The 126,338-nt window shown below is 39.9% G+C and overlaps 2 protein-coding genes and 1 non-coding gene across 3 annotated transcripts; 2 read left to right on the top strand and 1 right to left on the bottom strand.

The window, feature by feature from the left end:
• Positions 1-21,147: 21,147 nt before the first annotated feature.
• LOC127661181 (U6atac minor spliceosomal RNA) lies at positions 21,148-21,249 on the bottom strand. Its single transcript, XR_007972744.1, has one exon. It is a non-coding gene; the product is annotated as a U6atac minor spliceosomal RNA (small nuclear RNA).
• Positions 21,250-47,358: 26,109 nt separating this feature from the next.
• On the top strand, positions 47,359-94,210 carry LOC127660486 (serine palmitoyltransferase 3-like). Its single transcript, XM_052150754.1, has 12 exons — positions 47,359-47,733; positions 48,438-48,638; positions 56,671-56,825; positions 57,355-57,503; positions 69,216-69,340; positions 70,623-70,716; positions 77,054-77,159; positions 78,211-78,430; positions 84,028-84,154; positions 89,092-89,227; positions 91,649-91,778; positions 93,427-94,210. Exons 1-12 carry the CDS (start codon positions 47,617-47,619, stop codon positions 93,538-93,540), a joined length of 1,674 nt encoding a protein of 557 aa, XP_052006714.1. The 5' UTR covers positions 47,359-47,616; the 3' UTR covers positions 93,541-94,210.
• Positions 94,211-100,417: 6,207 nt separating this feature from the next.
• On the top strand, positions 100,418-121,657 carry LOC127660487 (isthmin-1-like). Its single transcript, XM_052150755.1, has 6 exons — positions 100,418-101,638; positions 111,986-112,201; positions 114,815-115,094; positions 119,152-119,295; positions 119,923-120,012; positions 120,692-121,657. The coding sequence occupies exons 1-6, from the start codon at positions 101,501-101,503 to the stop codon at positions 121,207-121,209; spliced, it is 1,386 nt and encodes a 461-aa protein (XP_052006715.1). The 5' UTR covers positions 100,418-101,500; the 3' UTR covers positions 121,210-121,657.
• The last annotated feature ends 4,681 nt before the right edge of the window (positions 121,658-126,338 follow it).

A 126,338-nucleotide genomic window follows, 5' to 3' on the forward strand; every position in this document is an offset into this window, starting at 1 on the left:
AGTATGTCCGAAATCAATTCATACTACTACACATACATACCAAAAGAACATACTGTGTTCTTGGCCGAGAAGTGCGTCACAGTACGCAGGGTCAGGTTGTTTCATGGGGACTGTCCCTTGTGGTGAGTCAGCCAAATGCAAACCTGTGGCCCCTCTACAACCAGCTCCACTCTGGAATAGATAAAAGTGGAGAGCGCTGACTGGGCACACCTGTCTTCAGTCTTCACACAAGCTGCACATACTGTATGTATTTTCTCAGGAACTTTTTGAGTCTAAATAGAAGCACAACTTACAGTACATCATTTCAGAAGAACACCCAAATGATGATAGCCAAATCATACTATTCATGTGTTTCACTTGCTATAGTTTACTTCCACGTTGCTTCATTAACAAATAGCAACATCAAATGCAAATCAAGTATATATATATATACACACACAGGAATAGCAGCACCACATTGCAACCAGGACATAGAATGTCTGTAAAAGAAATGTAAATTGTTTTGAAATATAAAAAGTCATTGTTTTGTCCAACAATTTTAATGCACTTATGTTCTCAACAATAAAGTAAGTAGGTCATTACTGTAATACAGATCTATAAACAGAAAGTCTACTGAATGTTTTTTGAAACACTGTTGACTAGCAAGTCAGTTGATGTGCTCTTATTTTGCTGTTATACATGCTATTGAAAGCTTACTGAAAATTTGTTTACCAGCTATAGCAAGTCTGTTGATAAGTCACTTATAGGCATTTACATTTACATTTATGCATTTTGGCAGACGCTTTTATCCTTTTATCCATCCAAAAATAAATTTTTCAAAGTGGCAGGTTTAAATAGGGGTGCCAAAAACATATTTTATCCTTTTCATTAAATTGACCAATTCATTTCACCTTTGAGAATGATTTGCCTTTGAAGATGAGATGATATAATTGCCACAGTAACATTTTCTCACTAAAAAAGGCTTCTATTATTTGTGAAAAGAATAGAGTTCAAATTGACTATGGAACATAGAGAACGCTTGGTTACGTATGTAACCTCCGTTCCCCGAGGGAGGGAACGACACGTTGTGTCGGAGAAGCGACACTAGGGGTCTCTCTTGAGTGCCGATATTCACCTCTGACCTATTGAAAAGGGCCAATGAGAGTTAGCAGTCAGTATTTGCATACCCCGCCCCCGCATATGGGTATTTAAGCAGGGCAAATACGGAAGTTTAGTCAGGATTTTTCTGAGGAGCCGGAAATGGTCCGGCCACAACAGTGGCTCGGTTCAGCGACATGGCGGAAGAAAGACACAACGTGTCGTTCCCTCCCTCGGGGAACGGAGGTTACATACGTAACCAAACGTTCCCCTTCTGTCGCTCTCTCCACGTTGTGTCGGAGAAGCGACACTAGGGGACCCATTCCAATCTTGCCATGTGCTGAACCGTGTACGTGAACTGCCGATACAGAGGCAGGCAGGGATTCATCCAGTGCCACGCATCGTCTGTACCTGGCTGCACGTACCCTTCCCCAATGCCCCATACGAACATTGGGATCCTTCTAGTTACCTTGGGAGGGGAACAAGGCGATGTTTGCCAACATGGAAACGGGCCAGCCTGGCTGGGCCTCTTTTCTCTCTATGTTTCTCGCATAGAGCAATCACGGCCAGGGCCCTTACATGCATATAGGGAAGGGGGTCTTAACCAGACCCTGTGGAGACCACACCTGCCCTTTGTCTTGGGGAGGAAAAGTGGTAGAAACGTCACACGGCCATCTTAGGGCTCGTGTAGAAAGTATGGTGCGGTGGTAGATCCAGCCTCGCAAGGGGGGAGTTGCTACAGCACGGCAACCGGGGCAGCTGTAACTGCCTAAGGGAGACACAGGGGTCCGCTCGTAAGGGGACAGAACCGTGGAATTACACACAGGGGGAGTCCGAGCAGGAGGCCTTACCTGTGGAGCACCTATACCAGTACAGGGTAGCCATCAGGGTACCCGCAGTGGCTTGGGTCGGCGAGTTCCTCTGCTGGAGGAATCGACCAGGGTCCCGACTCGGAGTGGGACGCCCTGGGAAAAAAGGCGCACTACTTAACCTTGACGTCAGGAAAAGGGCGCTGGGCGCAAGTGATCCACCCGGCCGGTCAGTCTACGTGTTACCGAGTTCTACGGCTCGGACCTGACAAAACATCTCGGGTTACATGTGTAACCCTTGTTCCCTGAAAAAAGTGTAACGAGATGTTGCGCTGCTAAGCGCTACGGGGAACAGCTTTTGCTGTGAGCCGAGCTGAATAATGTGTGGAACACGTCAATGAACATTGACCGGAATTTATAGCCTCGGCTGATGTAATCATTAGATGCACCTGAGGCCAGGCTATAAATGGATACGTCACCAGGTGTCGTCAGATACTTCTTTTTGAAGAGCAGTCCTGGGACGTCCCGGTGCGGCAAAGCAGCGCAACATCTTGTTACGCTTTTTTCAGGGAACAAGGGTTACACATGTAACCTGAGACGTTCCCTTTACAAAAAGCTTCACTACGATGTTGCACTGCTAAGCGCTACGGGGAACGCAATACCCACGCCGCCGCACTTGGGGCTGTCCGGACCCCTACGGTTGTGCAGTGTACTCACAAAAACGCGAGAGGTCTCAGACATGAGCTTCAGATGTCGACTCAAGGGCATAAGAGCCCGGAGTAGCAAAGCATCTAACCCATAAAGTTCGATGAATGTGTGCGAAGAGAACCCTATCGCAACACAAACTTGTCATAAAAACTGATGAATGTGAGCGGAGAGGACCAGCCTGCCGCATCACAAACTTGTTCAGGCATGAGCTGAGATGCCGACTCAAGGGCATAAGAGCCCAGAGTAGCAAAGCATCTAACCCATAAAGCAAAGGCTTTAGAGGAGGAGAGCCCTCTGGTAGAGTGCGCCCTAAAACCTACTGGCGAAGCTTGATCGCGCGCCTCGTAGGCCCGGGCAGTAATGTCCCTCACCCAAAGTGACATAGTCTGTCAGGACGTGACCGCCACCCAGTCACGGCTTCCAAATGAAGAATTGCTGCCCTGATTTTACGCCACTAGCAAATGCGGTGGACATAAGTCTGACTGGTACAGACTGGACAAAGTCTGAGAAGTCTTAGCTGCTCCAGCGTTACAAATGGCAGGGAGCAGAAGGCTTAGAGAATAACCAGCCAAGGGTCGCGAAAGGCACCTTGGGCAGGTAGTCAGGGTGAGGGTGCAAAGAATGCTTTTGGTCCTACCTGGGGCAACTCAAAACAGGCCGGCAAGAGAGACAGAGCCTGTAGGTACCCAAGTCTCCTCAGAGATGTAATTGCCATAAGAAAAACCATCTTGAGAGTCAGAAGTCTACCAAACGCTGACTCTAGAGGTTTTAAAAAGGGGGGTCTTACCCTATGAAGAGGTCCTAGCAAGGATGCCTCTTAGAGGAGTGGCAAAACGAAGTGGAAGCCACATAGAACCTGGCAGTGGCGAGGCAAGTGCCCGCTGACAGTTCTTTCCACCGAAAATCCAGAACTGAATCAAACTGGCAGTTAGCTGGTTCTGTAATTGAACTTATTAGAAGGAAACGCATGCAGGCGCATTATGCCATGTATGCGCCACCACGATCAGCACCCCCGAGGGGGGGGACTGGGTGACTCGGGGAGAAGTAGAGGAGACATTGCGCTATCAACAGAGGCGAAGAGGTCCTCTTCTGCCCTGTAAAATCTACCCACATCAGTTCCAAGGGAGGGAGCCCTAGCACTTGCAATGGTCTCGATAACTTCAGGAGAAAGCCCTGTGAACCTCAGTTGGTACCCCACAGGGGCCAAGCATGAAAGGTTTCACAATTCGGGCTGGGGATGAATATGTCCCCCGAGCCTGAGAAAGAAGGTCCTACCTGTTCGGAATCGCCCAAGGCGAGCCGTCGAGGAGAGATATTAACTCCGAGAACCATATCCTGTTCAGCCAGCGCAGCGCCATTAATAGGAGGCAAGACCCTTGCTGGTGAACATTGCCAAGACTCCGGGAGCAGAGAAACCGGGAAAGAAAGCGATACAGACGCATTCTGGGTCATGTATGTGTCTTAACGTCCAGACCCAAGGGGCTGGGTGATTTCAGGGAGAAGTAGAGGAGACATTGCGCTATTCATAGAGGCGAAGAGGTCCTCTTCTGCCCTAAGATCTCACCCAAACTTGTTCCAAGTGGAAAAAGCCTGGCATTTAAAAAGGTCTCGATAACCTCAGGAGAGAGCCCTGTGTTCCTCAGTTGGTACCCTTAGGGGCCAAACATGAAAGATTCCACAAATTGGGGCAGGGATGAAATATTGCCCTGTGCCTGAGACAGAAGATCCTTCCTGTTCGGCATCGCCAAAGGCGAGCCGTCGAGGGAAGAGGTTAGCTCCGAGAACCAAGCCCTGTTCAGCCAGCGCGGTGCTATCAGTAAAAGGCAAAAATCCTTGCTGGCGAACTCTGGGCAACTAATACCTTAGGGTGGAGTTCTTAACTCCCCCGTTGGTATTTTCTGTCTGGACCGTAAATCTGCTCCCATATACGGGCATCCAGGGATATAACTGACCTGAGTGACAGGAGCTTGCCCTGGGCCCTAAGGAGAACCCAACGTGTCAGAAATACAGCTGACAAGAACGTGGGTCTCCTTGATGATTTATGTAAGAGGCTATCGCTGCATTGTCCACCCGCACCAAGACATGGCAGCCTCAGGAGGAGGTATTTCAGGGCCAGAAATACAGCCATCAACCCGAGACAGTGACTGTGACAACCGAGCTGACGACCCTCCTATCCCCTTAAGCTGGACGACCACTTAAGGCCGCTACCCCGCCCATCAGGGAGGCGTCTGTCGTTAGCAGCCTGCGACAACAAGACGCACCTAGAGTGGGACCCAAGGCAGAAAACCAGGGTCTGAACCACATAGAAAGGGAACGAAGCCTGAGGCGCGCAACCCTATTTAGCCTAGGGGTTTTGGCCCTTGGAAGAATCCCCTGGCTTTTGGCCACAACAAAAACGGTCTCATGAGCAGAAGGTCCAGAGGGATCACTGTGGACGCATTCGCCCTGAGACCTGGAAATCATTGATACTGATAACAGTGCATTCTTGACCTAGTCTGACTTTGCTCAGGGTGATCTAAATGGACTCAATCCTAGCGTGAGACAGTTGTGCCCACATTGAGATTGAACTCCATACGATGCCCCGATAGACAGCGTTCTGAGTGGGAGAGAGGACGCTTTTCTTGGCGTTGAGCCTCAACCCCAGAGAAACAGATGAGCTAAGACGATGTCCCTGTGCTGAACTGCCAGTTCCTGGAACTGCGCTAGGATCAGCCAGTCGTCTACATAATTCAGAATGCAGATGCCCCGGAGTTGCAAGGAGCCAGCGCTACATCATGCATTGTTAATGTGCGGGTAAAAAGGGCTAGGCTGAGTGAAAGAACCTGACCCTGGAAGACTTCGCCCCTGGAAGTGAACCTCAGGAACTTTCCATGTTGTGGCAGAACTTCTAAATGAAGTATAGAAGTGCGTCATAAGATCGATGGTGACCAGCCAAACGAGTTGTAGGGCTTGAGACACGACCGTCTTGACAGGCATCATCTTGGACTTGAACACCCACGGGTAGTTCAAGCTTTAAGATCTAAGCCAGACGCCACCCCTCACCCTCTCTCTCTGGAAGGGGAACACATACCATGGCCCCTTTAACCAGGAGAATGAGTTTTTGTTTTTACAAAAAAAGAAATCCGGTTTACGGTAGTGAAAACACGCCGTTGAAACACGGAAAAGCAGCGAGTGAATTAAATCCTGACACCCTTATAAGACCCACAGAAAAGAATATATCCGGCAGGAGTTTCCACGCTGCCAGGATCTCTGAGATGGGTATTATATTTTAACACTTCCTGTTGAGGGGTGTTATGAATAAGATGCAGGAACAGCGAAAACACCCAATTTTGATGGAAGCCTCTGCAACCCGAAACACCAAGAGGTGGCGGGAATGGGGGGCTTCGAGGGGGTACCGGGAGGGGTGAAGTGAAACACGCTTTGATTTTGAGCCTCCCTTCAGTCAGGACCGAGGCGGGTCTGCGGCTTGCTCGTCAAGCGCAGAACCCACACTCAGGTCGTCCAGGGGGTCAGCCTGGTACGCCTATAAAACAGCATAGTGTGCAGAGCAGCACCAGCCTGACCTGCTGCTTGATAAGCCCTTCCCACTAAAGTGGAGGTTGTCCTACAAGGCTTTGAGGGGAGAGAGGGCTTTAAGTGACGATGCCGAGCCCGGCAGAGATAGCCCACAAGAGTCTCTTCGACCGGTGGCATCACTGAATACCGCCGTGCCTCAGCACCCACGATAGTCGAATATAATGACGTCGAGGGTATGCTGAACATGGGAAGGAAATATATATATATATATATATATATATATATATATATATATATTTTTTTTTGGGGGGTTCTCCATGAGCAAAAAAGCTCTTCATGGAGGTTATCAAAGAAGGGAAGGGACCCATGAGGCGTTCCCTTTCTTAGACTGGAAGATAAAATATATCCCCTAGTTTGGAGCGTTTGGAGGTCTCTTTTTCGCGTGGCCAGTCCAATCTGGCAACCGCACGAGTAACAACATCGAGCAATTTCCTCCGTAGATTTTTTTATCGTGGACAGAAAGCTCGGAGGCGGGAAGAGAATCGCGATCCACCTCATGACCTGAAGAAGCGTCGAGATCATTTGTCCAGCTGGGTTTGGGGAGAGAGTGAGAGAAAGGGATCAACCCGTCTCTTGCTCCTCAGCCACATCCATGCAAGAGCCCCACGAACGATTTTTTTATTTTTTTTTTCGTGAGTGCTGACTCCCGGAAGCAAGCGAGGCGAGCACGACGCACTCTGCCTGTTAAAGCAAATCGCAGTGCTCGCACCCGCCCTGCTGCAACGCGAGAGCAGCGTGCTCTTACCCCCAAACAAACAGAGCAAAAACTGATGTGTGTCGTCTTCAGCTATAGAGCGGAAGAGGGGAACACGCATAGTTTGCGGATTTCAGTCATTCTCTCTTTTTCTAAATAGAAGAGAACAACGTTCACTGCACACTGCCTAACTGATTCTAACTTCTAACAGAGGAAAGAAAGTTTTGACAGGGTTTGTGAAACACACAGAAACAGAAGTTTCTGACGACACCTGGTGACGTATCCATTTATAGCCTGCATCTAATGATTACATAAGCCGAGGCTATAAATTCCGGTCAATGTTCATTGACGTGTTCCACACATTATTCAGCTCGGCTCACAGCAAAAGCTGTTCCCCGTAGCGCTTAGCAGCGCAACATCGTAGTGAAGCTTTTTGTAAAGGGAACACGAGACGCAACCGACTCAACGCGGAGGTTGTAAAACCTCGCGAAGGTGTTGGGTGTTGCCCAACCCGCGGCTCTACAGATGTCTGCTAGGGAGGTGCCCTTGGCCAGTGCCCACGAGGACGCAACACCCCTTGTTGAGTGAGCTCGGACCCGCAAGGGTAGGGGCACGGCCTGGGTGTGATAAGCCAGTGTGATGGCGTCAACAACCCAGTGGGCGAGCCTCTGTTTGGAGACGGCATTCCCTTTCTGCCGTCCCCCAAAGCAGACAAAGAGCTGCTCAGAGCGTCTGGTGCTCTGTGTGCGGTCCAGGTAAATGCGCAGGGCGCGCACTGGACATAGCAACGAAAGGGCTGGGTCTGCCTCCTCCCGGAGCAGCGCATGCAGGTTCACTACCTGATCTCGGAATGGTGTGGTAGGAACCTTGGGCACATAGCCCGGTCGCGGCCCCTTTCCAATGGCCCGCTGCACACGGCACCCGGACCTTACCCGATGCGTGCCATGGTGCCATGCTTGTCTCGGGACTCGAGTCTGGAGCCAGTGCTGGAGTGGTCTCATATGCATCAACCCCAGCGGCGCGACCGCCGTACAGGACGCCATATGCCCCAGGAGCCTCTGGAAAAGTTTTAGAGGGACCACTGTGCCTGGCTTGAAGGAAGCGAGGCAATCCAGCACCGACTGAGCACGCTCGCTCGTGAGACGTGCTGTCATTGAGACTGAGTCTAACTCCAACCCGAGAAAAGAGATGCTCTGAACCGGAGTGAGCTTGCTCTTTTCCCAGTTGACCTGAAACCCCAAGCGGCTGAGGTGCCGGAGCACCTGGTCTCTGTGTGTGCATAGTAACTCTTGAGAGTGTGCTAAGATAAGCCAGTCGTCGAGGTAGTTGAGACTGCGGATGCCGGCTACTCGTAGCGGGGCAAGAGCCGCCTCTGCGACCTTCGTGGAGATGCGAGGGGACAGAGACAGGCCGAAGGGGAGGACTTTGTACTGAAACGCCTGGCCGTCGAACACGAACCGTAAGAAGGGTCGGTGTCGTGGCAGAATTGAGACGTGGAAGTATGCGTCCTTCAGGTCTACCGCTGCGAACCAATCTAGATGCTGAATGCCAGCGAGAATATTTCTCTGCGTGAGCATTTTGAACTGGAGTTTTAACAAGGCCCGATTGAAAACTCGCAGGTCCAGGATTGGTCGTAAGCCGCCGCCTTTCTTGGGTACAATGAAGTAAGGGCTGTAGAAACCCTTCCTCATTTCGGTTGGAGGGACAGGCTCTACCGCGCCCTTGGCTAAGAGGGTCGCGATTTCCGTGCGCAGGGAACTTGCATGCTCGCCGTGTACTGCGGAAAAGCGGACGCCCCTGAAGGGGGGCGGGAGCCGGGCAAACTGAATTGCGTAACCGAGTCGAATGGTCCGGTGCAGCCAGCGTGATGCATTGGGAAGCGAAAACCATGCTTCCCAGCTCTGCGCTAGGGGCACCAAAGGGACGAGTATTTTGGACGTACCCGGCGGGGCCTCGCAGCGGAGCGGAACAGGTAATGCAGTGTCGGGCGGCTTCGTTGCGGCCTGAGGCTGGGGTGCTGAGAATAGACTCAAAGCACTTACCTTGCTCCGCGCACCCGGCAGGGGGCGGGTTCGTGACTGAGGAGGAGGTCTGCTGGCGTCCTCTGGACTCGTCTGAACCGGCCGGCCGGGGGGCAGTCGTAGGCAGGCGGAAGGCGGGATCGTCGCGTCCGGTGTACCGGGACTGTCGTAATCTGAAAGCAGATTGCCGTGAGAACGGCATTTGCGGGCCAGGTGACCCAGAGGCAAAGGAAATAGCTCTTTTATTGAGAATGTGGGTACCTCAGCCCCCATCAGGGGGTGTGGCAAATGAAAAAACAAAGGATTCTCCTCCCGGCCCTCCACCGGGGGACGGAGCGGTCTTACCACCTCCGGAGCTAACGTCTTGGGCTCTGGGTCGGCTGTCTCAGGAACGCTTGGGAGCCTTCCAGGTCCTAGAGGGGGTTCGTGAGACAGGGGGCGTGCGCCGCCTGCGGGGTGCTCGACGCTGGGGCTGAGAGCTGGGCCCGGGTTGAGGTGGAGCAGGAGTTGGTTTCTTCGCAGGGGGACGCCCTCGGAGGGCAGACGGGGAAGGGCCCGTAGCGGCAGGTCTGCGGCGGGGCATGATATGGGAGATGGCCTCCGTCTGCTTCTTCACCGCGGAGAACTGTTGTGCGAAGTCCTCGACGGTGTCGCCAAAAAGGCCAATCTGGGAGACAGGTGCATCCAGGAAGCGGTTCTTGTCGGCCTCACGCATCTCGACCAGATTGAGCCAAAGATGGCGTTCCTGGACCACTAGGGTGGCCATCGTCTGTCCGAGTGCCTGCGCTGTGGCCTTCGTCTCTCTCAGGGCGAGGTCGGTCGCTGAGCGCAGTTCCTGCAGCACATCAGGATCAGGTCCACCCCCGTGCATGCTTCTGAGAGCTTTGGCCTGGTGGACTTGCAGGAGGGCCATCGCATGCAGGGCGGAGGCAGCGCGTCCAGCCGCACTGTAGGCTCTCGCGTTGAGCGAGGATGTTGTCCTACAGGGCTTGGATGGGAGTACGGGGCGACCACGCCAGGATGTAGGGCTACCGGGGCATAGATGGTGCGCAACTGCCCTATCGACCTGGGGAATCGCCTCGTATCCGTGGCGCTCTACGCTGTCGAGGGTGGAGAGAGTGGAGCGGGTGGCACCTAGACGAGCGGAGAGCGGGGCTCTCCACGTAGACGTCAGCTCATCATGCACCTCCGGGAAAAACGGGACCGGGGTGATGCGAGGCCGCGAACGGTGCACTGCCCCCAGGAACCAATCATCCAACAGTGAAGGCTGTGGGGAGGACGGAGGGTTCCAATCCAACCCCACGCTCACGGCGGCCCGGGAAAGCATGTCGGACATCTGAGCGTCGGCCTCAGCCTGGGCCTGCTGGCCCGAAGGCGGCAGTCCAGGGGAGTCCTCGGCATCAGACACCGCACTCTCCGATGCAGCGGCGAGCTCATCTGCTTCGGGCTTGGGAGGATAGACAGCCAGGCCGTGAGGCAAGCCGCTATCGCCGCGAGCGTGGACGGGGACCAGCGAGCGTGTCGGGGAACGGGAGGTTCGCGGGGGGCTACCCCGCGAAACTGCACCCGCTGCCGCCCCCAAATCACCCCCAGCGCCAACCGCATCGTCCTCAATCCCGTGGGAAGAAGGAGCAATGCGGGGTGCGGCTGGGGTGGCTTGCTTTCTGTTGAAAGCAAGCTGCGACCGCAACGTGGTCATGGTCATGTTCTCGCAGTGAGGACATGAACCATCCACAAACGCCGCCTCGGTGTGATCGCGGCCCAAACACACGAGACAGCGCCTGTGGCCGTCTGAAGCAGAGAGGCTTCTACCGCATCCAGGAACGACACGGGCGGAAGGGCATCTTGAAAAAGACGCGTCCTCAAAAGGACGTTCAACGCCGCTGTGTTTGCTCTTTTAGAGAAATTACTCTTTTAGGGAAAATACTCTTTTAGTACACAGTGCGTGTGTGTGTGTCTGCGCTGTCGAAGCGCTCAGGGGCAACAATGCACGCTGTGCAATGAGAAGAGAAAGCCGCTGTTGTGCGCCGTCAAGATCCAACAGCATGCAGATCGTCAGAGGTAACAGGAACGTTTTAATGGCGTGTAACTTGCAGCAAACTGCAGACAGACCATCGGCTCCGAAGAAATTTTCTGACTAAACTTCCGTATTTGCCCCGCTTAAATACCCGTATGCGGGGGCAGGTTATGCAAATACTGACTGCCAACTCTCAGTGGCCCTTTTCAATAGGTCAGAGGTGAATATCGGCGTTCAAGAGAGACCCCTAGTGTCGCTTCTCCGACACAACGTGGAGAGAGCAACAGAAGGGGAACTTCAGAGAGATGCAAACCAAATACACTCAGAAAAAAACAGCTTTCAATCTTATTTGTTTTTATGTAAATGATTAAGCATTATGTGAACACAGTCACGCCCCATAAAATATTTCTATCTCCATATGGATGGATGGATGGATGGATGGATGGATAGATAGATAGATAGATAGATAGATAGATAGATAGATAGATAGATAGATAGATAGATAGATAGATAGATAGATAGATAGATAGATAGATAGATAGATAGATAGATAGATAGATAGATAGATAGATAGATAGATGCAAAATAGAAGCATTTTCACTAGTGGTCTCAGAATTTTGGATTACAATGTGTGAGAATACTTTGCATGAGCTTTAATAATTTTTTTAAATGTCTTGTTTTATGCAAATTACCTGTCAACCTTGGGACAGTTTGGAGACAAGGTCACTTCATTGGGTTGAACCCTGTCTTGCAGAGCATTGAGCAGCTTCATAATAAGGTGTCCAGGTATTGCATTTTAGGCACCCCCATTACTTGTAATATTTCCTCTGCAAAAGTCTCCTCTGCTCTACTTCTTTCTTTCTTTCTTTCTTTCTTTCTTTCTTTCTTTCTTTCTTTCTTTCTTTCTTTCTTTCTTTCTTTTCTTTCTCTCTCTCTCTCTCTCTCTTTCTCTCTGTCTCTCACACACACACACACACACACACACACACATGCACACATGTTGACATTTCTATCATTGGGGGGGACTTTCCATTTACTTTTTGCATTTTTATATTTTCATTTAGAGTTTCAAGATATTGTTTAGTTTGTTTATAAGACCATTTTCCTGGTAGTGACAGCTGACTGGACACCACAATACAGGGAATTTCAGGTTATTTTCTGTGATCCTTACAATGTAGACACAACTTGAAACACACACAAATAAAGACATTAGCTGGTTGTTTCCAAAACTGGGTCATTTAAAAACGTTTATTTATTTTTTTAATCTTCAAAAATGTACAGCTGACATTTGGAGCAGGAAGAAAAGACTGAAGAAACAACAAGAAAAATGAGAGAGACTGTTCCAGAGAGAGAAATGCTACTGTCATGTTTCAAGTGAATTTGTTTTATTTATTTATTTATTTTTATTGGACTTTCAGATTTCAGCATTTTTGCTGAAGTAATTTAGACCAAGAATAGGCCTTGATCGTAGACAAAAATTACAATGTATTTTGTTGCCTATAATAACCATTATAACCAAAGTAAATGTCTCAGCATGCCTGACTTGTTTTACTAAATATAAGCCCTTTTGGAACATAATTTGTCCAATCACATTAGAGGACTGGTATTATTGTATAATATGCACTGGTCAGCCACAACATTAAACCACCTGCCTAATATTGTGTAGGTCCCCCATCATACCACCAAAACAGCGCCAAAGAGTAGCATTCTGAGATTATGTTGTTCTCACCACAATTGTACAGAGTGATTATCTGAGTTACCATAGACTTTGTCAGTTCGAACCAGTTAGGCCATTTTCTGTTGACCTCTCTCATCAACAAGGTGTTTCCATTTGCAGAACTGCCACTCACTGAATGTTTTTTGTTTTTGGCAGGCAATGGGCCTGATATTGATTTTAGTGTTTGAGAAAAGTCCATGCCTCCCAGATCTGCAAAACAAAGTCAATCTTTTGAGGGAAGCAACATTAGGCAGAGCCAGAGTCTCAGAGCTTACACTGAGTTGCTAAACTATTTTCATTGATGCCCTTGCTGAATCTGAATGACGCCTTTCATTTCCCCCAGTGTTTGGAGGCAGAGCTGCGACTGAGTTGTTCACCTCCTCTCTAGTGACTTCTACCTTGTAAAATGTAGAGATCTTTACTACCAGAGAAAATTTGCACATCAACCACGCCATAGTTAACACTCGAGGGAGGACATCAAATCCTCTGTTGCTCGTTCTCGTGTTTGTTTGCGAGTTGATAGTCAAGCTGTTTTAGTCTGATGCTAAAAGTGAATGCATTATTAGATGCATTACTAATATGCTGTGGATATTTTCAGTTGCTGTTGAGATTTGGCAAGTTGTTTCTGGGTTGATTTCAAAAGGACTCATTCAAGGCTGCAATAAAGCATCTGTAAAATGTTTAAAGTTTCATCCAAAATACACTCCTTACAGATGGTTACCATGAAAAAAGTTCCTTAATTAAAAATGTTTCTGTCAAAAACCTTAAGGCATATTTAATGTAAAGGAATGTTCCAGGTTCAATACAACTTAAACTCAATCAACTGCATTTGTGGCCTAATGTTGATTACCACAAAAAATACTTTATTCTCAAAAGTCGCAGTTGCAGTAAGGCACTTACAATGGAAGTGAACAGGGCCAGTCCATAAATGTTCAAATAAAAACAATTTCAATAATATAGTCACAAGATGTAAACATTATAGCCTACGCGTTAACGTGAAAAAAAATAGGGAATTCAACAGCGTTTCAGCATTTTACCAGATCATAGGATTTACCAGGGTTACGTTGCCATGGCAATATTGGATATAACTATACATACAAATTTATTTGAATGTTATTATGTATAATGCTTGCATCTTGTAACTATGCTTTTGAAACAGTGTGTATATTATTGTTAATGGACTGTTAATTCACTTCCATTGTAAGTGCCTTACTAGAACCATGATTTTTGTGGTTACGCAACTTTTATTTTAAATAAACAAAGGATGAGTCAAAATATTTTTGTGGTAATCAATATTATGCCACACTTCTCGAATCTCGAACATTCCAGTTAATTCCTTGAAGTAGGTCTTTGACCAAAATGTTACTGCGTGCAGTGTAAAGGATTTTTCTCTGTTTTTTCCATTGTATTGACTGTGTCCTACGCACCTGCCCATAATCACCTAGGTGTCCAAGGGTTGTTTATTTACAGTATTACTGATGCTGACCAAAAATGTGTTAAATTAAAAAAAAAAAATTGCTTAGACAGTGCATATGCAAATTAAATGTTTGCATTTAATGTTTTCTGAACGATTTCACATATATCATCATCAACCTTTATTTACAGACTCTTAGTCCATTCAGAAGGCACAGACATAACATGCAATAATGCATAAATCAAAACATATATATAAAAAAGATAAGAAGATACAAAGATAAAAGAGAACAAAATAATAAAAAAAAAAGCTAAAATACGGCATTTCTATAAAGACACTTATACCAGCCTTTCCATAGTGATGATTGGTATCGTATGGCACTAAACCTAGCATTTACTAGCAACATCACAATGCTGTTCTGGGAGTCATTCAGGCGACAAATGAATTTGTAGGTAAGTCTCCTCAGTAATGCCTGAAAAGTGCAGACCCCTGCATTACAGAACAGGTCACTTGCACTAGAGCACCTGGGTTTGTTGAGCAGTGTCCTCATACAGTCATTATAAGCAACCTTAAGCTTCTGCATACTAGCCTTTTTAAACTTAGACCACAAAGGAGCAGTATACAAAGGAGTGCAATATAGTCTCTAATGTTGCCTTTTTAGTGGACTCTAAGAACAACTTTCAAGACTGATCCATTATGTCCTTCATAATACACCAACAACACAAGCTCATCATGTGTGACAAGGCTGTTGCTCCCAAAACCCAACACTGCTTCCCTTCATAAATAATTAAAGATCTAATGTGTGATATTTTTAAAGGTCAGCAGCACAACAAAGAGACAAAAAAATGCCAGTTCCCCATTTTTTTTCCCTGGCAACATTTTTACTTTGGCTAATCACGCTAGCTTGTTTTTTGAACCTCTTGAGTTGGACGGACTCCAGCAACTATGAGGTGTCAAGAATGACCTACAGTTTATTTCTTGAAGCTTTGTAGATAACGGTGGAAAGCTCTCGTGCAAATTTCTGGTGTACTCTGTCAGCACACCCCAAACCCTCAGTTTTCTAAATGCTAAGGAGCAAAGGTCAATGAAGCCTTCATGCCAACTGGATTACCTTCATTGGTCTCCTTGATGCATTATCTAAGGGTCCACAAATCTCCAGACACAGAAAAATCACCATTTAAAAACTCACTTTTGAAGGGGTAGTTTACCCAAAAAGAAAATGTTGTCATTATTTGCTCACCCGCATATTATTCCAAACCTGTGTTACATTCTTTCTTCTTTGGAACAGAAGGAGATAATTCTCAAGAATGACAGCCTTATTTTACTTTCTTTTTGCTTTCATGAACAACATGAGGGTAAATGATGACAGAAATTAAATTCTTGGGTGAGCTATCCCTTTTGAAATGAAAGATGCCAGGAAAGACATTTCTAATCCTTGAGGTATTAACTACAGAAGTATTATTCAAATCATGTATGCACTGACACGAAACATTCTGAGTTATTAAAAGTTAATCCTTGTGTATCATTTTAACACATGTGGTATTTTACTTGTGACAATCTGTGCTGTAATTAGACCAGTTATCATATCTGAGTATCCGCAGGCCGAGTTATGTAAATTAAGCTTACTGAATAAAATGTTTAGTGTGCTAGAGATTTATTCATATGTATAAAGCTGACAGTGAGCTTAATTATTACAGCTAAATGTGAATATTTCTGTAAAAAATGGTTTTATCTCATTTCACCTTCTCGCCAGAAATGTCATAGTAAATACACTGAAGGGATTTCTTCAGCCTCAAAACACATCATTCTCCATTTCCTTTGTTCCTTGTATCACATCGGAGTAGAATAAAGGAAAACTGGTTAACCAAAATAGTGTTACATCCTTGCATGTTTATTTGTTGGGGAGACAACCAGTTTCAAAGAGTTCATTTTCTCTGACATTTCCTCTCTCGTGTCTTTTGGAATTTAAGTCCAATTTATTTAGAAAAAAAAATTAGGAATTGCACATCTTAGATTTTACTTTAATTTAACTTTACCCAACGGCATAGATTTGAAGCTCCAAACAGTACATAAAGGCAGCATAACAGTAATCCATAGGACTCCAGTGTTTTAATCCATGTCTTCTGAAGTGATCCAAGCAGGTGAGAGCAGACCAAAATGTTACTCCTTTTTCCTTAAAATCTTCAAGCTAGATTAGACTTCCTAGTGCCCTGTGCATGTGTCAAGCACTAGGAAGTGTATTCAAGCTTGAAATCATGATTGTACCTAGAGACTGTAATGGCAAGATGTAGAGTGAAAAGTTACATTTTGGGGTCTGTTTCTCACCCAAAATCGATTAGATAATTTAAGAAGACATGGATTAAACCACTGGAGTTGTATGGATTTATTTTATGCTGCCTTTATGTGTTTTTTGGAGCTTCAAAGTTTTGGTCACCATTCACTTGAATTGCATGCACCTACAGAGCTGAGATATTCTTCTAAAAGTATCTGTTTGTGTTCTACAGAAGATAGAAAGTCACACATCTGGGAGGACATGAGGGTGTGTAAAATGAGAACATTTTCATTTTTGCTATCCCTTTAAGATCTTTGTTTCTCTCTGCAATGATGATGACAATTTGTCTACACAGTGGCTAAAATTAGCAACAGAGTGGTTCAACTTTGAGATTTGGTTCATGGCTTTAAGGTTCAAAACCTGGAGAGGAAAAGAGATTCAGCTTGAATATTAAAAAAAAAAAAATCTCTGCCTTATCTCTGGCTACAGCAAAGCGATGCATGAGTAGGTAAACATTATGTTTTTTTACATGTCTGTGAGTGTGTGAATATGCAAAAGCTCATCAATGTGTGCCACTAGCACCTCTTCTCATGTGTGACATCCTTTCTCTGCCCTCTCCTTGTGTTCTGCTGGCAGGGTTGATTATCCCGCTTGTCCTTTTAACCCTGCAATTTTTAGCTAATGTCATCTCCTATTAGTCTCTTTTTCTCATTAAACATTCATGATCTGTGTTTCCATGCTAACAATGCACTAAGGTCACTGAAGAATGATAACTATGAATGGTTATGATTTTTTCTGCATAAATAAACTCTATGCTAGCATTCTTTATTTTTTAAATACAATCTCTGCTTCCCACAAGCTGGGGCTGGCTCGGCATGCTTTCTTGTCACACTGTGATCATAAAAGTAGGAAAAACCATTGGGGTACCACTTTGTTACTGAGCTAGGACTGTCATAGCTTAACAAAAAGCAATTTCTGTTGGTAAAATAAAAATTTGATAGTTTCCATCTCCCATATGTGTTGGGATCCAATTTTAATATGTTTTTTGTCCTCTAGAAAGATTGTTGCTTCCTGCTACCTGATGCATGGGAACATAAAGAAACTACAATAATTAGTTACTCATAAACGGTAATGTCTTCAATATCTTTATTTCTCCGCATGTTGTTTATTAATTCTGTTACATTCACCTGAGACAATCCAATGCTACATGGATGGTACAAGAAGGTCTGAAATACCAGGTGAGAGCTATCTGATAGCATTCTTATTATTCTAAATGGCAGTTGTTCAGCTGGTGCATGTATTTCATATCTGTTTTACCAACCGATGGAAGAGGGAAGTGTTCTTGAAACAGATTCTTTGTAACTGTTTGGCAATGCTAGTGGCACAGAAATTGACAATTATTATAGGTTGTGAGGCATTTTCAACTTAATTTATCAGGGTTACTCTAATTATTTAATGTACATAAATATTTTTAATTTTAATTAATTTTTTTTTTTATAAAACTTACCTTCAATTTGATGGGTCAAAACACTTACAGAAATGTTTTCATGGTGGAAGGAGGTGGTGGATCAACATACCTGTTAAGTGCCTTTTTTTCTCATCATTGGACATGAAAGATCGGAGCTGGTTTTTGGCCAGTTGCTGAAATACTGAGCCCACCGTTGTCTTGCTTGTCTAGTCATCGAGACTCCTAAGGGCTAAAGAACCAATTAGCCTGAGCAGCACTGCAGGCACGGTTTCCACCAACAATCCAGATAGCATTCAGCCAATTACACACCTGCTGGACAAGATATGTAGCCATGCTGAAGTGGCTACTACATTGTTTTACTTCTTTAAGAAATGGAAATGAGTATCTTTCAAAAACACTTACCTGAGGCCACTGGACTCAACACTGAGAGTTTCAAAGGCATCGAAGTCACCCAGAGTCATTCATTGTGTACTTTGAATAATCCTTTCCCTTGAGTGCTGAATTTAGCCATTATTAAGCTATTAAAATGATAAAGAAATGATTAGCGACACACACTTTCAAATGCTTAGGTTGGGTATTCCTATTGAGAAAGAAAAAACTGCATAACTGGTCCACAACATGAGATATTGATGTGCTGGTGTTCCAAAAAAGATACAAATGATACAACAAAGGAAATGTCTGTTATTATTTACTCACACTCATGTTGTTACAAATCCATATGACTTAAATATGCAGAATGAAATGAAATCAAATCACTGAGTGCGTTCACATGCACAATGTTACATAATAATGATTAATAAGTGACAACGGGCAAGATAATGTAAACGGTTTAAACAGCTTTCCTTTATCAGGGTAAAGTCATAAACAGTTTAAGCAAAACCTAAAAAGCAGATGTAGATTTTTGTTCATTTCACACATGTATATTTTTCATTGCTTGAAAACACCTTTACCAGCATTGTCACTGGCTTTTCCAATCTGAGCAAATGTTAAGTGTGTGAGCATGTCTGTTTATGTTTTGACGTCAAAAACAGAATACTCAGACTGAGGATTTCAAACTCTTGTAAAAATGATTTTCTTGCGTTGTCAGATTTTTTAAATGAGCTGATTTTTGGTAGTTATCAGCATATTGCTGTGCATGTAAACAGCCACAGTGTAAGCTCATGTAAACAGTATATGGCAGCACATCAATAACATTAAACCAATGGGGTTTGATGTTCCTGATGTGTCACAATATTGGATGTGTGTGCAGTTTTACATTGATTTTACATTGATTTGATTTGATTGTTAATAGTGACTTAATTTGTGGTCAGTTTAAAGCTTAGATGAGTCACATGGACTACCCTTATGACACCTTTGGTTGCTATTTTAAGCATTAAAATAAGTCACTGTATGGAATGGAAATGTATGAAAATCATCTATTTCGCATTCTGTAAAATATCCCCTTTTGTGTTCTGCAGTAGAAAGAAAGTCATTTGGATTTAGAACAACATGAGGGTGAGTAAATTAGAACAGAATTTTCATTTTTGGGTGAACAATTTTTTTTACCAGCATTACCAGAAATATCATTCTGGTCGACTAGCTTCACCAGTTACACCAGCACTTAACCAGTAAACCAGCCTTGTGCATGGGTTTGCATGGTGGTTAAGCTGGACTTTTCAGCAGGGATGTGTGAAGGTTATGAAGCAAAAACAGTGGAGACAGTTTTCACTTTGCTGATACATTCATCATGGACCAATGACCTTAAAATGAGGGATGTTATTTGCTGCATCAAGTACTTTCGGTGTAGACACAAGTGCTGATATTCACTGCAGCGCTGAAGAGCTGTTAAGGCTAATGAACATATACTGCAGCACTAAAAAAGCTTTTAAACCATATTCATTTGTCCTGCCTTTGTCTGTTATGCAACCTCTGGCAAAATGGATGTCAGAGGCAGTGAGCTGTTTTTTTTTTTTTTTCTTTTTGAAATCATATAGTGTATTCAACACAAGACTTGACAGTGTTAATTTTCACTTGGTTATTTCGCACAGGATGCCACCAAGGGGTTTCAGGGTAATGCAGAACACAAACAGAGTGATAGTGTCAGAATAGATTACATATAGTAACTGTAGCAAACACTCATGTGGGAGGACTTGTCAAGCCTCATGTTATCAGTGCTCTTAGAAGTCCATGGGCTGATTGCTTTCAATTTATAATAAAAACTATTAAAAGACATGTTTAACAATGGCTACGTTTGAAGTGACTTTCGTGTAAAAATCCACACCCTATATTCTGGAAGGCCAATTACATCACTATTTATTCTAGCAATGATTTGTGTGCACTTAATCAATATTATTAACAATACTTACATTATCTACAATTTAAAAGAATGTAAATCCAAATTCTGACGAGAACCATATTTTCTATGCGTATAAAAGGAGCGTGTCACAAGAGATATGCCTGACATTTAACAAGGAGGTTAATGCACAAAAGAACGCAAGTCCACATTTGTATTCTTCTAATTCATTGCATACAGTCCATTAACTCTTCCAAATTGTTATGAATGTGTTGCTGTGTCTCGTTTGGAAGGCTACATGCTAGGTAGGATGTCCTTTCAAGGCTGCATTATACTGAGCATCCTCCTAAATCTCGTTTAAACGACAAACGGAAATGGAACGTAACATGGTTGCTATGACAGCACGCCACTCTTTAACAAGTGTGAGTGCTTTGAGTGAGAAGTGAACAAAGTCCCTCTGGAAGGGAATGTATGAGGTACATTTTAGGAGTGTTGTAATGATGGAGAGAGACAAGAAAATAGATTTTACAGGTGTTCTTTTAGTCTAATAATTTATTTTAATTATATATTAATATACATATTATATAGCCTACTCTGCACCCATCTGCTGAGGTACTTCAACTTGGGAATGAACATTCCTTGCGTAATCATATTTACGGGAAATCATTATTTTAGACATTTCCGTTGAAACAAAGAATTGTGGGTTGGGAGTGCCCACGAAGTATACACCTCGTGCATTCTCCGAATGTCCGAATTCCCATGGAAGAAGGTCGCATTTGAAGGCTCCATTCGAAGTGTCCAGTCGCTTTTATGAAACGAGACAGCCTCAATGACGTATGCGGCCGACAAAAGTGTCCTCCGGAGGACGCAGCCTTCCGAATGAGACACAGCCTTAATATACATCTCTGGTCATTTACAGTGAATGGACAATACGGTATAATAAAGGAGAATTAAATTGCACTTGACCCTGCGCATTAGCACTTTGTGCACACGATTTCACCAATCCTATTTGAGTCTGGAATTTTGCTTGCACGAAAATATCAAAACTTCATGGCCATGCCCACTGACATTGTGATTATGGTTTATGGCTTATGTCATTCTTAAAATAGGATCCATTGTGTGTGTTGGTGTGTGCTACAGGTCAGCAGGTCCGCTTCTCTCCTTGTCAAGGGGAGTGCTAACCTACTTTCCTTTCATGGTGTTGATGGAGCATCTGATTCAAAATGAAAATGACGCTCGTCTATACAGTATCTCCTCATCTCAGGCCAGAGTTCGTTATGCACCCTGCAGTGTTTGGGGAGGAGACACAATCCTGTCGCTCAATCCAGTAACCCCAGGCTTTGAGACTGTCACCTGTCTCCCCGCACATCTCACCTCGGATGATCTGTCCAAACTGATTCCAGTTCAGTCCCGTGTGTGGTATCTGTCACAAGTGGCCTTTCCAACAATGAGCTCATGTAATGTGCAAAACAAACAGGCTTTTGCACTTGGGCTTTTAGCACTGTCTCTGCTGTATAGCCAATAAGTTGACCTTGCTTGTTTGAACTTTGTGGGGAAGTTCATACATTAAACTATAAATGTTTTGTTTAAAGGAATAGTTCACCCAAAAATGAAAATATTGTCATTATTTACTCACCCTTATGTTGTACTTGTCAGAAGGCAATTTGTTGTACTTTTGTTATTTTCTGCTGTCTTAAACTAAAAGTAACCCAAAAAGGAAATCAGCATTTAATCACCTTCATGTTGTTCCAACCCCGAATGTCTTTCTTACTTTTGGGGAAAAACAATTGTATTTTTGAAGAATATCCTGGCCACTATTTTCCATAAAATAAAAGTGAATTACAGCTTGGGCTGCCAAGCTCTAAAATGTATATAACAATAAATAAATGAATAAATACATATTTAAAGGGATCATGAAAGTGGTCCATATGACTCATGCGCTAAAGTCTAAGTCTTCAGAAGTAAATCAAATTATGTTTTTCATAAATTCAGTTTCATGAAAGAAAGAAATGTCATACCAGTTTGGAACAATTTGAAGTGGGTAAATAATGATAGATTCGTATTGTGATTGTGAATTGTCCTGATGTGTAAGTTTTGATTTAATGTGTAGTGATTAATAATGAAAGATTATATTCTGAAGAAAAGAAAAAGAAACAAAACAGAAAAGAAACCTCCACAAAACTCAACACATCAGTGTTTAAACACTTAAATAATGCTTATATAAAAGATAAGTCTGATAGACTGATATTGTGAAAAGTCTTAACTGTACTCATTTGTTATATTGATCAACTCTGATGCAGAGTACAGCAGGGCCATTAACTTCCCACACTTGGAGAGCTTTTCCTACATTGATTGTTCTGTGTAAGTCTCTGTCAGACTGATGCTACAGGAAACAATGCTTTGAAGGAGAGTCTGGTAGTCCACATGCACACTAGGACAAAGATTTAATGAGACCTAGCCCTTCAGGGTCACCTACTGGCACTTGCTTTTGACCAACACTGTTCCACTTGGCTAAAGCTTGAATAAATATGACTTCCATTGATCTTCAGTCCCTCACAACGTAGATGATACAGAACTATTAATACACTTGGGTGGCAAAAAATGACAATTCTGTCATCATTTACTTACGCTTGTGTTGTTCTGAACCTGTATACGTTTCTTTCTTCTGTGAAAAACAAAAGGATGTATTGTGCAGAATGGCAGCTTCAGTCACCACTCACTTTCATTGTATCGAAAAAAAGACAAAATGAAAGATTTGACATGAAGTGCCAATTATAATGATTATTCATGTATTTATCATATCAAGTACATCTATGTTAAGGTTTTTATGTGCATTATGTAATGTAATTATATTTAGAGTAGTATATGTATACTGTATATGCAGCATTCATATTGTGGCAATAATTGGAAACATCATTTCCCTACTAGCATACTCTGTGATTTCAGCCTTCTCTGTCTATTTCTGACATTTGTGAGATTTCCTGCTTTCCTTTCATTGTTTTCTCTTTCTAGCTGGATAACTCCCTTGATGTTTTTATGATGGTTGCGGAACAGAATTGGCCGTGCATTTTTTAAAACGTGTTCTCTAAATTTATCATATTAATAAATACAAATTTCTTGGTCACAAAATGTTCCTGACTGGTTCTGCTTATGCCTCCTATATTAAATGTTAACAGGATTTCCATTAGCTTCAGGTAAAACGCATTCAAAATGTTAATTATAGAAACCACTTTATTTTTCTGTAAAACAGAGGGAATATGTAGTTGGATTGGAGACAGATATGCTTCTGCATCAAGGAGAGGTCTTACAGGCTTAAATATAGTGCACAAACACAACTCTTGGTATAACATGATGGCGAAACAGAGCCACTAAGATATTAGTGAAACAAGTGATTCAGTTTTACATGGTTTACTTACCTACAGTACAGACACTTCAGAAAGTGTCCTTCGCTGAGGAAATTATTAGAAAAGTTCGTTGTGATTTTCTTTTCCACCTCTTTATTGAGATGACAAATGACAAGACAATCAAATGAAGCCTGGCTTTCAGTAAACATCTATGCTTCCAGAGAAATTTGTGAGAAAGAAGAGGTGTGGGAAGCCACTCTGATTTGGCCTAATGATTTGCTATCAAACAAACAAACCAAAAACATTTGACCATTTACATGTATTTCCTCATTATTTTTTTACCCTGTAAAGCCTGACGTACAAAATAATTGTCAGAAAATTATAATATTTTGATATTGAACTGTTTTTAGTACCATTAGACAAACTATTTTAAAAAAAAAGTATAAAAACATTTGATTTATTTATTTTTATGTATGATATTTGATATATTTGGCTTTAAAGGTCATTATCCTCCTGAGGCCCAGCAATAATTTTTTTTGTTGGACATTTGTTATAACATGCTAAGTGGTAAATCTCTTTGTGGTGGGCATACATGGAATTGAATGGTGATTGAGAGTTATACCACAAAAGCCTTTATGTTATTATATTTATTACATGGATTTCAAATGGCTTTTTCAATAAAACTATTATGCAAAATTTTAACCAAGCACAAGATGCATAAATTCAACAAAAACTCTTTTTCAAATATCAGTATTAATATAATCATTACTATCACTTTTATTTTATTAAAATTAGCAAATACTTCAGATTTTAAAAAGAGTGCATGCAATACAAAAGTGATATATTTTAATGATGCACAGGCTTTAGAAAACGTTTGGTTACGTATGTAACTTCCGTTCCCCGAGGGAGGGAACGACACGTTGTGTCGGAGAAGCGACACTAGGGGTCTCTCTTGAGCGCCGATATTCACCTCTGACCTATTGAAAAGGGCCAATGAGAGTTGGCAGTCAGTATTTGCATACCTCGCCCCCGCATACGGGTATTTAAGCAGGGCAAATACGGAAGTTTAGTCAGGATTTTTCTGAGGAGCCGGAAATGGTCCGGCCACAACAGTGGCTCGGTTCAGCGACATGGCGGAGGAAAGACACAACGTGTCATTACCTCCCTTGGGGAACGGAGGTTACATACGTAACCAAACGTTCCCCTTCTGTCGCTCTCTCCATGTTGTGTCGGAGAAGCGACACTAGGGGTCTCTCTTGAGCGCCGATATTCACCTCTGACCTATTGAAAAGGGCCAATGAGAGTTGGCAGTTAGTATTTGCATACCCGGCCCCCGCATACGGGTATTTAAGCAGGGCAAATCACGGAAGTTTAGTCAGGATTTTTCTGAGGAGCCGGAAATGGTCCGGCCACAACAGTGGCTCGGTTCAGCGACATGGCGGAGGAAAGACACAACGTGTCATTACCTCCCTCGGGGAACGGAGGTTACATAAGTAACCAAATGTTCCCCTTCTGTCGCTCTCTCCACGTTGTGTCGGAGAAGCGACACTAGGGGACCCATTCCAATCTTGCCATGTGCTGAACCGTGTACGTGAACTGCCGATACAGAGGCGGGCAGGGATTCATCCAGTGCCGCGCATAGTCTGTACCTGGCTGCACGTACCCTTCCCCAGTGCCCCATAAGAACATCGGAATCCTTCTAGTTACCCTGGGAGGGGAACAAGGTGATGTTTGCCAACATGGGAACGGGCCAGCCTGGCTGGGCCTCTTTTCTCTCTATGTTTCTCGCATAGAGCAATCACGGCCGGGGCCCTTACACGCATATAGGGAAGGGGGTCTTACCCAGACCCTGCGGAGACCAAACCTGCCCTTTTTCTTGGGGAGGAAAAGTGGTAGACACGTCACACGGCCGTCTTCGGGCTCGTGTGGAAAGTATGGTGCGGTGGTAGATCCAGCCTCGAAAGGGGGGAGTTGCTACAGCACGGCGACCGGGGCAGCTGTAACTGCCTAAGAAAGACACGGGGGTCCACTCGTAAGGGGACAGAACCGTGGAATTACACACAGGGGGAGTCCGAGCAGGAGGCCTTCTTTTACCTGTGGAGCACCTATACCAGTACAGGGTAGCCATCAGGGTACCCACAGTGGCTTGGGTCGGCGAGTTCCTCCGCTGAACCGCGGACCCAGAGGGCTAGGGAGGAATCGACCAGGGGCCCGACTCGGAGTGGGGCGTCCTGGGAAGAAGGCGCCACTACTTTACCTTGACGTCAGGAAAAGGGCGCTGGGGCGCAAGCGATCCACCCGGCCGGTCGGTCTACATGTTACCGAGTTCTACGGGCTCAGACCTGACAAAACACAAGACGCAACCGACTCAACGCGGAGGTTGTAAAACCTTGCGAAGGTGTTGGGTGTTGCCCAACCCGCGGCTCTACAGATGTCTGCTAGGGAGGTGCCCTTGGCCAGTGCCCACGAGGACGCAACACCCCTTGTTGAGTGAGCTCGGACCCGCAAGGGTAGGGGCACGGCCTGGGTGTGATAAGCCAGTGTGATGGCGTCGACAACCCAGTGGGCGAGCCTCTGTTTGGAGACGGCATTCCCTTTCTGCCATCCCCCAAAGCAGACAAAGAGCTGCTCAGAGCGTCTGGTGCTCTGTGTGCCTCCTGTCCAGCCTCTCCTGTAGGAACAGGAGCACTGACTTGATAGCGCATCTCTGCGGGTCTTCAGTTCGGGAAGAACACCAATCTGCGAACAAGCGCCACTTTAGGGCGTAAAGGTGCCTGGTAGAAGGGGCTCTGCCTTGGTTGATTGTATTCACAACGGTCGCCGGTAAGCCGGCTAGCTCTTCTGCGTCCCGTCCAGGGACCAGACGTGGAGGTTCCAGAGGTCTGGACGCGGGTGCCAGAGCGTGCCCCGTCCCTGAGAGAGGAGGTCCTTTCTCAGGGGAATTCGCCAGGGAGGAGCTGTCGCGAGAAGCCTGAGTTCCGAGAACCAAGTCCGAGTGGGCCAGTAGGGGGCCACTAACATTACTTGCTCCTCGTCCTCCCTGACCTTGCACAGCACCGGTGCAAGAAGGCTCACTGGGGGAAATGCGTATTTGCGCAGCCCCGAGGGCCAGCAGTGTGCCAGCGCGTCTGTCCCAAGGGGAGCCTCTGTTAGGGCGTACCAGAGCGGGCAGTGGAAGGTTTCCTGGGATGCAAACAGGTCTACCTGGGCCTTGCCAAACCGTTCCCAAATCAGCTGGACCGACTGGGGTGAAGCCTCCACTCCCCGCCGGGCAGGCATTGTCATGATAGCGCGTCCGCTACGACGTTGAGCTTGCCGGGGATGTGAGTGGCACGCAGCAACCTGAGTCGCTGCTGGCTCCATAGGAGGAGACGGCGGGCGAGTTGTGACATGTGGCGAGAGCGTACACCGCCTTGCCGATTTATGTACGCCACCACCATGGTGCTGTCCGATCTCACGAGGACGTGTTTGTCCCAAACGAATGGGAGGAACTTCCTGAGAGTGAGAAGGATGGTCAGCAACTCCAGGCAGTTGATGTGCCAACGCAGCGGGGCCCCTTTCCAACGGCCCGCTGCTGCGTGCCCGCTGCACACGGCACCCCACCCGGACCGGGAGGCGTCGGTTGTGACCAGAACGCGTCGGGACACCTGCTGCAGGGGCACTCCTGCCCGTAAAAAGCAGAGGTCTGTCCAGGGTCGTTTTGAGGCAGGCGGGGTTGATCCTTACCCGATGTGTGCCGTGGTGCCATGCTTGTCTCGGGACTCGAGTCTGGAGCCAGTGCTGGAGTGGTCTCATATGCATCAACCCCAGCGGTGCGACTGCCGCGGAGGACGCCATATGCCCCAGGAGCCTCTGGAAAAGTTTTAGAGGGACCACTGTATCTGGCTTGAAGGAAGCGAGGCAATCCAGCACCGACTGAGCACGCTCGCTCGTGAGACGTGCTGTCACTGAGACTAAGTCTAACTCCAACCCGAGAAAAGAGATGCTCTGAACCGGAGTGAGCTTGCTCTTTTCCCAGTTGACCTGAAGCCCCAAGTGGCTGAGGTGCCGGAGCACCTGGTCTCTGTGTGTGCATAGTAACTCTCGAGAGTGTGCTAGGATAAGCCAGTCGTCGAGGTAGTTGAGAAAGCGGATGCCGGCTACTCGTAGCGGGGCAAGAGCCGCCTCTGCGACCTTCGTGAAGACGCGAGGGGACAGAGACAGGCCGAAGGGGAGGACTTTGTACTGAAACGCCTGGCCGTCGAACGCGAACCGTAAGAAGGGTCGGTGTCGTGGCAGAATTGAGACGTGGAAGTACGCGTCCTTCAGGTCTACCGCTGCGAACCAATCTAGATGCTGAACGCTAGCCAGAATATTTCTCTGCCTGAGAATTTTGAACGGGAGTTTTAACAAGGCCCGATTGAAAACTCGCAGGTCCAGGATTGGTCGTAAGCCGCCACCTTTCTTGGGTACAATGAAGTAAGGGCTGTAGAAACACTTCCTCATTTCGGTTGGAGGGACGGGCTCTACTGCGCCCTTGGCTAAGAGGGTCGCGATTTCCGTGCCCAGGGAACTGGCATGCTCGCCGTGTACTGCGGAAAAGCGGACACCCCTGAAGGGGGGCGGGAGCTGGGCAAACTGAATTGCGTAACCGAGTTGAATGGTCCGGTGCAGCCAGCGTGATGCATTGGGAAGCGAAAACCAAGCTTCCCAGCTCTGCGCTAGGGGCACCAAAGGGACGAGTATTTTGGACATACCCGACGGGGCCTCGCAGCGGGGCGGAACAGGTAATGCAGCGTCGGGCGGCTTTGTTGCGGCCTGAGGCTGGGGTGCTGAGAATAGACTCAAAGCACTTACCTTGCTCCGCACACCCGGCAGGGGGCGGGTTCGTGACTGAGGAGGAGGTCTGCTGGTGTCCTCTGGACTCGTCTGAACCGGCCGGCCAGGGGGCAGTCGTAGGCAGGCGGAAGACGGGATCGCCGCGTCCGGTGTACCGGGACTGTCGTAATCTGAAAGCAGATTGCCGTGAGAACGGCATTTGCGGGCCAGGTGACCCAGAGGCAAAGGAAATAGCTCTTTTATTGAGAATGTGAGTACCACAGCCCCGTCAGGGGTGTGGCAAATGAAAAAACAAAGGATTCTCCTCCCGACCCTCCACCGGGGGCGGAGCGGTCTTACCACCTCCGGAGCTAGCGTCTTGGGCTCTGGGTCGGCTGTCTCAGGAGCGGCTTGGGAGCCTTCCAGGTTCTAGAGGGGGTTCGTGAGACAGGGGGCGTGCGCCGCCTGCGGGGTGCTCGACGCTGGGGCTGAGATTTCTACAGAATGCTCCTTTAATTCTCACATACACATACATGCAATAATAAAGCTCAGGTCAGGTTCCCATGGGACAGCGCAGAATTCCTCTAGCCTAAAAGGGGATTTTAAAAGCAAGATGACCGGGGCTTGTTTGCAGTTTAATCATCCTTGTCTTTGGCTCCATGTTTAAGAATACGGGTGAACTCCACATAGTTGAAGTTGCTCTTTTTATCAATGGGTGCTTCTCTGAAGAGCTCATCGACTTCTTCATCTGTGAAGCGATCGCCCATGGTGGTCAGAAGCTCTCGCAAGTAGCGAGAGCTTCTGTTCGTGAGACAGGGGGCGTGCGCCGCCTGCGGGGTGCTCGACGCTGGGGCTGAGAGCTGGGCCCGGGTTGAGGCGGAGCAGGAGCTGGTTTCTTCGCAGGGGGACGCCCTCGGTGGGCAGACGGGGCAGGTCCCGTAGCGGCAGGTCTGCGGCGGGGCATGATATGGGAGATGGCCTCCGTCTGCTTCTTTACCGCGGAGAACTGTTGGGCGAAATCCTCGACGGTGTCACCGAAAAGGCCAATCTGGGAGACAGGTGCGTCCAGGAAGCGGTTCTTGTCGGCCTCATGCATCTCGACCAGATTGAGCCAAAGATGCCATTCCTGGACCACTAGGGTGGCCATCGTCTGTCCGAGTGCCTGCGCTGTAGCCTTCGTCGCTCTCAGGGCGAGGTCGGTCGCTGAGCGCAGTTCCTGCAGAACATCAGGATCAGGTCCACCCCCGTGCATGCTTCTGAGAGCTTTGGCCTGGTGGACTTGCAGGAGGGCCATCGCATGCAGGGCGGAGGCAGCGCGTCCAGCCGCACTGTAGGCTCTCGCGTTGAGCGAGGGTGTTGTCCTACAGGGCTTGGATGGGAATACGGGGCGACCGCGCCAGGAGGTAGGGCTACCGGGGCATAGATGGTGCCCTATCGCCCTATCGACCTGGGGAATCGCCTCGTATCCGTGGTGCTCTCCGCCGTCGAGGGTGGAGAGAGTGGAGCGGGTGGCACCTAGACGAGCGGAGAGCGGGGCTCTCCACGTAGGCGTCAGCTCATCATGCACCTCCGGGAAAAGCGGGACTGGGGGATCGCGAGGCCGCGAGCGGCGCTGCCCCAGGAACCAATCATCCAACCGTGAAAGCTGTGGGGAGGGCGGAGGGTTCCAATCCAACCCCACGCTCACGGCGCCGGAAAGCATGTCGGACATCTGAGCGTCGGCCTCAGCCTGGGCCTGCTGGCCCGAAGGCGGCAGTCCAGGGGAGTCCTCGGCATCAGACACCACACTCTCCGATGCAGCGGCGAGCTCATCTGCTTCGGACTCGGGAGGATAGACGGCCAGGTCGTGAGGCGAGCCGCTATCACCGCGAGTTGGACGGGGACCAGCGAGCGTGTCGGGGAACGGGAGGTTCGCGGGGGCTACCCAGCGAAACCGCACCCGCTGCCGCCCCCAAATCGCTCCCAGCACCAAACGCATCATCCTCAATCCCGTGGGAAGGAGGAGCAATGCGGGGTGCGGCTGGGGTGGCTTGCTTTCTATTGAAAAGCAAGCCGCGACCGCAACGTGGTTATGGTCATGTTCTCGCAGTGAGAACATGAACCATCCACAAACGCCGCCTCGGTGTGATCGCGGCCCAAACACACGAGACAGCGCTTGTGGCCGTCTGAAGCGGAGAGACTTCTACCGCATCCAGGAATGACACAGGGGCGGATAGGCATCTTGAAAAAGACGCGTCCTTAAAAGGACGTTCAACGACGCTGTGTTTGCTCTTTTAGAGAAATTTGCTCTTTTAAAGGAAATCACTCTTTTAATACACAGTGTGTGTGTGTGTGTGTGTGTGTGTGTGTCTGCGCTGTCGAAGCGCTCAGGGGCAACAATGCACGCCATGCAAAGTACAGAGAAAGCCGCTGTTGTGCGCCGTCAAATCCAACAGCAAGCAGATCGTCAGAGATACAGGAACGTTCAGGGTGTGTATTCTCACAGCAGACTGCAAACAGACCATCGGCTCCGAAGAAATTTTCTGACTAAACTTCCGTATTTGCCCCGCTTAAATACCCGTATGCGGGGGCGGGGTATGCAAATATTGACTGCCAACTCTCATTGGCCCTTTCCAATAGGTCAGAGGTGAATATCGGCGCTCAAGAGAGACCCCTAGTGTCGCTTCTCCGACACAACGTGGAGAGAGCGACAGAAGGGGAACAATCAACTTTCCAAGGCTGTGTTTCCCAAAAGCATTGCAAGCTTAAATTGATCGTATAAGCTATTGGCACCAACGGTTTCTAGGATCTACTTAGGCTTAAGATGCTTATGGGAAATTCAGCCCAGGGTGTTTCCCTGCCTTCGGCCCGAGACAGCTGGGATAGGCTGCAGCACTACCCCCGACCCTACATAGGACAAGCGGCTACAGAAGATGGATGGATTGATGGAAATACTGGGCATTAATAAAACAGTTCATTTTGGCTGGAGCCAGGGCTGGACTGGTGATCTGGAATACCGGGCATTTTCCCGGTGGGCTGACACACTTTGGGGCCGATCAGGGGGTGGACTGGCCATCGGAAGACCCGAGTGGGTCGGCCAGTTGCTATGTAAAATCCCAGGCCGATTTCTCTTCCCAGTCCAGCCCTGGCTGGAGCGTGGCATAGTGGTTGGTGCAAGTGCTCTGTGTTGTGCTGTGGTGCTTATGTGTGAGACATAAATTTCTCCCCTTAATTTCCTGTTCTTGCTCAACTATCTCTGTAAATAAAGTGTCAAAAGCCCTTCAAAAAATTTATTTCGGACACTGTTGATGACCTTCATTTAATTATTTCAGCAAAATCATCTCCTCTTCCTTCTCCAAACAATAACTGTCACACTTCTGACTGAGCAGCACTAAACTATTTCTCTATTGCATCCCCCTTAGAGACACCTTCCCGGAAGACTGAGACACAGATCCATCTTGCCGAGTCCCAACTGCCTCTGCAAACAGCCATCTATCTTCTGAAAGTCTTCTGTACGCTCTGCCTGCCAACAGTAATACATTACTACCAGACATTGAGGTGAGTTTCCCGGAGACACTGAGTCTATGCATCACTAGCCTGATGGCAGGCACCATCACAGAAGTGTTGTTCCAGAGAAGGGCAGTCTTCCAATCCCAATAGTTTATAGACTGCTGCAGCCTTAGATGGACTTCAGGAAGAGGCATCAGAGCTTGTCATCGCTCACTAGACCCCAGCAGAGATGGAGTGTCATGTGGACCATGAAGCAAGCATGCAATCAAGACAAATAGTTCCTGATTTTATTAAAAGGGATTTGGAAAGAGTGTGAGAGGAGCTTTCAAAAAGACCCATCAATCACTAATGGGGACGAGATTTGCTGTGCAATGTTGTAAAATGTCTTCAGACAAGGAATAAAGATCTCTGCATCAAGATAAAACTTAATTAGATAGAAATTCAATTGGTCAATCGATTCCTAAACATGATGTTTTAATGCAAGATTCAAAAACTTTTACATGTTAAAGAAGTTTAAGAAAAATCTATATGATCTCAATAGTCATATATTTTCGTATATAAGTGTACATGTCCATTTTTGTATGTTTGGATAGACATTGATACATACAATAAAATAAAGCAGCTATAAAGTCAAATTAAGCAAATGGTGTTTTATTCAAATTATTTATTGTAAATACACAAAAATCATCAATCTATGAATTCCATTAAAAATGTAAATATTTTTTAAGTTTATGTTATTTAAATTCTTAAAAGGGTTTATGTTTTAGAGACTGTCCATACGTATCAGTGTTTATCCAAAATGTTAAAAATATACGTGCGCAATAACTGCTCTTTACGTACGAATGCCTATGATTGATAATAAGATTACATTGAGACAGAGGCAAAGTAAAGTTTTTGATCATTCTGTTTACTTTTAACTTCATTGGCTTCCATCTTCTGACTCTGAGGAATGGGCTGAAAACCTTATCTGTACAGTAACAGACACAGGCATCAAAGCATGGCTGCCTTAACACAGACATAGCTAGCAATTTATCCAAACTGAGACTGACTTGCTGAAGCAGGTTAGAGAAAGATAAAACAGCAATGCAAGGGAAAGAGGGGCGGAGAACATGCTGTTTGATTGACATCAAAAAGGCATGAGAAGCTTAGAGAGAGAGAACAGAGCACTAGAAAACAGTGACAGGAAATACCTCAGGATATTGCCTGCAACTTTCATTAGTCAAGGCAGTTTTTCTCCAATAATAAACACCTTCTTCATCGTAATTGATTCATGAGATGTGGAGATCTTATTTAGAGCTACCGGGGAGGAAACTCCCCGTCCAAGAGACTTTTCTGACCCTCTGACCATTTAAACAGTTGTGAGACGATACACCCTCTATTAAATTCCACTCACATTATCTCATTTGTTTCACATTTTCTATCTCGTTTTGTTCTATTCCCAAGAATTCTTCCTTCTTCGTCGTCCTCATTACTCTTGTCATAAGACTATATAGTTATTCTCCCCTATCCCTCCCTCATTTCCTTTTTTGAACCATCATTAAAAGTGATTCCCAACTGTTTCCTGTGGTTACTTAAAGGAAGAGTTCAGTCAAAAATGAAAACTCTCTCATCATTTACTCATGATGCCATCCCAGATATGTATGACTTTCTTTCTTCTGCAGAACACAACATTAAATATTTTAGAAGAATATCTCAGCTTTGTTCCAAACAATGCAAGTGAATGGTGACCAAAACTGTGAAGCTCCAAAAAGCCCATAGAGGCAGTATAAAAGTAATCCATGAGACTCCAGTGGTTTAATACATGTTTTCTAATGTGATCCAGTCGGTTTTGGTCAAGTCAAGTGGTTTTTATTGTCGTTCAACCATATACTGTTAGTACAGTACACAGTGAAATGAGACCATGGTGCTACATAAAAACAACATAGGACAAACTCAGGACCACATGAGACTACACAACTAAATAAAATACTTATATAAAATACCTATATATACCAATATAAAGTGCACGTGCAAACATGTGCAGAAAGTATAAAAAGTCCTTTTTCACTAAAAATCTAGAAAAGTTAAATCTTTTGGCAGGGACATGCACAGACATTTTGGGGGGCAGGGATTAAAGTGGAAAAAAGGGCACTTCTCATAATTATTATAAATATATATATATTTTTTTTTTTATCAAAACGTTTTATTTTTTGACACAACTCTGACTTCCATGCCAATTTATTTTAATCCCCTCACACTTACGCAATTGTTTCATACTCAACAGATTTCTACAAAATAATCAGTTCACACAAATACCATGGTCTTCTTTAGTATTCACTAGGTTTATCACAAGAGCAGGTAACAGCAAAGGAAACTATGCCACAATGTGCATGTTTTTTATGCTACTAGTTTCAAGTATATATTTAGAATAAATGACTGCACCAAGGAGAGGGAAATAGTTTCACTAATAATTTGTTCTATAATAATAATAATTCTCCAATAACAGGGAAGTTACTGTGATAAAGAAAGTAGTGTTCAGCTGGTTATGTGATCCTAATATCGCAGTCCTTGATGTTCTCATCATGTGTTTCAGGTGCCATTGGCTCGTGGAATCAGCATTTCCATGGGAACCCTGATTGTTTCCATGGGAACGCTGATCATGCCAACTTTCAGGGGATGAGGGGCACCTGATCATGATTTGTTTCTTATATTTACCCCACTCTGTATCGTGTTCATTACAAGATTGTTGTTGTGTGTTTAGTTACTCACCACACTCTCTCTCTCTCTCTCTGCCCTAGTCAGTCCTGTTGCGCGTTGTCTATATTGGTTGCCAGTCTTCGTCGTAGTGCCTGGATTGTGGTTACCGTCTTATTGGTCGCATCACTCGCCTTGATGCTTCACCTGAGTATTCCTCATTGGTTATCTCACTACACTGGATCTGCTCTTCACAACACCATGACGCACCCAAACATATGAATACACTATTCTCCAGAGGATTCTTCGCAGATTTGCTCTTCACACTACCATGACGCACACAAACCTACGAACACCCTATTCTCCAGAGGATTCCTTGCGGATCTGTACTCTACAATACCACAACACACAAGCCTACGAACACACTCTCCCCCCACACTGCCGTCAGTGCCGGGTCCTTTCATCACGCTTCACCAGCTCTGCTGTGTTACATTTAATGAAGTCTGTTACTTTGCCTCCGCTCTTGGATATCTGGTCTCGTCTTCTGACAGAACAATCTCACTAGGATGGATCCAGTAGAGGACATTAACCTTTGGTCTGCACTCACTCAGCAGGGAGTTTTGTTGGGTCTCCAGCAGAAATAGATCTCCGCCTCCAACTGAGTCATTGAGATGATGCTGGTGGAGCTCACATCACTGGTTCAATCAACTTCGCCTGCCTCCTGATACTGGTCCCAATGCGGAAGATAACGGAACCCCATCTCAACCCTCCTGCTTCATACTCAGGTGAGGCGGGGTCCTGCCGCACATTCCTCTCTCAATGCTCATTGTTTTTCTCGCTGTAGCCTTATGCCCTATGTATTCCCCTTGGAGACAGCTAAGGTGGCTTTTGTCATAACTCTCCTGTCATAACGCTTCTGTCCGGGAGGGCAGTGGAACCGCAATATGGGACAATGGCTTCTCCTGTTACTCATCGTTCCAAGAATTCTTGGCAGAGCTCCGCTGAGTTTTTGATCGCTAAGCCCAAGGCCGTGAAGCGGCAAGGTTTCTGGCCAGTTTGTTCCAGGGTAATCGGTCAGTTGCGGAATTTGCCATAGAATTCTGCACCCTCGCTGCATCCTGTGAGTGGAATGATCGAGCACAGTGAGATCAGTTCCTGCATGGGTTATTCAATACCATCCAGGATGAAATTTACATCTTGGACTTGTCCCCGCTGTTTTGATGACCTGGTGGATCTGTCCATTAGAGTGGACCAGCGTCTCGCGATTTGACGCAGCCGAGGCAAGCTGATTGTCACCACCACCCCAAGACTGCTGCCGGGTCACCGGAACTGCAGTCTGAGGCAGAACCCATGCAGATCGGGAGGACATGGCTGTCTCCAGAATAGAAACAGTGGCGCATCACCAAGGGACTCTGGCTCTACTGTGCTGGCGCCAGTCACGTCTCCGTAAACTGCCCAGCAAAAGTCAATGTCATAGGTTCTAACCCCATGGCCACCACCATTGTGTCCTTGAGTAAGGCACTTAACTCCAGGTTGTTCCGGGGGGATTGTCCCTGTAATAATTGCACTGTAAGTTGCTTTGGATAAAAGCGTCTGCCAAATATGTAAATGTAGATAGCTCCATTACTGTGCTGTCTCTTATGTCCAGTCTTGTGTTTTGTTTCAGGATGAACCGGCAGAATTATCAGGAGTACCTGTGGCATACCATGATCTGAGGACAAAGTTCAGTCGGTCCCGTGCCGTGACCCTTCCTCCTCATTGCCTGTACTATTGTGCTATGAATCTGCTTCCAGGTACTTCTCCGACACAATGTTGGTTATATTCGCTCTCTGCTCCCTAGAGGGAGGCCATGAATAAATACATCAATGAATCTCTAGCAGCCGGCCTCATCCATCCTTCCTGTTCTCCTGCAGGGGCGGGTTCTTCTTTGTGGAGAAAAAGTACGCTCACTTAGACCCTATATAGATTATCAGGTGCTGAATGACATCATGATGAAGAACCGTTATCCTTTGCCACTGATGTCTTCAGCTTTCAAACTATTGCAGGGAGCGTCCATCTTTACAAAGTTGGGCCTATGCAATGCTTATCACCTTGTAACACCCATAGGGGGCACTTTGAATATTCGGTCATGCTTTCAGATTGGTCAACGCCCCCACTGTTTTCAGGGGCTCGTGAATTTCATGCTTTGGGACATGGTTGACCGATTTGTGTTTATTTACTTAGATTAAATTCGAATCTTCTCCCAGAATATTAAGGACCATGTTCATTACATCCGGCGGGTGCTTCAGCGACTGCTAGAGAACCGGCTGTTCATTAAGGCGGTGAAGTGTGCTTTTCATGCACAATCAGTTCAGTTCCTGGGGTTCATCGTATCGTCTGAGGGACTGTGCATGGATCTGGTTAAGGTCAGAGCAGTTTCCGATTGGCAAACCCCAGATTCTCTCAAATCCTAGCAAAGGTTTCTGGGGTTTGCCAGTAATTATCGCCATTGCATTCAAAACTACATCCAGCTCGCAGTGCCTCTGACGGATCTCACCTCCACCCATACTGAATTTTGCTGTTCCCCTTGGGCTGAAGCTGCATTTTCTAAATTAAAAGAATGGTTTACTACTGTTCCTATTCTTAACACTCCCGACCATTCACATCAGTTCGTGGTGGAGGTGGATGCGTCAGAGGCCCCATGGCAACACGGTCGTCATGACCATGGTGGCCCAGTTCTCGAAGGTGGCTCATTTCATTCCCCTACTCAAATTACCTTCAGCGAGGGAGACAGTGGTTGAGGTCATTAATCACATCTTCTGCATTCATGGCCTCCCGGGCTGATGTGGTTTTTGACAATTCATGTCACAGTTTTGGGCAGAATTCTGCCAACAGCTGGGGCTACTGTGAGTCTGTCTTGTGGGTTCCAACTCCAGAAGAATGGGCAGGCAGAGTGGGCTAAGCAAGAGCTTGAAAAGACCCTGTGTTGTGTCACCTCCCATAAACCATCATCTTGGAGCTCTCATTTAGTCTGGGTCATATATGCCCACAATTCCTTACCGTCATTGTCTACGGGGCTATCGGCCTTCCAGTGTTGCCTAGTTTACCCTCTGTTCCCTGCCCAAGAACGCATTTATTCAACAGTACCATTGCACACGTTAATAAGTCGGTGGACCACTACCGGTCCAAGCCCCCAGCTTATGTCTGCTGGTAGAAGGTCTGGTTGTCTTCTTAGGACACTCCACACCAACTATTCATATACTCCGATTCATCAGATATTTTCCCATTATGAAGGTCATTAATCTGGTGGCAGTCCGCATCAAATTACCCCACTTCCTCAGTCACATCCACCCAGTGTTTCATGTGTTAACCATCCTGTTGGTTGCATCGCTCTCCTTGACGCTTCACCTGAGTATTCCTCATGGATCTGCACTCCACACTACCACAACACACACAAGCCTATTAACACATTCTCCATCTCCACGCTGCAGTCGGTGCCGGGTCCTTTCATCACGATTTGCCAGCTCTGCTGTGTTACATTGTTACACTGTGTTACTTTCCCTCCGCACTTGGATCTCTGGTCTCATCATTTGACAATTGAGGGGAACTCATGGTCTTGATTTTGGTCTTGATTTTATACATATGTTTCAAATTTACAATTAATTTCTTGAGGAGTAAAACTTTTTGATGAGGAAAAAATGACTTGAAACGTCATGGGCTTATTGATGGAGTGTGTAATTGTCAAGTTTATATTGCATACATTACAGTTGGGGTACATAAGACAAAAAAGGTTGGGAAATGCTGGCTTATAGTGTTCTTTCTACTCTCTTGATCTCAGTATCTATTTGTTTCTCTCTCTGATAGTCAGAGGGCGCTTTCCATGCCACCTCTCCCTTCAAAAGCACTGACAGCACTGAGGAATGTTGCGTGGCTGCCGCCAACCCCTAGAGCTCACTTGCCCAATTCAAGGTTACACAGCCATGACCTAAGTGCATACATAAAAACACCTCAGGGCAACCACCCTCTAGTCCACACCGTATACTTGCATTCAAAATTTCACTGTGTTTTAATTAGATGAAGACTGCCTGCATTCGGAGAACTGTTTGATGTTGTCACCAATAACATCACTATTGCAAATGTTGATAGTTTTTAATCTGGGTCAAATGCTTTGTTAGCTGCAACGCACTCTAACTTCCTTCATGAAGTTGGCACCCCATATCATTAAATCATTACCAAATATATCCCATTAGTTTGTGCTGCGTTTGTGCTGATTTGTGCCGCAAAAATGAACGTTTGTGCTGGTTAAGTGTTTGAGATATTAGACTTTTTATAGGGCTGTGTGACGTCAATTTTGTTTGTGCTCGATGTGTGACAGTTTGTGCCATTAAAAGAAACATCATAACATATCTCTTTCTTTGTATTTAACAAGATTTTGGGAGCCATAAAATCACGCAGCCTAAACCACACACTCTCATGGCAAAATCGTAAGGATTCATATGAATTTTCAAAATTTGGTTAATATCATACGACCATCAAACTCCAAATGCAATAAATAAATGATAAATCTGTTTTTGTGCTGCAAATTATGATTTCTTTATAGACTTTATGTGACATTGCTGAACAAAGCTGTAAATAATGTTTATATAGGCTAATTATTCCGAATTTTATTGGCAAGAAAACACAGTATCCAGCTCTGAATTTGCTTTTATTCATTTTTTAATTCTGCCCGAAGCTGGAGCAACTTGCATTGACTGTGTTTGTGTAATTGCATAGGCCTATAGTAGATAATATTACAAATATTTGTTTGAAATTTCAGCACAATGTTTGAAAACATGTTAGGTGCTATTCACATGATGAAATGCGTTCTTGTTGCACTAAAATTGCACGCAGTACCACAAAAGAGCAAAACGTAGACTGTGTCCTGACTCGAGATGTACGTTTAACAGTTTAGGTTCTTTTTTACTTGACACGGCATCTAAAAACAGGAACACATGGTCAAAGATGCCCATCTAGTGCATGTTTAAGTATAAATCATTTACAAAACAGTACAGAAGGACACAAAAATGTGCTCAATGTGAATGGCCCATCAGTGTAAGACTAGAACTCTTTAGAAATATTTGATCACACTTGCCTATTCTTTATTATTTGTTACTGTACATTTTAGAATTTAGAGTATAAAGTCATCAAATCTAAGAAGTAACACAAAAGTATGGAAATTATGCAGTGACCAAATTAAATCAGAAACATCTTGTATTTGAACTTCTTCAGTGTAGCCTTTCGTCTATTACAGCTCTGCACACTAGTTTTCTCAATCAACTTCTGGTGCTTTTTAAACAGTGTTGAATGATTTCATATGCTGGACAGGCTACTTTTGTAACACATAGGGTAGAGAGTGACGTCACTGCTCTCGAAAAGTTTCTTGATATATGTAAGGAAGGGATACAGTGCTTCTTTTCCCGGCACAAATCAAGCACAACAAACGTCATCGGTTTGGAGCTATTTGTACCAAATGGTGTGGAAATAGACGTTACACAGCTAAACAAAAACAATCTCAAACACCGAACCAACACAATCATTGTGTGGCACAAATCAGCACAAATGCAGCACAAACGAATGGTATAGATTTGGTAATGATTTAATAATATGTGTATTATTGTTTAGTGTTAAGAGAAAGACACTTGCTCAGTTAGATGAGGTCTGGGTAAAGTCCTTTTTTTTTACACATATTTTAGCTCCAATGTAGTGGACATACACATTATGTGCTATGTACTATTACAATATTTCCTTATAATATAAAAAACAGTGTGGTAAGAGAGAGAGATTTTAATACTGAGAAAACATCTTGCAATATTACTTGTATGACTAATGTGTATAAGGGTGGATTTTCACTGACACATACAACATTGGGACATACCACATAGACTTCTATTGTTTTTATACAAATCTAATTATAATTGCTATAAACTAACACCCTAGCCCAGAAATCAAACCTTTTGTATGTTTAGAAACCGTTTTTTTTTTTTTTTTTTTTTACAGCTGAAGTTTTTACAATTGAAAATCTCCTTAAATGTGGCAGGAGTGAGGTTATGTCAAATCTATCTCACAAATGTATCTGTCAAACTGAGAATTTTGTCAACAAAAAAAAAAAAATATAGCTAAGTGTGTACACACAAGCAAATAGACATACAGACTGCAATAAATGGCAAAGAGTTCACAATCTCATGTCTTTTCACAAATATAATGTATTGCAAAAGATCCAAATTACCATTTCATGAATGAATCTACATTTCTGTACCATTATTTTTTTCCCTTGTTGCTTGAGGAGGCAGTCTAGAAAATCAGGTCAGACCCAGCTGATGAAGAAATTATGTGATTTAATGGCCCCTGAGGGTAAACACAAATATAGCACTGCATTAACTCTTGCCCCTCTTAGCACAGAGCAGCAAGGACATCACCCAGTATACATCAAGAGCAAAACACGACATACACAGTCCTATCTACAATGAATAAAGCAGAGGGTAAAATGGTAACATACGAAAATGTATTATGCCTTTCATACTATGATAAATTAACATTTCATGATTACATGCAGCCCTTAAAATATCATAGTATCCTTACTGGTATGTGAAATATTAATTAAAAATTACCAGCCGGTTGAACTGCGAACACCTCATTGATCTCTGCCTGCATTACCTTTGTCTATTGATGGACACTCTTGAAATAGAATACATAGACTATCATTTAATTGCCAACAAAAGCCTTCATCAGACAACTAACAAAGGACATCTATGTGAACTTCTGAAGTTAATCCAGGATTGACTTCAAAGACATTAGTCATTAATTAATCTTACAGTTCATAAAAATGTTTTGTTGTTTTTTAAACACTGGAACTTAACACTTATTTAGTTTACTAATCTTATACCATGACCTGCACTTCATATAAATAGCTAATAATAATATATTTATGTTGTTTAGCCAGAGGGGAACTGGCCCCCACAGTGAGCTCACAGGGGTTCTAAACACAATTATTATTAAATTATTCATTATAATCAAACTACACAATGATCACTTTAAGACTTAATAGATATTACAGTAATTTTTTTTTCAATGCATGATTTTCAGTAAAGCTGTTTTGAAATGATGTATGTTGTGAAAAGTGTTGTACAAATAAAAATGACTTGACTATTTTCATGTCTACTTTTCTCTTATTCTCTTGAAAATGCAAGTGCACAGGGTCAATCAAGCACACTTAACTCTTTGCTTTGACCACTAGGTGGAGGAGAAACTCTTTCCCACATGTGCACTAAACTTTTCAAGCTGTTTTATCTTGTCATAAATGCCTCAGACACACAGCAAGATATGCAATCAATACACTAATAAATCTGAGAGAAAACACAACTGAGTGACATTCTTCAAATTTCTAAATTCAAAACATACTCAATCAAATAAAAAATAAATACAAAATATGACAATGCCATGCATTCCTTCATTTCATATAAGCCTTTTTCTGAAGATGCTTTGTACACATACCATTCAGATGAAGCAGTGCCAGAGTAACCTACTGCTGTGTTCCACTGAGAACACATTTTTCCATCTTTTATAACAGGTACAAATTGAGCATAAGTCTAAACTTCCTTTGCATACAGTCATTAGCAAAAAAAAAAAAGGAGACAATCTTAAACAGACACAGACACATAGTACTGTTAAAAGACATCAGGAGGGCTCTAAACAGCAGGCTTTTCAGGAGTGTTAAAGCGATAAACTCCCATTAATCTTCACTTTTCTTTTCATTATTAACATGTTACCTAACCTAAGAAATACTGCCTGGAAAGGTTATTGGTCAGGCATGCTGAGCAGCGAAACAGTGTTCTGGTAAAAACATGACAAAGATTCTATAAAATTTGCGGCAAATTGACCAAGAACTCTAGATTTTCGTAAGAGTATGCCTCTGGAGAGATACAGAACTTATGTATTTCAAGCTATTCATGTCTTTCAGTTCCTAAAATCCCTCTGCACATGGACTGATGCAGAACTGTGTAACCACTTTTGAACATTATCTTAATGCTTTAGTTAAAGGGATTGTTCACCCACAAATTTTAATTGTCTCATCGTTTACTCACCCTCATGTCATCTAAGATGTGCATGACTTACTTTCTTTTGCTGAACACAAACAAAGATTTTTAGAATAATATTTCAGTCCATTTAATGCAAGTGAATGGTGATCAGGCCTTTGAAACTCCAAAAAGTACTGTAGATAAAGTGAGCATAACATAATCCATACAACACCAGAGGTTTAATTAATGTCTTCTGAAATGATCCAGTTGGTTTTGGGTGAGAACAGACCAAAATGTAACTCCTTTTTCTCTGTACATCTTGCCATTTCAGTCTCTGGGCATGATTATGATTTCAAGCTTGATTACACTTACTAGCGTACCTTCATGGTGGGATGGTATAAGGGTGAGTTAATGATGAGAGAATTTAAATTTTGGGGTAAATAGACTCTTTAAAGGAGGTGTAATTTCTGTAGCACTACATCACCAAACTGAATGACAAAAATAATGACTCTTTTCAAACAGATTTCCCAGATACTCCCAGATACTCCCCCATAGCTCCGCCCCAAACCTACACCATTGTTGAATCCATTGTTGCCATGTCAGGCTGGAAGGGATTATCAAATGGGCTACAGTGTTTACACTTTTCAGAGAAATCAGCCCACGAATAACTCTATAAATTAGAGTTGACTCTATAAATGAAGCTGAAATAGGAGAAAGTATATTACCATTATAATAATAAATAAATGTAATAAATATAAATAAATGTTAATTACCTCTGATGAAAGATTAACAAACATATTAAAACAACCAAGGCCTTGTGCATCATTTTAACACTAAATGATAATTCATTAGAGGTCTACAGGGAGAGAGTTCAGAAACACCTGCTATGCAAATATGAAATATGAAATAAATAATGAGCACTAATATTAATAAAGTTAATGATGCTTGACAGATCTAGGCTAGTGCAGCTCCCTGAGCATGAAGGCTCTGGCGGAGGATCAGGGAGCTTAGTGGAAGTGGAAGTGGAGAAATGAGAGATCGAGGCAGACAGAGAGGAGGGTTTAGGGCTCAGTAAGGAAAAAGATCGAGGGAGATGTGGTTAATTAGCAGTGACAGTTCCACGGTTGGTCCAGCATTGGTTCAGACAGCTGCAGGCTGCTGCCAGCAACCAATGCCACACGCTGCCACATTCATTCTCTCTCCATTGCCATAAAGGGCCACTCTAGATACATCTTCCTCTCTTCTGTATTCACACAGGTGTTTTTATTTATTTATATCTAATTTGTGTGTGTTGGAAACACAATTAGCCATAATACAGTGGGTAGGAATGTTTGGCTTTAGGAATCATAACCTTATGCCAGTGGATGCCATTCCAAATTTTGAACACCTACTGTATACACTCTTTTCCATCTAAAACTCACTCAGACATAAGCACAATTTATTTCACCATTTGTGTAAACACAATGACTTCCTTGTAATGCAGGGAAGACTTCCCACATACTGCTGAATGCAGTTGGTGTGGTAGACATGCAGAAGGCAGTAAAGGGTTTCAAATACAGCTCAAGTTGGAGCAACTGCAATGACTTTAAAGAGTAGAGTGCTGCAGCAGTAGACCTGTGCAAACTTACCAAGTTGAATGAATTGCTCCTTAAAAGCCTACTACTACTAAGAATAAAATAATAATAATAATAATACAATTCAACAATGTGGAAATAAAGCACTTTAGTACCAAATAATTTTAGCAAATTTCTTTAAAATTGTAATGATGGACATGGACACAAAGGCTGGTTAAACTCATACCTGTAACAATTAAATTGTAATTTTGGAAACCAGTCAACACAAAATAAAACACTATCAGTTACCTTTGTTGGTTATGTCCCTGATGTAATAGTTATATTCTAAATATGAAACTATAAATGTTTAAAAAGCAATATTTGTTAATATGATAATAAAGTACAATACAGGATTCGTTTTGCAACAGTATATATATGTTACATTGGTGGGTTACAACGTGGCAAAAGGCCCCCCCACCGGGGAACAAGGCATTATTTTGAAATAAAAACATCTTAATTTGTTTGTCACAAAAGCATCTTGCTGTCTTGCCCTATAACCATTGCCCCTATGTCTATACTATATCATGTATCACCAAGTGAGGGTTAAAGGGTTAGTTCACCCAAAAATGAAAAGTGTCTCATCATTTACTAACCTTTAGGTTACACCAGAAGTATATGACTTTCTTTCTTCGACAAAACACAAATTAAGATTTTTTGAAGAATATCTCAGCTCTGTAGGTCCAGTAGTATAGTCTAGTCTAGCGCATGCTACCTAAAATAAGTGATGACCGACATTTGACACTACATTTTTCAAACTACCAACACAATGCCGCAGCACTGTTGAGTGAATTTTGTTTATTATTATTATTATTATTTTATATGTGTACAGAGCATCTCTCTGAACGGGCACAGAGCAGCGGTAGGCGGTAGCGTTGATGGCACAGGCAAGACATTATTGGATATTTGCTAATCAGTAGTATTTTCCATTTCAGTAAGGGGCGGGATATTACCAGCGTCTGGTGCACAAGAATCCCTGGATTAACCATAATTTGCACTGTAAATGTATTAAATATATGTAGATACATTTAAATTTAATTTATGCAGTTATATTTGTGAAAATACTGCATGTTATTGCACCCGTGCTAGTTTCTGATGCTCTTTGCAGATATTGGACAACTGTGTCCCTTCATCATATCAAATGTCTTTTCTTTTTTTTTTGCCTTTTACTGCTGTCTGTGGTGCCTTTTTCTCATGATTTCAAACCATTTCAATTTATATTTCTAAGTAGGAAAACTATTTCACTATACACAGAAAAGCACATTATAGACAAATAAAACAGATCATTCTTTGGCTACAAATGGTAATACAAGATAATGTTTTAATGTAACTTAAAATTACTACACTCATATTAGCTTACAATGCTTAACAGTTTATTGTGTATTATGTATGCATTAGTTTATTCATTTGAGTAATCATAAAGTATTAACAATTTTCATAGTAGCCTTATGAAAGGAACATTAATGACACCTATTTATTTCAACATATTTAACATCAAGTTACCATAACACATATGTACTGTACTTGAGGGTCTTTAATAACTTCACAGTATGCCTACCTCTTCAGAAACTACTAAACCACTTTGTGGGTCCATATTATGCAAGTGAATGGTGACCAGAACTTTGAAGTTCCAAAAGAGATAAAGTCAGCACAAACATAATCCATCAGACTCCAGGGGTTTAATCAATGTCTTCTGAAGTGATCCAGTTAGTTTTGGGTGAGAACAGACCAAAACATAACTCCTTTTTCAATGTACATCTTGACAGCAGTCTCCTTGGCGATCAGGATTTGAAGTTCAATTACACTTCCTTTAGTGCCATCTAGCACTCTGTACATGCGTCAAGCACTAGGAAGTGTAATCGAGCTTGAAATCATGATCGTGCCTAGAGACAGTAATGGCAAGATGTACAGAGAATATTTGTTATATTTGGTCTGTTTTCACTTCAGAAGACATTGATTAAACCTCTGGAGTCTGATGGATAATGTTTATGCTGACTTTATATGCTTTTTGAAGCTTCACTACTCATTTGCATTGTATGGACCTACAGAGCTGAGATATTCTTCAAAAAATCTTTGTTTGTGTTCTGCAGAAGAAAGAAAGTCACACACATCTTAGATGGCATGAGGGTGAGTAGGCTAAATGGTAAGATGGTAATTTTTGGTTGAACTATCCCTTTAAAAGGCCCACTCGTCTAATTTTATTCAAAACAACATTCTGATATAATTTATTTTTACAGAAATAACGCCACACCGTATTATTCAATAAAAATACATGTATTTATTTTTATCAGTCTTGTTACACTTTGCAACCAGAAAAAATAAATAAAATAAATCCAGTTTTCCTTATTGGGTGCTCTTAGCCACATTGTACGCTTCCGCATAAACACTATTGCCATTTGCCAAGAAACTACACAATTAAACAAAAGGAGATACACATTCCCAAAAATATTGTCCTTAAAAATATTCTTAAATCTTTTGAACAATATAATAATATTATAATATAATAACAATACAGGATATAACTTTACCGATTTGGGGCTAAATAAAGTTTGAAAAATAAGCATAAAGGCCAGTTCTTCAAGAAAGATGTTTCACATCGTCTAAATGTAGAATAATCACCAAAATATAGGCTACAATAGAGATCAAGTTGCAAAATGTATCGAAACATTTTCATAATAATTTACATACCGCATAAACCCTTACCCCATTTACATGGCGCTTGATGCAAGTAGATCATAAATGAATGACGTGTGACTCTTTGCTATGTGCATCTGTGGCGGTGGCCGGTTGCTAGGATGCATTCTGGGCGTGAATAATTTAGTCGTCATGGAAACGACGCTAATGACAAGTTCCTGTTCAGTGTTGAGCAACTACCTTGCTAGGGCCACCCCTCTGGAATAACGCCTCTTCCCTATCTAAACATTAAGCGATATTATGGTTAGCCTACAAAGTGACACCTTAAATATCACAAATTGACTAGCTGCTTATGAGTGTAAAAATACAAAATGAGCTAAAATCATGTAGTGCCCCTTTTGACACTGATCGTGATTTTTCTAGAGTGACACTACCTTTGATAGTCTGGCTATGGTATTTGGCCAACATTTTGTCCTAATACTACACGACAGTGATGGCAAATTAATTATTGTTTGTTACTATGCAAAGACAGAAATTTTCATATTGCCCAAATATGTTATACAACTGACATTTTATTGTACAAAGCTTTTTGACATTTGCGTTACTGAGTTTTAGTTACTGCGGCAGGTTCACTTTTAGTTTTACTTCCTTATTTCTATAAACCACGCCAGAAGCCCTGTCACAAAGTTTGAAAGCAGTATCTGCATGGGACAAAACTCCCCCTTTATGATCAACGAAGCTGTCAAAGGGAGCGTCATGTCGCGTTGCGTCGCGTTGTCGCTCCTCTGATGACCGTGAACACTTCCTGGTCCAAAGTTGTGTTTGTGTGTACACAAACCAAAGGCAATTTAGCATGAACTCGGATGGTTAACTCTCGTTAAGGAATTACAGCTCAACGGACCGGTTTCATAAACGCACATCTCTCAACTGGGGGAGCGAGAAGTGAAGTTAAATAACAGAATTTATCCCTCAGTTTTGACACTTCGCGAACATGATACGAGCAGCAGAACACCATCATCCGTGTAATGGAGCCCTGAAGTCTCATTTTGAACAGAAACGATTGAAAAATAACATTGTTGTGAAAAATGGATATCACCGAAATGAACAGGTATATCATGACATAATTTACGCTTCTATACGTCGAAATTATGTCAATGTTTTATCATGTTAAACTTGTTTTAAAAAGGAAAGTTAAAGGAAAGCTTAAGTTTCACCGTCAAAACTCTGACTTTTCTACAACGTATACTTTGGTTTAAATTCCTATAAATTAGCGTCGACCCTGTAGCGTCGAGGAGTCCGAATCTTTTCGGAGAATCGGTTCACTTGGACAGTTCGTTTTTAACGAATCGCCTTTATTAGTCATCGCTTAAAATTGTTACTCTAAGTCCTTGCCCGCGGCATTTTATGTCTTCCCTTTGGTAGTGAAATAGAAACGTTTTACCAATATGAAAATATTTATTCATGGTAATCACATTTTAACTGTATTATTTGTTTTAAGAACAGAACCAAATGCGCCATTGCACCTCAATACCATGGTTCGATCGATGGATTCTGTAAAAAAAAAAAAACCTATGCTAATTCTTATGAAACTTTGCCTATTTGTAGGCTATATTGTGGTTCTGAAACAATGCTTGAACACATATAGAAACTATGTTTATGTATGAGATCCAGTTTGATGTTGTTACCACAAGTGAGATCCTGGCTGTGCATGTTTGTGCCAGATAATTTACATTAGCATCAAATTCATATTAACTCCATTGATGTTTAACTTTGAGTGCTGTTGGGTTATAATATCAACATGTGATGTTGTAGGTGCAGAAAAATGGCAAAGGGAATGGTTTCCATCAGCCTCAACCCAGGGGTGAAGATTCATTCGAGCAGGCCCCCATGTATGTGGCTGTCATGACATACATGGGTTATGGGATTGTCACCCTGTTTGGCTATTTCAGGGACTTCTTAAGAGCTGTTGGCCTAGAGAAGTGCCATCAGGCCCAGGAGAGAGTAGAGCAAAAGGTAAGTTTACTCCCTTTTAGAACAATTTACCTTCTTAAAGTTACCCTCTTGTAGGCCTATTGTTGAATTTAATGATTTGTGCAATATAATTCAAGACACAAAGTTATTTTGTTCTGGTCAAGGGAATTCACATTGTGAAGTCCAGCAATTTTTTATATTTATCATTTCACATTTATCTCATTTAAAACTTGTAATGAATTTGTAGGAATGGGCTTATGTAACTTTAAAAGTTTCTCAATGGCAGACATTTAGAGAGTGATGCACTTCATATTTAAACAAAAAAGTATGTGTATTTAGTAAAACATTAGAGTAGAATATTGATGTTATTCAGTAAATGTCACAATGTGTTTTTGTGTGTGTGTGTGTCATTTCTCATTTGCACACTGGGTATCATAGAAAATCTCCATAGTATGTGTGCGGTGATGCTGGGGAGGTTAAAGACGCAATTAAACCTCAAAGGAGAGTGAGTTAATTGTTTCTGTTCAAAGTCTGTCCGTTGAGAATGCTGTCATCACTCTGATGCTTCTTTTATCATGCATCATTTGAGTCTTTTGAAGTTTAGTTTGGAAGATTGTGAGATGGTAATATTTCTGAGGAAATCCCACCTTTTGCCAATTCTTGTCAAACTCAAATGGTCCAGTCAGTATGGTAGGGTTATATTTATGTAAGTAGTGGTCGACCGATATATCGCAGAGGATGATAAATCAGCCAGTTTTTGGTAATTTTAAATTAATCGGCCTAAGATTAATTTAATAAACGTTACTGCATATCAGAGCTGTGACAGTCATTTATGAGCTCATGATGTTTAATGTGGTTTCTAATGCACACATGATGTCTGTGGGTAGTGGCAGCTCCAATATTTTTTTGTTGGGTGTTTTAAGGGGAAACTTAATGGTTTAGAGGGGATGTTAATAAAATAATAAAACTGCGTAATGAATGCATGAACTGAAGCTATAAACTGCAACTATGCAGTATCTAAACAACATGCATTATAGTATTGTGTATATACAGCACAGCTCGTAAGACTTAATTTTTCTCAGTGGTATTCCACTTTGCCCAGCTCAGGATACAGCTTTAAATTGTTTACTGATTTGAGCAAAATAGCTCATCTACTGCCAACTATGACACTCCAAAATTAATACTTTATAAAAATACACAGTTTTGCACAGGCTGGGAGCTGCTCGGAAAAAGTGTGGCTGTTTTTGATTGCGGAAATTAACAATTCTCTCAATACTAATTTCTTGTTTATCACAACAGAAAAGGCACAAAGCACAGCTATGTCAGTTTCATAAAACATTTATGCTAAGGCTGATAATTGGGACAAAAAAAGTGTCCTGGCTTTACCTCCATTTGGACACTGGACTCGGCGTGAAAAATTTGGACTTTTCCGGTTTTATCGGGACGTCTGGTCATGGCGATTAAAGTGGATCGTAGTTTAGATGTTTATATTTATTTGCTTAGCAGAAAGGGCTGAAATATTTGATCGCACCCAGTATAATTAATGGAGTTGATAACGCTGCAAGTGCGTGACTTGCGCTGCTTCATTCTTTATAATGGGAGCGATCTACAGTCACTTTTAGAGCATGTAAATAAATACTTGGACTTAACTAGCCAGCTAGTCTCTTCTTAGCAAAGTAAACTTTCAAGTAGTTGACAAAAATGTTATTCACCTACCAGAGATATGTGTGCTACATATTCTACAGTTTTAGTACTGCACGTATCCAACAGTCTTATTTCAATGCATCGCTTCCTGAACATCAGGCTCAAACAGAGGCTGTCTACTTGTGCTAATGTCCTCTTCTAAACTATTTTGAGGTGTCTGAAATCCGTGGTCTTTTGCTTCATGTTAGATAGAGTTCCATTGCGATCGACGTTGAAGATCAACTTCAGATCGCTTATGCACGCCTTTACCTGAGTACGTAGCCTAACTGACTACTCCCCGCTAATATATATATTATCAAGAACACAGTTTATTTTTTATACATCTACTCTCATATTTAATCTTATGAATATTTTTCAGGTTTTAATTATTTATTTTGAAATGTTTAATAAATGTGAAGTGAGAGTAAATTTTTTTTTTTACATAATTAGGACAATTTTGTGGGGGATGTGCTGTTTCTATGCAAATTTCTGATGGGAAATTTGGCAACCCCCACCCTAGCACCACCAATGTCTGTAGTTGCTGGATTACTGTGTGCATTGTTGTTATTTCCTTCTTCCTAATATATTACCATTTCTTTACATGCAAACAATTACAAAATGGGAAGACTTAACAGAAACCAAGAGAAACTGCTATCTATCATCTAAAACACGAGTAACTGTAATGCTAAATAGAAGTTCATAAATTTTTAGAACATTTATATACAGTGTGTAGGCCTATATTTACTCACCTAAAGGATTATTAGGAACACCTGCTCAATTTCTCATTCATGCAATTATCTAATCAACCAATCACATGGCAGTTGCTTCAATGCATTTAGGGGTGTGGTCCTGGTCAAGACAGTCTCCTGAACTCCAAACCGAATGTCAGAATAGGAGAGAATGGTGATTTAAACAATTTTGAGCGTGGCATGGTTGTTGGTGCCAGACGGGCCGGTCTGAGTATTTCACAATCTGCTCAGTTACTGGGATTTTCACGCTCAACCATTTCTAGGGTTTACAAAGAATGGTGTGAAAAGGGAAAAACATCCAGTATGCGGCAGTCCTGTGGGCGAAAATGCCTTGTTGATGCTAGAGGTCAGAGGAGAATGGGCCGACTGATTCAAGCTGATAGAAGAGCAACTTTGCCTGAAATAACCACTCGTTACAACCGAGGTGTGCAGCAAAGCATTTGTGAAGCCACAACACGCACAACCTTGAGGCGGATGGGCTACAACATCAGAAGACCCCACCGGGTACCACTCATCTCCACTACAAATGGGAAAAAGAGGCTACAATTTGCAAGAGCTCACCAAAATGTTGCCTGGTCTGATGAGCCTCGATTTCTGTTGAGACATTCAGATGGTAGAGTCAGAATTTGGTGTAAACAGAATGAGAACATGGATCCATCATGCCTTGTTACCACTGTGCAGGCTGGTGGTGGTGGTGTAATGGTGTGGGGGATGTTTTCTTGGCACACTTTAGGCCCCTTAGTGCCAATTGGGCATCGTTTAAATGCCACGGCCTACCTGAGCATTGTTTCTGACCATGTCCATCCCTTTATGGCCACCATGTACCCATCCTCTGATGGCTACTTCCAGCAGGATAATGCACCATGTCACAAAGCTCGAATCATTTCAAATTGGTTTCTTGAACATGACAATGAGTTCACTGTACTAAAATGGCCCCCACAGTCACCAGATCTCAACCCAATAGAGCATCTTTGGGATGTGGTGGAACGGGAGCTTCGTGCCCTGGATGTGCATCCACAAATCTCCATCAACTGCAAGATGCTATCCTATCAATATGGGCCAACATTTGTAAAGAATGCTTTCAGCACCTTGTTGAATCAATGCCACGTAGAATTAAGGCAGTTCTGAAGGCGAAAGGGGGTCAAACACAGTATTAGTATGGTGTTCCTAATAATCCTTTAGGTGAGTGTATATATATATATATATATGTACTATTAGCCCTATATTAAATTGTGTGATATGTCAGCATTATATTGGCCTATCGGCCACCCTGCTCTCTGGATTTTGGCATCGCCATTAAAAAAAAAACATATCAGTAAACCTCTAGATATAAGTGAACATATTGTGGATTTTCCTGCTCTGTTGTTGCCATGTTTCCCTCGAAGTATGAATCGCTGCAGCCAAACTGGCTCTCACAAGATAGCTTTAATAAATACAAAAAAAGTGTATGTGCATCAGACTTTTCAGTGTAAGAATGCTCAAATACCATCCTCTTTTGAATATACAATAAAGTTATATGCATTGCTGCTGTCCGGGACACATTCAGGAAAGTTAAACATTTACACCTCAAATATGATATGATCACAAGCTGTTTTTGATTACCTCTGTACAACCCCTGGCAAATATTATGGAATCACCACACTTTGTAGCAAATAAACAAATCACAGATATGACACAACATTTTTTGGTTGTTCCCAGTCAGCTGTGTCTAAAATTTGGTGCAAGTATAAACAATATGGGAAGGTTATAAAAGGAAAACCTATGGGTAGACCAAGGACGATGTCAGAGCGCCAGGATAGAAAGCAATATGCCTTTAAATAGAAAATGCACAACAAAACAAATGAAAAACAAATAGGTGGAAACAGGAGTCAATGTTTGTTACAGGGCTGTAAGAAATCGGCTGATTGAAAGGGGATTTTCTTATAGATAAGCCAAACAAAAACCAGCACTAACACCTAAACAAAAGAAAAAAGGCTACAGTGGGCTAAAGAGAAGCAATCATGGAGTGTGGATGATTGGATGGATATTCAGTGATGAATAACAAATCTACATTGGCCAAGGTGATGATGCTTTCTGGATGTTGTCTGGTGCCGTTCTAATGAACATTAAAATTTCCCCAGTCATTTATGATATGGTGTTGCATGTCAAGTAAAGGACCAGGGGAGATTGCAATTATTACCTCAACAATCAATGCACAGGTGAAAATTGAACTTTTGGACACTTCTCATTCCATCGATTAAAAAATTATGTTCATTTTTCAGGATGACAATGCATCTTGCCACAGAGCAAAGAGTGTTGATATCACATCATAAAAGCCAGCGGAGGAGCAAAAAAGTACGAATTGTAATTTAGTTTTTTGTTGATAATTCCATAATTATTTCCTCAATATTGAGTGATTAGATAATTCCTCTACTTGATCTGGAAAAAATATGCCATTAATTAAAATAATGTAATTGAATTTGTTTGAGGGATGTTTCACGAAGCTTGAATGTTCGGCTATTAAACAAATTTTTTTTGTCATATCTCTGGTTTGTTTATTAAGTGTGGTGATTCCATAATTTTTTCCCAGGGGTTTTATGTGGTTTTTGGGATCTGATCACAAAACATTTTGCTCCCGGTTTACACCTGTATTTAACTCTGACCACTTGTGATCGGGTCACACAAAAAGCATTTTAAAACTAGGTGTAAACAGGATCAAAGGCAACACAAAGAGGAGTTAGTTTGATAGACAGTTGTTATGGCGAAATAGGGGCAAGAACTATCTGTTCAATAAAAAACCAGGGAGGGGCTCTCTCAGGTGGGAGCGATCAATGAGCCAAATGCCTGAGGCAGAATGCATAATAATAAAACAAAATCTTGGGTAAGCCTAGCCCACCTTTGTCCATGCCTATGTAACTTACTGAAATGCAATCTGGGATGTTTACCATTCCAAATGAAGGACTTCGATATGCTAACAAATTGCTTGAAATAAGAGAGGGGGACATAGGGAGAGATTGTAGCAGGTAGATGAATTTTTCAATACAATTCATTTTAATAACATTAACCTTTCCAGTCATAGATAAATGTAATGAAGCACACCTGCCCACATCAGTCGAAAACCTTTATATTAAAGGGTCAAAATCAACTAAATCACACAAATTTGCTGGGAATAAAATAACCAAATACTTAATGCCCTGTTTGGGCCACTGGAAGTCACCTGGCTGAAAAGCCGTTACTGGGCAGTACGCTGTCAGAGCCAAATTTTTGGATTTAAAAAGGAATGAATAATTCTGTGGAGGCAAGGCATAGATCTAGTAGGGTCAGAGAAAAATAATAAAATATCATCTGCGTAAAGCAAAATCTTATGCGCCAGACCTCCCTCCACTACCCCTGAAAAATCATCCTCCTTTCTTATCACGGCTGTTAATGACAGAACAATAAGGGGGCCACCCTGCCGGGTGCCCCTATCCGGAGAAAAATAATCTGAAATGAATCTTTGTTTGAATCGCCGCTACCAGGTGTCTATAAATTAACTTAATGTACCCAATAAAAGTATTCCCGAACTCTTAAATTTCAAAATCTTAAAAAGATATTTCCATTCTAGCATATCAAACACCTTTTCGGCATCAAGTGAGATGGCAATGACGGGAGTCTGATCATTTGCCAATGACCACATGATATTGATGAAACGCCTGATGTTATCAGAAGAGTTACGGCCCCACCTGAACTATATGTATAAGAGATGTCATAACTTAATCGGTTAGCCAAAAATGTTGAGAGTATTTTAACGTCTAGCTGGATCAGGGAAATTGGACATTAACTCTTACACTCACTAGGATCTTTGTTCTTTTTAAGAATCCAACTGATCCGGGCTTGCGTCATGGTTTGTGGAAGCTTTCCATTCTTTAATGATTCTGTATAAACTTCTAACAAAAGTACAGCCAATTCTGTAGCATAAGATCTATAAATCTCAGCGGCAAGGCCTTAAATACCTCGCCATGCTCCTCCAATGTTATCTCAGAATCAAGAGAATTGTTTTTGCTCAGCCGTCAGTTTAGAGAGTTCTAATAGTCCCACAATGTTTGTAATCAGTAGTCGAAGACGTGGGACGTGGGAATGCTCAAGTCCGGTGTTTCTATACAAATTTTGTGAGACTGAATTATACAACAAAAGATAATGTATAAAACAAACTCCGGCAGAATAAACACAGAGAGCTTGTAGATTCATCCACAAAACTGTACAAAGGTGTTTTACCCCACAAAACAAACTCGCCAGTAGGCGAAAAAAGCAAAAAAAATAAATAGCGCTCAGTTCCCTCGAACATTCAAACGAATATTCAGTGAGCCAGTCCACTCGGCAGCAACATGAGTGCAACAAATGACATAATCACTCCAATGTCTTGCAAGAAATACTCCACAAAACTCCAGCCAATAGGAGGCATAAGCACAAGAGCATGCAGATTTATCCACAAAACTGTCCCGAAATGGCGCTCCATTTCCTCGAACAGTCAAGTGAATGTTCAGGGAGCTGGTCCAGTCGACTGCAACGTGAGTACCACAAGATAACTTACTCACTCCATTGACTTTATGAAGAACATTGCTTGCTGTGGGCATGTGAATGTTTTACGGCCATCCTTGGCATCTATTTTCAATTTTCCCGGGAATATGTGTGCAAAAGCGACCTTCCATTGATGTAAAAGTTTATTGCATTCCTTGAATTTTTCATTTTTCTCTCTTGTCGAATTCATTAAGTCTGGGAACAAGAAAATTATGTGGTTTTTCCAAGAAAGCCTTCCTTTACTCCTCGCCTCACGTAACACAAGATCTTTATCAGATGAGCTCAGAAATTTGACCAGAATTGATTGGGGCCTGCCTCCCTCTGCAGCTTACCGAAAAGGAACCCTGTGAGCTCTCTCGCTTTCCAGCTTTATGGCCTGTAATGTCAAGCAGATTCGAGAAGAGCCTGTCCAGGAATTTCACTATATCATGACCATCAGGATTTCCAACAATACGGACGTTATTCCACCGGCTACAATTGTCCATTTCCTCCAACTTCCTCCAGAAACGTTCCAAATCCACCTTGGTTGCTAGGGGATTAGCAGATAATTCCCTATCCGATGTCTCCAGATAATCAATCCATTTCTCAACATCCCCCACCCTTGTAACCACCTCAGAGAATTTATTCTTCATGGCAGTGATCAATCGACATATCACAACAAGATCCTCCCAAGTCAGCAACGACCTTCATCAGCATTGCTGACATGTTCAACATCTATCGCCACATTTTCCGCATTTCTCCAACTAAATCGACTCCCTGGCTTGGGGCCTGCTCGGTGGCATCAGCTAGAGCACATAAGTGTCTTTTAATGTCTCCAGAGCCCGAGGATTTTGAATACTTTGACATATTGTCTTCCTAGAACAGTTTTCAAATCTCACCGGATTATATCATTATAAGTGTTAAAACTAACAAAGTGCGCAGAGCTCTCCGTTCACAAGTCCAATCCTTGCATGGCGTCACGTGACTCCCACAAATGAGTGTATTTTTAGTGCTAATCTGGGGCATTGCCACCTCTTTGTAATGAATAGTGCCGATTGAGGAAGGGCAGCAAAAAATACTGATGCTACTTGTTCTATAATTGTAACTGTTGATTTCTTCTATTACAGGACTTCGTTCCTCTTTACCAAGATTTTGAAAACTTTTACACCCGGAACCTGTACATGAGAGTCCGAGACAACTGGAACCGGCCTATATGCAGTTTACCTGGTCCAGTTTTTGACCTTATTGAAAGGGTCTCTGATGATTACAACTGGACTTTCAGGTATATTGGGTTCAATGCATTGCATTAAAACAAGCAGTTATGAACAGATAGAATCTGCACTTTTGTTTTCTGCACCGATTTGATTGAGGAATCTTTGGAATTCTACTGAATGTCTTAAACACAGTTGAGAGAGTACTACAGTCTTATTGGTAGCTTAAAGCATAATCTAATTAACCAAAATACTGTATAATCATGCACACAACTGCTGGGGAAAAAGTTCTGAAAAGTTCTGCATGTGCAGGTTCTATAAGGGCCTGGTTATGATGATGGGTCTTGATAAACTAAAGTATTAGATACCTATTAAATATTTTTGTCTCTTTTTTCCAATTGTGTTCATGTTATTCTTAATTTCATTCACCAGCTACCCTAACTGCTTCCTCTGTAATATAAGCAACTGCCTTTACAGTATATAATACCCATTGATTTCAGTTCTACACGGAACTAAGAAAGAACTACTGTATGTACACAATAGGCAGAAGAAATCAATGTTATTAATGGTTTGGTTGGTTGATATGTTACCACTTTACAGGTTAACAGGGAAAACGATTGAGAATGTCATAAACATGGGCTCCTACAACTATCTGGGTTTCGCTGAAAACAATGTCGACTTTTTGAAAACAGTAGCACAGAAGACCAAGCAGTATGGAGTGGGGATCTGCAGCACAAGACAGGAACTAGGTATGTGTGTGGTTGTACCACAACTGAAGTGTACTTACAATCACTAAAAACAGGTCACACAGCACCCAGTGTGTGCTTTTTGGGTGTGTTTGTGCCCTTTGTACATGTACTTGATCAAGAAGCATGGTAGGCTGTTTTACAACTCTGAGCAAGTTCTTTATGCTTCCACACCACATACATGCTGTTTTGTTTAGTTGGTGCTTTCATAAACCTGACAAGAGCATTTTATTAAGTTGTGTTTAGACCAGATTTGAGCAGAATTTACAGCATTCCTACTTTACAATTGATGTGACAATTTGATCCTTGATAATTTATTAAAAGGCACAAACATCTGCTAATTTTAAAACGCAAGTTAATGATTGACTGGACTGTCTCGTATTTCTCTGGCTCTCTCCATAGGTTTATTACATGTGTTAAAAAGGCCAATAATTGTCTTTCAGGGGCTACCATGCAGTATGTTTAAATACTTTTTTTCAATGTGGTGCAGTTTGTTTAGATTAAAGGGTTAGTTCATCCAAAAAAGGCAATTCTTTCATAATGTATTCACCCTCATGTAATTTCAGACCCATCTGACTTTAAGTTTATGAAAGGCAAATGTGAGATATTGGGCAGAATGTTAGCCTCAGTCACCACTCACTTTCATTGTATGGAGAAAAAAATGCAATGGAAGTGAATGATGACGAAGACTAACAATCATCCCAACATTCCACAGAAGAATGTCATCCATGTTTGAAACAACATGCGGATGAGTAGATACATTTTCATTTTTGGCCAAACGTTCCCTTTAACAGCTAGAATGTTTGCACTGAGGTAAAGAGGTGCATTTTAGGGTTACCACCTGGACATAATAGGGAATTTTAAAAATGTGATTTCCAGGCCAGGTCTTGGAAATGAAAAACATCTTTAAAAAATCTTTAAAGTGTCTTTAGTAAATATAAAAAAAATATTTGGACTCAGAAAAATAAACTAATAATCATACAATTATTTTTGAAATCCCTTATACAGTTGGAAAATGGAAAATTCATGGAAATTCATTGGTAAAAGGTGTGGGAATGGTTTTTATATTACCTGTGCAATGGCACAGTTGGAAATACTTGTAATTGTGACTGATGTTCTGCAATCAGGTTATTCTGGTTTGTTGCGTATGTGGCATTTTTTTTTTTAGCTGCTTAAGGACTGTTGTTGACTGTTCTGTGATCAGTAAGGCCATAAAAATGTCACGTGTCTGATCTTCTTGCATACATACTGGCATGTCATACATACAATCCCCTCCTACTGATATGATCCGATATCCTATCATTTCCTACTAAAGTAGGTCAACTATGCAATGACTTCAACTATGGTTAACTTCAGCCAAGATCATTAGTCATGTGGGTGTTTGTTATAAGGGAGTGTGTAAAGTCATTTTCATTCATAATTAATTTGAGGGATTCATAGATAGATAGATAATTTTTTATTGTCCTCAAAGATCACATTTTTTACAACGTGGGTGCTTTAAAAACAAACACAACAGCACCCATACATATTAACCATAAAAAAAAACACAAGATCATACATGAATGCCAGAGCATAAGATGGCATCACAATGGCTGATTACCTGATTATATGTGTTTATAGCTTGTATAGCCATAGGAACAAAACAACCATAATTGGCTTTTCTGTACATGGGTAGTCTATACCTAATAAAGTGGATGGTCTGGATCATATAAAATGTTATGTGCCTTCCGGAGCGTATATGAAATAACACCGTTCGATAAATTAGGGGTAGGAATACCAATATTTTGTCTCGCTAAATTAGTTATAAGTGTTTAGTATGAAAGAAACAAATGTCACCATACATAAGAACTGACTCAGTAATACTAAGAAGGAGAAGAAGACTAGGCTGAATAGACAGATGTTTAAGTTTACGAATAACTGTAAGTCTCTGTTGACAGCACTTGTAAATACCAGTGTGCTGACTGAAGTTGAGATGTTTATCCAATGTAATGCCTGAGATATAGGGCTGGGCGATATGGCCTAAAAATAAAATCTCCGATTTTATTTTTTTTAATTCGATTTACGATTTTTTCCCGATTTTCCCATCTACTTATTAAGGAAATCAATACGACAAACGGCAGACAACTTAAAGCAAATTTTGCTTTTATTTAATCAAAAGCAAGACAAATGTAACCCCCATTTCTGGGATGAAGTTTCTTGGGAACAGACTTCCCACTCTCACCGGTAGCCATGTTGTCGCTTGCTGTATGCTGTTGCCGTTTCGTGTGTGCTATGATGTTGTTGTTGTCGCTTGCCATACTGCTATGTGAAACTAACGCTACGGATGCTCCGGGGAGCCAAAAATGCGCCATTACACAAAAACTCGATTTACTTATTTTTTAAATCGCCCGCAACAAAAAATTCGAATTAATTCATTGAATCGATTTTTCGCCCAGGCCTACTGAGATATCTGAAATGCTCCACCCTTTCAACCATCTCTCCCTTAATGATAATACTGAACGGATGGATCAGTGTTTTGGAAGAGCTAAAAAAAACAGTTCCTTAGTCTTTGAAATATTAAGGTAGAGAAAGTTATCACACCATTCACTAAAATATGCTATGGAGCATTGATGGTCCAAAAAAGAATAATTGTCCTAATTAAATAATTTATTTTTCTTGCATCTATCTGAGGTTTACATTGCTTTTGGATACATTTCATAGGCAATCTGTTATACGAGCAATAACAACTAACCCAACGACTCCTTATTAAGACTCAATTAGAGTTGTATGTGTGATTTGTATGTACATTTACAGTATGCAAATTTTGGAACCACTGAATGCAGCCCCACTTCACAGACATCTAGTGCTAAATTTGTACAACAAAGTGGTACTTCAAATCCCAGGGTTTTTTTACTTTAACATTTATGTCACAGTTGAGACTTTTTGTTTTCACTGCAAGATCAATAAGGTCTGTGTTTGCTTTTGGCCACTAAGGTTTTAAAACTTTAGTAACAGTCATTTACAAAATTCTGCCAATAAGAGTTTCGCCATATCTTTGGAATTAAGTATGTGTGTGTTTTCCAGTCACCGAGGACTGTTTGAATGTACAAAGAGACAATCGATTTAACATTGCTTAGTCACTGTTGTAAAACGGCTATATCACTGACTCAAGCATGTGACACTTAGAGTAAATATGGAGCAGTTTACAACATAATGAGCCATTTAAGTGTCACGTTTATTATTACTCATAGAGCTGAATTTTTCGTATGGTGATGTAATTATTGTATAACCAGTGGTTGGCAAATTAGTTTGTCCTTCTTGGGCAGTGTTTCCAACCTTTTTTCAGTAATGGCATCCTTTTGAGAATTTACAAAATTATGTAGCACCCCACCACATTCATATTGTTGTTCTTGGCATATACCTTTAACAAATAAATTTACAGGAAGTTACAATGGTAGTTCACATCAAAAAATTATGGTCTGTCATGATTACTCAACCATTTGTTGTTCTAAGCCAACAGGAGTTTCTCTCTTCTTTGGAACACAAAAGGAGATGTTAGGCTGAATGTAAGTTACATTCACTTTCATTAATCTTTTTTCCATACAATGAAAGTGAATGGTGACTGAGACTAACAGTTTGCCTAGCATATCCTTTTGAGTTTCACGGATGAAAAAATAGGTCTGCAAAAGCATGACGATAAGTAATGACAGAATTTTTATTCCCTTTAAAAGTTCTCGAGATGGCACCCCGTTAGGGAAATGCTGCTCTAGGGGTGCTTAAGACGCTCAGAACATTTGTTTGAGATGTATTTATTTTTCTTTTATTGGAGACATTTAAACATTTTTAAATAAAGACCCACATTTTATTTTGTGTGAATTGGGCCCGGATGGTCAATGTTTACTGGTTCAATACACGTTATTGATTACACAGTTCTTTTTTTAACCAGTAACTCAGTTTGTAAAAAAAAAAAAAAAAAAAAATGGTTTACAGTAATGGGCTTACAATTGAGGGTTTAAAAGCAAAAATGTACACTCACTGAGCAACTTTATTAGGAACACTATGGTCCTAATAAAGTGCCCCACGTGGTCTTCTTTTGTGGTAGCCCATCCGCCTTAAGGTTCTATGTGTTGTGTTTTCTGAAATGCTACTCTGCTCACTACAGTTTTACAGAGTTACTGTACCCTTTCTATCAGCTCAAACCAGGCTGGCCATTCTCCGTTGACACCTCATCAACAAGGCATTTCCATCCACAGAGCTGCCACTCACTGGATGTACTTTTTTGTTTTTGGCACCAGTCTGAGTAAACTCTAGAGACTGTTGTGCATGAAAATCCCAGGGGATCAGCAGTTACAGAAATACCCCGCCTGGCAACAACAATCATGCCAATGTCAAAATGTTTTCCCCATTCTGATGGTTGATGTGAACATTAACTGAAGCTCCTACCCGTATCTGCATGATTTTATACATTGCACTGCTGCCACACCATTGGCTGATAAGATAATCTCATGTATAAGTAGGTGTACAGTAGGTTTGGTGTATGGTGTTAGCGGTTTTGATCGGTACAAGGGACAACACCGGTGTGAAATGTTATACCTTGAAAAGGTGCAAACATGAATTAAACTTCCAATATCAATACAATAGCCTAACAAATAGAATTTCCTTAAATAAAGAATAGTTGCCTAATGAAGAGTTTGTGACCCACCTAAATAACGCATCGCAAGCCAGATTCTTTACCAATGTATCAAATTACACAGGCAGCAAATTATGTGCACTGACAGAAGACGTTTAATTGCAGGTATTGATTATAATGTGCATGGTGGGTAACTGTAAGACGTCTCTGATTCGGAATGACACAATAAATGCTGTTAGACATGCACTTTATTATATTTTTAAGAACAGATGACAGAAAAGCCGTCTATGTGCATGTCTGACGCTCCGTTTGGTTGGAGGCGTGCAGTCTCTTGTGGAACATGTGTATAGGGTTCTCATTCTTTCTTTGTTTCAGTTTTCTGAATTTTTTTGCAAGAATAGTATCATCTATAAGAATGCTGCAAATGACCTCAGACCAGCTCACTAGGTGCTCTGAGTTCAGTTAGCTTTATTTCCAAAGCGCAGTTTGTTAAGAGCAAATCTCTGCAGGTCACTTTATATATAAAGTAGACTATATGTGTATGATTAAAATAATACAAAAACACGTTCACCTCGAGTCATGATTTATATTTCAGTGGATATTATCATCAGTATAATTATTATGTTTACATTTATAATTGTTTTTAGATCTTAATTGTATTAATAATTTTCACCTGTTGTCATCGACGGATACTTGCGTTACGGTAAATGGAAAGTTGGGTATATACTGTATGTTGTTGTTTTTTGACCACTTCGTTATTTTAATCACTTTTTTGTTTTGTTTGAAGTGCAGTTTTAATTTAAAAATGTCTTTGGTTTAAGTTTAAAAAAAAAAATTAAATAAATGAATTTAGTTTTCAGTGAAAAATCACTAAAGCAAGAATATTCACCAATCCCTCAGCTGGGGGTTTGACAGTTAAAACATTGCCTACCTTAAAAACAAGTGAAGTTTGATCAGTGGTTAAACATGTTCAGACAGTTCCCTCGTACCTGAAAGAACAGCTCCTTTCCAGAATAAAATGAAATATGCAGAAAATCACAGTATTATAGTTCTTGTATAGTGACATGGCAGAGATTCATGGAGAAGCTAGAGAAGAGAGGACACCGGCGGCAGTTTTTGCAAGCTGCTGTGCTCATGATGCTGTGCCCTGTGGGCTTCCATCATGTGGCACACAGCATGTTTTAGTTTATAAACTGATTTAGTGCTTAACGTTCTTCTTCCAAAAATTCAGAAATATTATGGTTTTTTTTTGTGTTTTGTAATTGTAGTGAAAAATAACTGAAGCGAAAGTGAAATGAACTCAAGCAAAAGTACTATAATTTATTTATACTTAAAAAAAGTAGAAATATTTGAAGAATGTACTTAAGTACAGTAACAACAGTAGTTGTAATTTGTTACTTTCCACTTCTGCATATCTCCCAGCCCTAGGAGGGAACAAAACAAATTTATTCACACACATTCAAAGTCATTACCCTTCTGAAGCAGCTAAACTGGGTCCTGGGATGAAAGGTAATAAAACACCAACATTTAAATCCCCAACATCCCAAAATAAGTGACGTATTTGCCCAGACAACGAAATACCCGACCGGTAGCCCATGATGGAGAAAATGCAGGGATGAAGTAGGTTCAAAAGATGTTACAGCCAGCTCATTCCAAGCCACAACTTAAAAGGTCACACCAACTAAATGTAATAAATGCAAGTGGTTTTATTTTTAACAACTATAAATTCAAATAACAACAAACAGAAATCTAGAGTTCAACAAAAATAAAATGGATGCAAAATATCTTCTGGTACAACATGGTTAAAATGTACATGAATAAAGGTAGGAAAAGAAAATGTCTCGATAGAGAACCCCTCTTGAAAGAACCTGCCCCATAGAAAGCCACTATATTCACAAATGAAACTAAATCACTTATATACCTCACTCCTCTAATTATCAATTAACACTTGGGAAAAATAAGTTTCATTTGAAATTTTAGTTAAAATAAATAATAAAGTTCAAAGTTTGAAATCAAGCTGCCTTGTGTTATTGTGTAGACTATTGTTTAAAGAAAATTACCCCATAGTACCACTTAGCGTCCAACCAGTGGTAATACTAGTGTCAGTAGGTTTGAACGTGAAAACCACACCAGTGTGAAATGTATGATTTCGTGGCAAGTTTAGTGTACAGGTGTTCCTAATAAACTGCTAGGTGAGTGTACAGTTCAGTGAGTGAGTGTTATTACAGAGCTTTTGTAAAGTTATCTTAATCATCCTTTTAGCTGGGGAGTTCTGTTCTATGTGGATGAACTTCTGGCTTAATGTGTTATATTCCTGTGGTTGGCTTTATCATGCAAAATTTACCAGGATTACTTCTTTACATGATCATTACACGAGTTAGTGTGATAAAATCACAGACTAGGTTAGTAAGTGATTTTATCACACTAATCTCATGTTAATATGTAAAAAGTCGTGTGGCAATGCTTTTGAAATGTGTGGAACTTTCTGTATTTTATGTTTATTCCTGTGCAATGCCTTTTCTTCATAAACGTCCATTATTTGTGTTACTGACAACATTATTTTCTTTTTTGTACAAACCGAGAGACAAGCTGAAATAATTTGATGTGGTAATTGATGGCATGCTACAGAAGCTGTTGATAGAGCTTAAATTCTATGGAACATTCTTTTATCTTGTCTTTTAAAATGTTTAAAGCTAGAGCAAATCCATTAACATCCATTTAAGTTCTTGACAGACTTTCCTGTTGGTGTTTGTTGCTTTAAAAAAAAATCAGTGATGTTAGCCTCAGTTGTTAAGGGAACTTGCTGTTTCATGGGCAGTTTCATCCACTCCAGTCAGGTGAATGAAATCTCCATGGGTTTCTCTCTCATTTCCCACTTCATTAGACTTCTATAATACCCCAGTTTGAAGTCAAGACCAATGTAGGTTTCTGTTGCAGAACGAGCTTCACTGATATCACACTCAAAAGGGCAGTGTAGCCGCCCGGCACTGATTAAGGTTTAATCAAACACATCATGCCTTAGCAACTGCTGTTAGTCAAAATGATCGGAGGACACGGACACATTTATAAAATGTGTTGTCTTCACGTTTATGCACCAACATTGTGACAGAGTTGCATGTCTGCACATCTTGATTCCTGAGCGTACCTACTGAGTGATTAATAACATTTATGCAACACATTCTGGCAGAACCCATTTACTTGACTATGTTGACTCTGTCCAAGCAATTAAAACTACAAAAGCTGAAGGTTATGTGACACAATGCGAGGATTGGACGTGTGAATGGTGAGCTCTGCGCACTTTGCTAGTTTTAACACTTTTAATGACATAAACTGATGAGATTCTATACATTCTGTTCCATAACTGTTCTAGGTGGACAATATGTCAAAGAATTCAAAATCCTGAGGGCGAAGAGGGACAGGATATGCTGAAATTCCTGGACAGGCTCTATCCGTAGCTGCATGACATAGCAGGCCATAAACTGGAAATCGAGCGAGCTCACAGGGTTCCTGCTCAACGTTCCGTTGATGGAGACAATCCCCAATAAATTCTGGCCAAATTCATCTAATAAAGATCTTGTGTTACATGAGGCAAGGAGTAAAGAAGGGCTTTCTTGGAAGAACCACAGCATTTTCTTGTTCCCAGACTTTGCGAATTTGACGAGAGAAACGTGATCAATTCATGAAATGCAATAAACATTTCCATCAACAGAAGGTTGCTTTTGCTCTGATATTCCCGGCCAAATTGAGAATAGATGCTAAGGATGGCCGTAAAACATTCAATTGGCCACAGCAAGCGATGTCCTTGATAAAGTCAATGGAGTAAGTCATCTTGTTGTACTCTCGTTGCAGCCGAGTGGACCAGCTCACTGAACAGTCGCTTGACTGTTTGAAGAATCTGCACGCTATTTTTGAGCTGTTACGTCTAGCGGCTTGACTTTATTTAGTAGAGTGGCACACCTTTAGGACAGTTTTGTGGATGAATCTAAACGCTCTGTGTTAATTCCGCCCATTGTCTGCACCTTTCTCCACAGGCAGCTGAAAAATTTGGGAAGATATGGGGTGGGCATTTTTTTATAGTGCTGGCACGAGTAAGAGCAGGCAAGTCATTACACTGAAAAGTAAAAATCTACAATTCAAATGTCTCATCCAGAGTAAAGATAAATTAGGAAGAATCATTATTGTTTTAGCTGAAATTCGGAGACAAAGTCTTATTTTGGCTAATATTTATGCACCCTAAATTTTTTTTTTTATAGATTTTGAAGGGATGTTGAAAGTCGCTTGCACCACTCATGATATAATATTGGCAAGAGACTTTAATCTTTTGATTAAATATTTACCTTGTCCATTGATGTTAATAATGCTTTTAAAGAATACTATCTTGATCTCTTTAGTTCCATGTCTTTGTCTGCTGATGAAGATATTACAAACTTTGTGGAACCATTGGAACTTCCTAAACTGACAACTGAGCAAAAAGATTCTCTTGATTCTGAGATAAACTTGGAGAAGCTTGGCGAGGTAATTAAAACCTTGTCTGCAGTCAAGGCTCCGGGGCCAGATGGCTTTGCCTCTGAATTTTTTAGATCTTATGCTATAGAACTGGCTCCACTTTTGCTAGAAGTTTATACGGAATCATTAAAGAATGGAAAGTTCCGCCAACCATGACACAAGCCTGGATCAGTCTAATTCTTAAAAAGGACAAATCCTATCGAGTGTAAGAATTACCGTCCATTTTCCCTGATCCAGCTAGATGTAAAAATATTGTCAAACATTTTCGCTAACCAATAAAGTAAAGTTATGACACCTCTTATACTATAGATCTGGTGGGGTTTATTCGGGCCGTAACTCTTCTGATAACATTAGGCGTTTCATCAATATCATGTGGTCAGTGGCGAATGATCAGACTCCAGTTGCTTCCATCTCACTTGATGCAAAAAATGCGTTTGATATGGTAGAATGTTATTATCTTTTTAAGATTTTGGAAATATACGGGTTCGGGAATACTTTTATTTTATGGATTAAGTTACTTTATAGACACCCGGTAGCAGTGGTACAAACAAATGGATTAATTTCAGAATATTTTACTGTGGATATGGGCACCAGGTAGGGTTTCCCTCTTTCCCCATTATTGTTCTGTCTTGTCCTGGAACCAGTAGCAGCTGTGACAAGAAAGGAGGATGATTTTCCAGGGGTGATGGTTGGTGGTGTTACTGTCCAGTAATGGCTTTTCAGCAGGGCACCTTCCAGTGGCCCAAACAGGGCATTAAGTATTTGGGTATTTTATTACCAGCAAATGTGTGTGATTTAATTATTTAATTTTTGACCCTTTTAATAAAAAGCTTTTTGAGCGATGTGGACCAGTGGGCTTCATTACATTTATCCATTACTGGGAAGGTTAATGTTATTAAAATGAATTGCATTCCAAAATTCAAATACCTGCTACTATCCCTCCTTGTAAATGTCCCCCTCTGTTATATCAAGCAATTTGATAGCATAGTGAAGTCCTTCATTCGGAATGGTAAATGTCCCAGATTACATTTCAGTAAGTTGCGTAGGGCAATTGACAAATGTGAGCTAGGCCTACCCAAGATTTTGTTTTATTATTATGCATTTGGTCTCAGACATTTGGCTTATTGGATGCTTTAACCTGAGAGAGCCTCTCCCTGGTTTTGTATTGAACAGGAAGTTCTTGCCTCTATTTTGCCATTGCAAAGCCTTTATATCAAACTAACCAGAGAAGTTAAGTTACACCCTGTTATCTTACATTTGAACGCAGTATGGACAAAAGTGTCCAGAGTGTTTATTTTGGAAATTTGTTTAAATGTAGACTTGAGTATATGGCTGAACCCAAAGTTATGTATTAATAAGTCTCCTTTCTTCTGGACAGAGTGGATTGTGAGGGAGGTTAATATGCTTTGTGACCTATATGAGAGTGGAGTGTTTAGATCCTATGAAAATATGGCGCAACATTTTGGGATCCCATGGTCTCAATTCTTTAGGTATTTACAGCTGCGCCACATGCTTTGTACTATTTTTTGGAATAGCATACACCCCCCTAAACAGATACTCTAGGAGTGGTGATTACTGCTTTTGGAAAAGGTCATGAGGCATCAAGTGTATTACGTCCTGCTAATGCAGAGTCTGGGGGATGGAACTTCAACTTCTCTCAAGAGATTATGGGAGAAAGATTTAAACTTCGTTTTGGAGGAAGGGGTGTGGGCTAGGATAAAAAAAATCATGTGGTTTGATTCTACATTTTCTGTTGTGTCTATTTGATTTGCTGCATGGAAGCAATACAAATTGTTAATAACAAAAAAACTTCATAAACTGATGGAGTTGTGCAGGAAATTCTAACCTAATGTTCTCCAAAACCATGGAATGCTTAATCTGACCAGGATTGTGACTGTGGTCAAATGAATTATTAAAGTGCAATGCTGTAGAACTGTGGTTTCAGCCAGCTTCTCTGCCAATGATGTGGTGTGGAAGGCTGATTTTTCTTTTCCCTCAGGGTGCTTAGCTTACCCAAAGAGCTGCTTTGAGGTGGTTTCTTTTGAAAAAGAAGGGTCAGAAATTGCTTGATTTATCTGTTCACCAATGATTGTTCAATGTTCAGGTGCTGAAAGTTTTTATTTTAATAGTTTTTTCTTAATTTATTTTCACTTTTTTCAAAGAAAATGAATGAGGATTGTTGTTCTCTGGTCCTATCAAAATACTTAAAGAAACCTGTTGTTTATTGGTATTGGTCCTCAATAACATTTGTGGTGGAGAGTTATGGCCTTGGATTGTATTTGTTCCAAATGCTTCTCAAGCTATTAAAAATGTAAAGGACTAATCTGCATTTGATAGAAGTGAAGCTCAATTAACAGAATTTGTGGCCTAATATTGAGTACCACAAAAAATAATTTTTGACAAAAAAAAATAAAATCTGGTATCAAGTGTGTCACTTACAATGGCCTCAGTCTTTCCTTAAAACCCCTACTGACACACAAATTGTTGATGGAAAACACATTCTCTCACTTAGAGACTCCTGTAATAAGTGTAATCTTATTACAGTAGTCACTTTAGGTAATAGCATCTGATAAATGACAACCTTTATTTCTATTTTACAGGCAACCTCAGCATCCATGAGGAACTGGAACGACTTGTGGCAGAGTTCTTGGGCATGGAGTCTGCCATGGCATTTGGAATGGGCTTTGCCACCAACTCCATGAACATTCCTGCTCTGGTGGGAAAGGTTAGCGTTTAAACATTAATTATTAATCCTTGTTGGTGCCTCTTTATTTTTTACATCTGTCTGAAATCTTTCCATTTTACCCGTTGAAGTGAGCACACAAGTGTGATATTAATGTATTATGTCTGGCTGTCTGCAATTAAGTATTTCTTAATCATAGAAACCGTTGAGAATTGACAGTGATTGTTTAGGTCATCCCGTTAGGGTGTGTTTATGCTGGGCCTAATGATGTGTTTGGAATAAGCTGAGATGAGAAGACCCCAGGCTCTGAATGAGATGCCAAGAAACTGGTGGGAATGGTGTTAAGGGGGTGATTTTCTCAAGGAAAGCCTTGCATCTGAATCCTGGTGATGTCAGAGCCTTGAGGTATTGCTTAAGCAAAGATTCGTAATACTTGTGCCTTGTGGAGGAGGTGTCAGTTCAAGGTCTCACAAGGTGAAGAGTAAGTGACAGCAGCTGTTATTGTGGGATCAGGCCATGCTTGCCCAATGCCAAGCTCTGCAGCTATAAGGACATCATTTGTCAATGACAGTATAGTAACTTAACTATAAGCAAAAGCTGGTCTCTATTAATTAACTTTTTATCTAACAAGTAGCAGTGAATCATGACAGAACACTGCATCACTGTTTTTTTATGTCACATTGTATTGCACAAAGCCTTTCAACAAAGCATGCAAAGACAAAAATCTTGTTCATTTTTGTGAAAAAGTTCATTAAGTCAATGTGAAACACCATTCGCAACCCATTTTAATTAAGCAATCTAAAATATTGCACAGTGATGAAGGATATTCTACGAGAATTGATTTTGTCCATCGTAAAATTATTGGATTGTGAAAAGTGGCTGTTACATTGCAATTGATGGACTGAATGGAGCCAGGTGGTTTTGGACATTTACATTTTTAATTGGAATAGCATGTGTTGATTAATTTTGCACAATATTACTGGTAACATACATTAAGAAAGTAAATAAGGGGAATTGTTATTTCATGTTGACTTAAGCTGCTTTAAATAATGAGTAGCTTGTAGCCTCACAAACTTGTAGCTCCCTTAACAAACCTCCTTCCTTTTTGAAGTGCCATATTTCATTGTTGTCATAAATTTGCTTAGCGCTGGGTTATTGCCAAGAAGGACTTGATTTTTGATTATGTCACAGTCCTTTGTGAAGGAAATAATTACAATAGTCCTCCCACAATGTTATTTAATACTTATGACACTGTGTTATTTGTGCATTGCTGCTTCATTACGTGTTAAGAGGTGAGCAGTAACATCTGTCTCTCTGTTTCCAGGGCTGTCTGATCCTGAGCGACGAGCTAAATCACACTTCCCTAATCCTGGGAGCCAGGTTGTCGGGGGCAACCATTAGAGTCTTCAAACACAACAGTGAGTACAAACACACAGTATGATGTTGCTGTAGGGAGGGAGAGCAATAGAGAGAGTTAGACTGCATCTGTAATTATGAATGTCTGTAAAAACATCTCTGTTTCCATTCTTTTAACTTGTCACTATAATTTGTCATTTGGTTTCATTGAGTTGTTGTCGTACTGTCATCGGGCTCCATTTATGTAACTGCGATAGGCGCAACGCTATGACTGTGTGCTGTTGTATGTCTTATCTATCTTTTTTATCTATCTATAACACTAGCACTGAATATAATTTTTGCGCCTAGGCAATGCACAACTGGGCATGTTTGGGAGTGCTAGTGCTTTCTTGGGCATATGTGCGCAAACAGTGGGGTGCATTGTGTGAGAAATAAGTAATTGCTCTTAAAGCGATTACTTATCGCTTTAAGAGCAATTACTTATTTCGATTACTTCCAGATGAATGGTCGAGCATTCATCTGGAAAGAGAGTAAGCGGTAGGGGTTCTCACCTGAGATGAATTGCAGGGAATTGTTTGTTTCTGTGCTCACAGTGAGAGATGGGTAAAATAAAAGTGGCCAGACCTCAGAGGGTGGAGAGACAGACAGACACCCGAAGCTGCTTGTGTGTTGGCCCCTGCCATCTATTATTTGAGCTAAATTAAAGCTTCACTGTTATGCTTTAGGCGGACATTTTTTTATTTTGGTGTATCAATAAAAATTGATATTCCTGAGTTGGAAACACTTTCTCCCACTTCCTCATTCCATTGAACACATTACACTGGTGCCAAAACCCGGGAAGAAAAGGAAGAAAGATACACTGCCATGGAGTCATCGTCGCTGAAGGAAGTCTTCAGGTCCCTTACCAGCATCCACCAGGCCCTTGTGGACCTACGTGTGGAGCAACATTAGCATTTTGAGACACTCCTTCGAGCCCGGGAGGATGACCGTTGGGTGCTGCGGAGCTTAGTACCCCATGAGTGGGTGACTGCCGCCCTTTCCCCAGTGGCAGCGAACCCTCACTTTTTGCTCGCAAAGATGGGGCCTCAAGATGATCCGGAGGCCTACCTCGAGCTTTTTGAGCACACGCCAAAGTCCTGAGATTGCCGCAGGAGCAATGGGCAGTACATATTTTGCTGCTGCTAACCAGGGAAGCCCAGATCGCAGCGAAACAACTTCCAGTCGCCGACCTTCTGGACTGCACGTTGTTGAAGAAGTCCATCCTGCAACGGATCAGCCGCAGCCCAGAAGAACACCGCCAGCTCTTCTGCTCGATGTTGAGTGAGATTGGGTGCCCATTTGCCTTTGCACAGCAGCTCTGATATCTGCCTGAAGTAGCGGTTTTAAACACTACGCAACTGCGTGGGGCCCCAGACATGGAGGGGCCCCTGCCCCCAGTAGGAAAGCACTGCAAAAACTTGAGGGGTGGCATGTCACTTGTTGTTCTGTTGTCACATGCGAATACACTGTTGTCAGCGCTCTCAGAGCTGTTCATGTTAGAGGTCCACCAGATTGGGTCATTTTTTCAAGTAGAACTTTTAGTTCGGGTTTGTAATTTATGAAAAAAATATATAGGCTTTCCAAACTGGTTTCATCCATGCTCTTATGGCCATTATTATGTTACCATTCATTAAATATATTAAAAAGTGAATAGTACCCCCACCCCACAGTGGTCCAGTGTCATCTTTTTGAACAACCACAATTTGGTCACCCTAGACATCATACACCTGCAACTCAGCACAATCGGAGTTGGATGTTTAAGCCAGTGTTGTAATACTCTAGACCGGACTCTGACTTGGTCTTGAGACTATATTTTTATAGTCTTTGTCTTGTCAACTTTGTCTTGTACAATCATTTCAAACAAAAGTCTCATTTTTTGAGAGGTATCTGAGAAACTTCAAATAGTGCTGTTTCAATATAAATGCATTAACACCAAACACATTTTTGAATCTGTCCATGCTGTTATTCATTTGTTTTCCTATGTAAACATGTGCTAGACAGACGTCTTTGACTGTTTTCTTTGCATAACCCGAGATGAAATCTTGCAGGTAGAGGCAAGCAAAAATGAAATTGAAAGTAAAGGTTTAGATTCACTTACAGTATGACATACTGTCAGGTTTGACGTCAGAGACACAGCGATTATGCCATTGGCTCTCAGGTTGTCTTGTGACCGATTACAGCAGCCTCAAATTTGGATGTACATGTATTTTTTTGAAAGAAGTGTCGGTACAATAAGTATGACACAGGATCAGGATGCCTTCACGGAGGGGGAATATTCTTACCGATTAAAACAATTGCGTAAACAATTAGGGAGTGAGAACGGGTTGTTAGTATACACTCACTGAGCAATTTATTAGGAACCCTTTGGTCCTAATAAAGCATCCGACATTGTCTTCTGCTGTTTTAGCCCATCCGCCTCAAGGTTTGACATGTTCTGCATTCTAAGATGTTATTCTATGGAGTGGTGGTGGCGTAGTGGTCTAAGGCACATAACTGTTAATCAGAAGGTTGCTGGTTTGATCCCCACAGCCACCACCATTGTGTCTTTGAGCAAGGCACTTAACTCCAGGTTGCTCCGGGGGGATTGTCCCTGTAATAAGTGCACTGTAAGTCGCTTTGGATAAAAGCGTCTGCCAAATGCATAAATGTAAATGTAAATATTCTGCTTACTACAATTGTACAGAGTGGTTATTTGATTTACCGTTAACTTTGTCAGCTTGAACCAGCCTGGCCATTCTCCACTGACCTCTCTTATCAACAAGCTGTTTCTGTCCACAGAACTGCCACTCACTGGATGTTTTTGGCACCGTTTTGAGTAAACTCTGGAGATTGTTGTGTGTGAAAATCCAAGGAGATCAACCGTTACAGAAATACTCAAACCAGCCTGTCTGGCACCAACAATCCTGCCACGGTCAAAATCACTGAGATCAAAATTCTGATGGTTGATGTGAACATTAACTGAAGCTCCTGACCCCGTACATGCTTGATTTTATGCATTGCACGGCTAATTAGATAATCGCTTGAATAAGTAGGCGTACATGTGTTTCTAATAACATGTGTGCTCAGTGAGTATATACTAACACACATCTGCAGGTCAGATACGGAGACTGAAACTATGCATATCATTGCATTCCCACCCTCCGCTGTTGCATGTCTTTGAATGAAAGTGAATGAAACACCAAGTCTAGTGTGACCACACCCTGTATTATTTTAGCCTCTGATAGATGTAATATTATGTGTCCAATATTGCTGCCAACACACAAACTTTCATTAGATTAGATATTCCAACATAAAATTATTCTCACATACACTGCTGTCACAACAGCCATAAATGATTGCTCCAGCATGCTGTTCCCTAGGGTTGGGCAACATTTTTAATTTAAAGGAATAGTTCACCCAAAACAATTATTTCATTATTTACTCACCCTAATGCTGCTTCTAACTTATAGGACTTTCTTTCTCAGAAACTGAGAAATAAATACTATGGTTTATGGTGTTTTTGTTTGTGCTTTTTGGAGCTTGACAGCCCTGATTCACTATTCACTTTCATTATATGGCAAAAAACAAAATGTGTTCCACAACTGAAAGGATATTATGTGGGTGACAGGATAACAGAATTTTCCTTTTTGGGTGAAACATTTTTAAATGATTCCCCTGTATTTCATGTGTTGGAATTTGAATCGGCCACACCCTACAGGATGTTGAATTTGAATTGGAATGCCAGGAAGAGGAATTTACTGAATTGCAATTGAAAGAACCAATGGCATTTTTAACACAACAACTAAATAGGCAAGAACAGATAACTTTTGTGTGTAGTTTAAGGTTTCCATCTTGTATGCCTGATTCGTGTTGCTTGGCCCCATTTAAAAAAAGAAAAAACTGGGAAAATAAGGTGTTATTTTACCAAGAGATAATTAAAAATAATGACATATATAAATTTTATAAATTAAATAAACATTTATATATAGGTAGTATTTCAAATGTTGATTTCTAATATGGGGGAATACCCCATATGTTTTGCATATGATAATTTGTTTATTGGTAATTCATGTTAAAAAGTAACATGTAATATTACACACAAATTTTATGAGATATTAATTGAATTAGAATATAAAAGGCATTCTAATCTCAATTCTCATTGGTTTGTTATCCTAATCCTCTGGGTCTGGTAACCAGGAAATAAGTTTTCTGAGCATTATTTGTCACTGTTTGCCTGATTGGTGTCAGGTGCTGCTCATTTGCAAAAGCACATTTGGATGCAAACATTTAAATCACCATTACCTTGAGAATGTACTGATGAATCTGTGGAACACATTGGGAATATTCAGACCTTTTGTTTTAGCTTTTTACTTTTAATTTAAACTATAGCAAGTTTTTTTAATTTGCTGTTATTCTTAAAGTGGAAAATATTACACCTATAATAATAATAATAATATTTTATATTATAGACAAAGAAATAAAGAGTGTTTCTTTGGAAGCCCTTGTACTTCACTGTTTTGAATAATGATAAGCTTATTTAAGTCAATGGTTTTGTTTAACTGCACACATTGTTGTATTACAATAGTTTTGTCATGCATTTTTCTTTTCATTCAATATTCAAATTCTGGTCTGTTTAGGTGAGCGTGTATGGATGTTGAAAACAGGCCGTGCAAATTTGGCTTTAACTGGCCTAAATACATCTACATGTTTGAAATGTGGCCAGTTTTTAGGAGACAATATGGAACGTTTATCTCTTTGGGCTTTTTGCCACTTTTTATTAATAAAGACAGTAGATATATGACAAAACGTTGTTCAGGGTAAGAGAGGGAGAATTAAACCTGCACCTCAGCTCAACATCTACAGCGCATGCACTAACCAAATGGCTCTTAAGTTTTTTTTTTTATGATGGCATTGTAGCAACTTGGGGTTGGTTAAATGACTAAAATTGTGACCAAATGAAATTAGTTGCTGATACATTGTGATATATAGCAATAGAGTTTTCATGTATATTTTGTGATGTTTTTTGTGATGTATCAAACACAATCAAACTGTTTCTGGGCTGTAATAATCTACTATGATGATTAGTAAGTAAAATTTGCCATATGCCCCAATAAGGTATGTGTTTTTTTTTTTTTTTATTCAATATTTAGTTTGTCAGTATTCATCTTGAAACCTTTCTTTACATCCTTTGTACAACAAGTTAAATGGAAAATCTTCCAGAAGACTTGCATAAGAGTGTAACGGCTTTCAAATCTGATTTTGTATTTCAACTCTGCCATCTGCTGGACAGTCGGTGTTCTAGCGTCTATAAACAGGAAACTGAAATCTGTGTTTTTCAATCCTGCCCCTCAGCACTCCACATTTTAGGTGTCTCACTAATCTTACACATCCAGTACAGGTTATGGAGCTGTACTAACGAGCTGATGTTTTAAATCAGGTGTGTTAGATAGGAGACATCCAAAGAGTGTATAGCTAGGGAATGTTAAGGAGCCGGATTGTCCTACATCCAAGAACAACAATGGTTGACAACATACTGTAGAAGCAACATTCTGATTAGAACTTTTGTAATGAATTTGGCCAGAGCTCCATTCAAATAAACTTTTTATGAAATGTAAGATAATGGTTTAAATATCTCCCATTGACTTGCATTGAAGGAATGTTAAAAATGTAAATGCTGCGTAATTGTGATTTAATTGTAATATTTACAAACGGTATTGTAATTGGTCTTTTTTTTTTTTTTGCATCTATTTACATTCTGAATTGTGATTGCTCTTGTCTTCCTCACATATATTTAATTTAACCATAATTTACTCACCCTTATGCTGTTCCAGATCCATGACTTTCTTTTTTCTGTGGAAAAGATAAGGAGATGTTAACCAGAATATGTTCCATGGAAAAAAGAAAGTCATAGGGGTTTGGAACAACAAGAGGGTGAGTAAACTACCATTTTAACCATTGAGGGGGTGCATGGTTATTAGATGGTAATTCTTGTGTGCAGTAGATTGAAAACATGACTCATGCATTTAATTTACGCTGAACCGAAGTCTAAAACATAAAACTTTTAACAAGATTCTTATCCTGCCTGGCAAGCACTGGTATTTCATCAGGAAATGCAAATGTTGTTCATAAATTGTAATGGAGCTCAGTATTGTGAAAGCACAGTCAAATATATTCCCTACAATGCTTTACATTTAGTCAAATATCCTCTGCCTGTGATTTCCGCAAGACAGAGTCAAAGTCTGGAAACCAGCCAGCATTACTAGTCAGTTTATAAATGTATCTTTATCACTTTGCTTTGTGAAGATTTAAGAAATAAGCTGTATCCTTTTTTGCTGTAAACCTTATTTTGTCTTAACGTTTGTGTGTTCTCTCTGGCCACAGACATGCAGAGTCTAGAAAAGCTGCTGAAGGAGGCGGTTTGCTCGGGGCAGCCTCGTACCCATCGCTCCTGGAAAAAAATCCTCATCATGGTGGAGGGTGTTTACAGGTAAGAGGGCATGCCTGAGCCCAGCATGCAGTGAAGTCAACCAAATGTCTATCAGTGTTTTTTCAGTGTTATTCACATTCTGTTGGAGTCATTTTAGTCAGGCAGTTACTTTTAAATAGATTAACTTTGGTGTGAAATGCCACTGTTCTTGGTCATTGATTTATTGAAGCCAAAGTCTTAAGTCATGGTTGCATGACCCTTTCCAGTCTTGATAACCGTATCTCCAAGGTAATTTATGGCATACATTTTTTCCATGATGCAAACACTAAAGAATTAACCTGTAGGTTAAATTACTTCAGATCAAATGATTGTAAATTATTCATAGACAGTGGTATAAATTCATAAACATCAATTCAACAAGGTTTGTTTTAATATTGATTTCCAGCAGTAATTACGTCATCTATGTTTGCACCTGTGTGTTCATGTGAGTCCCATAAAAGGCTATGGACAATTTTGAATTTCAAACATGGTGCATGAGAACATAAAATGTTGTTGGTAGTTATTTAAGTTTAAAATATTAAAAGTTATTGGTTATAAAGGTTAAACATTTACCTTTTAATTTTAATACTGTTATCTACCTTGTTTGTTTGGAGGTTGAAGGTGAAATGTGTCATTTCTCTGCCACTAGCATCCACTAATGGAATTGTAAAAATAATGACCGTTTTCAATTAGGTTTTACAAACACTAGCCCTGTCTTCCATTGCAAACAGATAGTCCTACTCCAATCTAATCCAATATTGCTGTGTCAGACCACTCAAACAAGCAGAGCAATATTGTGATGTAGTCACAGGCTATAGTATGCATATTAAACTGGGATAGCAGAAAGCACACTGTGTGGCCAAACGTTTGTGGACACCATAGATGTTTGAGAAAAAATGTATTTCAAACACATAGGTTTCAATTTCCCCTTTTTATTTCGAAGGGGCTGTCCACATACTTTGAGCCATTTAGTGCATTTTTATCACTGACAAATTACACACATCACTTTTATTCTGACTTACATTTTATGCTAACTAAAACCTCTTTGTCTCTGTCTCTGTTCACCTTTCAGTATGGAAGGGTCTTTGGTCCGGCTTCTGGAGATCATAGCACTAAAGAAAAAGTATAAGGCTTATCTGTACCTTGACGAGGCCCACAGCATTGGGGCGGTGGGGCCCACAGGTCGGGGAGTTACGGAACATTTTGGGGTGGACCCGAATGACGTTGACGTTCTAATGGGCACCTTCACTAAGAGCTTTGGGGCTGCTGGAGGGTACATCGCTGGCAAAAAGGTGAGAATCAATCAGTACTTTCAGTAGCTTTTCATCAGAATACATGCTAAAATTTTATAGAAATGTATCCCTTTGAGCTAAATTCAACAATCACATTTTTTTTTTTAAATAAAAAAATGAAAACTCTCATCATTTACTCCCCTTCATGCCATCCCAGATGTGTATGACTTTCTTCTGCAGAACACAAACAAAGATTTTTAGAAGAATATTTCAGCTCTGTATGTCCATGCAATCCAAGTGAATGGTGAAAAAAAAGTACATAAAGGCAGCATAAAAGTAATCCATATGACTCAACTAGTTTAATCCATGTCTTCTGAAGCAATCCAATCAGTGTCCTTGGTGATCATATTTTCAAGCACGATTAGACTTTCTACCACCATCTTCCATTCTGCAAAATCATGATCATGCCTAGAGACTGTAATGGCAAGATGTAAGGTGAAAAAGGAGTTATATTTTGGTCTGTTCTCACCCAAAATCAATTAGATCACTTCAGAAGACACAGATTAAAACACGGGTAATATGGATTACTTTTATGCTACCTTTGTATTTTTTGGAACTTCAAATATTTGGTCAACATTCACTTGCATTGTATGGACCTACAGAACTGAGATATTCTTCTAAAAATCACATTTGGGATGCCATGAGGGTGAGTAAATGATGAGAGAATTGTCTTTCTTGGATGAACAATCCCTTTAAGCAGTAAAGTATGAGAGTCTGTGTATATTGTGAAAATAGTCACAGATAAAGAGTGTTTAAGCACTACACAAGCCGGAATGGCTTTGAGTGCATTATTGCTTTTATGAAACTTCATAATATAAGGACAAATAAAGGACACACATTTTTATTGAACCCACTAATTTATTAGGCAAACAGTGCTGTCCTTCTACTAGAAGATATAGTCCCTCACAAGTGATCAATTACAAAACTTTTTTCGATGATGACTGTGCATTGATATACACAGTAACAAGGTGCACAGGTGTTTTGCGTCATAACAGTTACTTTGTTCTGAATTTTATGTCAGTTGGAACTTTGTATTTAAGCATTTGTAAAAGCTTTATTTATTCGCATAATTGAATTATTGGTAACATTTTAGAATAATATTAAATTCGTTAACCTTAGTTAATGCATTGGGTATCATGAGGAAACAATAAGCAATGCATTGCTTACAGCATTTATTAATCTTTGTTAGTGTTAATTAACAAAAATACAATTGTTCATTGTTAGTTCATGTTAGTTCATTCTTCTCTAACTAATATTAACAAACACTTTTGATATAAAAAATTTATTCGTATAGGTTGAAATTAATATTAACTAAGATTAATAAATGCTATAAGAGTATTGTTCATTGTTAGTTCTTGTTAACTAATGTTGTTAAATAATGTTAACAAATGGAACTATATTGTGAGGCGTTACCAAATAATTTTACCCAGCATCCACATCATACTCCACCATACTACCTTCACACACACATGCTCTCATTTTGTCTACATATGTTCCCCAAATGTCACTCCTCCTGTCACACTGCCTCTATCATCTCATTACTCCATTAAAAAAGACCACTTCAGTTCATAACCAGATCACAGACATGGCAGTTCATTATAAAAGAATGAAAATGAAAAAGACAGCAGGTTTTTTGAATTACACATGCTTTAGAAGGAGAAAGAGAGGGAGAGAAAGACCCCATCTGTGTGTTGTGTAATATTAAGATTTTAATAAGGTGAGACTGTTGGCTGATTGCCAGCTTTGGCAATGGAAAGAATCAAAATTACAGGCTTTCATGGTATGCTTCCTAACACGCAACTTGTCTGTAAAGTTTAGTACAGTGATTCATAACTGGTTTTGCTTCAGATTTGATACCCAGATTTAACATTGGATATTAATGGAATATTTCGGGTTCAATACAAGTTAAGATAAATCGACAGCATTTGTGGAATAATGTGGATTACCACAAAAAATTATTTAGACTTTTTTTTATTTTATTATTGTATTCCCTCCTAGCCTATACATTTAAGTGCAGAAGTTTGCATAACCCTTTTGCTTTTATAGGTTTCCACACCCCTTTCAGAGTGTATACAAATAGCCTATACGAGATTATATTTTGTATGTAGGTGCTGCCCTTCAAAAGCTACATAACACAAAATGTACACTTATTTACACAAATCATACTGCTCAAAAGTTTGCACCCCTTGGTTCTTCTTATGTTGCCTTCTTGATCATCAATAATTGTTTGCAGCTTTTGTATTAGTTGTGTATTAGTCCCTTGATTGTCAAAATCTGGACCTCATATGTGGCCACTGTTGGGAAGAACTCAAATGTGCAGAAGATGCTGTTGTTTTTTTTTTCTTAAGAACATCTACACTGCTCAGGACAAAGCAGGGATTCATGAACAATTATTACACAAACAGTCATTGATTATCGAGAAAGCAAATTCAGTTACTAATTTTTTGTGTTGAATATATGTTATGTCAAATAGCTTCTTTGGGGCAGTACTAAATAAAAACAAAATGCAATTTTTATGATCCCTTATTTAAGCCTTGCAGTCCCTACCAAAATATGCCCCATTCAATTCCATTTTAAGTGACTCACTGTAACCTTGATTTTTGTTTTTAAATAGAAGGAGGGATGTCTGTGTGGTAATCAACATAATATCATAAATGCTGTCATTTGGGCTTGTATTTAAACTGGAATATTCTTTTAAGTGGCAACCCAACACAGCACCAAAATGTAATATTACCATGAAATATCCAGGCCTAACAATATGCAAACTGATTGAGTGTTTGGTTTTAAAATGTCTTTTGAATTTCAAAGACATCTGCAGCTAATAGTTTACAGAATGAACAAATAGATTTGTTTGTTTTTTGAGGATGAGTCTTGCAACCGGACCATGTTGGCATCTCCCTAATTTGGCTAGCTTGTACTAAATTTGACTGGACGCTTGGACTTTGACATCAACAACAAAGATAAATGGGAAACGGTTTCCTACTCCCTTTTAAAATTTGATTAGCCTGTTTATTTTGCTGTCCTAATTATGCACGGTTAAGTACATTAATGAACACGCTTCCGACTGGCCAGGGCTGTAAATAGTCCCCAGATCTTTTTCATCATACTTGTAAACTTAAGCGTCTAAAGGAACTTCTTTATCACTTTACACAAAAGCAGTTGTTTTCATTTTTTCTAAAAATTACTTGAGTAACAGGGTTGAATGGTTGAACTTGACAAATGCATTTAACAACAATATTTGTATATATATTTTTTTTTAATTAGGAAAATGATATATTAAGATCATTAATTAATTGTTGGATACAGTCACCAAGGTCAAGTCCTCTGAAGCTGGACAGGCCAAAATCACTATACATTTCATGCTATGCTCATTTTAGATTAAAGTTTATTAACATACCTAATAGTTTCCGCAATAAAAACTGTGGGATTTGTGCCTCTAAAAACAGTAGAGTACAACACACGCTATCTGCAGAAATAAGAACACCGTACACAAACTCAGTGGGAGGTACGCATAGAGAGCCGCCAAACAGCCACAGCTAGTCCCTCGCTCCACAGGTTTGGGTGGATTTCTGACACGTTTTTTTAACTGACTTATCTTATGCTGTTTCCACAAAGCTCCCAGAACCTAAAGCACTGCAAATCTTGTGCTCTAAATGGAACCAGATGTTTGATTTGCGGTATTTCCCCTAAAATAAAAAAACAACATCTCCCCCGTCCTCAAAGCAGAGGACACATCTGAATAGAGAGGCCTGTTGTACTGCGAGGTGCGTCCCCTCCCCTCACCCATCCACAGTGGATGCAGATGTCGAAAGACAGAGATTAAGAGCTGGAGATTGGCCCCGGCTTCTGCTCAGAAGCCTTTTAATGGATTCAGGACTGGCAGGACAAAATCTCCAAAACCGCTTGTTTGGGATACAGAATGTGTCACCTCGTTGAGTGACCGCTACAATAAAGTAGGCAACAGGCTGTGTTAGTGGCCAAATGTATGTGTCCATATATTTCTGTTCTTCTGTTACTCAAACTCAAATACAAGCGGTTTGCCAAAATAATATCCTGTATTTCAAGTCAATAAAAAAAGAGATTGTATTTAAGGACAATAGACACAGTCAGTGGACAGTCAGTGCTGTGAAGTATCATTTCCCTCTAGTGGTATAGTTTGGACAGCACAGTGTTTTCTAACCTTGTAAGTATTAAGAGGTCATTTTGAATGACTTGCAGTACACTTACCAGTTAGGTCCCTCTGAAGCAACATGATGATAAATATCTTTCTTAATGGTGCAATTGATATCTCATGTATTCACATGGGTTTTCTCATAATATCCTTTGGGGTGTTCCAGGGTTCACAACCAGATATTAAAGGAATACTTTACCTAAAGATGAAAATTCCCTCATTATTTACTCACCCTCATGACATCCCAGATGTGCATGACTTACTTTCTTCTGCAGAACACAAACAAATATTTTAGAAGAATATCTCTGTAGGTCCATACAATGCAAGTGAATGGTGACCACATTTTTGAATCTCCAAAAAGCACATAAATGCCACATTACGTTAATTCATAAAACTCAGTGGTTTAATCCATGTCTTTTGAAGCAATCCAAGTTTTGGGTGAGAACAGACCAAAATATAACCCCTTTTTACTATAAAATGTGACAGCAGCAGGACCTTTTGGCGATCATGATTTCAAGCTCTAGTGCTCTACCCATGCGTCAAGTACTAGGAAGTGTAAACGAGCTTGAAATCATGATCTTTGTCTAGAGAGTGCAATGGCAAGTATTTATCACCAAAAATGAATTTGATTTCCTAAGAAGACACTGTTTAAACCACTGGAGTCATATTAATTACTATTATGCTGCCTTTATGTGCTTTTTGCAGGTTAACAATTTTGGTCACCATTCACTTACATTGTATGGACCTACAGAGCTGAGATAATCTTCTAAAAATCTTTGTGTTTTGCAAAAGAAAATCATACACATCTGGGATGTCATGAGGATTTTTTGGTGAACTATTCCTTTAAACCACTATACTACCCCAGCTTGTGAACTATTAACACTGATGTGATAGTTCACCCTCACCAATCTATTTGATCATAAAACATTTAAAGTAACTATGCATCCAACAATGCTACAATTGTCATTTACTCATCCTCATGTTGTTCCGACCCTGTATTATTTTCTTTCTTCTCTGAAACACATTGACGCCAAAAGCCAATTTGTATTGCATGCTTCTTTCGTGACCAAGTCTGATCATTTTAAACTTCAACCATAAATTACATTTGAAAGGTATGGTTAGACATAATAGCTTACATTTTGTTCTGTACTTTGCGCAAAACTATTGTATTGTATGACTCATTTTATTATACTTTTATGATAGTTTTTGTCCTTTTTTTAGCTTGGCTATTTAAATCACCATCAACTTTCCTCCTTGTAAGAAAAAGCTTGGACATTATGCCTAAGATCTTTTTGTGTGTGTGTGTTTTATCAAAGAAATAAAGCAATGCAGGTTTGAAGTGACATGGATGTAATTAAATTGCAAAAAGTACATTTATAGCAGAACCTTTCCTTTTAATGATGATTGTGTTTCTGTGTTTGTGCAGGAGTTGGTGGATTACTTGCGGTGTCACTCTCATAGTGCGGTCTATGCTACAGCCATGTCCCCACCTGTCGTTGAGCAGATCATCAGGGCAATGAAATGTATAATGGGAGTTGATGGCACGACAGAAGGTGAGTAACCCAACACTGGCACAAGACATGAAAAGAACACCAAGCCATATTTTTTTTCAGCCAGTGGTATAAAACAAATTATGTGCACATCCTTTAAGAAAATGTTGAATCAAGCTGTTTTAAGGGGTAGTTCCCTAATGATTATCTTTCTGATAATTTGGAGAGTTATTAACAATACTGACGTAGAAGCAAACTAAGCGTAAAGACAAAGATATCTTCAGAGGACCCGCTATGTAAAAGCAAATAAAAGTTCACATTTGATTTGTCACTAAATTCTTAAATAACAAACAGATAGTAATTATAAATGCTTAAATGTAATAATGAACACTGAAACCACTAGTTTCAGTGTGTTTACATCTACATTCAAAGTTAGATTTCAGTCGGACTAAAACAATAATTTTAAATGTCTTTTTAAAATGTTATGTAAACTATTTAGTCCAACTGAAATTGTAGTAGTCCAATTTTTGCAATGTCGAAATAACATAGCTAGACAATGCGATTGTAGTTTGGCTTCATCCAGAATATATACACATTAATCGGATCACAATTGGCCTTTGCATTGGGTACATAATCTGAATGACAAATGTTGTACGATAGACTTGTATTTAACACTTAGCTGACTTTGAAATATTAAATTACACATTGTGTCATATACTGTATATACTTGGACAGACAGATAACGACTGTTGCTCAACTAAGCAAAAACCCAATGTAGCTCTAATATAACTGTGCATGTAACTGTACTGAATGAGTGGAAACACTGAAATTGTGGACTCTTCACACTAGCACTTCTACTAAAATGTGGGAACCAAATAGGAAAGAAAATCACATTTAATAGCCACATAAATGTATTCTACAACAGTGTGTAACTCATGGAAAACATAATAAGTAAAGGAAAGGGAACAGCGTATAGATCCTCCAGACCTTTAGTCAAGAAAAGGTCACATATTTTTCCTGGTATAAGGAGACAGCAGAATGGCACCAGATGTTATAAGGGTTTTCCCAAGCAACTTTTACTTCTGTTTTTGATATGTGTTAATTCAGAAAATATATGTTTTTAGAAAAGACATTATGTTTCAATTTAGTTATGCTGTGGTTCACACCATACTACAGAGAAGTTCATACCATTATGGAAGGCAGGGCTAAGTGAGGATTGTTAACAGAAGAGAAATTAGAAATGGGCAATGTTTAATTTAAAGCTATAAGAATTGTTTATGTGGATGTTACAGTGCAGAGCGTATTACTATTTCCAAAAAAAAACTCTTCTTAAAGCTCTAGACAAACTGTTTTGTGTTTGGCTTTAGTAGGACAAATAGCAAAACATATTGATGTCTATATCTGACTTGGACAAGGTGCCCATGGGAACGTGGAACATGAGTCATGCTATTCAGAGAGTTCACTTTACAATCCTACTTCACTCAAATGCAATGCAATGCAATCTCGCTCTGGATTTACAACACTGTAGGCTGCAGAAGATCTGCCACATCTGATCTTGTACTGCATCTGTAACTAACTGTTTGGTTTGAGCTTCACCTGCTGTTTGTAGTTTCTGCCAATTGTTCAGTATTTCTTTTAAACCGTTTCTAATGTATTGAGGGTTAATGGGGGGTTGTTCATTCTGCTGAGATAAGGTCTTTGTGGTTTGCTTAAGAACACATCTCCTTTTGAGATACCTGCCAGTTGGTTCACAGGTAATTATTCCTATTCAGCAAACATGCTGTTATTTTCTAAAAGCTAAGACCATATTGCCCAACTTTGAGACAGATCTGGCCAGCCACCAGTACTTTATGATTCACACCATTAAAGACCTCTGGAGGAGAGAAGGAGTGGTAGATTTAAACTGATCTAGATATAGAGGGAAGAAATGACTAATGCTGAGATCAGAATTGCATACTACCCATATTAATCTTACTACTACTGCCATATCTGTCTATGGCAGAAATAGTAACAGTAGTATGGTAGTATGCCATTTCTGAATGGCACAAGCTGATAGGTTCTTTGAACTTGTTTAACATTTCAAAGGACCTATCAGCTCGCTAACATGTGATATGTCAAGTCAGTCGGCTCACATATTGTAAGCTGATAGGTCCTTTGACGTGTAATCGGGTCACTAATCAACTTGCATAGTCTCTCTTTGCCTAACATAAAATTTGCTCATTTTGCAAGTGAGCCTATTTTAATGCAGCATGCTGCGAGAATTTGCTCTGAAACCCTCCACCTCCCCAGCTTCAAATGTCTTGATCTGATACACTGGGATTGTATTTATGTCTAATTGTGCTGCAGTATGTCTGTGTATGTTCTAGCAGTAGCAAGTCTCCGTACTTGCTCTGCAGCAGCAGCAGCATAACAGATCTGTCAATTAGTCTGCCAAGACCAATATCCAATCTGTATGTCATGTTCACATTAACATGCTAATTCTTTCTGAGAGTTGTCATGACTAAACTAAAGTATCGATGGAGACAAGTCAATATGTTAATGACCAATCATATTAGATGTTAGAATTACCTCTTCTGGGATTTGAACCACCAAAGTTACTAGTCCAGAGCATTAACCACTAAGCTAAGCTACCACCAACCCCATGCTTCTCAATGTATCTCTACTCATAAATTGTGTGCCAAATCTATTGTATCCTATGAACAATCCAAGAGTCTCTTGGAAAAGGGTGAAATTTGTCTACCATTCAGCCTGACAAAACAAAACCAGCTGGTACCATTTTTATCATTGGCTCAATCCACACACATACACATTATGAGACGAGAGCAGAGAAATGGCCCTAATAATGTAATGAAAATGTATAATATAAATAAGATATTAAAGGGATAATTCATCACCCAAAAATGAAACTTCTGTCATAATTTTCTCACCCTCATGTTGTTCCAAACTCGTTTGACTTTTTTTTTTTTTATTATTGGACAGAGTAACCAACTACTTACATTGTATGGAAAAGGATACACTGAAAGTGAATGGTGACTGAAACTAACATGCCGCCTAACATATTTCTTTGTGTTCCATGGAAGAAAGTCATATGGGTTTGGAACAACAGGAGTAGAAGTAGTTGATGACAGTATTTTCATTTTTGGGTTAACTATCCCTTTACTGTGTTACTTATTTTCTTCCTGTTTTTGTTTGTAACTATGTTTCGTATTACTTTTATGAATGGGTCTGCTCTGTCTCACCTAACTACTTAATGGTCCTAATGATGGGCTATTAAAAGACTGATCCTGGAATTGGAACAGCAGAGCAGATTATGTAATTTCCCAGCTCCTCTTTTGGGCCCCTTTCCTAGTCTTTCACATTAGTTTAGATAATCACCCTGTGTGCCAAATAAACAACATATATCCTACAGTGAACTAATCATTTTTTGTATAAACTTCCTCTTAAACATATTACAGGAGAAATATAAAAAATAATTTTTAGGGTGAAATTGTAAAGGGAAATCTATTCTAGAAAATCTAATCTATTCTATACATTCTGGTATGTCTAGGAAAAGGAAAGTTAAGCTATTGCCAAGAATGTTTTGTAACAGTAACTGCTGGTGGTATGGCTTTATGCCACTACACTATGTTGCAATTCCTTGGCCATTTTCCCAGTGTTTTCAACTATATTTGGTAAAACAACTATGAACTTGCAGGCAAACAGTGGAATAAAAAAATGGGAAAGAAATGGACTGATCTTTGTGCCAGCTGTTTTTAGGGGAAGTTTGTAGACATATTTGTTCTATGGTTTTTCAGGCTTTGCCTTACGGTCTGTTTGGAGTCCGTGCTACCGCAGAGTGGGTAGAGGGTCTCTGAGTGCTACAAATTGCTGTAGAATTACTGTGACAACAACTCAAATGTATTTTCAAATCATCAGTTCTTGTTCATGCAAAATATCAAACAAGAGTACTCCGATATCATATTTCTGACATTTGAATACAAAATCATAACAATGGAGTGCTCTCTGTGCTTACTTACAAGGTTACTTTGGTTGGAAGGCATCTGACTATAAGTGAAATTATCCTTTACAAATTCAAAATTTCAAGACTAGTTAATAGTCTTAGAATTTCCTTTTTTGGATTAACTATTCCTATCATATTTACTCACTTTCATTAAATCCATATGATTTTCCTCCTCCTATGGAACACAAAAGGAGATGTTGTAATGGACAGCACAGCATGTCCTTTCAAGACAATTGAAGGGGATAACTTTAAAGCTTAAAGTACACCAAAAAAGTGGATGTGAATGACTTAAATTTTGAGTTATTACAAAAACCTACCATATGCCTTCAGAAGATTTGGAATATGACACTTTATCCATATGGACTACTTTTATGGTACTTTTGTGTCTTTTTTTTTTAAAGCTTAATGTGAAGCGCTATCAATTACAGTTATTTTGATAACACAGCTGCGTTATTCATTAAATCATCTCCTTTGCATTCCCCATAAGACAGTCAAATGAGTTTGGAGGTGACTAAATGATGACCGAATTTTCATATTTTGGTAAACTCTTCCTTTAAAAATAGTTATAAATATCAATTTCCTTGTCGACCAGGGCCCTTTGTTGATTGGTTGCATGGTAGAACTCTATTCTGACCATTTGGCAATTTTTCCAATTTGCATTTTCAAAGTTTGTTTGTCATTTGAATTCTCAATTTTGTTTGCTAGTGCAAATAAATGTTCATTAAGGTTCCTCTGTTATCTTGGGATCAGTATATAAATAAATAAAAAAACATCTACTGTTATTGAGACTTTCATAACCTGTATCCCTCTCATCCAGTAGAAAATACAATTCTTTAAATACAATCCGAGTGAGATTATTTGCAGTTTATTTCTTTTGACCTAAGGTTGCTCTGTTGTAAATCATGACCTTTATCGTAGACTCCCATTTTATGTCTCTACCTTTCCAGTGAAAGCAAACAAATTCTACTTGATGAAGCCTTTGTCTGCATCTCTCCTACAGGTCAACGTAGAGTTAGGAAGCTGGCTGAGAATACACGCTACTTCAGATCTCGGCTGCAGGAGATGGGCTTCATCATTTACGGCAACCAGGACTCTCCTGTGATACCACTCCTGCTCTATCTACCTGGAAAAGTTGGGTAAGGAATCTATGGATTGTTAGTGAAGCATGGATGAGAAAATTCTTCACCAAACTGTACATTCTGGGCCAAAAATGATTTGTCACACAAAGAAACACAAATCTATACTATATTTGAAATTCCGTTTAAATTTTTACTGCAATAAGCTTTCATAGATTCAGTGGGATTGTTGTGCAGTCATTTATCACTTGCCTGTATCTCACGTCAAACAGAGCAGTTGGGTATCTTATCTACTGTAATCAAAAGCTCTCTCAGGCAAGATATTATAATATCTAAATATAAATTAAATCTATATTAAAATATTATTTAAACTGGCATTGAACTTTTCTGTTTTCAGATCTGTTAAAGTATAGATTTCTATATTTTCCACCAAGATTTTTGGCCTATTTTCTCTTTTGGCCAAAAAAAATAAATTAGCCGGTTTTGGGCATAAAAACATTATTTGTGGCTAAAATGTCAGTACATCACTATCAAATGTTCACTTTTTAAGATTCTGGCAGCATCCAACTTGAAAAACATATTAAAGAGCGTCAGTTTATACAACTGCATCTTTCTTTGTGAGCGTTTTTTTCATATCTGTGTGTCGTCTTTGTGATTAAGGACAGTTTCCAATGTCTGGACACTATAGTAACCCCCCTTTGAAACTTGTTAACCTGCCCACATTTTGGGATGCCAATAAAACAACAACGTGAGGCTTACATTGGGGTTACAAAGGTGATAGCTTTGAATGCCTTGTGGAAAATGTACTGACTGCATGAGGACTCCCAACAAAAGCTACAGTCATCTACACTGGTCATTCCAATGGAGGCGATGTTGTCTTTTCAAGAAGACGTTGGACTGTGGCCATCTTGGATGGTCTGGTTGATCCATGAATCAGTGGTGAAGAAAAAAACAAGAGAGACAGAAAGAAAACATGACATGCGAGAGTCTCATCACTTCACCGGCTTTTCAGACTCCTCCAAAGATAACAGCTTCCTGGCACACCAACAAAGACGACGGCAGCTGTGAGGCCTTTTAAATCCAGCTTCAGTCTCTGGCGCAGCTCTGTTCTGTCGCTGCTGTCTTTGCTGACAAAGTGGTGGCCTTCTCTCCTCCTCTCGCTCTCAATCTTTTACTCCTCCATTATTCCTTCCCTTTGCCTTTCTCTCCTTGTCAATCCAGTTCTTTTTCTCCCATTTGGCTAATGCAAATGACAGTCCAGCTGTGCGGTGTAGAATGGATTTCCCTTTAGACGAAGGGTGAGGAAAAGGTAGCAGACAGTGAACAATTGAATGGGAATCTTAACAGCTTTCCTCTATGAAATGGGTTTACTTCAAGTTCTACTGTAGAAATGCAAGTAGACACCAGGAAAATGGGGCAATATCTGGCCTGGTATCGGCATGAAAAATATCTGGCCATGATGAGGATATATCTGATCACAGCTTCTGTTTATTCTGTCTGTAGAAAACAGATACTCTGTTAAAGATTGTCGTACTAACACCCTGTCTATACCAATCGACTCAATGCAATGACTTGAGGCTGTCTACACTGGATGCGTTGACATGAAATTGTGGTGTTGGCAGTAGTAGCACCGGCGCATGCAGTGCAAAATGGAATTTGACAACCGTTTACTGTTGGCGTGACACACCACAACAGATGCTTCCGGTGTAGACAGCATCATTGATTATAATGGGTTCTATTGCTTTTGATGCAACTCTTGTCCGGTGTAGATGGGGTGGACATTTAGACATTTCCATAAACTTGAAAGCTGTTATCCTAGCTTATGAATGAAAGGTTTAGGAAAATACAATGGCTAGAAGTTTTTCACAGTGCTTCATGGGATTGTTGTTCATGACGTAAATAAAGTTAAATTAAATAAAGTTTTGCTTTTAAGTAAAAGTTTGTAATGATGTACTGTATTTCACCTTGGAGCTGGTTGATTTAGTTGATGGCTTAGAACTCTTATGATTTTATGAAATCCCCATTAATTAGTGGAAAAATAATTCTGTAACCAAGACGACTGAAAAAGTGGGCGTGCAATTTTGTGTTCTATGGGGAGTGGGCTCTTTTTACTTGGACTGTAAACAACCACCAAGCAATCACCCAGAAAACCCCAGCAACAACCACCCAGAAACGTTTTAGCAACTGTACAGTAAAGTCCCAGCAACCCCCCCAGCATCATGGCAGCGACTTTTCCCTTTCTGAAAATGTACAGTATAAACCTACATTTGTACATCTACTGTTACCATGAAATCTTTAGTTCCCCCTTTGTTTACCAGTCACCACGACAGTATATCAATAATAAATGGGAGCTGAATGATGTAAACTGTTCTAGATTATTTGACTGTTTAAGAATTTAAAATGTGTATGTTCGTGTGCATGTTCATTTACAATCATACTGTTGGTGAGCCAAAAAGTTAATAAGTAATTGTCTGCACACAGGGAGTTCTCACGGGCCATGTTGAAGAGAAAGATTGGTGTTGTAGTTGTAGGTTTCCCGGCTACACCCATTACAGAAGCCAGGGCTCGCTTCTGTGTGTCTGCCGCGCACACCAGGAAAATGCTCGACAAGGTAATGCTCTCACTGACCCATCAATCTCACATTTGTTGTTCTTCATCTGTTGTATATTGGCTTTATCACGTACACTTTTACTTTATTACTTTAACACTACAGCACACATTTTAATTGTTATTGTTAATAAAAAACTGATGGCAAACCTAACAATTAATAAGTAAATGTCTGCAAAGTGTGTTCTCATGCAAAATGTAATCTCCTTTTCTCCTAACATTCCTCACTGAAACATCTGACAGTAGTAGTTATGACATATTACACCCTTTATTTAGTATTGCACATTCTGTGTATCACCTGCACATTTTCAGAGCTACTGTCTTGTAGAGTATTTTTTGACAATGTACATTTCTGAACAGATGTACACATTATAATACCATTTATCTGTTAAATTATGCTGTTAAATTATGTTTTGTGCCTCTGTCTGAACTGTGTTTGCAAATTCACAAGGTAAATTCAATGTTTATTTTACACTTGGTGAATTAAGTTCTGAAGTCTAAAGAATAATAATAAGAATAATTCTTTAGACTTCAGAACTTAATTCGAAGTCTACTGTATATACAGTTTATTTTCAAATATTTCCAGAGTTCCAAAGATGTCAAATTGTCTGTCCCTGAATTGCTTTTGCATTAGGCCACATCCACACTTATCCATTTAAGTTTGAAAACTCAGTTTTCAGTTTTCTAACGTCATTGTTTTCCAAAGTATGTGATAATGCAGCTTGTTTTTGAAAGTTCTGGTGTAGCGGAAAATACCGTTCCAGTGTGGATGAAAGGTGTAAACCTAGCCAAATCAATTTGTTTCAAACAAAAATGTAGTATTCTGTAGTATTCTTAATTGCAAACGGGAACACAGTGGAAGTTAGAAGGCTCTAAGACGATTCTGAAGGCCTTTGTGTTCTGGATTGGATTAGATCAAAATTGGATCGGATTGTGCCCCATCTTTCAAATTATACTCTTGAGCACGAGCAAATACGAACGTGTTTGATGCATGCGCACTAAGACTGCTTTCTGATGCTCTTTTTGTGCATTCAAAACATGCGGCAGACTGCCCGCGTGATGAGAAAATCTTGCCGGCACGCAAACTGTGCTGATGACGAAGTTTGCATCACGCATACTGTACTTGTCAGCAATGTGGACAACCGAAGAATTCTTTTGCCCTGTGCCAAAGTGTAGCCAAAGCTCATTTACACTATTTAAATGCCGAAATTGCTTGACATATAAATATAGACTGATAAGGAATGAAAGTAACTGATTGTTGACATGTTTGCAACAGAAACGGAGGGCTTTACTATGCAGATTTATAATTTGGGACATATCTTAAGGTCACGTCCACACTAATCCATTTAAAAACACATTTATTTTGATGCAATTTCCTCCCCAATAAACTGAGATTTATGAAAACGCTCTCCGTAGCCACATTCGATGATGTTAGCAAACTGAAAACAGAGGTTTTAAACCTAAACATATTAGTGTGGATGTGGCTTAAACCTGGAATCCTGAGTAAAAAAAATAAAAAATCTCAGTTTAAATGTGATATTGGTCTAAAAAACATTTTTACTCTCTTCGCTCATCTGAATTGTATGTTTAAAGAAAGCCCAAAGAAACCCTTTTATTTATGTAGCCTCATTTTTCATCCTTGCTTTTTGCAGGTTCTCCAGAGCATTGATGAACTTGGAGATGAAATCAGGGTGAAGTTCTCTCGTCACAGACCGTCCATTCGTTCAGAGCTGTACAATGAAACTGACATTGAGCTGGACAGCTGATTATTGACGCTCTCTTCTGTGAGAGCAATCGCTTGTCCACCTCGAGAAACTGCCAAGGTCCCCGCAGTGAGAACACCTTGGTAGTCTTACTGTTCCAAGACAGTATTCCAGTACAGTTCTGCTTTACCAAAATTTGTTCAGTGTTTGTAATGAGCTTTTAAAAATTGTCCTACCATGTTAAAAAGGACACATGCAGAACCCTACACTTTTTATATGTATATATTTTGTATTGTATTTAATTAATTGCTTTTTTGTGAAGTTTGTTAAATGACCTTTCTCAGGGGATTTTGGGAAAAGGGGAGGGGGCCATGATGGTTATGTTTGTAGAACATACGGTATATCAAAAGCTGCTCCTAATATATCAAACAATTAACTCCCTTAACACTGACCTACTTCAAAACTCTAGCGGCAAATAAGAAAGCCCTTGCTGTGGCCTTATTTTTTTATCCTGCTGCTAAGATGGATTGATGAGAGACCTCCATGTGCTGGATTATGTGTTTGTGTGATCCAGAAATACTTTGATTGAATGAGATTGAACAAGGCTGGGTGTTGCAGACCAACTTGTAGTCATTAAACATTCCTGTATCACATCTTGCAGATCTCAGTCCTTATAATTTACACTGACAGGCATTTATTTGAATTTCATGTGGAGGAAATTCCTTCTGATTTAAAAATAAATCAAATTCATTTATGAACTGGTTATATGTACATGTAAAGCAAATGTTTCCTTGGAAAGTTTTAAAGTGTTTCATGTAATTTGCGTTACTACATTTCAGACACAGGGCTTTTGCTCATTTGCAAGGATAGTAATTTGTGTGTTCACTTAATTAGTGGTGCTTGCAAAGGCAAAGATTTTCACTTGCCAAATGATAAAATGGGTGGGAAAATGTATCCGCTGAAGGAGGGACCTGAGCCATATTTATGGACAAGAATATCATAGAGACTTCTAGTTGGGCACTTTTGCTTGTAATCAACCACTCAGAATACCCTAGCAACCGCTTAACAATGCCCTGGCAATCACCCAACATCACAGCTTCATGGAACCAACTTTTGCATGGGTAAACACCACTCACATTTTCTTCAGAAAATGTCAAAAGTAAAAAAAAAAAAAAATATGTTTGATCGTAAAATCTCAGCGACTCAACGACTCCTTTACGATTTTAAATGGTCTGTACTACTACTACTTTTTTAAATGAAAGAAAACATGTATTAATTACATCTTTGACATCCATTCGGTTTTTCAAATGAAAGGTGGTGTTTGCTCATGTTTACCAATCTTCAAATATCTTTGCTTCGGATGAGACAAACCTTAACTATTACATTTGAAAGAGACCCAAAAGAACAATTTCCTCCACAGTCACTTTTCTGTCTGATAGCGCTGGAGCTGAACATGTCAGCTATGTGTGCATTGGCCAATATCCACCTTAACCTAGCAATTAGTGCCGAGATTCACATTCCGCAGGTGTGGGGTAACCACTTGATTAATGCTGGGAGGAATCAAGACGGATAGTAAATGCTGCAGACAGATGGTCTCTAGTCTGCACTTGTTTCACCAGTGTATCAAACAATGTTTATGTTATTTCAAGAATACTAACACCATAGTGATGAAGATTTCTTAAGAGGCGAGATGGTAGGGAGATGTCTTGGGGCCTAGACTCATTAGGCTCTGTATGTTTTTGTTCCATTTCAAGGACGCATTGGGACCAATTGCATAGACTTGTGACTTGCAAAGAAAAACATTCTCAAATAGAGAAGAGAAACGTGTAGAACCTCAACGGTAACATTATTATGCTCTGCATGTCTCCATTTGTGGATGTGTGCAGAAACCCCTTCTAAGAACTGTATTAACATGATATCCAGCATCTTGTTTACTGTTGGTAGATCATCCATTCTGCCAAATTAATGTTAAATCATCCATCCATCCATCCTGACTGACAATTGCACGGATGTTGGATCAATTCCCCCACTAGACCTATCTCTCCATCAGAAAATAGTCAACATAAGACTGAACAGAAATAATAATGCATAGCAAGAGCAGGAAACAATATTATAAGAAAAGTAATGTCAAATTTAATATGTAAAATTAATATAAATTTGTAAATGTATAAGAAAGTAATATGAAAGAATTAAATGGACTGCAACACAGATGTTTGCTCCCTTCAAGCTGCACACGCACTCAGGTTCATTTTAAAAACTCAAATTAGATCATTATATCCATCACTTTCATCAGACTTGTGTCAGGGAGTTTCCTCCGTACATTTACATGCGTAGTTCGTTTTTGCAATTCCTTTTAATGGTGCTAGTGGCGCAAAAATTACATGCGCTTAAAGGTGTATTCCTGGTTCAAAACAAGTTAAGTTTAATCAATAGCGTTTGTAGCATAATATTGATTACCACACAAGTTTTTCTTCGACTTGCCCCTACTTTTTTTTTTTTAAAGCAAGAATTGGGGTACCAATAGACACTTACAAGAGGCCACATTTTTGTAGAGTTTAAACGTTTAAAATTTGTATATTATTTGATTTGTTCAAATTGTCATTTTTGCTGGATTACAGGGTTTATAGCAATGCAATATCATATAGCATATAACTTTACGCCGAAAAGGTTAGTAACCATTTTATCAGACTAAAATCATGTTAACAACACACATATTGTTTACGTCTTGTGGCTATACTTCTGAAAATGAGTATTTTAACATTCACAAATTGGCCCCATTCACTTCCATTGTGTGCCTCGCTGTAACACAAATATTTGCTTTTTGTTAAGAAAAGGAGAGACAAGTCAAAATACATTTTTGTGGTAATCAACATTATCCCACAAATGCTGTTAATTGAGCTTAACTTGTATTTAACCTGGAATATACAGCTCTTTCAGTCACAACAACATTAATAGTGTCTCATCCATCCAAAAATGTCAGTTCCTAGCATTAGCCATGATATCTCTACCTTGTTTGTGTTGCGTTCGACTTGTCTTTCTGGGCATGCACACAATGCCAAGGCTAATTGTGGTCTGATTAACATGTATACATGCTGGATCGAAGCCCAGCTACATTCACATTATATCTATTTCTCAAACTTTGCAAAAAATCGGGCTGATTTCAGACTAAGGCCGTGCACTTACTACACAATGTTTGGTCTGATTATGCTGTTGCAGACAGATATCCAAGGTCTGTGCTCGCTACGGTCATGGTAGTTAAGTATGAGCAGTTCCGCAACATTATCTGAGCCAGTTTTGAGCTGTCACAGACGCTGCAATATTTTCAAGCATGTTTGATATTATCGCTACATAATCTTGTAGTGTTTGCAGCAACAGCGGTGACCTGCTCCAGCCAATCACATCTTATTATGCATCTTTGGACAGGAATGGAAAGCCACATATTTGATCATAATTGGGGTTTATTATAATAAACTAACAAGAATGATTTTTTAACAAATACATAAATGCTCTGAGCAATATACTTGACCATTTGTGCTTTTTTTATTTACCTCCAACTCTTTTTTTCAAAACAGACACAGACAGCCTGTCTGTATATAATATATATTGTCAATAATTAGGATTCCTAATCATTATTTCTGTCATCTTTTCTTTTTTTAATTTCCTCTTTTTTCAGGCAAATATCAGTACACAGAAAACATTTGGACAGCGAGCTTATCATGACCCTATGGAAAGATACTGTAATTACTTTCAAGTGAAATTATGTGAGAATTATTTATTTATTTTCTTCATTGTTGGCCGGGGATGCCTCTTGGCCAAAGATCATCTGGTTTTGGCAATTTTATTAGGAACACCTGTGCAACTACTTTTAATGATTAAATACAGATATGGGTCTGGAGCTTCAGTTAATGTCCACATCAACCATCAGAATGGGGACAAAATGTGATCTCAACTGTGGCATGAGTGTTGGTGCCAGACAGGCTGGTTTGAGTTTTTCTGTAACTGCTGATCTTCTGGGATTTTCATGCACAACAGTCTCTAGAGTTTACTCAGAATGATGCCAAAAATAAAAACATCCAGTGAGTGGCAGTTCTGTGGACGGAAATGCCTTGTTGATAAGAGAGGTCAACGGAGTATGGCCAGACTGGTTCGAGCTGACAGAAAGTTAAGGGTAACTCAGATAACCACTCTGTACAATTGTAGTAAGCAGAATAGCATCTCAGAATGTGCAACACAACACGTTGAACCTTGAAGCGGTTGGACAACAACCGCAGAAGATCATGTCTGGCCCTTTATTAGGATCATAGTGTTCCTAATAAAGTGCTAAGTGAGTGTATGTGTGCTGCTACAACAAAAAACGTGTAGTGTAATGTGAACAGTACAGCGATTCAGGTAGTCTGAAAGTAGAGTAGTGAGAGCTTGGCTTAAAAGGGTTTACATGACATTCAAAAAATATGAATTACTATTTTAGTTCAAATTAAATCAAAATGTTAAAGTGAATTTAAGCGTACTGGTGTGTTTGAGATGGTATGGTTTAGTGGTAGAACATTTGGGCCTGTAATCGAAAGGTTCTAAGTTTGAACTCTCAAAGTGTGACCCATAACCTTGAGTAAAGTACTTAACCTCACATTGATCCCTTTCTCCGAGTGCTGACATGAGGAGGTTGTAACAACCCAACTGGGTAAAATTTCCCTTGTTTATATGGAAAATTAAGGGCAGACAGATAGTTCAGCAGAAAAGCACAAATGGCAGAGTACAAACACACATGCACACATGCAGGATGGGCTTCTCTCCATCAGTTTACCCCCACCCCTGTGTCAGAGGGTCTTGTCGATCTGGAGAGCAGATGTCTAGCCAAGTCTCCTTCCTTCTCCTTTGCTTCCAACCCAGCAGTGTGCTGCTTTAGGAAAACATCTGTCTAAGCATTGACCATCAGTTAAGGGGCCCCGCTAGCTGACTTGTCCACCCTCTGAAACTACAAGTCCAACTGCAAAGGCATTCTGAGACAAGCCAGTGTATCCCAGGTTGTAGATTCCTCTTTGTCCAGATTGTGCTTGTGAGATTTGAAGGTGAACAGAACCAAATGAGAATATTATGCATTTTAAATAGAATATGATTTTGAAATGTTACTGAGATATGCAGTGTAATATAATCATTTTGTGACAAAGCTTTGCATTCCAACTTGTCATGGTTGCAAATGTCTAGGTTCTAAAGCTTTCGAAGTTAAGTTGTTTTTGAAAAAACATGATTTAATGAACCCCTTTGAACCAGACAATACACAAGTTCAGGACAAGAGCTAAACATTTGTCACACTTTTTGATGTGGGCTCCCAGACGAGCCACAAACAAATGCAAATCATGAAACACCTTGTACCCTTCTCCCCATTCCTGGAAGTGTGAAATTTGGACAAGGAGGAAAAGAGACCCTCAACATGTTAAATCAGCTCTCAACACTTTCACAATCCACAATCTACGATAAGTTCATTAGCACTATAATCACTCAAACAATGGTAATGGCTACTGGACTTTTCAAACTACAACCCATTAATCATTTCAGTGGGTTTTTAAATTGATTTAATCACTATAAAATTGTTTGCAGAAAGAAATTATATATATTAAATTATCCCATGGTTGGATTGCAGCAGCAGGCCACCAAACAAAACCCTAAAAAGTACAAATATACAACAATATATACACTATAAAGAGAAAATATGCAGTAATACCATCCAAAACATGAAAAATTGCTTGTCTTGTTCATTATTTGTAAGTAACTTTGGCTAAAAAGCATCTGGTACATGACTAACTATAAATGTAAAACATAGTAGTAAGGGAGACTGGGGCTAGTTGTCACAAGGGGAAGTTGTCGTTAGTTATTCCCCAGCAAATAGGATTTATGTCAAAAGTCTAATTTCACAAATTGTAATTTTCTCTAGCAGTGGTTTTCTATGTTGGGCTCAAATACCTTGTTCAAAATACACTCACTTAGCACTTTATTAGCAACACTATGGTCCTAATAAAGTTCTCAATGTCGTCTTCTGTTGTTATAGCCCATCCGCCTCAAGGTCCGATGTGTTGTGCTTTCTAAGATGCTGTTTTGGTCATTACAATTGTACAGAGTGATTTTCTGAGTTACAGTATCCTTTCTGTCAGTTCGAACTAGTCTGGTGGTCGAAATCACTGAGATCACATTTTTTTCCTCATTCTGATGGTTGATTTTGAACATTACTTGAAGCTCGTGACCCGTATCTGGATGATTTTATGCATTGCACTGCTGCCACACGATTGGCTGATTAGATAATTGCATGAATATGTAGGTGCACAGGTGTTCCTACTAAAGTGCTCAGTGAGTGAAATTTTTTTGGAGAATTCTATCTTCCAAACAAAAATTCCAATATAATAATATTTTCTAAATAGCTGTTTGGTAAACTGAAAATGTAACCACACTGGGATACATTAAGGCTGTGATTAATTCTATTAGGGGTTTAACCAAATGGACAAGGGCATTTTAATAAATGTCAGGTTGGGGCAAATTGTCACACGTGTTTGAATAATTACAATTTATTTATTTATTGGTAAAAATTGTAAAGTATTTGTCTATACAAAAAAATACAAAAAATTAAAAGCACCCTGAGAAATACCCACTGGAATATAATTGTGACAACTAGCCCCGGTCTGCCATATGAACCATACTATATAGTAAGCTATAGCTATGTGGCGTCTAACTTTTTTAATAATCTACTCTACAAAGTTTTCTTATATATATATATATATTTTTTACTTTTTTTTCTCGCAAAATCTCGGTATTCAAAATAGATAATCACAGAAAAGGAAAAAGCATTTCGTGAGTGTCCAGTGACGAGTGCGTTGGGTAGGATGGGGCACGTGAAGGGTTAAATCGGTTGGGAGGGGAGGTGACAGCAAACCAAAAGAAGAGGGGGATATAAAACACCAAAGGCTTCGTGGGCATGAGTCTGACTGTGTTTGTGCTGGACTTAAAACTCACAACGATAGAAGGCAACACACACACACACACACACACACACACACACTCGTCCAGTGCTTTGTGGTGTTATTTGACAGCGCATTTTTACGCAGAAGGTGTGTGTGTGGTTATTCTTGCGCAAGAGCGGCTCATACACCCCTTCCAGAGGACAGAGCTCAGTGGAGCTAGGCAGAAGAGCAATTTGGATTTTGATCACACTGAAGATGGGCTTTTAGTGAACAAGCCCTCTTCCCTAAAGACGTAGTGGCGTTTGGAGAGGATGACAGCACACTTTGCGCAAGTCACCGGAGCGCAAGAATGTCTCCAAACCAGACGTTTTCTGTTAAACGTGAAACGGGAGAGACCACGGGGATTTGAAACTGTTTGAGTTGGAGATTTTAATGCTTATATTTTATTTTTATAGATAAGGGAAATGCTGCAAGGTCTCAGAATTGTGTGTTTGGTGCCAATTCACCCGATTTACCTGCGCACCATTAAAACTCAAGTCAGTTTTCTCCAAATGAAGTGAAACTTATGGACTTCTGCTCTTAACAAAATTGTTACTTATATGTGTGTGCATCACTTTTTCTTTTGCATTTTTACACTGATGCTAAAAGAGATGTGAACACCTCCATGGAATTGTACCACAAGGCTTTGGAGTATGAAGTTTATATTGGGACTTAAATTAAATTTTTTTTTTTTTAAGTAATTCAACTTCTTTTCTGACACCAGCAAAGCACTCAACGGAATAAACTTTCTTTTGATGATTATTATTTATTTTTAAGGTAAACACCCATCTAGGACCTAAAAATCACTGGCTCTGATCAGTTTTTTTCAATACAACGTGGAGGGATTGGGCTTTTGTAGACCATTTCTAGCCGGTTACTGTTTTCCCGTCAATATTGTTCTTCTGGACCCAGAGGTGGCTCCGCAGTGGTGTTGCGGCTCCTCGTCCGCGGCGGATCCGGAGATCGGAGTGTCTGCGGCGGCAGGAGGCGGAAGCCCAGCAGTACCACAGGGTCCTAAAAGCGCTCGAGTAAAGAGGATGGTGCGACTGGCTGCGGAGCTGCTGTTGCTGTTGGGACTCCTTCTTCTGACTTTACACATCACGGTGTTGCGGAGCAGCCCGCTTCAGCAGGGGAATGACACTGTGATCGCGGAGCAGGACTCGCAGGTGGCAAAGGTGAGTTTTTTGTATTTAAAATGAAATGGATGACTTGGACTGAATATTTAAGAAAAGTGCCCAGCATCTAGATGGGAACTTATTCAATATTGTTAATAAAGTATCCCTGGGTGATACCTCTAGAAGTTGTTTGAGAAAATGCGAAGAGTACTTTACTGCAAAATCTAGGCAAAGTGTGGCCACTTTGAAGATGCTAAAATATAACACAGTTAAGATTTATTATGGATTTTTTTAGTCACAACATAATTCTCATATTTCCATTTCTATTATTCCATAGTTGTGATGACTTTACTATTATTCTAAAATGTGAAAAAATAAAACGCATGAGTAAGTGACCCTAAACCTTTGAACAGTAGTGTGTGTGTGTGTGTGTATATATATATATATATATACAGGGTTGGGAGGGTTACTTTTGAAATTTATTCCACTACAGATTACAGAATACGTGCTATAAAATATTAAAAAGATCAGTAACATATTCTAAATACTTTGGGTTACTTCTTCATCACTGGTAGATTTGTTCACTTGTTTTGATTATAAAAACTCTGCCAGTACAGTAAGACAAAATACACATGTTAAAAATACATTCTCTTAAAAACCTAAATATCTTATGCAGCATTTTGCCCTAATATCAAAGTTCTTACTAAAAAAAAGAAATTATGATCCAACATGAATTTTCTTGATAAAAAATATGATTGTGCCAGGTAACGTAAAGCGTAAAGCTGACAATTTACACTAGGTTTATTTCTATTTCTTCTGCTACAAACTTACTTCTACAAATGACAATAAAATGCAAAGTAATCTCTTCAGTAATCAAACTGTAATCAAACAAAGTAATGTAACTGCATTCTAAATGCCAATTATTTAAATTGTAACTGTAGTGGAAGACAGTACAGATACAGATATATGGATGAATACAGTTTTAATAATATCATGTATACATACTGCATTAGGCCAACTATAATGAGAATGAAATGAGGTGGGGGTAATATTCTGGATGGATGGTTGGATGGATGAATGGATGGATGGAAGGAAGAAAGGAAGGACGTGAGGAAGGAAGGATGGATTGATAAATACAGTTTTAATAATATAATGTATACATATTGCATTAGGTCTACAGTAATGAGAATAAAAGAGGGTGGGGGGAATGTTATGGATGGAAGGAAGGAAGGAAGGTGGATGATGGACAGACAGGTACTATCTATTTTCTTACAGTGTGTGTCAAACAAATTTGAGATGTCAATTTCATTTTCATTATTATGTTTTATTGACCTTGCAGTGTTGTTGTTTTTTTCCTTAATATGTGAACAGTACCAATAAAATCAAGGTAATATTGTTTTTTTTTTTGCAATAAAAGTCTTGATTTGCCTTTTTTAAATCCATGCATCTGTCTGTGGCACAAGTTGAAAAATTAAATGTTGTTCAAGGGTTTTTCTAGAATGACACATAAAACATAAATTTATTTATTGTGATGGTATACCTTCAGCCTTTTTTGGACATGTGATGTTTCACAATATTCATGCATTGTTTTTGTAGTATACTGCCAGGTATTTCTGACATAGCACAAAGCTTACACTGAACTGGGTGGGGTGCAGGTTCAGAGATGGACTCTCTTCCTCTCCACTTGTCTAACTTCTAGCTGCAGGCTATAGTTCATCAGCACTGGTCCATCAGTGCCACCCAAGCATCCTGTTAAAATGCACTTGCTTCAAACTGCCAGGATAAAAGAATGCAGGCAGACTGCGACAGCCAAATATTGGCGCATACAACATAAATGTAGACCATGAAAACAGAGTAACCACACATTCAGGGCTACAGAAAACATTCTCAGTTTAGACTGTCCTTTAGAACAGTTAGTTGAGATTAGACCTGGCTTTTATAAGTATGTGTAGATTTCAGCTAAAAGTATTCTGGCCATCTGTTTACAGAGCAAGTGCAATGCTCCCAGAGACCAGACCCTGGGGTCAAGAAGGGTTTGAGATCCACAGGGCTTTGTTGGGTGCATTAAAAACACTGCGGCTGCCTTTTTGATGTATATTTAGCATGACACCGAGATGCCTTTGTCAGGCTGTGAACGTTGGCATAACACCATGATGAATGTTTGTTTCTCCACTATGGCAGCCCGCTTGGAGAGGTACAGTGCCAATGCGGATTTGGTTTAACAGTTAAATGAAGATCAGTTGGGGAAAAGCAAGATATCTGTTTTGTTTTTCTGTCCTTTTCATACAACTTCAATGGAGACAATTGTTGGCATTTAGTAAGAGTAGAGAGATATAAAAATGAATGTGGATATCATATAGGGTTGCCAACTAGTCCATATTTGCAGGGATATATCATAAATTGGCCAAAAAGTACAACGCCCTGTACGGTCCACCTGTTGTCCCGTATTTTAGCGGCGATCCCCTTCCTGTATTGAAGCACTCAAAATGCTCAAGCATCCCATATTCGTTTGGCGAAACATTGGCATTCTAAGTAGCACAGCTCAGATCGTTTGGTCTTGGGAGAATTTGGAAGAAATGTTTGATTTCATATTGAAATATCTGAGTTTTGATAGCAGAATTTATATCTTGGCAAATCTGATTGAGTTATATAATTTGGATTTTTCTCATGTCTCATTTGGATTAATCTTCTCTGTTGGTTCCTATGAAAACATGCTTTATGCTTATACAAGAATTTCCAAGGTATTTCAGTGGCTAAAGGAAGTGAATGAATCCCGGGTTGGTCTTTAAATGCAGTTGTGTGTTAGCAGTTTAGTCTTGCCCTGGAGGTCAAGTCTGTGGTTTCGTGGAGAGAGTTTGGGGACTGTCTTGGGATTTAACTCACTCTGCTCAGATCATGCTTATGACATACACAGCTCTTGGAAATATGCCAGGAATGTACCTAGAATGTGTCAAACGTAACTAGGTTTGGAGAGAGGTGGCGGGCGATGGAGAGAGTGGGAGGTCGTAGTGTTTGGTGATGGCCAAATGAGCCTCACTGGCAGCTTCTCAAAAGACTTCATGCATGAGCAGATGCAATCACAGAACCAGCAGCACCTGCAAATCTTACAACATCCCTTTGGTCACAGACTACATCCTCATGTCTGTCCAGCTTCTTGTACTGGAAAGCTTCCAGAGAATACAAATGCTGAGGTTTTTCTGTTTATTTTTAACATGTCTTTAAAAAATTATATTATATCAATTAAAGCTTCAAAAGTCCTCACGGCATAAACTGAAAATAATCTCAATTTATGGTAGTAAAGAACACAATTATCAGAATTTGAATATAATTTGATTCCAGTTACAAAATGTAAAGATTTTCACCCTTGTGAGGTTCTAAACACATTTCAGATTTGTGTACAACACATTGACTTTCTTCTGTGGAACACAAAAGCAGATGTAAAGCAGAATGTTTGTGTCAGTCACCATTTACTTTCATTCTATGAAAGTAGTACGTAATGAATGATGACTAAGGCTAAAATTCTGCCTATTTTTTTTGTGTTCCATGAAATAAAGTCATATGGTCATATGGAATATGATGACTTTTTTTCTCACATTTTCTGCTCTGATTTTGGGAGAAAATATGTAGACCGTATTCAAAAATGGTAATTTAAACACAGCTAATAGTACTGGACTCTAATGGTAGCTCAAATGATCCATCATTTCAAATAAACGGAAACTATTTAATGAATAAACATATAAGGGGCAGAGAATGTGTGAATATTTGGTTACATCCTTGCCCATACTACAAGGAGTCCATTCCTCAAAGAAAAGTCAGAAAAGCTAATACTTAACTTCTTCATTTAGGTGTTGCATTGAAAAGCCCTTTGCACTTTGTTCGGTCTTCGTTTCCTGTCCAGTCTCCTGGGAAGACCCCCAGAGAGGCTCCCAATTGAAAATGGTGTCATGGTCCTTAAGCAAAGGGAATGAAAGGAAAGTGGGGAGGAGGAAGTAGAGTCAGAAATGTGTTGGAGGGGGGCCTCTGTATGTGACTTTCATTCATGTTTCCTTTTTATATGTAGAGGGGGGTGTCAGAGGCCATATGGTTTTAAGAATGGTGTGTAACAGGAGCTGTTTTTGAAGGAACTGTAAAATGACCTACTGTATCTTAACCCTATTAGGCTATGAGATCTATGAGTCCCTGTTGCATCTGGTATTAACATCCATCTCAAGTGATCCAATCACATCTGGTCAATCTGATCGCAACTGGTCTGCTGAGACAGATTGCTGTGTGCACCTGGTTTTAACATGAATCACTTGTGACTACTTGTGATGAGATTTTCAAGAGAGGGGTCTCAAATTTCATAACTTCATATAAAACTTAGTTACTATATTAGAGCAGTTCAAATAAGTGAAATGATCAAAACCTCTTAAAGGAATAGTTAATCCACAAATGGAAATTCTCTCATCATTTACTCACCCTCATACCATCCTAGATGTGTATGACTTTCTTTCTTCTGCTGAACACAAACAAAGACTTTTAGAAGAATTTCTCTGCTTTGTTGGTCCATGCAATTCAAGTGAATGGTGACCAAAACTCCAAGCTCCAAAAGCATTTAAAGGCAGCATAAAAGTAATCCATATGACTCCAGTGGTTAAATCCATGTCTTCTGAAGCGATGTGATACAAATATATGAGAAACAGATGCATATTTAAGTCCTTTTTTACTATCAGTCTCCACTTGCACTTTTACATTCATCTTCTTTTGTTGACATGTCAAATCAGTCATGTTTTGTGTTATTGGTGTGTTTCTGTGGTAATCGTGAGGTTTCAGTAACCATATCAGTAATGCTAACTTGTTGATATAAGATTTTGGTCATACTGCCCATTCGTAAAATACCCCTGCTTCAAACCATTAGTATTGTGCTATTAGATCCATGGTGTCTTATTGTTCCTAATTTGGCTCAATCTACGTTGTCCCACAATGCATTGGACACTATCGTCAAAAGTATACATTGGGCAATGTTTTTGCCTGTACCTGAAGTGAAATCATGCTACATTGGAACAACCATGGTGCAATCTAGAGCTCGAGTAGTCAAACAAAATGGCTTGGGTGAAAGAGAGAGAGGGAGGAGAGAAAGAGACAAAAGATTGATGGCGCCCTTTGATCTTATTGTCTAGCTCATTATGCATGATTACAAGCTACTTATAGCTGTCCAATTGTGGAGTAATTGCCCCCTCTGTGTGGATGTGACAGCAAACACATGCCTTGGCAGTCTAAAGGGAAAACAATTACAAACCTCTTTGTCAGGCAAAAGTGTATTTTTCTGTCAGGGCAAGTGAGGCACTCAACAATTTTGCAATATGGGTCCAGTCCATATCTGTTTCAGCTGCTCTGAAGAAGAACAGATCAGGACTTTAGTGGAAATATAGCGGGTGTGTACCAGATTTCTCTTGATCAAGGGGTAGACAGGAGCCAGGCCAACAACCTTCTTACACTCCTTGAGAATAACCAAAGAACAACTTTTTTAAATTTAAGAACAAAAGAAAAAAGTCTTGCTTTTTTCTAATGAGTCAGGTTCCACTCGTAAAAACCCTTCTATTTTTCTCAATAGCTTAACGTAATAGCAAAATAGCAATTACAGTGAAAAGTTGAATTTCAGCATGATAACATGTACTCGAGCTGGCATGGACTCAACAAGTTTGTGCAAAACCTGATAATCCATGTTATCCCAACATGATCTGAAAATGTTTCAAAGAGCATCTTGTGTACTGGAAGCAAGGAAATCTGACATCACACTATTTTGTCACAAAGTCGCTATCTGAGTTGTGACCTAGAGATGCAGCGCAAAATCCTACAAACTTCTTATTCAAAAGATCAATATTTAAGTTCATCTTTATCAATCTCCTCTTCCAATTTCACACTCGTCTTTTGTTTTTGGTTTATCACCATCTACTGGGCAGGGAGGAGAATTAATGGTAACAACGGACTTAAATATTTACTTTTGCATTTAGTAATTTGGCAGACGCTTTTATACAAAGCGACTTACAAATGACTTAAATATTGATCTGTTTCTCACCCACATTAATCATATAGCATCTGAAGATATAGATTTAACAACTGGAATCTTATGGATAACTTTTTTTGCTCCATTTATGTGCATTTTGGAGCTTCAACATTTTGGTACACATTCACATTGTGAGGACCTACAGAGCTGAAATATTCTTGTAAAAATGTTTGCTTTGTTTTGGCACGATGGAGCGTAACTGATGCAAGAATTTTCATTTCCAGAACGTGTCATTCAGGATTTTAAAAAATCCTGAAACTGTTTATTTTCAGGTTTAAATTAGATCTTGAATGCTAGATTTTCAATGTGGACAAAGACTTTTGATCCCAACTTTATGTAACACTCTCTCACTGCATTTATGGTCATTTTTTTATTATTTACCTTCAGTATTCTAATCTTTTTGGTTCTTTGTGAATTATCTATCTCAACAGGATCTCAAACAGTGGTTTATTGTTAAATGTGCTATTAGAGTGTCTAATGTGTTTACATTTCGGGGTGATAAGGAGCAATGAAGCACCTGTAGGTAATTAGGCCATTTGAGGTGAGATTGAGTGAGTTGAGCTGCTAATGTCTCTAATCTCTTTTAGTGTAAACAAACAGTGCTGGGCTGAGCTGGATTAAACCAGTATCGTTTCCCTTGATCTCTGTCTTTTAGGTCTCTTTCACGAACATATGGCTGGTTAAAGCAGTGTTAAAGGTGTCTGGGATTTAATCACACCTTTGAGAGGAAAGGAAAGAGATAGCAGTGTTTGAGTTACCCTTTTGAAGCAATTTATCTGATAAATCCTCTCTGATGGTCTAATTCAAATAAAGTAATATCTACATAAGGTTGTTGATTTTGATCATGGTAAACTTCCAAACCCTGCTGGAGAAACATGGTCATACCAGCTAAAGATGATCAAGCTGTTGTCTGGAACATTATAGCTGTTTTTATGCTGGTCCAAGTGGTCTACCTGCTTTACCCAATTGAAAATAAGAAGAACAGATAAAACAAGCCTAAACTGGTTTGCTGGTCTTAGCTTGTTTAAACTGGCCATCAAGCCTTGCCAAGCTGGCCAAAATCTCTCTAAAACCAGCCAACTGGGCGACCAGCTATGAGCTTGGGCTGATTGTAGCTGTTTTATGTTTTTATTTCAGCAGATTAAGCAGGTTGAACAAAATAGTCTACAATGTCAAAACCAGCTGATGGTCCATCTGATAAACCATATAGACAACCTTGGACAAGCTAATGACCATATCATACATCTACAAAAAACTGTTAATTGTATTACGTGTTCCTCACCTTCCTTGTTGACAGTGACCTGAGACTCAGAGGTGTAAAATAACGAATTATAAATACTCACGTTACTGTAATTAACTATTTTTGTCCCCAAAATAGTTTAACATTTTATACTTTTACTTTTACTTGAGTATATTTTAAGTGATGTAACTGTACTTTTACTGCGCTATTATCCCACCATCTGTGTTCACTACATCCCTGTCCTGATGTTATTTTTATCCATCAGTTTGATTGGCAAGAGAGAGTCTCGTGACTCCCGTCAAATCAAATCACACACTTGAACAGCAGCTGCAGATTTGGCGCCATCTGTTCAAGCACAGTTCACCTGAACATCTCAGCTGCACCTAAAAGGGATTTTCGCAGTGAAAAAGGCCAATTGCTTGATCATGTCATGTGAGTTTAACTTGCTCAAGCCAGATATCAGCATTAATCCTTCCTCTAATTTTGAAGAAATATATCGAGGTAAATTTCACATTTCTGCTTACTAGATTCTGTGTGTCTATAATGTTGCTATCTATCACTGAGATTATTGGGTTGATGTGAGAGATTAATGCAATGTAATCAATAGGGCTGGGCGATATAACAATCTTGATGTTTATCTGAAAAAAGAGATGTCTACGATATGGATGATAAACATCTCATTAATTATCTACACTTAACCTATGTTCAACATCTAAAACAGGGGTTTTTATTACATCGATCGCGACAGCAAGACAACCACTGGTTGGTTGATCTAGACAAAATATAAAATATTGATTGTCACTGTGTGCTGTTTGATTGACAGGCGCTAATGTTTGAATGCTAATGCGGTTACACACCTAAACGATCAAATACACTTTATAAGTCCGCCAATGCCCGTCTTGAGACATTAATGTGAACGCAGTCGGTTTGGTCTGATAAAAATTATGTTTACATCAAAATGTCAGACTTGAAGTGTACATGTAACTGAACTGAGTTGAGAACTGTCTAGTATGCTATGTCATATAAAGGCTACTAATCAAACAACAATAACAAGGAAACGAGAAAACCACTCACTACTTTTGGCTGAATAGCTTGAGTAGCCTTTTTATAATGCCTGATACTTCAGGCAGAATATTCCACCAGTCACAAACTTCAGAAAATAGTGCATCATGCATTAGAATGAGAACACAACTATTTCTGGGATTAAAAGATACTAGAACTAAATCAATGTTGAACATTGTATCTCAAAATGTGCTAATTGAAGAAATAATTCTCTTGAAAATGAAAATTCTCTTATTTCCTCACCCTCATGCCATCTCAGATGTCTATGACTTTCTTTCATCTGCAGAACACAAATGAAGATATTTAGAATAATATTTCAGCTCTGTAGGTCCTCACAATACAAGTGAATGGATGCCAACATTTTGACACTCCACAAAATACATACATGCAGCATAAAAGTAATCCATATGACTCCAGTGGATAAATCCATGTCTTCAGAAGTGATATGAAGTGATATGGGTGAGAAAAAGATCAATATTTAAGTCCATATTTGCTAGAAATTCACCCTGCCCAGTAGATGGCGATATGCATGAAGAATGTGAATCATCAAAAACAATAATAGCATGTGAAAGTTGAAGTGGAGATTGACTGAGCAGGGAGTAGAATTTACTGTAAAAATGTACTTAAATATTGATCTGTTTTAACCAAACCAATCATATCTCTTCTGAACACATGGATTTAATCACTGGAATAACATGGATTAGGCTACTTTTATGCTGACTTGTTATTTTTGGAGCTTTAAAATTTTGGCACCCATTCAGTTGCATTGTATGGACCAAAAGAGCTGATACAAAAGTCATAATTTATGTTCTGCTGAAGAAAAAGTCATACACATCCGAGATGGCATGAGGGTGAGTAAGAGAATTTTCATTTTTGTGTGAATTACCTGCTTTTTTAGTGTTTTTTCATAATATTTTTTTTTGTTACATTCCTTGCATTGTTTGAACACGTTTTATGCACAACAATAACGCTCTGTCAGCATTAAGGGGAATTTAGACCCTACACATAAACTGATTTGAATGTAATTGTTTCATACATTGTTATATTGAAAATAATTTTTTCATCTTCATTTTGTAATGTTGCCCTTTTATTTATTTTCTCCATCAGATTAATGTAGTTTAATTTTTCACTTATCTATGATACTGTTTACAGTATCATAGATAAGTGATGTATTTTAAAAGCTGTCAATCACAAACACCTATAAAATATCTATATTTTTTATTCTTTCTGGTAAACAGCCATTGTAGGGAACGTAAATTACAGTATGTGTGCAACATTTTTTAATTGCAGCATAGAGTTTTATTATAAAGGGGCATAGTTTTCACAACTCAGTACTCAATACTCACTACTCATGAGTACTTTTATATTAGCTACTCTTTTACTCTTATTTGAGTAGTTTTTAGGACAGGTAATTTTACTCTACTCATACTACATTTTTTAAGAAGTAACAGTACTTTTACTTGAGTGTTATTTTTCAGTACTCATTCTACCCCTGCTGAGACTTTTGTTAACTGACCTCTGCCATTTTAACCAGTGATTTATGATACTAATGATGCTAAGCAGTTCTAATCACTCTCATCTGTATTTATGCTGTTTTTTTTTTTCTTCCTTGTCGAGAGGTTACACAGTGTAAATATATCTCTGCATTTAGTCTAGCATCAATTGACATCTCTTGAGGTTGGGATGGAAATGAGCTGACAATTGGGATGTACTTTATAAACTTTGATGACAAAATGCTTGTACAGCGCTACAGGCATAGGTGTAATCTGCAGACTTTTCACATTTTTTTAGAAGTTTTATTTGGTGGAAATGTGAGGAATTCAGCTAAATGGATTTAAACCTGGTAAAACATGTTCATCGGAGTGTACTACAAACTTCTAGGTAGTTGAAAGCATTAACAATTTAACCAATTGTTCAGTAAATATGCAAAGGCAGGGAATCTGTATGAGATTGTGAATGATGGACGCTAGAATTCCTCATCGGGTCCTTGACAAAAATTATTATTTATCTCTGTTTGCCAGTTGTCTAATAATTTCTGCTGTGTTATTTGTTTGTACAGAATAATGTCAATGCAGAGACCAGCTCCTCCGTTCAACTTGGGCTTGGTGGCAGAGAGTCCAGTGTGTCTCATAGTCCAGCGTCTAAGCCCTGGCCTCACAGTCATGGGACAGGTGGCAGCCTGCAGAGAGACGGCCCAGGAGCTTTTCTGTTGGACCTGCAGAACTTCCCTGATCTTTCCAAAGCTGACATAAATGGGCAGAACCCCAACATACAGGTTGGAAGACACAAAAAAAGAATACATTTGACGTTTTAAATCATTCACAATGTGTGCAGAGTATGACCTTTTTTCATCACACCAGTACACTGAGTATGACCAAAAATCAGCTCATTAAAAAATCTAAAAACGAAAGAATACATGAAATTTGAAATCATCCGGTTATCCTCTGCTTTTGATGTCAAACAGGCATTCGAACAACACTGGTTATACAAATCTACGTGTTTTGATCGGATTATGCATTAATTGTTTATGATCTTACACCAATAAAGGAACACAATTTATGGCTTTTGCATGATACTGTCAGCTTATTAAGCATAATTGGTGTAAGAATATGCATGCTAATGCACTCAAACAATCACTAATGCATAATCACATGCACATTTTAAAGAGCCGATTCAGGTTCCTCGACCATAGTGGTGGAGCTGTGCAATCCTTGCAAAGTATGAAAGAAAGCAATATTCTGCTACATCCTTCACAACCTAGCACTAAAAAAAGTCTGCAAGATCAGGAATTGCCCTGTACAAATTGTGTTCAACACAGATTTTGTGGGTGCACTTGTGCCATTACCTTATTTGCATAACTCCTTTAGTGAATCGCCCACTAAAACAACACTGAAAATGCATGCAAAAAGAGGGAGCTATCAGCACTCTTGGTGAATTCCCCTCCAAGTAATTTTAAAGGAGACATGGATGACCAGGCACATAATAAATCAAAATCTTGGCAAACAGAAAGTGGCAGAAAACCCTGTTGCACATCAGCACCTCTTTTCAAGAACAGAGTCTTTTTGTCGCCTCAGCTTTCTCTGCCTCTCTCTCTCTCTCTCTCTCTCTCTCTCTCTCTCTCTCTCTCTCTCTCTCTACACACACACACACACACACACACACACACACACACACACACACACACACACACACTCACAGCTCCTAACATTCACCTAGCCTCAGTAACCACATCCACCTGCACAGCACCGCCGGCCAACTAATCCACCATGGGCTCGATCTACATCAGAAAGAAAAACATGAGCATCTTGACCAAGAATTGCATAAAGGATAAAGTGTATCAATGTCCCTAGATGGAGGGCAGGCAGTCAGTGAGTGAATGTGTGTGGGGGGCTCAGGGGGGTGGGGGGCATGGGTATCTTTGATCCAAAGCATCATCTGGCTTTCATGGTCTTAAGGAGGCTGAAAGTCCCTTTGAACTTGATGTTTAGGTGGAGAGAGCGAAAAAGAGAGAGGCTGGAGAGGGGAAGCCCACCCCTTTGCCCCAATCTGGGAGGCACATGTGTTACTGGTGGGGTGGGGGTGTCACCGAAGAATGGCAGCCTCTCAGAGTGAGCTATGAAGCATGACCATGACCTGAGCCAACGTCCATCTGGAATGCCACCAGATCACAATGCCCCTCACTGTTTGATGTTCCACAAAAAAAGCATCCCTCAGTACAACAAACACACTTGATCTATATTATCATTCTCAACATGTGCAAGTTAACAAATTGGAATCGCAGTAAACAGGACTGAAATGGACTGCAGCGTTTGAGTGGGTTTTACAGCATAGCATGAAATAACTGTTTTGAAATGTCCCCTTTAACCCTCCAATGGACTTCTGTCATTTTTGACCGGAATCACTTACAAATTGTTTCCTTTATCTGAGCAGTACTAGACTTGGTGACTTTTCCTCCACTTGCCATCTGAACATACAAAAAAAAATAAAATAAATGGGCAACTTTAATTAGTGGTCATTAAAATAAGTTTTTGTCTTTGTGGTCAAAACTGACTGTCCAATGAAAAAGAATGGGAAAGACCACAACACAGAGCAATTTAATTTTTTTTAAATTTGTCAAATACAATCAATAAATCAGCCACAAGAAGAAGAAAAAACACACACACAGAAATTAAAGGGTGAGACTATAAAACATCCAGAGTGTAAAACAGTCACACCCAAATACTCCACTAAACGCCTCCCACACAAGTCTATGGATTGCAACATTGTAACCCAACTATATTTGTTTGCTGAGCAAAAATAAACATAATAACTGGTCATAGTGTGTCTGAAATGTCAGTTACTTACAACTGTTGAATATCAGAACTATTGAAAATCTGTCCAAGGGTACTCTTGCTCAAATGACATTGTTTAAATACACTATGGTATTTACATAGTAATCCAAGGTTCTCCTAAGCATACCACATGGTACGTCTTCAAAAAGAATAAATAAATATATTAAAATAAATAGAACATTTATATATATATATATATATATATATATATATATATATATATATATATATATATATATATATATATATAATACAATAATGATAAAAAAGCTGGTCTGTTAAAAATGTGAAAATCGAATAAAACATGAACATACCCAATTAAATTGTATTTCAATTAAAAGGATAGTTCACCCAAAAATGTAAATTATGACATAATTTACTCAACCTCAAGTTGTTCCATACACAGTGGAACTCAAAAGGAGACATTAGGCACAATGACAATCTCAGTCACCATTGACATGAGGGTGAGTAAATGATGACAGAATTTCAATTTTTGGGTGAACTATCCCTTTAAATACTTTATAACAATAACAGCATGATAATGTCTCCTCTTGTAGGTTACCATCGAAGTGGTGGACAGTCTGGAAGGTTCTGAGACAGAGAAGGGAATACGTAAAGAAAACAATCCAGGCCGGGCAGCTTCCAACTGGAGGAACTGGTGGCAGCATTCCTCTTCCTCATCTGCATCCTCGTCCTCTGTGTCCACACCGAAGGGGCCTGATGAACAGGACTACCCCTATGAGAGCAACACAGAGGATAGCAACTTCCTCAAACCGTTGGGAGACTGGGGGAGAAGAGGGGCAGCTGGCACAGGAAGCAGAACCCAGGCTGAATATGGTACACTGCATGTGTGATGGTACATCTTGAGTTAATTGCTGTGTCTTGTTTCGAAGGCTGCGTGCTAGGTAGTCGTCCTTTAAACAAAACTCGACGGAAACAGAACGTATCATATTTGCTATGACAGCATGACACTCTTTAACAAGCACTAGTGCTTTGAGTGAGAAGGGAACAAAGTCTCTTTGGAAGGGAATGTATGAGGTACATTTTAGGAAAGTTCAACATTTCTGTTGAAGCAAAGAATTGTGGGTTGTGAGTGCCCACGAAGGATCCTCCGAATTCCCGTGAAAGAAGGTCGCATTCGAAGGCTGCATTCAAAGTGTCCCACTTGCTTTTCTGAAACGAGACAGCCTCGATGACATATGTGGCCGACACAGCCTTTCAAACGAGACACAGCCAATGTCTTAATGAAGGGCTCTGCAAAGCTTAAATATGGATCTATCGTGAGGTGCTGCAATCTGCATGCCAGACAGTTTAATGGGATAGTTCACCTAAAAATTATGTTTAGTATAATGTTAGATTCAGTCACCATTCACTTTCATTGGATACATTCAATTTCCATACAATAAAAGTATATGGTGACTGAGGCTGTCAGTTTCTAACATTCCCCCTGTAATATTGTTTTGTGCTTATTTTGAGTGTTTGGGCGTGTTTTTGCTGTTACCTGATTAGCATAATTCCTGAAGTGAATCAATTGCTAAAATATAACATGCAAATAAACTATGCTAGTAGCCACAATTCGTTCTTAGTAAATTCCCTCTATTATACTTCCTGTAAGAGACAGATTCCTGTGTTGGAGTGTGTCTGTATGACAGAAAACATTCCTGAACATCAAAGGAGAAAAGAGAGAATCTAGAGCATCTGTTCCTGTAGCTTAATAGCTCTTTCTCTGTCTATCTCTCTCTCTCTCTCTTTTTTTCTTTTTGTAAAGTGGAGCTAAATAAGTGAATATGTGTTACTGTCAGACTAGACTTCCTGTCAAACACATTCTTTCCCTGTCACCACTTGCCTAAACCCTTATTGCTCTGAAAGAATACTCTTTGATCAATGTGATAAGATAATACCAATCCAGAAAAAAATTCTCTATATAAATTTGTATTAGGGCTGACCATTTTGGTCCAATCATCATACTGCAATTTAGATTACGATATAGCAAACATTTAAAGAAATAGTTTACCTCAAATAAAAATTCTGTCCTTATTTACTCATCATAATGTTGCTTTATCCTCCTGAGGATACCTTTCTGATTTGTGACTAGTAGCACCTAATTATAATAATACAAAATTATTTAATAAATAATAATAATAAAAACAAATTTGTATTATTATTTCTTAAAAATCTATGTTCACATATGTGGACAACAGGACTAAGTTAATAAGAAAGTTTAAATAATACAAAACTATAGAAATCTGATTTTTTTTTTATCTAATTGTTCATTATGTTTCAAGGAGTGTTATTGGTTTTTGAGACTCTACACACTTTACAGCTGATTTTCTGTAAAGCTGAATATATAATTCTGATTTTAAGTATTGGCCAGCATCATCCAATCACTGCCAACCATGTTAAAATAAAATTTAGCATTACAAATTCTGAATCTATGTACTGATTACCATTGTCCCATGTCTGCCAAACATCTTGAGTGGTCAAAACATCATCTGCAACATGAAACTGAAATTTTTGTCAGATTTTAAGAGTTAATGGATTGCACAGAAAGCTATAGGATGTTCCATTGCTCCCTATTTAGTGAATGGCTTAACCTCCAGTGTGCTGTCTGTCTGCACTTGTCTCAGAATAGTTCGAAATGCACCTTATTTTCATCCTAACTCCATATAAAGCTTCTGAAAGCAACATTTTCCCAATTTTGAATGAACCCATTGATATGAAAATGCATTATGATTAAAGGAATGCATTTACTAATATTAATGAATAGAACAGTATTGTACGGTGGTAACAAAATCAAGTATAACAATTTATATTAAAATGAAGTTAAATAACCCACATATTTGTTAATATGGAACGTGTTTTTCAACTTTTGTTGGAAAAATGTACCACAATACACGTGTGTACATCACATTTTTCAATGCGCTTACATGCAAAAAATGTATGAATTTTTTAAAACGCCACTACAAATTAAATTAGTGATGCTACTTTTTACACCCAAACAGGTTTCAGTGAAAAAACATAGAGGTTTCATACCAGAGGCACTTTTTTTTTTGGCTCTGCATCCCGTAGAAGCACTTCAGGTATATTGATGCCATGCTGTTGTGTCACGTTCTGCCTAACATTTCCTTTTGTGTTTCATGGAAGAAAGAAAGTCATACGAGTTTGTAACAGCATGAAGATAACTTAGTTATGACAGTATTTTTATTTTTATTTTTTTGGATAAATTATCCCTTTAGCTGCTGTTTAGATATAGGCAGCTAAGATAACAAGATTTTCAATAAAAGCCAAAGTTTGTAAAATAAAAATGAACCAGGAGCACTTTGTGTTCACATTTCTCATTTGAACAAAACTGGATGAAAATAGGATGAAAATGAAGCTTGCATAGTGTGTGCATGTTATTATAAATCACTCTGAGAAAGCTGAAAACATTGTATTATGAATGCTATTCATGTAATATGGAATAAGTGCAGTTGACTAAATAGTTGAAAAACTGCTGTTCCTTAACTCTGAAGAGTGCAGATCATGCAGGCTATAATCTATTTATTTTTTATTTGATTTGATTAAAAGGCAGCCTTTAATAATCACACTAGGCAAAATCACAATTTCAATTTTATTCCAATTACAGGTGCACCCCTAATTTTCAATATTTTCTGTGTCCATTCTTCATGATTAACAGCCAGTTTGTCATGGCCATGAGACATTCCTGAGGGTTTGCCATATTTGCACTTGATTGTCTCATTGGTTTGCCTCAGTGTTGTGTGTGTGTGTGAATGGAACTGTGGGTTGTGTGGGATTCAAACATGTTGTTGCCTGTGAGTTGGACTGCACTCGACTGTGACTGTGTGGTTTGATGTGCTGAGCCAGTAATGTTGTCTTTTTAAGACCAGAATCTGTGTTTTTCTCTCATCAGGGGCAATGGATACAGATTGTGGTTGGCTTGGTCTCACACACACACACACACACACACACACACACACACACACACACACACACACACACACACACACACACACACACACACACACACACACACATTGGTGCGGCTATCCTTAAGAGTTCTCTCCATAGACATAATGATTTTTGTACTGTACGAACTATAGATTATATCCCCTAAACCTAACACAACCCTTAAACCTAGCCCTCACAAAAACACATTCTGCATTTTTACATTTTTAAAAAACATAGTTTAGTATGTTTTTTTAAGCGATTTGAATTATGGGGACACTAGAAATGTCCTCATAAACCACATTTATAGCATAATACCCTTGTAATTACCAGTTTGTGGCCTAAAAAAATATTCTCGTAAACCACCCAAGCCCGCCCACACACACACACACACACCTTTATCAGAGCTCTTACTGGCTTATCCAATATGCGCTAGTGTTGCGTGCATGTCGTTTTGACTTCAAAAGCCTAGAAAAACCCAAAGGATTTCAAATCTTATGTAAAGTCGGTTTTCTTTGATTTTTGATAGTTATCAGATTATTGTTGTGCAATTAAACACTCACTGTCTGGTAAAGTAACTGTAATACAGTATGTTGGCTATCATATTGTCCCTCATCACTGAATCACAATGTCGGAGTTGAAGTGCAGTACTTGTAGGTGTACATTGTTTAAACAGGAGCTAGAAGTTGGCATTTGTATGAAGACTTGGCCCATTCATTCACCCATTCCCATGTGAATCAGTCAATTAGAGAACTATGCTAATGGTATAGGCCAGCAGACAGAGTTTGTGTTCCTCAGGTATTTGAAACATACGGTCGGAATCAGATCTACACAGTAGGACAGAAAGTGCACAACATTGCACAACACAACCCAAGTCATGTCATATAGTAACTTTACAATCTCAATGGTCAGGTTTGTCTGAATTTGTTCGTTTTCTTGCCTCTAACAGACTACATAGATGGGGAAGGTGACTGGAGTGGTTGGTCGCCATGCAGCGTAACTTGTGGAAATGGCAACCAGAAGCGGACCAGGTCATGTGGCTACGCCTGCACCGCCACAGAGTCAAGGACTTGCGATATGCCCAGCTGCCCAGGTGAGAAAGAATTCCTTTGATCATCCTTTGATATTTATGCAAACAAACCTTTTCTTGATTAAAAAGTGCCTTACTGTGGCCCCCAAAAGTATTTAAACTACACTTCAAAATCCACAAATATCTTTGGATCATACATCAAAATATCAAACCAAGTGGCATATTTTTTTAAAAAGAAAAATAACAAGCAATTTCAAACAAAACATTTCACAAAAGACGTTTGTTAGGTTTCAAATTATAGAACAGTAGATTTATTGTTAAAAATGTAGACAAAGGGTATTTGCACACTATATGGAACAAGTCCATATAGCAGTTAATGCAATGAACTACACCTGTGGTTAGAACACCTGTGTGAACCGATTACATACATTCACTCCCTTGGGACAAGTTGGGTAAATGCACTTGCAAAAATGTTTAAGAAAAGTAAAGTTAGTTATTAGAAAAGCTGTAGCATAATTTGTTTGCATATGCCACTTAGTTTAATATGCAGTTTTTTTTTTAAATGAAATGAAATCCATACATATTTAAATGTGAATATAGGGGGTTTTAAAGTGTCCAAATACTTATTTCTGGCCAAAACAGCCTTTTTAAATAATAATAGTTCTAATTTGACCACATTCTTATATTTAGGGATTGAAGATGCCTTCAAGACAGCTGCAACAGAAGTCAGTCTGCTCGCTGGCACTGAGGAGTTTAATGCAACAGAGCTCTTCGGAGTGGGTGAGTATTTTTTTTTTGTAATTTAACATCACTTAATATAATTGAAGACAACTGTATGTACTAAACGCCTTTAAACAAACAAAACAAGTTTGCAGCTCTCATAACTTTCCTTAGTTTATTAGTGTACCATTTTCATGGAGAAAGATTGGGATAAAGACTTAAGGTGATTTTGACTTTTGTACTAGCTGCATCGACTACACCAATAAAACCTTATGGCTTGTAATAATACTAAATGTAGGAAAACCCATGAGAGAATTGAAATACTGCTAAAATTGTTAATTGTAAATGTCGGGTCCAGGCTGCAACAAGTAACCTCCTGAAAAAAACACACACACACACACACACACACACACAAATAAACAGCTTAAACCAGCATTGCTATTCTGGACTAAGATGGTTTAAACTAGTCTTTGTAATCAGCTAGTTTAGCAGGTCAGCCAGACGGTGTCTCAGCCTGACCAACTGGAAAGTGCCCAAAACTCTAATACCAGCCAACAGACCAGCTTAGGCTGGTTTAAACTATTTTATTTTAAAGCAAGGTATATATACAAAGCAAGAAATCACCTCCTCATTTCCTGCTCACCTTCATTTGTGGATACTTGAGACATGAACAGTTTAATCACACTTCTAAACACTACTGGAACTCTGTAATCATATTCTAATATTGGTTACTCTTCAGATACAGACAGTTGTGAGCGTTGGATGAATTGCAAGAGTGAGTTCCTCAAGAAATATATGAGTAAAGTGGCCAGTGACCTACCCAGCTGCCCCTGCTCATACCCAACCGAGGTGGCCTACAGCACTGCAGATGTCCACGACCCCACAACGAGGCGCAACTTCCGCTGGAAGGATGCCAGTGGGCCAAAGGAGAAGCTAGAGATCTACAAACCCACTGCACGATACTGCATCCGCTCCATGCTCACTCTGGAATCCACTACGCTTGCTGCCCAGCACTGCTGCTATGACGATAGCATGAAGCTCATTACCCGAGGCAAAGGAGCTGGCACACCTAACCTCATAAGCACAGAGTTCTCTGCTGACCTGCACTACAAGGTGGACATCCTGCCATGGATCATCTGCAAGGGTGATTGGAGCCGTTACAACCAGGCTCGGATACCCAATAATGGGCAGAAATGTGCAGAGATTCCCCAGGATGAGGACTACTACAAACAGTTTGAGGAGGCCAGAGAATTCTGAGTTGAAGATGCCTTGAAACGTCCACAAACAGGAGCAGAACTAAGTAGAAATAAGTGTTATTGGACAAAATATGGGAGAACTGTGGCTGTGTGTTTGAACGAGACTTGCTATGAGAAAAAGACATTACAATAGCAGGCACAGGCAGAATCCCATCTTGGCCCTCGTATTGGTCTCCCTCAGAATCTCTGGATGCTCTTTGCATAGTTTGAAAGTGTCTTCGTGAAAGGAACTCACAAGATAATAAACAAGTTAACTCTTCATGGTTCTCTTTGTATTGTTTATACAGTATGTATGACTTGGGGCATTTCAACATATTTGCCATTCTGTCTGATTTTTTTTATTTGTTATTATTTGGAATAAAAGGGAAAATCTATATTTCATAAAGGGACAGTGTGTCAGGAATTGCCATGCTACTTTTTGTGTGCTGTGTAAAATTATGGACACAAAGCTTCATGTTTTTTTTTTTTATTCTTGCTGTACACCCAACATGCAAAAGGTAGTCCTCTCAATTTTTGGATAGACCTAAGAACATTAGATACAATATTCAGGTTTCCATGTTCACACACATACATTTGTCCAATTAGTATGAACAGAAATGCTATAAGATGAACTGTTGTATCACCTTCCCATTTATGCTGAAAACAGAGGAGTAAAACCAATTCCTGCATTATCTTTGAGAAGTATTTATTAAGTCATAGTTATGTGGCAGGAGTTCACAACAGAATTTGTGCATATAGATGTATTGACACACTTTGAGTGATAAATAAATAGGCCATGCCACATTAAACATCACTACTAAATGTCACTGACTCTCATTGTTGCCCAAAATGTTGTCAAACGTGCAGAATATGACTTCTATTCATTGGAACTGCTGGGGTTGAAGGTTCTTTGACCTACTCTGACAGTCAAATAAGATCCATCCTCAGATATTAAACTCGTCCAACCACTTTAAGCCATTCCACAAGACTCATATTAGCTCCATCTAGAAACTGGCCTAAGCTCTGCTTTTGATGTCTGATGCAAAAAACTCTTCCCCACCCTCTTTAAACAGGGCTCAAATTCTTTTTTTGCATGCATGCTTGTATTCTCAAATTCCTCAGTAATTTCTCCGACTATGATCATGCAATCACATGAATAGAGGGCTGCATTCTTAGGGCCAACACTGAAACCTCAGACCATCCCTTAAGATGTTTGTATCAGTGTTTTCTCCGTTTTGTGCTGGACCGATCACGGGCCAACATTTGACCAATGCAGTGACAAAACGCCAAACAAATAGATCCACTCTGTCTTGCTTAGAATGTTTTCTTATAACACTCAAAATTGTACAAATTTGCTGCTGCACAAATAATGTAGTATAAATATATATAAATATATATATATATATATATCCTGTGTATTCCTTGATCTATGTCCTAACATCAACCATTAAAACATTGTTCTTAAGTGTGTTAAACAAGTCCAATTTAATCATAAAGAACAACATCTTAAAAAGAGCCTCCCTACTCATGTTTTCCCCATTCTTTATAAAAAAATTAAAATATTTCAAATCTGACGGCTCTTCAGGGAATGAAGATGAGAATTCAAAGTGTCCACTTGTTGCACACTTCAGAATCTCAGCAGATGTAGTATGTATTCCAGGTATTGATCACCTACCTTTTCAGAAAACTGAGCATTTGGTAATCTTATTAATTTGACATACTACTTTTTGCATACTGTGTTGCAGGGAAGTATGCATATTTGAACGCAGGGTGTGATTTTTGTATCACTGCAAACAACAACAATTCTTTATGATTTTTTAATAAGTCTCCTTTGAATTGTTTTTCCATTAAAAATATCTGCAAAGCAACTCTTCATAAGAGAGAATGATTAAGAGACATTCTCTGAAAATATCAAATCAAATATTATAGATATTTTATGCAATGATGCATAAATTCTCAACACACATTTTAAGGATTTGCAGATGTTTTTACTGGAAATAAAACAAAATTAGATAGGTAAAATTTGTCAAGACAAACTTGATGTTGACTTGAAAAAGCCTTGCCTTAAAGAATAAAATAAAAGCTTTTAAAAAACTGAAGTTTGATCATTTTAAAGTCCCAACAGTCAGAACCACCTAACTCACAGTGACACCCACCTCCCTGCACTTGTTGATTGGCAGTTGTTCATTTCCCATCCTAAACAATTTCAGCTTAACTTGAATTTTTGATGAATGTGCACCTAAAACATATGGTTTTACATAAGAGCCCTAAAGATTCTATTTATCACAGCAGCCCAGGGCACCTGGGTGTTCTCCACTTTGTGGAAAAACTGACACTGACTGACCACAACATGTCATGAGCTCCTCAATCTGAAGACAATCAGCAGGACTTAGATCACGAAGGGTTTAAAGTACGTCTGCTGTTAGTATCAAGTGAAATCTCATGGTCTTCTCCCATCTCACCTTCATAACAGCACCTCAGAGAGGAGACTAAGCTTACAGCTAGGAGTGGGATAAGCAGAGGTGATCTTTATTGAATCAGACCATCTGTTTGAGAGGCCCCCTGACATCAAAGCAAACAGCCTGCTTTATTTTAAAACATCAGGCTAGTGTTAAAGTGGCAGCAGATCCTGCCCCATACCAGCTCTCTCTCAGACACACACACACAGTCCACATGTCCTGAAAATGTTGTGCTAAACCATTTCTATTTACAGCTCCAACTTACCAGGAACAATCTCTTCGGATAATAGCAGGCTTCTGCCTTCACAGAAGGTGTGCACTGAATGTCGTTTTGGTATTAGCATAATCTTTTTAAAGGGGTCATGACATAAAGAATCACATTTTCCATGATCTTTTCATATAAGAGATCATTTTACTATAAAAACATACTGTACGTTTCAGAACTCAAAACTTCCTCCTCACTGCAAAACCAAAGCTGCCAAAACGACACGTTCTCTAATTCCTCAACATTGTGATTTCAAGCTGTGGTAGACATCTGCATCTGACCGTCTCCACAACAACACAGCAATGCCTACTTTACCTTTAATAACTTCTGTAGCCCACCCAGCAGTGGTGAGCAGTGAGATGTTAAGTAGAGAGACAATCATAACTGTCAAGTCTTAAACGAGAAGCAGCACCAAAACTGAGTGTTTCTGACAAAGGGTCTGAATGAGGGTGTTAATTGATCATGCTTTATAAATGACTATTTCTATATTACTTATATTATAAGTGAAATGCAAGTAACATTCAAATAATAAAAAAAGCATGTTATGACCCCTTTAAAGTGTGTAATTTCTGTGCCACTAGCATCACAAAATGGAACTGTATAAATCCAGTCTTCCATTGGCTGTAAAACAGAAATATCCCAAACTCAGCCAATGTTGCAGAGCCAGAGTGTTTATACTTTTTGGGGGAATCAACCTACAAATGGCTTATTAACTGTTTTATCTGCCTATAAACCTGGTATAGTGTAGCAAATAGGCCTTTTCTGTAAGTCACTGCCCATAAGTAATGAAAAACACATAAAGCTCAGCCCCAAACAGTTTGCAATGAGGCAGAACAATTTTTTGGTTTTTATATAAGAGATCTCACAATGTAGTTGACCACCCTCTTCTCATTTTAATCACTCTCCTCTGGAGAGAGGTGTAGAGTTGTGGTTTCGAGTAAGGCTGTTTTTAGACCCAATCCCATTCGCTTTTATTCTCTTCTCTCAGCACTGGCACTTTATGGGTGGTGTAGCACATTTCAGGAAATGTCTGGCCGCAATGCCGCAAGGGCCGTGGCTGCATGGCGGGCCTAATTAGAGGGCAGCTTCTGCTGCCTGGAACCTGGAATAGCTGACCTGGACTGTCGGGTCGCTGCTTGGCGAGGACTAGCTTGAATGCCTAGGCTTAAGGGAGAGGTCTGCTGGAAAATGGGGTATTACCTGGCCCGATGCCCGACCTACAGTCGGCTTGTTGGCACAGGATGTACGAAAATGGAGGGAGGGGAGGGGGAATTGTGTGCACACAGCTGAACAAACAGGTCAAGTAGCTGACAAACACCCCAAAGGGCTCGGGGGCTCAGATTAACCCTCGCAAGGGTCTGTCCATGTAAGAAAGGCATAAAGGGGGCTGAAAATACACACGTGACCTTTTGACCTTAGCCGTGACCTTAGCCTTTTGCCTCAACACTTCACAAGTGTGTGGACTTGCAGATAAGTGAGTGAAAAGCAGAGTATGGATAACAGAAGTAGACATTTTTTTGCAACTTTAGATTTCTGAGTTGAGTGGGGTCAATTGTCTGAGATCCCTAGTGAAAATCATTCTATTTTGCATTTTTCTAATTTAATAAAATAAAAATCCATTACAAATGATATTACCACCTTAACAAATTGAGTGAAAGGTTGAACAGAAATTTTACAATTCCTTAGTATTTGGTATGTCCCCCTTTTGGTTTAAATGACACCATGCACTTAAGCTGAAATGTAATTTTAAGTTTGTGCAAAACCTGATGATCTGTTATCCCATTATGATTTGAGAATGTTCCATAGAGCATCTTGTGTGCTTCAATGGAAGTGAGGAAATCTGGCCTTTTGCACAAAGTTTATAGTAAACATGGTCAATGTTTGGTCAAGGTCATATTTGAATAGCAAACTAGAAATCTTTAGTATTTCTTCCTCCTTTTGTAACCACTTTTCTGAATATTTTCTCCAATATTTGGTCCAAAATCCTTGGACCATTTGTTTGTTCCCAGGTTTGTATTATATTTTAAATCCCAGATTTTCAATGTAGTCTATAACTTCTGGACCTCACTACATAATTCAGATTTCTAAATTCCTTAATATGGCGTTTACGCAATAAGTCAAAACGTAGAAAAAGTAATCAAAGTAGTAAAATAGTCAAACTGGAGAGAAAGTAATACCAAGGTCCCTTACTTCTGTTCTGCACTGAGATAGAAGGGGCGTCTGCCTGCTATTTCCAGCACAGAATGTACTTGTGTGACATGAGCAGGGGAAGAAGACCTTTTAGGTTCTGTGTACGTGACTGTGTCTCTGTACAAAAGGCCCTGATATTGTGCAATAAAACAGTTTTTTTTTTTAAAAGAGTTTTTGGTTGCGACGAGCAGAAGTCAGGGATAAGATATTAAATGTTTTTTATTTTGGTTTGTTCCA

Source organism: Xyrauchen texanus, chromosome 20 (assembly GCF_025860055.1).
Source record: "Xyrauchen texanus isolate HMW12.3.18 chromosome 20, RBS_HiC_50CHRs, whole genome shotgun sequence".
Classification (NCBI taxonomy): Eukaryota; Metazoa; Chordata; class Actinopteri; order Cypriniformes; family Catostomidae; genus Xyrauchen; species Xyrauchen texanus.

Bases quoted from the DNA above. Each gene is read 5' to 3' on its own strand.
- LOC127660486 (XM_052150754.1), top strand. From the start codon at position 47,617: ATGATACGAGCAGCAGAACACCATCATCCGTGTAATGGAGCCCTGAAG. The intron at 70,717-77,053 runs GTGAGTACAAAC...CTCTGGCCACAG, and splicing joins TAGAGTCTTCAAACACAACA to ACATGCAGAGTCTAGAAAAG. The intron at 89,228-91,648 runs GTAAGGAATCTA...GTCTGCACACAG, and splicing joins TATCTACCTGGAAAAGTTGG to GGAGTTCTCACGGGCCATGT.
- LOC127660487 (XM_052150755.1), top strand. From the start codon at position 101,501: ATGGTGCGACTGGCTGCGGAGCTGCTGTTGCTGTTGGGACTCCTTCTT. The intron at 101,639-111,985 runs GTGAGTTTTTTG...TTGTTTGTACAG, and splicing joins AGGACTCGCAGGTGGCAAAG to AATAATGTCAATGCAGAGAC. The intron at 120,013-120,691 runs GTGAGTATTTTT...GTTACTCTTCAG, and splicing joins AACAGAGCTCTTCGGAGTGG to ATACAGACAGTTGTGAGCGT.